A 144,179-nucleotide genomic window follows, 5' to 3' on the forward strand; every position below is an offset into this window, starting at 1 on the left:
CACCTCCACCTATTATTTGCCATTTATAATACCGGTGTCTTTTTATGTGCCAGGGAAATCTGTGGGCTTCTTCAGGCACCACCAGGTCCCAGGTGCAACAGCTACATTCCTGAAGATGGTACAGGGTTTGGAGAGCACCTAACTGCCTAGGCCTCAGGTGCACGCTGTATGAATGCACACAGGGTAATAATTAGGGTGGCAAGGCTGCTCTACAGGGCAGACAGCCATTTCTGCAGATACAACCCCTCCCCTCACCTGCTGGTTGTATTTTGGTATGCCCTTGGTTGGTAGCCCATTAGGGCTGCTGAGGGGAGGGTTCCCACCACGCTTACTGGCATATTTATAGCTCCCACTTGCCCAGCGCCTTCCTTTTTCGTGAAGGTCTTGAATTGGGCACCTAGCTTTGCGGTCTGCCAGTGCTCAGGGTGGTATTCTATGGCCTCTGCCGATGAGAACATTATCATGGCTGTCAGAGCCAGAGCACAGTTGGAAGGTACTGGTTGGCTCAGACGCTTCCTAGTGGATCTGACTGCTCCCTTCTTTACCGCAGCCCCTTAAGCGAGCACCAGCGTTTCGGCCACTCCAGTAGCTGAGGTCTCACCACGTGGCGTGTCTCAACCCCAACCCTCAGCCTGCAGGTCCTCACAGGACCGCAAAGCTGTACTAACGTTTCCGCCCTCGCTATCATCAACCAGTTTCAGACTCTGAGGACTGCTGATTTCCCTTGTGTTAGCCCACTGCCTGTTCACCCCACTCTCTCAGGGGGTGCTCTCCTGATGGGGTCCCAGGCTAGCAGTTCCTTCGCTGTGGAGTCCTCTACCCTTCCTCCTCCACCTGTTCCTCCAACACTTTCACAAAGTTGGCCCATGTACTACTGCAGGCCCAGCAGCTGTTGGTACATTAGTCATAAAGGAGGCCCACAAGCCGGTACTGCCTTTCTTTGACATGCAGCAAATTTTACCAGCTGCTGCTCAGCAAGCTCCGCTTAGAATAATAGAATAATAGAATTGTAGAGTTGGAAGGAACCTCCAGGGTCATCAGGTCCAACCCCCTGCTCAGTGCAGGATTCGCTTATATCTGTGGCCTATAGCTTGCCCCCTTTAAAATCCAGCGGCGTAAGCTCTGTCCCCTTCCTCTGGTTCCTCACATGAGTCTGGCCACATGCGGTATTACGGTTCGGCTGGTTGTCGCTGCCGTTGCTCCTGGCATCATTCTAGGGTGTCTGGTGCGAACAGATGACACTCCCTGTCTCCATTGGATGTCATTAAGGTAATTTTGGATAAATTACTTGCGGATATCGCTTCCCTAGGCCAGGCAAAGACGACAGCCCCATACGGGTCTTTCCTGTCCGCGTTTGGCAGTAGTCTATGAGGATTCCTTTTTCTGTCGTGTGAGCTCGTTAGGAGCACATTTAGAGGATGAAGTGAGGGGGAAAAAATGGGGTAATCTATATGTAAACATATGGTCGATAAACAACTAGCTGCAGGCATTCACGGTTTTGGGTTCTGTCATGAGGCAGCATCACGCTTAACAACAATGTATTCTGATATCGAGAGGTTTGCTTCTTTTTCTCCCAAGTTGGTCCTAGTGTGGTTAGAGATTGCCCTCTGTGTCATATGGCAGGATGCCAGGAATTTTGAACCAATAGAGAAGGTGAGAGGTATTGTGAACAATCACATATCTTGTTTTATTTTCTCTAGAGGAGGGGTCATGGTCCATCATCACCAGTTGGAAGGGGACAGCAGTACAGTAAAGTGACAGGACGGGGTTCATCTTAATAATATAGGGTGTGATATCTTTTTGTCAGGCCTTCGGGATCAACTTGAGCAGGCTCTGTTCTTGTTGGGTGGTGTTTGGAGCCCTGTGTAGGTGTACAAGGGATCTTTCCTGGTGGTTATTATCTCATAGAATCATAGAATGGTAGAGTTGGAAGGGACCTCCAAGGTCATCGGGTCCAAGCCCCAGCTCAGTGCAGGATACACTAAATCATCCCAGACACATATTAGTCCAGCCTTTGTTTGAAGACTTCCATTGAAGAAGAACTCACCACCTCCCGTGGTAACCTGTTCCACTCAATGATCACCCTTAGGGTGCGGGCAGACGAGCGCATAAACGGCGCGTTTTTGCGACCAAACGTATATACGTGACCATCTGAGGCAATGGTTTCGAATGTATTTGTTCACATGGGCGATTTTACGGCGCGTAAAAACGGCAATTCGAAAAAAAACGTAACATATGCGACCGAAATACGCGCCAACGCATATTCGATCGCCGAAAAGACCGTTTGCAAAGTAGGAACAAACGAAAATACGCTTTCTAGCTCTGGTCGTGATCGGTGAAAAACGATCGCTCGGGCGATTATACGTTGCGCTCGTGCGAACGTAAATACGCCTACGCTCGTCTGCCCGCACCCTTACTGTTAGAAAGTTTTTTCTAATATCTAATTTGTGTCTCCTCCTTTTGAGCAGCTGGGAAGGTGGACCAGCTCGCCGGAAATATGGCGGGGTGTATCGCTTCCACTTTAGTTAATAGCAGCTTGTTCTGATGTTATTTTTGTTTAACGAGGTTGTGAACTAAAGCTCTGGCTGACCACTTAAAATGTAATTCCTTCTGTGGTTATTTATCATATCACTGAGCATTTTGGGGGCTGTTGGCATCAGTGATGCCATGGGTAAGAGATTTGGAGGTGGGTTGTGCCTGCATGGGTTTAGTCTGCTAAAGATTTAGGATCACAGTCAAGTTTTCATTTTTGTCTGCAGGCATACTTTACATTAAATTGTTAAATACAACAGAAATCCATATTTCCCACAATTGCCCTGCAGATAGATAAGTAGTATATTCCGACAATGAGTTTTTTATCAGATCATTCCATGGCTAAAGAATGATTCTTATTATGATATTATTTAAAGGGGTTGTTGACCCTCTTTTATACCGATGAGCTATCCTCTGGTAATTGATAGACGGGGGTATGCCACTCGGGACTTACGTCCATCAACTGATCGCCCGGCCACTGTCAATGCAGCGGGCCAAACATTGTCATTAGTTATCAGCACAGGAAGTGCATGCCCCGACTTCACTCCCATTTAAATCAATAGCAGAGTTGTGCTGCTGCGCCACTTCCTGCTTGATCAGGATGTCACATCGAGTCCTGACCAGGAAAGAAGCAGGAAATGCTGTAGTAGAATGGCTTTCCCATTGATTTCAATGGGAGTGAAGTCGGCACATGTACGTTTTCCCCTTTTTGCTTATGACAACATCTGGCCTGCTGCAGCGGACAGCCGGACAGACGATCAGCTGATGGACAGTGGGGCCAGAAGGTAGATCATTAGTGAAAAAAAAAGGACAGAAAAGTCCTTCTATGGCTCACCCACAAAGGAGGATGTGGCCTGTGTATATTTCACTTGTGTAATACATGGTGCTAAAATCCCATTGACTTCTATTGGGCCACTCACACCTGTGTGTTTTTTCACATGCGTAATATACACATGAAAATATGCTGGCTATATACACCCTTGTGAGTCCTAAGGGTGTTATTACCTATGCAATGTCCTTTCCTTAAAGGGGTTGTCCCGCGCCGAAACGGGTTTTTTTTTTTTTTCAATAGCCCCCCCGTTCGGCGCGGGACAAACCCGATGCATGTGTTGAAAAAAAAAAACCGGATAGTACTTAACCGAATCCCCGCGCTCCGGTGACTTCTTACCTACCTTGCGAAGATGGCCGCCGGGATCTTCACCCTCGGTGGACCGCAGGTCTTCTGTGCGGTCCATTGCCGATTCCAGCCTCCTGATTGGCTGGAATCGGCACACGTGACGGGGCGGAGCTACGAGGAGCCGCTCTCCGGCACGAGCGGCCCCATTCAACACGGAGAAGACCGGACTGCGCAAGCGCGTCTAATCGGGCGATTAGACGCTGAAAATTAGACGGCACCATGGCGACGGGGACGCCAGCAACGGAACAGGTAAGTGAATAACTTCTGTATGGCTCATAATTAATGCACAATGTACATTACAAAGTGCATTAATATGGCCATACAGAAGTGTATACCCCAACTTTGTTTCGCGGGACAACCCCTTTAAAGGCTACCAAAAAGTAGATTGTTACTTTAATGGATCCTTGCCCTGAACATGTGAGCGAATATCAAGAGTCAGAAATTACCTTAAAAAGCATCGGTAGTAAATTGGATGTCACAGGTAAAGTTTATAAATAGATTTGTGATTAATGACACCATTTTAAAAGTGTACATTAAGCATTTATATGCTGAGCGTTGCCCTTTAGTATGCTTTTCCAGTTTTCGCCTAGTATACAGAAACAGTGCGGAGCATGCTTCACTCTACTGAGACGAAACTTTAATTGTTACACAATTTTAGAAGCACCGAAAAGTGAAAAGATACATAAAAAATATTCATGCCCTTACACAATGAAGGATTAATTATAAAAGATGACAACCAAAAGAATGCTAATTAGGTCCTCATGATGGACGTCACATTATAAAGTTATATGACCAAGTCTGGAAAGAATAAAAAGAATGGAGTAGATTTACTAATTCCAATAGTTGCTCCAAGATGTGCCAAACGTATTTTAGGAGGAATGATAATTTGACTCTTCTTTAGAAACTTTTATCTAACTTTACACCACCTATTTATTAGCCGTCTTTGCACCAGTATTTTGCTTCAACATTTGGCACATATTATACTATTTCAAACCACACCCCTTTCTGCTAAAACACGCCCCTTCCTGTTAAACCACACCCATTTCTGCTAGAACACGCCCTTCCTGCTAAACCATGGCCCTTTCCGTTAAACCATGTTCATTCTTGTGAAGTGAGGTACAAAAGCTGTCTAAAATGCATAATAAGGGTGAACACTGCGCTGCGAGAAAAAAAACGGCATCACACCAGGATATCGCCAGTCTTTTCAATGGCTGAGCGCTCAGCCAATGACACATAGCCCTTAGCTATTCATTCATGAATAGCTAAGATATTGCTATTCATGAATGAATAGCTAAGGGCTATGTGCCATTGGCTGAGCGCTCAGCCAATAGCTAAGCACTAGCTGCTATTGGCTGAGCCCTCAGCCAATCTGCACAGCCCTTTGAAGTGAAAGAGCTTAATAGCAGTGCAGGGGAGCCAGCAGGAGGACGCATCTGAGCGCTGGAGAGGTGAGTAATTAAAAAAAAAAAATTTAACACTTTTTGCTGATTAGCGGGGAAGGGCTTATATTTCAAGCCCTTCCCCGATAATCATACCACCGGGCTTGACAAAGCAGTGCTTTCAATGGGATCAGCAGCAGTGCCGATCCCATTAAAAGCAATGGGATAGAATGCCGCGGACTTCTGCCACAGCTGTCACAGCTGTGGCAGAGGATTCCTTCATGCCCGCGGTCCCCACGGGGATGAAGGAAACTCCTGCCACAGCTGTCACAGCTGTGGCAGAAGTCCCCAGCATTCTACATCTCTTTTTAATGCAGCTAGCGCTGCTGCCGCTGGCCCCATTGAAAAGACTGGCGATATGCCGGTTCTATACCGGCGTCTTTCTTGCGCTGCGAGCCAAGAGTTTTCTCGTGCTCTCGCAGCGCAAGAAAAAAAAAATCGCCAGTAAGCGTCCACCATAAATGAGGCACAAGACCTGTAGGCCATTTTTTAGAGCAAATTGAGCCAGAATGCTGCTGCACTTGGAGTTTTTTCACACGTAGCATTTTTTTAAAATGCTACCATGTTTTTGCATTGTTTTTTGCAGCAAAAAATACAGTGAATAATACAGTGAATGCGGTATGTCAATAGGAAGGTCTGATATACACTACAAGCATTAGGGGACATTTAAAGAGTAGCTGCACACTTTACTAACTTTTGACAAGTCATAGAGACATGTCAAAAGTTTTGATCTATGGGATCCCTTTGTTGAAAACCCTGCTGATCGATAAAACTAGGAGATTGCAGCGCCTACCTGAGCGCTACTCCCCTTCATCCATCTTTATTGCTTGCCAACTCCTCCCGCAGCTAAAGATAAGTACATAAAGTGCTATAGACATCTGCTATAGCTATGGCACCATGTTCAACACCATATGGTAGAATCACCCCTTTCGGGTAGTCCCATAAGGTCTGAGACCCCACCCGGGCCAGGGATTTTGCACATTACAGAACCTGGGGAAAAAAGTGCACAATTCTTCGGAACACTTTCAGCAATCCACTTTAGCCTCATCAGCCCTTCGCAGCATCCGGTGTGCAGATCTTTGCAACACCACCACCTCGGTGTCAAGAAACAATGGACTCCCATGCACCGCAGAGTCCTCAGCCCCAGTGATTCACTCCCTTGCCTGCTGTAGCCGCTACTACAGCAGGACTCTTCATCTACCAGGTGTCATGGGTATTGCTGTGCAACACAAGTTACAGATTACGAGGCAGGTAACGGAGTTACGAAATAAGAAACTTCTATGTTAACAACCAAACTGAATTGTTATGCGATTTAGAAAGCAGACAACCAACAAACTGTCACAGTACTGCACTCAAGTCTAACTATGTCCAACTAAGATTAATAACAGTTACTGTATGCGTAATAAGCAACAACAGCTCACACTTTGTACAGAGAATGAAACAGTTCACCATGTCCTGGAGAACAGTTAGATTGAACTTCACCACAGTTTCTTGATGTAGTAAATTAGAGCATGGCACTTACAGTCTGTAGATTAGTAAATACTCGCCACCACTGGCGGGATCCAGAGAAAGTTTTACTGAAAAAACTTAAATTCTAATGTCCCTAAGAGCAGACCTGCTAAATCTCTACAAGTGTACACACTGTCTGGTGTTTTCTGAGGCCAGCCTCACTTACAACCTCTTGTTTAAGAAATTCTCAATGTCAACTGGTACTTCTTGCACCATAGTGCTGTAGCATGATTCTTTTCATAGACCATTGCTCCTTTTATCCTTGATATATCTGGCAGCCGTACCTCTGCTGCCCTGGAATTCTAGGGTCTTGGTCCTTGGGCAGATACAGTCAGCTTTCAGCAATCTAATATGTGGCCTGAGAGATCCTCTAGCAGCTCCTGCTACTCAGCCTGCTGTACTTGCACCCTTCTTGCAGGCTATCGAGCCCAGACTAATTCCAATACTGTAGTGAAACCCTTCTGAGCTATCAACCAGGTCCATGCCTTCCCTCTCTCTCTCTATAGAACCGTCACTCAGTCCTTGCACTGCTTCACTAGCTGCTATCCATGCTTATCCTGCTATTTCAGGACCTTTTTGATGGGTGGGACCACCCTCTTCAGTGCCTAATAAGTCCCAGGACCTTCTTAATATATACTACTATATCCTTCTCAATGTTATACTCAGGATAGGTCATTAATAGTTGTGGGGGTCTGCTGCTTGAGATCTCCTTCAATCAACTGATCGTTCCTCCCACTGTCAGTGCAGCAGGTAGTTAAGGCCAGAAATGTAATGGAAGATTTCACTTCCATTGAAATCAATGGTAGAGATGCCTTCCTGCCCTATGTAGATCATTGGCCGGGAGGAGGTTAAAGCAAAAGGACAAGTGACGGATGGAAAAAATGCACCGAACACAGTTCATATTTGGCAACAGAGTACACCATAGTGTAGTCTCAGAAATATTTTTTTAAAAACTATACTGACAGTCACAATGCATCTGGAGGGGTCTCTCCACCACCTTAAACATCTATTAAAGGGGTAGTCCAGGATTAGAAAAACATTGCTGCCTTCCTCCAAAAACAACACCACACTTGTCCAAAGGTTGTGTCTGGTATTGCAGCTCAGTCCCTTTAACTTCAGTTCGGCTGAACAGGTATGGTGCCGTTACTAGAAGAAAGTAGCCATGTTTTTCTAATCTCAACCAACCCCTTTAAGTATTACTTCTGAAAGACTGGACAACCCTTATATGTTAATAGGGTATGTGGATGACTTTGTGGGGGACCCTAATATGTAGTCACAAAGAGCTGCTGTAGAAGTGGCTATATAGCATCTCATTATGCAAAAAAATGCTTTATTCGTTAAAACTGTACTACCCCTTTAAAAATGTGATGTTGCTGTTCTATAACTCATGAATGGGGGTTTCCACCGTAGACATTTGTGGTACTTCTTCAGAATATGCCATAGATACCTGAGATGGAAATTGTGTTGTAATCTTGTGTTTTCACCATGACTAGTGGGAGGCACTATGTCGCAGTCGAGCCCCAGTTAAGGCAACTACTGTATTGAGATTCCATAGACCTAATGCTCAGCTGTCGTATTACTGGAGTTGCTCTTTCGCGGTGCTCATTTCCTGTTCTGCCGTTGATGGCTCAAATGTCTTGTCATCGATGTATAACAAAATCACAACGTACAGGTATTGATGTTGAGGTTTTTAAAAGGAAATTAGTAAAAAGTGCTTTGTATATAGTGATATGGCAGCCTGCTCTGCTAATGCATGCAGCCTACCCCACAGCAGAGATGTCTAACAAGAAGGGAAATGTATAGCTCCATTAATCTGGAATCTAATAGTCCAGAATTCCGGACAACTTGACATTGAGCTAAAATAGTCCCAATGTTAAAATGGCAGCACAACTATTTCAGGCTTTAATCCTTAAACGGAGACTGTTGGACAACCCCGTACCTAACCCGCGCTGCTTCTGAGAAGACCAATTTGAAGACTTATATAGTGGATGTTGGGTATCAGATTCCAAGGGCACAGAGTATGCCATGGCAAAGAGCATGTGAAGTTTCTCCATATTTGCTTCCTTCGGTAATGCCAAGAGTCCATAGACTTCAGCGGATAGTGTCACGCTTATGCTTGGCAACCTCTCCACAAAGTCTCAGCCTGTATATGGCTGCCACCCTCCACCTTTGCTTGCAGAGCTGGGATCATGGTACTCCCACATTCCCAGTAGGTGATGGCTCCAGATTTGGGACTCTGAAAAGTTGGAGTATGATCTATTTCCTACACAGTGGTGAAAAGTTTAGTTAACGGGGGTGTCTCATTAGGACATATGCCTCATTACGTTATATAGACATCCTAGAAGGGGGTCAGCTCAGAGTAGTATTCATTATCTGGTTGCCCATTTATTTTAATGGGTTCCTTTGCAGCTGAAATGTGTGGCCACCAACATGCCCCATGTGTTCCACCAGTAATACCAACCCATCATCTGTGATACAGTTTGACAAGCCCTTTATAAGGTGAAGCTACATTAACAGGGCTAAAATATTAGATCATACTAATGGATTGGGCTATAATAAGACTCAAAAGGGGTTGACCAGCCACTTAATAAAAAAAAACACTTATAATGCTTGAAAAAAATAATACTCCCCTTACTGATTCCCCGCCATTCCTGTTCGGAAGCTTCCAGGGGTCTCCAGATAGTTTCTTTAATTCCTTGACCCTGTTGACACAAACATGCAGGGGCGTAACTATAGGGGATGCAGGGGATGCGGTTGCACCCGAGCCCAGGAGCCTTAGGGGGCCCATAAGGCCTCTCTTCTCCATATAGGGAGCCCAGTACTATGAATAAAGCATTATAGTTGGGGGCTCTGTTAAGGGTTCGCATTAGGGCCCAGAAGCTTCAAGTTATGTCTCTGTGCAGCATGGTTTAGGTATGGGTACGGGTACAAATACAGATAGAGGGGGGGCCCAGCTCACGTTTTGCATCAGGGCCCCTGAGCCTTTAGTTACGCCCTTGCAAACATGTCACTGCTACAGACAATCACTGACTACAGCAGTGACCTACAACAGCCATCGATTGGCTACAGCAGTCACATGTCTGTGTTAACATGCACTAGGAAATACAGAAACCAGTGGGAGACCCCGGGAAGCTTCAGAGGAGGAGCAGTGAGAGATCAGTAAGGTAGACATCAATTCTTTTATTATTTATATGGATTCTGAGCATTAAAAAAAAAAAGATGCCAGACAGCCCTATTAAAGGTTTTTTTTTTCATTTTTATGTAAATAAATCTAAATAATTTAATATAATTATATAGCTTTCAAATATAAATTGAGTTTCAATTCCTCACCATCCTCAAAATCCTTGTAACACTGAAGTCAAGGAAAACTGTCAAACATACAGCGGTAGGTGGAGCACGCTCAGATTTTTTTCATGGAGCCTCAACATTAAAAAAAAATCTCTGAGATCCATGGATCCCAAATTGGGCAGATTTTCAGCTAATGTTGATTTTAGCACAGTACTGTAACATAGTAACATAATACGTAAGGCTGAAAAAAGGCACATGTCCATCCAGTTCAGCCTATTACCCCCCCCCCCCCAAATCAATGACGTAGAAGCCAATTTTCCTCATTTGAGGGGGGGAAAAAGTCCTACCCATCCCCAAGTATGGCAATCAGAATAATCCCTGGATCACCTGTAGTACCCTCTCTGGCCAGCAGATGAGGGAAGAGAGCCCTTGCAAAATGATTGAGCTGTAAAAGTGACGATTTAAGCTACATACCCAAACTTTTTGGAACTAGCTACATTGGATATATGGTTGAACATCTTAATTAAAAAAAGCGAGCAGAATAAGATGTTTTTTTCATGGTTTCAATGTTAGAGACCAGAATGCTTTTCAGCCAAGCATCTCTCATTCTTCCGAACGAACCAGAAGAACTTATGGGATGGGAAGTGACAGTCACTGCTCTGATATAAAAATGGCATCTCGAGTGGTTAAGCATATATCCCACCATACTGAACATCAGTGGGATACATATTTAAGAAATTCACTTGACTTTGCATTTCTTGCCAACAATGGAATTGCATCCCTTAAAAAACTCCTTGAAAGTCTTCGCTATGGGTAACCTCAATACTACAGTGCGTGATCTACAGCAGATCTACTGGCATAAAATGTGAAATCCTGGCAATCAGTGGTTACTGCCAGGAGAGGCTCAGTGGCTGCATATTTCTCCTGCAGTGGCCACTGCTGGAAAGATGTGGTATTACATGATGCTTATTCATATGTTTGGGCGACGATGTAATAGAGTCCTCCAGGGCAGGAGCCTTCCTTTACAGCTTTGGAGGGAAGAAAGACCCTCCCTCTATAATATCCACATGCCCTCATAGGATACCGTATGTGGAATAAAGCAGTCCTAATGGGCACTGTTTAATTTAAAAGGGGTTTTCCCTGCTGGGGATTGGTCATCAATAGTAAAGGCTCGGAAAACCCCTTTAACATCAGTTAAGGTCTGAAATTTCAGGAACTGTACCGTCCAACTGGGATATGGATGGTACTCGCACGAGTAAATAGCCTATTATATTCAAAGGATTTATACACATAGGTGATTTTTCTCTCGGACCAAGAGTCCAAGATAGATACGTCACAGCATTTCCTATTTTTGGGCGATTCCCCAGCCCATTATTTCCTATGGGTGCATTAGAAAAAAAGCATTGCATACCATCCAATGTACCTGTGAGCGCGATGCATTTTTTTCCATTTTAAGTTTTGAAACAGCATGCGATTTTTGTCACACGTGAGCAACGCGCATGTGGATCGCACGAACAGCGGTGCGAGTTGAAGCACATCACTGAAAAATTGCAGGTTTAGGGCTTAAACAGACGAACGTGTTTGCAGAGGTTTTGCGCATGTGAAAATCACACCTGCAAAACGTGACCAAGCAAAGTCATTGATTTCAACGGTTATAAAACAAAGATTTATAACTTATGCATGCGCAAATGTGCTCCGTTGCGGTGAACGTATCTGCGCATTCGTTTGTCAGTTTAAGACCTTATGAATGCAAAAATGGATTTTTCACATGAGCGTGTTTGTACGCGCAATACGCATTGAATGGGTTCATTCTCCTTTTCACGGCATGCTCTATTTTAGTGCGCATTTGTGCAATGAACTGCGCAATTTTGCTAGGAAATAACATACCGGAAACTAATTAAGGCTGCACAGCCTTTAACAGAAAGCCACGGGTGTGTCCTGCACCAATATAAATTGTCCACGGCAGCGCAAAAAATTAAGTAAAAAGCATAGAAATGCGTGCAATAGCACGACCTTCACTGCACAAAAAGTCATTTTTGCGCTTACGCTCGTGTGAAGAAGCCCTTAGAAAAGGAGACATTTCAGAGCGATGATATAGGCTTCGTTCACACGGTCTACAAATTCTCGCCACAAAATCATCGCTATGTTTTGTAGCTTAGAAAGAACCCATTGGAAGCCATGGGCTTCACAAACATGCGTTTTCGTAGCGAGATTTTGTAGCCCGCATGAACGAGGCCTTAAGTATCATCGCTCCTTTATTTAGGGCGTCAATGGCTATCCTGTCTTAGGGTGCATGCACACGGGCATATTTGCATTGCTGAATCCGTAGCAGGCATCCGCCTCCGGATTCCGCGTTAAATACCACCCATATCATGCAATTGAAAAGTGATTCTTCATGCACACGAGTGGAAACCAGTGACAGATGAAAAATCGCAGCATGCTCCATTTTCCTGCGGATTCCACACGGACGGCATCCATTGAGTCGATGGAAGCCGTCCGACCTGTGGCCACGAATTCCGCGGGAAAAGCAGGAGTTTAAAAAAAACTATCTGTACTGCGTAAATCCGATGGCTCGCTGTGCGGACCATCCGCATAACGAGAAAGAAGAAGAAAATACAGGTAGGCGCGGATGTTGGCTGGACACAGGCTCGGATTCCGCTGCAGGCTCCTGCATACGGAATCCGACCCGCCCGTGTGCATGCGGCCTTACGGAAACCCAAAGCTATCTTCTTACACGCCTACAATGCGGAATGCTACCGTACAACATAGCCAAATAATACAGATACAATAAACGATTTTAGATTTGGTCCATTCCCTTTAAAAAATGCCTAGTATTGCTTTCCAGTTGCAAGCCCTCTGGCACGCAAGGGGTTAAGCGAGTACTGCAATCCTTCAGTGAGCCTGTGACTTGCAGCCACAACAAATGAGCTAATGTGCAGGTTGCGTTCTTGCGGCAAAGAAGAGGTTGTACCATTGCTGGCTTTGCAGTAAGGGGGGATGTGATATCCGGCTGCTATATACAGGAGATATACAATGTATACATTGGGGGGATTTGCCATATAAAATATATAAGGCCAGGAAAAGAAGCTAAATGTTCACATCTGTTACTATAGCAGCATACGATAAACATGGAAATGCTCGACATTCTCCATCTACATCCCCCCTTTATCGCGTACGATTTCTCATAGTCTGACCCTCCGTAAGGTCTTTTTAAAAATAGCTCATGGAGACCCAAGGGAGAAGACGGGGCTATAAATAGCAACAAGGTTGTAGGATCATTCGCTCTCAGAAATGACATCATTCGTTTTCTCTGAAGAGCTGTGGGGTTTCCTTGTCAGATGGATGTCCTTTGTGATCGCATCATTTTTCTGCAATGCTGCATTTAACCCTTGCCGCTCAACGCTGAGGACGGAACGCAGCATTGCAGAAAAAAAAGGCACCTCTCATAAACACTAAGGCGATACTCCTACACCTGCAGGAAAGTAAGACGTCAATGCCAGCAGTATATACTGTACATGCAACTAAGTGCATTATACTCCCCCCCCCCCCCCCCCCCCCATGGTGACTATAAGAATAGAAATTCAATTTATCACCTGGCTAGATTGTGGACATTAATCATGTAGAGAGTCCTATAATATGTTTTACCAACCCTCCCTAAAAGAGGTATGGAAGAAAGTGGCAACGGTCCGGGTGGCCGTGTTTGTCCGCTCTACACCTGCTGTGCTGGGACCGCAAGATGCATTCATCATGTATTACAAATAGCCAGTTTGTCTCAATTTACAAAAGTTACGGTAGTTATGCGGGAAATTCTGACTTTTTGAAAAAGTAATGTAACATAGTATGCAAGGCCGAAAAAAGACAACTGTCCATCCAGTTCAGCCTATTACAGCGTTGATGCAGAGAAAGGCAAAAAAAAATGTGGTAGAAGCCAATTTTTCCAATTTAAGGAGAAAAATTCCTTCCTGACTCCAATATGACAATTGGAATAATCCCCGGATCACTGACCCTCCTGAAGTTATCAATGACTGTAACATGTAATATTGTATCAAAGGTGTCCAGGCCTCTCTTGTACTCTTTTATGGAATTTGCTATAACCACATCCTCAGGCAGAGAGTTCCATAGTCTCACTGCTCTTACAGTAAAGAACCTCCTTCTATGTCAGTGTACAAGATTTCAGATATAGTACTCCTCCATTAAAGACAAGCGGAAGGAATAAGATGGTTTACATTGGAGTGTAAGGGGGACGAAACTATCAGTCTTTTAGTGTAGGAAATGTCATAATTACTTATGTTTCATGTGCAAAATGCGGTTTATGTTACAGACCAAGTCATGGCCCCGGGAATATGGTGTGAGTGGTCTTGCTCTCAGACTGGTGGTCACTTTAAGGTTTATATAACCGATCACCATATTGAGCGAACCATGTGATTTTGTCAGAGAAACACAAGAGGTCTATGAAAAGGCTAGGTGTAGCTGAACAAGTGCAAGCTGCAGAAATCACTGGAGCCTTAAGGCCCATGTAGACACGACTATCACTCAAAATTCGCTCAAAAGCCGTCTTTTGAGCGATAATCGTTGTCTAACTGCACCGACATTGTGCAGTTTTTGTTAAGCCATCGCTCATCTTTGTCTTTCAGCATGCTGAAAGACAACAATGAGCCTTATCAGGGATTCACAGCGGGATACAGCTGATACTATTGTTTCAGCTGTATCCTGCTCCTTGATGACAGGCTGGGTATGAAGAACACAGCGGTCCAGCTGTGTTCTCCATACCCCGCTCAGAGCATTCGGCTGTATAACAGCCGGGCTCCTTCCATGGGGAACAGCTCAATGCAGAAGACAAGCAGGGACACCCCGCTTATGTTCTGCATCCTTCGCTCGGAGTGCTCGGCTGTATAACAGCTGGGTGCTTGGAGCGGGGAACAACTGGATGCAGAAGACAAGTGGGGACCCCCAGCTTGTCTTCTGCATCCTCTGCTCAGAGTGCTCGGCTGTATAACAGATGGGCACTCGAAGCGAGGAACAGCTGGATGCAGAAGACAAGCGAGGACAGCCTACTTATCTTCTGCATCCTGAGCTGGGAGCGCTTGGCTATATGACAGTGGGCGCTCTCAGCAGGGAACAGCTGGATGCAGAGAACAAGCGGCTCCCTGCTTGTTCTCTGCATCCTCCGGAGCGCAAGGTGCTCGCTCAACGTTTGAGCGATCATCTTGTGATGTAAATGACACAATGATTATTGCTCAAAAGACATCTTTTGAGCGATAATCGTTGTGTCTAAATGGGCCTTAAGAGAGGTTGGGTGAGGCCAAAAGCACTGAGCTGTGGGAAAGTCCTGGATCATGGACTACTGAGGGCTGATGGCAGTAGCAGTGTCCCACTCCGCAGGTACCGGGTTCGAATAGCCAAACACAACACAACTCCAATTATTATGCTTGAACTTAACTCCTTTTATTTACAACATGAACTAAGTACACTTGTGTTCCGGCCTCTCGAGGGACAAGAGGCCACAGGCATAACAGCTACTTCAGTTGTCTCTACCTCTCAACAAGACGGAGTGGTGCAGCGTATGATTTTGGTAGTAGCTTATCTCCACAGCCCATAGGGCATTTCCCAACTTTCCTTAGCTGAGAAACCACAGGAGCAGATCTTCTCCTCACTTTATCTAGCGCCCCTCAGCCTCCTGTAGAGAGAATGCATGCTGCGTGGCCACGCCACCTGACCTCGCCAAACCAATCAGCCAGCAGCAAACTTGAACAAAATGTTTCAATACAACAAAACTCATAAAATATTTTGCCATTAGTTGGCGCCACTTCCCCAATAATACCTCTTACCGATGTCATATGATCGCAAGTGCATAAAGGGGCTACTCCTCTACGGCACGTCATTGACCTACTGTATAATGAGCGTCAGAAGCCACCATAGATTGTTGAGTTCCATAGACTGTGTTTCCAATTTGGCTGCCAAGTAAAAATTGTTACTTTTTATTGCAACGTGTATTCCATCTCTTAACCTACATGCCGGTGGGTTCCCATACATGAGAAATCTGATTGGTCACAGGAATACATGGGGCGTCTGATTTAGAAAACACATAGTCAAATAGGGTATTAGGAAATTCTGAGGATCCCCGTTCATTATGCTCATCGTAGTGGGTAAAGTTTACAGAGAGCACCTCTTACTCTGTAGAACATGTCCATGTCTTATGTAGACCACTGATTTCAATAGGAACTCTGCAATTCTTAATTTCTCCTGTGGTGGCACTGTTGGGAAATTGAACACTTCACCCCAAAGATTAAAGCAGAGCATTGGAGGTCTTGACAGCGGGACACCATGTGATCTGTTTAACAGAAGAGGGGTTGTCCAAAGCAGACTACCACTCTAAGGCCTAATGTCCGCGGTTGGATTTGATTTGCGGAATCCACATGGGTCACCCGCGCAAAAGATCCGCAATTTAAAGTGCCCATAGGGCAGCGTTGGCATCCACAACTGGATTTAAGCATGCAGATTTGATTTGCCAACTGTTTGGTGCAGAAAAAAAATCGCAGCATGCTCCATTTCAGTGCGGATTCCTTGCGAACAGGCTCAATACAAGTGGGTGCGGACGTTCCGGAGTGCATCCACAAATACAATTTTTGATGGTATTTTTGATGTGCTCCTCATTATTTCTCATTGTGACTGCCCCTACATGTACCTTACACATGTTTTGCCCCTTGTGTGAATGATGGCCAGTGGGACGCTGGACATGGTGGTGTTGCAAAACCCTGCCATTGTAACTGGTCATCAGTAAGCATAGTCCTAGTTACCCCTGGCAACCAATCACAGGGCAGCTTTCATTTTATATTCTACAAGACATCTCATTCAGGAGACGGAGGAGGAGCAGGGAGGATTCTAAGATTATCTGGCCTAAAGCAGGAAGAATTCTATCAGCCAATCTTGGAGAAGCAGCGCCCGGTCCTGGAGCAGTAGATAGGTACTTGATAAAGGAGTCACTGTAAGCTCTGAAACGTGTTGCACTCCATCTTCTTATGTATTTTTAACCATATGGCTTGTGTTTTAAGCAAAAAATTGGATTTTACCCATATGTTCACCATACTGGACTCCTCTACTATCCATTCACAACACTTTGTCACCTTGGACGGTGTGTGAGGGGGATGTCTTTGGGTAACCACCCAGAGCCCCTCTCCCAAAAGTAAGTGTCACCATCAGAACACAAACATTGGTGAGAGGTTACACACTGAGCTCAGGAGACCTTTTTTAACTACTTCCTTTCTGGTAAATTGAAAGCTATGCTGTGATTGGTTGCTGGGAGCAATTGAGAGAGTTTTTCTTTTAGCCAGTTTCATAAACCTACCCCTATCATAGCTACTTGCCTGTTTGTTTGAAGGAGTGGGAGGCTGGCGTAGTGCGGGCCCATTCAGGGCTCAACACTGACGTAAGCGGAGTGCTACGGCGCAGAGTGTTGTGCCGGGGTATTCCCGTGTAAGGGAGGAACCAATAGAAAGGTATATTAGGTGAAGGAAGTGAGTCTCAGTGGGATAGTGACCTCTCGTAGTACTAGAGGGATCTATTGTTGTAGGCCTGTGTACAGCCGACATGAGACAAGACGATGCGCTGAATGCAAAGAAACTGAAGGACACAGAGAGTTTGGTTGACTTGTGTGGCTACTGGATAGCCTGAAACAACTACTGTATATTTGCCAAACATTTGTGTTGCACAGAGGATAGTTTATCAATTGTAAAAACCCCTTTAAAATGGGTTGGCCCATCTGGATAATATCTGCAATTGAAGCCTGCATCAATTAGTTGATCATTCTGAGCCCAGCTGCTTTTCACGCATCAGTGGTCTTCAAGTTGGTGATTTCCATGGTCATGGATGTTCAAGGTTGATGATCTCCATGGTTATGGATCTTCAAGGTTGATGATCTCCATGGTCATGGATCTTCAAGTTTGATGATCTCCGTGGTTATAGATCTTCAAGGTTGGTGATGTCCATGGTTATGGATCTTCAAGGTTGATGATATCCATGGTTCTGGATCTTCAAGGTTGGTGATCTCCAAGGTTCGCAGATCAGAAAGGTAATTAACATTCAAATTTGGTGACCTCTTGGTTTGAAAATATCCAAGGTCAGTAACATCTAAAGCTGAAGATCTCCAAGGTCAGTGACCTCCTAGATCAATGATCTCTGAAGTCAATGACCTCAGTGATGCCAATGACCTAAATATATGCTAAGATGGCGGAATATGTATCCTCAGACAAGACGGAAAACAGAACAAATCCTCAGCACGTAAACACTGCTAAATAATTCTCTTAGTAATGTTACTGGTCCCCATCACTCAAACCTCTGCACCTCATGCTGTGATATCACAGTATCTATGGTAACAGGAGATATAACTAGTTTAACAGCGAGATGTGTTTGGGAAAATTTTTACATACTTGCTTCAGTGCCAAAACTCTAATTCATTTCATTAATTGACTGTTTAACTTGACGTATGTAGTAAGTTCATTTGTGGAATGTTTATTTCAGTTACAATCTGCTCATGACTAACTAGTTATTTTGGGGAAAAGATCGCTTTTTATAGTTTTGCTATGAGTCAGATGCAAAAGTAATTTGCCCCAAAATATGCAAAATGTACAATTCTCCTCAATTTAAAAAGCTGCACACATGCCACATATATTTATATAACACTCAAGTCGAAATTGACTTTTTAGGCCTCTTTCACACGGGCAACAGCGCTATCACCACTACAAAATTGCGGCAATATCGCAGCTTTGTTCACGCGATTTTGTAGCGTCAGTGATGCTTTTTCTTGAGAAAAATCTTGCATCGATATAATCGCACAATTTTTTATCGCAAAAGTCAATAGGGGTTTCTAATGTTAAAATCGCATTGCACGAAAATCGCAAGTTTGTGCGATGCAACAAACAAGGAGAATCCATAGGGAAACATGGGAGATGAAAAATCATTGTTACAAGGCTTGTATAAAGAGTCTAACATTGACGTGCAGTAATGCTGCCTTCCAGTAGGTGGCACTGCAGAGGTATTGTTCCATCTCCCTTATTTGCATATTACCCAGAGGAGCATGAATGGCCTTATAAGTCTCCTCACTCACCTTCCAGGTTTTCTCCCTAAAAAAAAAAAATACAAAAACGCATGATGAAAATAGCTAATTTTACATTACAAAAAATTAAATAGAAAGCGATCAAAATGTGATATACAACAGCAAATGGTACCATTAAAAAGTACAACTCGTTCTGAAAAAAAAAAGAAAATCCCCACACAGCACTGTTGACAAAAAAAAAATGTTAGGGATCTTTAAAGATGCAAATAAGGGAGATGGAATAAAACCTCTACAGTGCCACCTATTGAAAGGCAGCATTCCTTCAAGTCAGACTTTTTATACAAGTCTTGTTACAATAACCAGGAATTAAAAGCAAAGCCAGACTCCATGTACAGACAGCTGTTTCAGGGTTTTTGCCCTTCATCAGTGTACAGTAGGAGTCTGGCTTTGCTAGTGAGAGGCCTGGGATGAGGGTCAGAAACGCTATCTTTTCTCCTTAGGGAGAGCAACTATAAACTAAGGGTGGGTTCACACGAGCGTGTTTTTGTGCGTGCATACAAGCTTGTATTTACAACACTGCATTCCCTATGGTGTGTGCACATGTCTGTACTTTGCAGGTGCGTGCCTGCAAAGATAGGATATGCGTGCACCATAGGGAATGCACGCATTGTTTTAAATGGAGCCGCGGCTGCTGCCGGCGGGCGGCTCCATTGAAAGCAATGGTCTGCCGGCTCCCTGCATTCTTTCTCAGGGAATGGCTTTACATATAAGCCCTTCCCTAAAAAAGAAAAATTTTAGTGTAAAAAAAAATGCAGGCATTCTCTTCAATGGAGCCGCTGCTGCTGCCGGTGGCTCTATTGAAGACAATGGTCTGCTGGCACCACTGAATTGTTTTTCAGGGAAGAGCTTTACATATAGGCTCTTCCCTGAAAAAGAAAAATTTTAGTGTAAAAAAAAAAAAATGCAGCCATTCTTTTCAATGGAGCCGCTGCTGCTGTCGGAGGCTCCATTGAAGACAACGGTCTGCCGACACCCCTGCATTCTTTTTCAGGGAAGAGCTTTACATATAAGCCCTTCCCTGAAAAATAAAAATTTTGGTGTGAAAAAAAAAAAAATTACTTATTGACCGAATGAATGACAGGAGACAGCTGCCTGTGATTGGCTGAGCACCTCAGCCAATCACATTCAGCTCTTTCAGCAGGCGGGGATTTTAGATCAGCACCACAGTGCAGGGGACAGCAGGAGAAGACACGGCTTTGCCCCCGCAGCTGAAGGGAAGTGTGTATCTATTTTTTTGCTTTTTTTAACCACGCTTATATTCAAAGTCCTTCCCTGAAATCAATTGCGGGCAGCAGAATCCTCTACTGCAGCTGACATGTGTGACACCTGCGGTAGAGAGTTAAAGAATTCCTCTGCTGCATCTGCCACAGATGTGGCAGATGTAGCAGCAGGGAATTCTTTTTACTAGTGGGGATGAAGGAAACATCTGCTGCATGTGGCAGATGTAATCTTCATCCCTGTGGGGGACACAGCAGAGGCTGACAGGTAAGTAAAAAATTTTTTTACACTGCTTTTAAAAGACTTTTCAGGGAAGGGCTTATAAAGCCCTTCCCTGCAAAGCCACTGACAGCTGCCAGGGCTCAGCGGCGACTTCTGCCGCTGTCCCCGGCTCTGTAGCCTTGCTGAGCTATCAGCAGCCGGGGATTTAAAATCCCCACCTGCTGGTAGCTCTGATTGTGATTGGCTGAAGCACTTTAGCCAATCATAATTAGAGCTACCAGCAGGCAGGGATTTTAAATTCAAGGCTGCTGATAGCTCAGAACTACAGAGCCGGGGACAGCGCCAGAAGTCGCCGCTGAGCCCCGGCAGCTGAAGGGAGGGGAATATTGTTTTTTTTTTTGCACTATTTTAAATGGCTTTTCAGGGAAGGGCTTATGAAGCCTTCCCTGAAAAGCCATTGACTGGATGCCGGCAGCACGATTCTCTACCGCAGATGTCATGCGTGACAGCTGCAGTTGAGAATTAAAGGATTCCCTTTGCTGCATCTGCCACAGATGTGGCAGATGTAGCAGCAGGGAATTCTTTTAACTAACGGGGGTGAAGAAAACATCTGCCGCATGCGGCACACGTGTTGTTCATGCCCGCAGGGGACACAGCAGCGGCGGAGAGGTAAGTTTTTAAAAAAAATTTTTTGTTTTGCACTAAAATGTTTTTTTTTCAGGGAAGGGCTTATATGTAAAGCCCTTCCCGGAAAAAGGATGCAGGGGACCGGCAGTGCATTGTTTTCAACAAGCACGCAGCTGTGTTCATGCGTGCTTTTACTCGTACCTAGGTGCGGACGTATGTGCGCACCTAAGTATGCACAAAAACACGCTCGTGTGAACCCACCCTTAGTGAGGAGACTCAAATGGCCATGCACGCTCCCCTGGGTAATATGCAAAAATATTCCATCTCCCTTATTTGCATATTACCCAGAGGAGCGTGCATGGCCATTTAAGTCTCCTCACTTAGTTTATAGTATATAGTTGCTCTCCCTAAGGAGAAAAGATAGCGTTTCTGACCCCCAGATCTTTAAAGGTAGCAATAAAAAAATACATTTTTTTTAAATGGGAAAAAGTTGCAATAAAATAAATTCATTTTTTATTGACGTAATCGTACTGACATGCAGAATTAATTCACACATATTAATAACGCACTGTGAACGCCTTTAAAAATGACAAATTTGCAGATTTTGTTAATCTTGCCTCTGGAAAAAAAATGGAATCGGCAGCAATCAAAATGTTACATGTTCCAAAAATTGGATAAATGAAGACTAGAGTTCATGCAGCAAAAAACAAGCCCTCATAGAGCTCCGTCATGGAATAATAAAAATAACAAAACATAAAAAAACTTTATAAACTTGGTATCGCCGGAATTGTGCTGACCCAGAGAATAGCGTTATCATGTTCTTTATTTTACATGCCGTAAAAGTGAAATCCAAAAAACCACTGGCAGAATTTCTTTTTTTTCCCAATACCCCTTAAAATAAATTACCGTATATACTTGAGTATTAGACAAAAAGTTTCACCACAAAAAACTGGGAAAATTTATTGACTCGAGTATAAGCCAAGCTATACTCGAGTATATACTGGGTAAAAAAAAAAAACCTCCATTCTCACCTCCCAGCCGGCATCTGTGTCTGTGCGACAAGCTGCTTGAATTCTCCCCTCTGTCATTCCCCGCTGTCCTCTCTGCTTGGGTCTGTCAGTGCCGTGTAAGTAAGCGCTGTAATTGGATTGAGCGCTAGCCAATCACAGCTGGCGCTCGATCCAATCACAGCGCTTACTTACACAGCATTGACGGCAGGGGATTTGAAAGCCGAGCAGGGAGAAGACAGCAGGGAGAATTCTAAAGCAGCTTGATTGGCTGTGAGTGATAGAGCTCCGGCTGTGATTGGCTGACGCTCGATCCAATCACAGCTCTTACTTACACAGTGCTGACGGTGAGGGATGACAAAGCCAAGCAAAGAGGACGGCGGGGGATGACAGCAGAGAGAATTCAAGCAGCCTGCCGCACCGCCGCCGGAGACACAGACGCCGGCTGGGAGGTGAGTGTCGAGGCTTTTTTTAAGCCTTCCCTGACTCGAGTATAAGCCGAGGAGGGCTTTTTCAGCACAAAAAAATGTTCTGAAAAACTATACTTATACTCTTGTATATACAGTAACAAAAGTTATACAATACATTTTATGTACCCAAAAATGATGTCATTAAGAAAAAACTTTTCCTGCAAAAAACAGTCCTTCATATGGCTATGTGGAAGGAAAAATTAAAAAGTTATGGTTCCTGGAATGCGACGACGAAAAAAACCTGAAAAATTAGTTGGTCATTAACGCGCAAACAGGCTTTGTCACTACGGGGTTAAATACATAATGGCGAGATGGGCAAAAAATGATGAATTCCTGTAATTAATAATGCTTACTTAACTGAGCAAAGCCAAATACAAGACACGGCGGCACTCACCGCGCCGCGGTCATAAAGCATCAACGACCCCCTGACATAACTGCTTACAGAATGTCATACACCCAATGACATAATAAATAAAGCCGTGAAGGCATAAACATGTTATAGAAATGTAACATAGATCCGGCTCGCTGTTGTCGCGCTGACAGTTCCCAGATCGTGTTTAGTGTTTCCTTGGTGATAGACGCTATACAACACAACCTCTATGACAGACGTTCCCAAAATGGAAGATATCAAGAACAGTCTGGAAAAACCACAGTTTCCCAGAGATCCCTGACTGGAGGATAAATCCATCCATACTTAAAAATAGGTCAATATCATTATGGTGGAATTTGAGTAGTTACGTATTGCTTGTAGACATCTGGAATACAATGGTAGAAGTGTCAGTGGAAATATGTAAGAAGAAGTCATAAAAGACATATAAGCCATAAACAAATATCAGCGTCCTGCTTTAGAAAACCATTTTCAAATGCTGCGACTTAATAGATAGGATCCGTTCTTTGGGATCCTCAGCTACCGTGTGTCCCCCAAAATAAGACCTACCCTGATAATAAGCTCTACCCTGATTTTCGGGGAGTAGTGGGGGCTTGAAATAATAGTCCTCCCTCAAAAATAAACCCAAACTACACTACATGAAAAAAAAACTCAGCTAGCAGTTGCCATTCGGGCCTTCTGCTGGGCGGTGGTGCTCCAGCAGTCTTCCGTGTAGTCCTCAGCTCTGAGAAAGTAATCTCTTCCTGGCAAGGAGCTTGAATACCCCGTCTCTATTGCTGTGATTGGATTATGAGCGCCGTGGCTCAGCTAGTCAGAGCTAGCGCTCGATGAACCAATCACAGCCATTCAATGACATTATTGGTTCATCGAGCACCGGCTTTGATTGGCTGAGGCGGTGTTCCTGAACCAATCATAGCAATCTCTTGCTGGAGGCGGGGAATACAAGCACCATTACCAGGAAGAGAATGCTCTCTGAGCGCTAAGGACTACACGGAAGACTGCCAGAGACCAGCGAGAGGGACCTGAACAGCGCCTGCTAGGTAAGTATTAAGACACCCCCCAAAAATAAGACACGGTGCCTCTTTTGGGGCAAAAATTTATGTAAGACAGTGTCTTATTTTCAGGGAAACATGGTATTAGCCAGAGTAGAGTAAAGATGCAAAGTACATTTATCGCTCTGGAGGACTAAGCACACCCATGTAGTCACAGACAGCTGACTGATTTAGATGGACACTGAGCAATGCCTTATTTCACCTTTGTTAGTGCTGCAGGGAAACTTTTAGAAGAGGCGCTTCTCGTTTGAACAAGTGAGTGATGTCACCACTAACTGGTTCGCACTCACACAGACAAGCAAATGCATCGGTGGCGCGATCCAATGAGAATCATTCAGAATCGTTCAGAAATAAACAAATGTTTATTTCTAAAAACGAAACAGAGAGATGGAAAGCCTTAAAGGGGTTGTCCCGCGAAAGCAAGTGGGGTTATACACTTCTGTATGGCCATATTAATGCACTTTGTAATGTACATTGTGCATTAATTATGAGCCATACAGAAGTTATTCACTTACCTGTTCCGTTGCTGGCGTCCCCGTCTCCATGGTGCCGTCTAATTTCAGCGTCTAATCGCCCGATTAGACGCGCTTCCGCAGTCCGGTCTTCTCCCATCTGAATGGGGTCACTCGTGCCGGAGAGCTGCTCCTCGTAGCTCCGCCCCGTCACGTGTGCCGATTCCAGCCAATCAGGAGGCTGGAATCGGCAATGGAACGCACAGAGCCCACGGTGCACCATGGGAGAAGACCTGCGGTCCACTGTGGGTGAAGATCCCGGCGGCCATCTTCGCAAGGTAAGTAAGAAGTCACCGGAGCGCGGGGATTTGGGTAAGTACTATCCGGGTTTTTTTTTAAACCCCTGCATCGGGTTTGTCTCGCGCCGAACGGGGGGGCTATTGAAAAAAAAAAAAAACGTTTCGGCGCGGGACAACCCCTTTAACATTAAGGTGATTAGAGCCTAACAGTGGACCCTCTGTGCCCTTGTCCTTGTCGACAAGTAACATTGGTCCCTCTATGTCACTATCCCCCTCTCCAAGTAACTGTAGCCCCACTATGTTCCTGCCGCCATTCCCTAAGTAATAGTGGTTCTTTTGTGCCCTTGAACCACTCACTCCTCAAGTAATGGTGCTATTTCTCTGCCCCTGACCCCTCCCCAAGTAACAGTAGTCCCTCTGTGCCCATGACCCCCTCCCTAACAGAAGTCCCTCTCTGCCCCCTCCCCAAGTAACACTGGTCCCTCTATATCCCTATCCCCCTCTCAAAGTAACTGTAGATGTTCCTCTATGTTCCTGCCACCATTCCCTAAGTAATTGTGGTTCTTTTGTGCCCCTGAACCACTCCTCAAGTAATGGTGCTATTTCTCTGCCTCTGATCCCCTCCCCAAGTAACAGTAGTCCCTCTGTGCCCCTGACGCCCTCCCCAAGTAACAGCAGTCCCACTCTGCCCCTGACCCTGTCCCCAATTAACAGTAGTCCCTCTGTGCCCCTGACCCCCTCCCCAAGTAACAGTAGTCCCTCTATGCCCCTGACCCCCTCTCCAAGTAACAGTAGTCTTTCTCTGCCTCTGACCCTCTCCTCAAGTAACAGTAGTCCCTGTTTGCCCCTGACCATAGGCGTAGTGTCAGGGGGTGCTGGGGTCGCCATGGCGATCCGGCCCCTGAGCTCAGGGGGCCCCAAGGCTGCCCTCTGCAATACCAACATGCACATTTAGAGCATTAATCGCTGGCCGTTCTGACTGCAGCAGAATTCTCATCATGCGGCAGCCGGAACGGCCAGCGTGAGAGGAAGGCCAGGCAGAGCAGGGAGGAGAAGGGAGAAACTCACATGGGCCGGCAGGGGAGGAGGGAAGAAGTCACATGGGCGGCAGAGCACAGTGATCATGTGCTGACCCCTGCTTCCTGCTGGACGGGAAGCTTCTGAGTTGCTGGCTTGCTGCTGCTGTCACATGAAGGAGAAGTGGACCGGGCCCTGGGGTAAGTGCATATGTGTGTGTGTCTGTCTGTCTCCCTCCTCTATCTATCTGCTATCTATCTGCTATCTATCTATCTATCTATCTATCTATCTATCTATCTATCTATCTATCTATCCCATATCTATCTATATACTATTTATCTATGGATAGTATATAGGTAGATATGGGATACATAGATAGTATATAGATAGCAGATAGATAGATAGTATATAGATAGCAGATAGCTAGTATATAGATAGATATGGGATAGACAGATAGTATATAGGTAGATATGGGATAGATAGTTAGTATATAGATAGATATGGGATAGATAGATAGATAGATAGATAGTATATAGATAGATATGGGATATATAGATAGTATATAGATAGATATGGGATAGATAGTATATAGATAGATATTAGATAGATAGATAGATAGATAGATAGATAGATAGATAGATAGATAGATAGATAGTGTATAGATAGATATGAGATAGATAGATAGTGTATAGATAGATATGGGATAGATAGATAGTATACAGATAGATATGGGATAGATAGATAGATAGTATATAGATAGATATGGGATAGATAGATAGATAGATAGATAGATAGTGTATAGATAGATATGAGATAGATAGTGTATAGATAGATAGTATATAAATAGATATGGGATAGATAGATAGTATACAGATAGATATGGGATAGATAAATAGATAGATAGATATGGGATAGATAGATAGTATATAGATAGATATGAGATAGATAGTATATAGATAGATATGGGATAGATAGTATATAGATAGATATGGGATAGATAGTATATAGATAGATATGGGATAGATAGTATATAGATAGCTAGACACGTGTTCAGAAAATGCAGCTTGAAATCGTGGCATTTTTACCAGTATTTCGAGCAGCATTTTCAAACACAGGTTACAGCGACTGACGGCGCTTTTTAATGCACCCCATCGTTGTGATGAGATGTGTTAAAAACCAACGACAACGCAAAAATAGAACAGACAGCTCTCGAAAATCACAGCGTTGGAAACACCGTGTTTGAGCGCAGGCTTAAGTAAGCTCATTAAAATCTCTGGGAGTGTTGTACTGCGGTTAGTTTGTCGCTCGGGACACCGCGTTAATAGCGGTAAAAAGCGGGGTGTGTGAGTGGCCTGTGGGGCTACAAACAAATGTTCATGTGCAGGAAATGCGGCATGTTTGGAAAAATTATGCCAAGGGGGAGATCATGTATGCAGCACGATCTAGGTATGGGTACGGGGGAGTGTGGGGTGGAGGCCCAGGGGGGGGCCCCATAGCCCTTAGGTACGCCCCTGCCCCTGACCCTCTCCCCAACTAAAGAAGCTTTCACACAGAGTTATATAATACACTGTGTGATTCTGTTGGGGGATTCTATGACAGTTGCGGAAAACAGCATTGTAACGAATGCCCGAATGGAAATGAATGGAGCCATTCACTTGTATTGTGACTCCATTCACTTTTCTGTACTCTAAAAAATAAGGAAAGGAAAGTGATGCCCACTTGACAATACCAGTGAATGATTCAATTCCATTTGGGGGTTCCTTTACAATACGGTTTTCTGCAACTGTCATAGAACCCCAGAACGGAATTTTGCAGCATATTAAAGGGGTTGTCTCGCGAAAGCAAGTGGGGTTATGCACTTCTGTATGGCCATATTAATGCACTTTGTAATATACATCGTGCATTAAATATGAGCCATACAGAAGTTATTCACTTACCTGCTCCGTTGCTAGCGTCCCCGTTGCCATGGTTCCGTCTAACTTCGGTGTCTTCTTGCTTTTTTAGACGCGCTTGCGCAGATGCATCTTCTCCCTTCGGCTGGTCTTGGAAGCATCGGCGTTTTGGCTCCGCCCCCTTGTACGCATCATCGTGTAGCTCCGCCCCCGTCACATGCCGATTCCAGCCAATCAGGAGGCTGGAACCGGCACACGTCATGGGGCGGAGCTACACGATGATGCGTACAAGGGGGCGGAGCCAAAACGCCGATGCTTCCAAGACCAGCCGAAGGGAGAAGATGCATCTGCGCAAGCGCGTCTAAAAAAGCAAGAAGACACCGAAGTTAGACGGAACCATGGCAACGGGGACGCTAGCAACGGAGCAGGTAAGTGAATAACTTCTGTATGGCTCATATTTAATGCACGATGTACATTACAAAGTGCATTAATATGGCCATACAGAAGTGTATAGACCCACTTGCTTTCGCGAGACAACCCCTTTAAATAGTGCTGTGTGAACATTCCCCAACTATGGTCCTTTTTGCCCTGCCCCCTCCCCGATAATGGTGCCCCCTTTGTGGCATCCTTTACTGCACTTTTTTATTTTTTTAACCAGTTTTGGTTCAACCCCCTTCCCGCTGAACTTCTTAGCACAACTGGCGAAGTGAACACTTCGCTCTGTTGGCAGCTTTGCTAGGAATTCTGTCAGGAAGGGGGTTAAAATAAAAGGTAAGAAAAAAAAGAACTCGCTTGCAAAGAGCCCCCTCAGAACTACCCCAGGTCCTGAGTGGAACCTTCTAACAAAAATGTCCAATATGAGAAGTGTGTGAAAAGAATATTAAACTCACTCATACCCAAATAAGGTGTCCATTACAGTCAATCGATGTCTGTACCGAGTACCATCCATTTTTTGTTTTAAGTGATTTTTCAGAGCACTTCATTTAGCTAATAGGGGCCTACAATGGAACCCATACCCTAGAAGTTGCAATTATGGAGATAGCACTCATAAAGGGTTCCCTAAAAGTAGTCTTTTTGATCCAGGTAAATCATTCATGGAATCTGCATTGGACGATGCTACTCTTTGGGATCAAGCAGATTAACTAAGACAAGACACAACCCAGGAAGTAGCCCCCAAACATTTGCTTGAGCTCTGTGTTGTGGTAACAGCTCCAGCCCCTGTTAATGTGCTTTGTGTTTGTGATGAAATTACTTCTGTATCTAATGCAGTTGCAATCAATAAAAGACTCTGAAAATATGTGAAGAAATTACTCATGAAACTAATCATGCTCAGCCAGCACGGTCCTCCATTCTTCTAAAACATCTTGTGCAGGATGACGGAAAGACTAGGGAGATTGCATCACCTCTTCCTCCCTTGCTTGCTGGAGATGACAGTCTTCCTTCTAAAGAACGTCTCTTTAGGACCTTGGTAGTAAATACCTAGATCGATGGCCAGGCATGTATAAAGGGATATATTATCTGTTAAAGATAAATAAAATGGATCAGTAGACTTGTAATAAGTCCAGCCTGGGTACAACGCATAATAAGAAACAAAGTTTTTTGACACAAAAAGTCAAAAACATCTGCTCTTTTTTTGGAAATCTTCAAGATGTTCCACCTGTCATCTGGACGTCTTCCTCAGGTCAGTTGTAATAGCCACCAGCATGCTGTTGCAGCCGTTCTGAGGTTCCCACCTTGTCTTCAGGCCAGACCAGGGTTTAGCAGCATTCCTACCTCTCCTGGAGCTGAGAGGTGTGGAGGTTGCAAGATTAATGTCAGTCAGCACCTGGTGCTAAGTAGCTCTGCTCCTATTTAAGCACTGCTAACTGTTACCCCTGTGCTGGTCAATGATTCACTGCAGTTCTATGTTGGACAGCGACATTGCAACACACAGAGGTGGAAGCTCTGCATCTTAAAGCTAAGTGCTTTTCTGTTTTGGTTTTTGTTTTCCTTTTGGTTTTGTGCTAGGGCCCGCAGTGAGGGACTGGTCAGTGGCCCAGGTTCGAGTGCAGGCTCGCACTTATCAGCGCGGTCGGTCTGCCGAGTAGGCAGGGCCCCGTCCAGGGTTAGGGGACGTTAGGGAGAGCATTCCCCTTTAGTTTTTGTTTCCTTTGCATGGTTGTGCCTTTGTTTTATGTTATTGAGGTTGCACGTTCTTAAGACACAACAGATTGACCAGCCCTTACCTACTCAGGGAGATTCTGTGCTGTTACTATGAATCCCCTTGAGGTTTTGTCGCACCAGCTTGGCACGCTGGCTGCTGAGCTTGCTGAGATAAAACAGCGACAAACTGCGCTGCAGGTTCCCAGCAAGGAACCAAAAATTGAGCTACCCAACCGTTTTTCTGGTGATAGGCAGAAATTCGGATCCTTTCGGGAAGCCTGTAAGCTCTATTTCAGACTGCGTCCTGTGTCTTCAGGGGACGATGCCCAGAGGGTGGGCATTGTCATGTCCAGACTGCAGGGGGCGCCACAGGAATGGGTTTTTTCATTGCCCCCAATGTCTGAGGCCTTGGACTCGGTGGATGACTTTTTTGCTGCATTGGGTCTTATCTATGACGACCCAGACAAGATATCGGTGGCTGAAGGGAATATCAGACGTTTACAACAGGGAGACTCCTCTGTCGAAGATTATTGTGCTGGGTTTTGACGTTGGGCAGCAGAAACCCACTGGAATGACCCTGCTTTAAAGAGCCAGTTCCATTGGGGTATATCCAATAAAATCAAGAATATACTGGTAGGTTATCCAGTACCCCGCAGTCTTGATGAGGCCATGTCTCTGGCTATCAAAGCTGGGAGACAGATCAGGGAGAGACATCAGGAACTCTCCATAGATTCTGGCTTCGTATCTGCGGATGTGGAGGAGCCCATGCAGTTGGGGTTTCTGGCTGCCAGGGCTAGGAACGGGAACAAAGTACAGTGTAAAGGTCGTTGCTTTTCCTGTAACCGCATTGGTCGCATGGCTCAGTGTTGTCCCCGTCATAATTGCCTGCCAGGACTTGATGACCGGGAGATTACTGAGGGGGCCCCTCTAGGCCATCAAATTGCCTGGATAGCACTCTCCAGACTGGTGTTTCCTGCTGAGATCCTGTCTGATAGTGTGGGCAGCCCCATAAGAGTCCTTCTGGATTGTGGAGCTAGTATTAATTTAATACATCGGGAGACGGTCAGACATTTAGGCTTAGAGATGAAGGCTCTGGAGTTTCCCATTCCCGTATCCGCCATTGATGCTGCTTCACTATCGCAGAGAAGTCTGAGGTTTTGTGTGTCTAACCTCCGTTTAAAAATTGGGCTGTTCCACAGGGAGATTATAACATTATATGTCATGGAATCCCTCCCTTCGCAAGTAGTCTTGGGGCTGCCTTGGCTACGTCTACACAACCCGGTAGTAGACTGGGAGAAGGGGGACATTGTTGAATGGAGCCCTGGTTGTCTGTCCGGTTGCGTTTCTGTTGATATAGCTTCTACTCAGACAGAAGAGCTGCCGGAAGTCATCACCGACCTCTCTGAGGGGCTTCCCCCAGTGGGGGCAGACAAATTACCACCGCACAGACAGGGAGATTGTGCTATTAAACTTCTCCCTGACTACGAGTTCCCCAGGAGCCGCATACCCCCTCCTGAGAGACTGACGCTCAAAGCTTATACCCAAGAGGGTTTTAAGATGGATCCTGAGAGGGTTCAGAAATTGAAGAAGTGTGTTGCTCCGGCACTGGGGCAGCCAGATTCTTCTGGGCCTATTATTGCCGAAGTCCAGAGAGACTTACGGCGAGCAGTTCAGCGGAGAAAGCGAGTTGCTAACAGTCACCGCCCAGAGGGGGCGGAAGGCCGTGTTGGAGACTTGGTTTGGTTGTCTACCAGAAATATAAAACTCAAACAACCAGCCGCTAAGCTGGGCCCACGATTTATCGGTCCGTTTAAAATAATTGAGAAGATTAACGCGGTGGCCTTCCGGTTAGAAATTCCCAGGGCGATGAAAATTAACAATGTTTTCCACAAATCTCGGCTCAAAAGATTCATCGATCCTGGGAATGACCCTCCACCCCCGGCTCCTGTGCTAGCAGATGGGGAGGAGCAGTTGGTAATAAGTCACATTTTGGACTCCCGTCGAGTCAAAAAATTTCACATATCAAACCCTAGTCGTCCTGATCTTAAGGGTCCTTGGGCCCCTCCTAGAAGGGGAGGTACTGTTGCAGCCGTTCTGGGGTCCCACCTTGTCTTCAGGCCAGACCAGGGTTTAGCAGCATTCCTACCTCTCCTGGAGCTGAGAGGTGTGGAGGTTGCAAGATTAAAGTCAGGTTGCAAGATTAATGTCACTCCTATTTAAGCAGTGCTAACTGTTACTCCTGTGCTGGTCAATGATTCACTGCAGTTCTATGTTGGACAGCGACAGTGCAACACACAGAGGTGGAAGCTCTGCATCTTAAAGGGGTTGTCCCGCGACACAAAGTTGGGGTATACACTTCTGTATGGCCATATTAATGCACTTTGTAATGTACATTGTGCATTAATTATGAGCCATACAGAAGTTATTCACTTACCTGTTCCGTTGCTAGCGTCCCCGTCTCCATGGTGCCGTCTAATTTCAACGTCTAATCGCCCGATTAGACGCGCTTGCGCAGTCCGGTCTTCTCCCTTCTGAATGGGGCCGCTCGTGCCAGAGAGCTGCTCCTCGTAGCTCCGCCCCGTCACGTGTGCCGATTCCAGCCAATCAGGAGGCTGAAATCGGCAATGGACCGCACAGAAGACCTGCGGTCCACCGAGGGTGAAGATCCCGGCGGCCATCTTCGCAAGGTAAGTAAGAAGTCACCGGAGCGCGGGGATTCGGGTAAGTACTATCCGTTTTTTTTTTTAAACCCCTGCATCGGGTTTGTCTCGCGCCGAACGGGGGGGCTATTGAAAAAAATAAAACCCGTTTCGGCGTGGGACAACCCCTTTAAAGCTAAGTGCTCTGCTGTTTTGGTTTGGTTTTTGTTTTCCTTTTGGTTTTGTGCTAGGGCCCCCAGTAAGGGACTGGTCAGTGGCCCAGGTTCGAGTGCAGGCTCGCACTTATCAGCGCGGTCGGTCTGCCGAGTAGGCAGGGCCCCGTCCCGGGTTAGGGGACGATAGGGAGAGCATTCCCCTTTAGTTGTTGTTTCCTTTTGCACGGTTGTGCCTTTGTTTTATGTTATTGACGTTACACGTTCTTAAGACGCAACACATGCCATAACCTCCATGGACAATTTAAGGAAAGGTTATGAGATGAGCGAGTATACTCGTTAAGGCACATTACTCGAGCGAGTAGTGCCTTAGTCGAGTATCTCCCCACTTGTCTCTAAAAATTCGGGGGCTGGCGGGGTGGCGGGGAGCGGTGGGGGAGAGCGGGGAGGAACGGAGGGGAGATCTCTCTCTCTCTCTCTCTCTTCCCCCCGCTCCCTGCCGCAACTCACCTGTCACCCGCGCCGGCCCCCAAATCTTTAGAGACGAGCGGGGAGATACTTGGCTAAGGCACTACTCGCTCAAGTAATGTGCCTTAGCGAGTATACTCGCTCATCTCTAGTTAACAACAAAGCCCTTGCTGCATGATTGTGGACATCAAAGGCGTGTTTGTAGGGTCTTGTTCGACCAATCATCTCTTCTTTCCTGTTCCATTGCCAGGTGGAAATTCACTGCCATCTATAGATGGCTTGGTGGTTAGCTGTGCAGCTCTGGATTCACAGGAAGAACCTGAGTCAGAATCTACGAAGACCCTCTCGTATATGGGGGTCCTCCGGGGATCACAGTATTGTTTTACACTGATGTGGCAGAATAGTTAAATTCAAACCCTATAGATCTATGGCATATATACTGTACCTTTGGTACCCTCATCTATCAGAAAAATAGAGTCCCATGATGCTCATTTGCCAATTCAAGAGGACATTGAAGTCTATGGAAACTACAGAAAGAGTCAAGCTCACGGAGCAGCCACCTGTCCATTGATGTCTATGGAGATAGCAAATGCTTTAAGTTGGAAAACAGGATCATAGACACCCAGTTCCCCAATAGATGAGCACCCAAGAGGTGGGACCTCTACTTTTAGAGTATTTATGGCATTTCCTGTGAATCCCCCATAAATGCATAAGATGGAAATGCAAAATTAGTGTCATAGGGTACCTGACTAAGGAGGGAATGTGGATTCACTCTGAGCAATGAGCCCTCAGGGACTGTTCTATTAGCCAAATGGTCAGTTTGACTCTGTTAACAGGTAATTACCAATGGATGACTGAATGGCATATTTTAAGGGAAAATCTGTGCAGCGCCCCTACTGGTAGGCCTACTGCTGTGTGTTAAAATGCAATCAGAAGCTTAATGCATTTATTTCTTGACCTTATTATTGAATAACTATTATTACCTTTCGAGTTCTCCCTTTGGAGACTGATTGTAATAGGGTCCTAATGGTCACTGGCCTTTTGTCCTAAATGAGTGGTTGCAGAGAATGTCCTTAATAAGTGCTTTGCTCTGGTACATTTACTGTTTCCTTCATCATTCTCCCTCTGGACACTGACATTGATTCCACGATGAGACTAATAATTCAACTGAAACTCGCGCTTGTGCATAAATTAACTATTTAATAAGCATTCCCTTACCTCAAATTCCATTACTTGTGCATTAAAATGATGAGTGTTACATCATTTCGGCTTGGTTGTAGTTGACATGCACATTGTTACTATGATGTTACAGGTATCTTATTTCTAAAGATTTAAAGGGGAAGAACACAGGGACATGGATAATGGGGAGATTATTTAGGGACAACTTTAGGACCTCCAGCTATTAACCCTTTCCAATCCAATTTGTATCCTGGTTTTCCTAGGGGGCTTACTCTTTTTCTGCCGTTATACAATGGTGCTATCTGCTGGCTAAAGCCAGTACTGCATGAGGTGACAAGTTGGATAGGCTCCGACAGCAGAGAGGCTGGCAATACACAGTAAGAGAACCCCGACGGACGTCTTCCAACATCGGAGCTGTACAGCCTTAAATCATAATGTCTTCAGAGGTCAGACAGTGGATTGGAAAGGGTAAAGAGAAAGGCTGCACTGGGTCGTTGAATAGAGACGTGGCTGCTCAGTATTGAGCTTTCTACATTCAAGTCTATGGGAGCTGCCATTCTCTCTCTAATGGGACCATTTATGGTGAATGTTGTTTTAAATGTAATCCAGGCACTATAAACAACCCAGTGAGCTCTGTATGCAGAACTCATGGCCACCATGATGGCAGTATAGGTGGTACAAATAAGGGGTCCAAACTTACCTGTGACTTGCCATTGGACTATTAAATACTCATAAGCCACTGCATAGAGGCTGCAAGGTTTCGCTATAAAATGAAAACACCTTATGTGATAAGCAAATGTGGTTTCCAACGACGTGCCCTTCAGTGTAAGTGCATAATGGACATAACTCAAGGCCTGGGAATGGGCCATTGTGAAGAGATTAATAAGGCAGGTACCCAATGAACACCATCATAGTTGTCCATACAGCTACATTTGTGATGTGGAACCTCATAGCAATGACCTTAGCTGAGCAGCATGAAAAAGGCTAAGGGCTACAGCATATCAGAGTAATGGAATGTAATCATACTGGATAAGCATAGGGTTAAAATATTTAGCAGGGAAGCCAGGAACAGATTTTAAAATGCATGCATTATATAGCCGGAAACATACTGACTTACGCAGGCATCTTAATTATCCCATGTGAGTTCCTTAACGAACAGGACAGGTGCATTAGGTTTACTATGCTCAGCAGTAAAAGCTCTTTAGCATGCACTGAGGCATTTGGGTGTCAGACTTTTCAGCTGATTTTAGACCTTAGGAAATTTATGAGAGGCTGGCAAATATCTAACAAGTCTTCATTTTTTTAACCTTGAAGCCTCAAGAAAGAAAACAAGAAGACAATTTATGAAATTATGAAATATTCGTCTAAAATTCAAGTCAAGGGGGGGGGGGGGGGTCTAACCAAGGTCCTTTATAACCAAACCATCGGGAAGATAATGAAAGTCTCATAGGTGGGAGTTCGATGGTGCAGACTTCACCAATGTGGGCAAGAAAAGGTACATGGACTCTACTTCTAGCGGCTAGGTGGCCTTGCTTTTGTGGATATCATTCGATGGAAAGGGATAGAAGAAAGTGAACTCTGTGGAAAATGGGATCCATGAGCTTCTCGACCTGCATCCTAATTTGAAGGCTTTGTTTGAACTTTGATGTAGATTTGGGTGTGGATTCCACTGCATCATTTTAGAATTCTATTAAATGCTATGAAAATCCACACCATAGATCATATGACGTAGATTTTTCTACAGGCATGTCGCGAGTGATGGTTTCACAAGCCAGATTCGGGATACGATTCAGCAGAAGGAGTTACAAAACTGTACAATATTTATTTACGGAATGAAAGTAAGTAATGTTGAAATAACAAATAAGAAAGTTTGTCCTCAAAGGGTTAACTCTCTGCTATTAATCACATAGTCTCTTGGTAGCAGCAATCCGCACTCCAGATTGCTAGGTAGGTTCTCAACCTTATAATTTTGGCTCAGTTTTCAAGCAAGCAAGATCAATTTCCTACATAGTCCGAGACTTTTTAAGTGGTGCTACATTATATTACGTCCCTAGCAGTGTGTACACCTAACATGGAGGCCAGCCTCACTTACGATTTGTGGTGTGGGAATCACAGCTGCCATTTACCCAGGCTGATTTGAGGTCAGGAACGCAACTCTACCATGGTTTCCTTGTCCCAGTCCAGCAGGATCCAGCAGGTTGAAGCAGAAATATTGCTTCTCTTTCTCTTATGGATCCCTGCAGCAGCCATTGACTTCTCTCTCTAGCAGCTGCTTTTGCAGACTATCACGTCTCTCTCTTCCCAGCTCTCAGGACAGCACCTCAGCACTCTATTGCAGTCCCTGAACTCTCCTCTCTTGTGCAGTATAAAATTGGGCTTTTTATTTGGGAGCCTTAGCCAATCAATTCTATGCTAGAGAGCATGCTTAGTTTCATGGTAACAAAATTTTGTGCAATTTTTGATTCACACAATAATTGGGGTGAAATTTTTGGCATATTTTTAGTCCCCCTACATGGCAACATTTTAAACCTTTAGGGTAGCCTCTTAGGGCTCCTTCACACTACTGATCGTGATATTGCCATGAGAAAATCACGGCAAAATCGTGACTTTTTCCCCATGATTTTTGAGCATCAGTGCTGCTTTTTCTCACAAAAACTTTGTTTCTAGAACGCGATTTTGCCATAATTTTTAACGCTATAGTCAATAGGACTTTCTAATGTTTAAAATGTATCACATCAAACGAAAATCGCAAAAAGGCTCCATAGGGAAACATGGGAGATTAAAAAAAAAAGTGAAGCGCAGAAAGATAGGGCATACCGCAATTTTTTTTCCTCGCAACATCACATGGGTGAGAACATTGCAAATGTGAAGGAAACCATTGAACATCATTGGTTTCATAATTCTGTGTTCTCACGCACTCTCGCATCGTGCAAAAATCGTGAGATTTTAACACAGGTGTGAAGGCCCCCTTGCAAGCACATTTTGAAATCCATGTTGAGGAAACATAGAACTGACATGTCAATTTTTGGCAAAGATTTGCCCCGTGGACAGGGGCATTGATATTGTCCTTATATTCCTCTCCCAATGCCCGCATTTATTCCATCCAGCTTTATGTCCCAAACCTTTTCAATTAGTAATCATACAAGACAGGGTTGCCCCATGTTCCCATTATTAGCCTTGTGTGGCACAGAGTGCTAGGGCAGCAGAAATGCGGTCCTAAGCTCTCCCTCATGACCTGAAGGTTGCAAGTTCAATCCCTACTTGGTTCAAGTAGCAGACTCAAGGTCGACCCATCCTTCTGAGGTTGATAAAATGAGTACCCAGCTTGCTGGCGGGTAATAAATAAATTACTTGGAATAAGTTGGTGCTATACAAATGATTTTTAAATTTTTTTAATTATTATTTGCTGTGCTAATGGAGCCCTTCACGGAACATATTAGGTCATCTCCAGATGTTTCTGGAATCCGGGTGGGTGCTAGGGAGAATAAAATTGGTCTTTATGCTGATTACATTATGCTAGCCTTATCAAACCCAACTCTTATCTTTGCCTGCAGTAAACACCATAGCTAATAAGTTCTCTGAGGCCTCTTACTACAAAATTAACAAATCCAAATCTTTTGCTGGACTGGACTCTTCTCTACTTAGGTATATATCTAACCTCCCATTTGTGCAAACTCTTTGATCAGAATTTTAAGACCCTTCACTCATCCATCAGAGCAGAACTAAAAAAATTAAAAACATATGAGATCTCCTTCGACTAAAATGACTCTCCGTTTCTCCAAGTGCTGCTGGAGGTGTCAGCGGATGGTAATCTGCTGCATTTGTGATGGGATTGCCCATATGTCTCCAGTCTCCGGAGCCACGCCTTTCAGTTTATCACAAACTACAGCAATATTCAGATTCTGCCCAACCCTGCTCTAGCTGAATTGACCTTAGATGGAGATCAATTTCCAAATTCTCTACAAACTCCAATTATGCACAACTTGATTGCATGCAGATCAAATATTGCCCAATGCTGGAATAGTAACTCCATATCCTCCATCTTCGATATAATCAAGTCATTTAATAATAACTTCTAGTAAGAAAGCATGCATACTAGTGCCTTTAATAAAAAGGAACGCTTCAGGCGTGATTGGATGGCTTAACTCCGGCGCTGTTACTGTTGTTTCCCTAATTTAATATTCGAATGACAGTTTGTGTACATATGATCTCTTCACCCACTTACTTTACCTTAACCCCTTAATGACCGCCGATGCGGAGTAGATGAAACTTCGTTTCGGAGACCGCCATGTTTGAACCCCGATGCGATCATCCTCCACGGACCTTCCCCGGGCTGTGCGCCCGCTGGCAAAATGATGGACACATGCACAGAAGTGAGTGAGGGCCCGGAAAATTTTAAATCTCCTTGCTCCCGGCAACGATAGGTCACCGAAAGCCTGGAGCAGTAACCGGTGACCTTGCTGAGCGGTTCCCGGTCACATGATAAAAAGGTAGCAATCTACCATTAGGCCGGTCTCACACGACCGGATAGGAATTATTTTCACTTGCAGAAAACAGAATGCAGCTTGTTCTATTTTACCGCGGATATCTGCAACATAGGGCTCTTTGTGCTGCATGGTCATGTATATACCCGCTGCCCATACGCAACTACATTATGTAAGGGCCGGCGTGGGAAATATAAACAAAAAAAGGTGTACTGCGCATGACCGCCTGTGTGAGTACGCAGTTATGCACAGTACATTACATGGCCGTACATAGGATCTGCGGGCCTCCACAAGCAGATTCCACATGTGGCCATGTGAGCCCGGCGTTAGTCAGATTGCGACCTGTAATACGTAATTTACAAGACGTCCTCAGGAACGCTCACCTTGCTGCAGTTCCAGCAGCAGCTTGTTGAGCGCCTTCTATTTAAGGCCATCACACCTCAGCAAGATTACGAAGCCTCACAAAGCGACACTTTTTACACCCCATCCCTGCCACTGAGGTCACAAAATACTCCCCCAAAAAGTGCCGGGTTTGCAGCAAGCATGGGAGGAGGAGGGATACCCAGTTTTATTGCCCCAATGTGCCCATCCCAACTGGGCCTCTGTAATTACACCTGTCTTCGGACATACCACACAGTTTATATTATTACTTTTATCTAAGATGTGGGGAATGCCAAAAAGGGTGCAGTGGTAGGGCGTAGTGGGATTGTTTTTAGGGGGTTAATTTTTTTTCTGCACAGGTGAGCAATGAGGTCAGGAATTTATTCAGTTTTACACTGAGTTGCATGGGGTGTTTCCTCCATTATAGGCCTAGCCATGTGTCCTGTAAGCAGATTGGGGCCACAATGGGTATGTTTGTGAATACGGCACAAACAGGGGGATCCATTTTGGGGTGAAAGTCTTCATTCATATATGTGCTGTACAAAATATACTGTTTTTAAAGTGACACAATTGCCAAAAAATGGAAATCATAATTTTTTCCTTCTGCTTTGCTTAGATTAATTCAAAAACTGTGTGATCAAAATATGCAGTACACCCCCAGATGAATTCGTTAAGGGGTCTTGTTTTCATAATAGGGCCATTTGTGGGGGTTCTCCATCGCTTTTGCCTCTCAAAGGCTCTTCAAGTGTGCAGTGGGGCATGAAACATCTTCAAGCAAAATACCTGTTCGTAACGCCACAGCCCACACTGGGGTATTACCATCTTACCCTTCCCGACCCTACGGGCAGCACGCATTAAGAACTGCCAAATCTACCACTGTGCACCAAACCTGGCTGCGTTCCCCCATCAGAGAGGAGCAGCCATGCCACCGTGACAACCATCATTTTGCTGCCCCCCTCCTCGATCTGACCCACTGCAGAAGATGATTTTCCCCTGATCAGCTGTCTGCACTTGTTGCTATAGTATGTTTGCACATATTTGAGATATTGCAGTTGAAAATGTGAAAAAATAAAACAATTTTCAAAATGTTCCTAGATTTGCCACTTTTAATAAATATACGCAAATTCTATCGGTCTATTTTTTACCACCTGAATGAAGTACAACATGTGGCGAAAAAACAATGTCAGAATTACTTGGATATGCAAAACCTTTACGGAGTTATGCTATGTTAAAGTGGCACGTAATATTTCCAAAAATTTGGCCTGCTCATTAAGGCGCAAACAAGTTTCCTCACTTAGAGGTTAATATATCTACTATAGGAAACCATATTTTGACCAGTTTATCTACTCTTACCTCCATATCAATAATGATTGGTTTGTGATAGTTTACTCAATGATACCTACGACTGTATTAACTCGCATGTCCAGACTCATATCTTGCTTTGTTTTCTTTGTTAAGCACAACCAAAAAATCATTGTTTAAAAAAAAAATTAAAAAAGAATGAGCCTTTGAACTTGTAGGGTCCTCCAGACTGAGAGACTCTGTTTGTAGCTGCTCTGTAGGATGTAAACCCATATGGTTCCTTGAGAAATAGTGACCTGAGCAAATTAGGCTCTGTTTTATCGGAAACCCCTCTAATGTATCAAAGTCTGAGCCATCAATGGGTTCTCTGCTACCCTGCCTGCTGAAACAAGCCCATAGTAAGTACTGACTACTTACTTCTCAAAACTACACTTGAGAAGAAACAAGGTTAGCCAAGATACTAGAAGGATACATAAAATACTGGATTTAAATGCGCATAGCTTACACTATAACCAGCGACACACTGCAGAAGCCAAAAATATTTAAAGACAGACTAGCCAATCAGTGAACCCTTTCCAAACAAATGGATCAGCTATGGGACAACTTCGTTGAAACTGCCCCAACTGTAAGGGGTATGTGTGCTATGTGAAGAAATGAGCTCTAAGGGCATTGCACATTGTTATTAATTATTGTTAGAACTAATGATAGTCACTGTATTTTGTTGCTGTTTGTTGTAGAAGGGTGACCTCTAGTGGTTCTTCAGCGTTCTTGCCTATATATATCTTGACAGTGTTCTATATGCTGTTTTATTGGCTGTTTTGGGTCAAAAGGGGCATGAGAGCATTGTAGGTCCTTGAGGTTACTAGGATTTCTTGTATTCTACCATGCCAGGATGGGCTAAAAGGGAGACGTGGCTGTCAGTTGGGTGCTGAACCAGGTCCGCTGGCACGGCCTTTAGTCAGCTGGTATTCGACTTGATGGGAGAAGTAAGACAGCTGACGGGAAATGCTTCCAGGTCCTGGGGAATCACTTTGTCGCGGAGATCAACATATTTGATGCCTGTGGCTACCTCGTGCCCCACCGCTGCCATTGGCCTGAAAGAACATCCTTACATCGATATCTGAGGACTGATTTAATGATTTTGAAAACTTTTCATGAGATTGCAGTTGCCACCAGAGAGACTTTAATCGTGAGTGGACAAAAGGTGTGAGAATCATCTTGATTTGTCAAAGACTGTGATTACTGGTTGATCGTGGCCTCAGGCCCCAGAGAGACTATCCTTGATATTGAGGGTAAGAACAAGTCTGTAGAAACTTTTATTAATGGACAATGTGTTGAACAGTTTGCAATGTTTAAAAGCTTCCGATAATTAATCCCTGGCCTGTAATAAAAGCTCAGCAGCAATATGGCTGGCCCATTTGCTGTGTCATGTCACAAACCCTTCCCCACCTTGTGGTAATGTTTCCAGACGTATGGGCCAATAGCAGACTTGTGGGTACGGGCCCTGGAGTCAACGCCATGGCAGGAGAGGAGTTCCTCTCCAATGCTGGTGGCGCCCGAAATCAGGACATCGCCCAGAGAAGGTAGGCCCCTATTAAGAACCTCATGGAGGGCCCCAACACCACTTTTTACAATAACAAACTAATAGACAGGAAATAATGGAACAGAAGGAGCATTCCTGCCCCTTTAGGCCTCATGTCCACGGGGAAAATCAGGCCCGCTACGGATTTTAATTCTTCTTTTCCCCGTGGACATGAGGCCTTAGGGTGGGCTGAAAAGCCCTTTCTCCTGCATCTACCTGAATTGGCTGTATGAAAGGCTCCTATAAATGTATCAGCATGGATGTTTCTAGCTGGTTCTCAAGACCTCTCCTCTGTTCTGTAACCCTGCCAATCTACAGCATAATGGAGCTGTCTGCCATGTCACTTAGATTCAAAGATTTTCTTAACCATGTATTGAGGCTGACCATGGACAAGAACAGGGGAGGGTCTATGAACAGACCATTTAAAGGATATAAAGGAGGCTTAAAAAAGAGAACGAAAGGTCTTGAGGATTCTCATGGTTTGGGGCAAGTCCAACATAAAACAAAATAGATACATTTTTCTTAGACACTTAAAGGGACCCAACTTGCCACATGGTTGCCATAGGGTGAAGGCACACGGGCGGATTTGAATTGCAGAATCTAGAGCGAGTAACCGTCTCCGGATTCCGCAGCAAATACCACCCATAGTATGCAATGCAAAAGTGATTCTTCATGAACACGAGCGGAAACCAATTGTGTTTTCTGCTCGCGGATGAAAAATCGCGGCATGCTCTATTTTCCTGTGGATTCTGCACGGACAACTTCCATTGAAGTCAATGGAAGCTGTCCGACCTGCGGCCCGTTCTCAATTGACATTGCAGACAGGCCGCGTATTCCGCAGGAAAAGCAAGAGTTTAACCCCTTAAGGACAACATGGCCTATTTTGGGCTTAAAGGGGTGGTCTCGCGAAACCAAGTGGGGGTATACACTTCCGTATGGCCATATTAATGCACTTTGTAATATACATCGTGCATTAAATATGAGCCATACAGAAGTTATTCACTTACCTGCTCCGTTGCTAGCGTCCTCGTCTCCATGGTTCCGTCTAAATTCGCTGGCAGCTTGCTTTTTTAGACGCGCTTGCGCAGTCCGGTCTTCTCCTTCCAGCACGAGCCGCTTCAGTGTGCTCCCCGCTACAGCTCTTCTGCGCATGCGCAGATGAGCTGTCACTGCTCGGGAGCGCGCTGGAGCGGCCATTCTGTACCTTCCTCTGTTAGAGGAAGGTGCAGAAACTGGAGCTGCCGCCCGGAGAAGCCGCCCAGCTGTCCTGCCGTCCAGGTAAGTGATGGGCCGGGGGGGGGCTGCCGCTGCGCCGGGGGGGGGGGGCTGTCGTCGCTGTGATGCGCCGGGGGGGGGGGCTGCCGCTGCGATGGGGGGGTCTGTCGCTAGGCCGGGGGGGTCTGTCGCTCGGCCGGGGGGGGGCTGTCGCTGCGATGGGGGGTCTGTCGCTAGGCCGGGGGGGCTGTCGCTAGGCCGGGGGGGGCTGTCGCTAGGCCGGGGGGGGCTGTCGCTGCGATGGGGGGGCTGTCGCTGCGATGGGGGGGCTGTCGCTAGGCCGGGGGGGGCTGTCGCTGCGATGGGGGGGCTGTCGCTAGGCCGGGGGGGGCTGTCGCTGCGATGGGGGGGCTGTCGCTAGGCCGGGGGGAACTAGCGCTGGGCCAGGGGGGTAAGTGATGGGTCGGGGGTGATGTTCACTGACAGGTGAAGGCCCCGGAGCCCAGCGCTGGGCTCCGGGGCCTTCACCTGGGCTGAGGGTCTAGCGCTGGGGAGCCGGGAGCGTAGCGCTGGGGAGCCGGGAGCGTAGCGCTGGGGAGCCGGGAGCGTAGCGCTGGGGAGCCGGGGGCTAGCGCCGGTTACCTGCTGCCTGGCGGTGGGCGTCTGGTCGGCGGCTGCGGGGCGTCTGGTCGGCGGCTGCGCGGCGTCTGGTCGGCGGCTGCAGGGCGTCCGGTTGCCATGGAGACACAGCTGGTAGCGTCTCGGGAGCGCGCACGTCGGGCTGCAGCGAGCGACGGGGAAAGAGCCGGCGGCCATCTTGGGGAAACTTTTATAAGTTGCTGAAACGCTGGAACGGTAAGTACAAACCAGCTAGGAAAGTCATTTACAGGGGTAATTAGTAATGTATGTTTAATTAGGGGGATTGGGCAAAAAAAAAAAATCACTGCTTCCTCGAGACATCTCCTTTAAGGACACTGATTTTCGGCGGATTTTCATCTCCATTTTTCAAAAGCCATAACTTTTTATTTTTCTGTCGACGCGGCCGTATGAGGGCTTGTTTTTTGTGTGGCGAACTGCACTTTTTATAGGTGCCATTTTTGGGTACATAGACTATTTTGTAAAACTTTTATTCATTTTTTTATGATAGCAGGGAGAGAAAACGCATCAATTCTGCCATAGATTTTTGAGTTGTTTTTTTTTAACAGCGTTAATCATGCAGCATAAATGACACAATGCATCTTTTCCTGCGGGTCGGTACGATTATGATACCAAAATTCTTATATTTTTTTAGATTTTTCCATTTTTCCACAATATAAACCCTTTTTTTGGAAATCACTTTTTTTTTCTAAATCAATTTTTTTTCTAAATTCAAAACCCTATAACTTTTTTATTTTTGCATGAACGGAGCTCTGTGAGGGCTTATTTTTTATGAGGCGAGCTGTAGTTTTTATTGGTACCATTTTGGGGTACATATGGCTTTTTTGATCACTTTTATTGCGCTTTGTGGGAGGCAAAATGCTAAAAATTAGCATTTTGCCTCATTTTTTAAGCGTTTTTTTTTTTACACTTTTGCTATGCAGGATATAAAGTGTGTTCAACTTATTGTATGCATCATTACAAATACGACGCTACCAAATTTGTGGGATTTTAATTTTTTATGCTAATATGAGACAAAGCATTAAAAAAAAGTTGTTTTTTTTTCATTTTTCTTTTTTGTACATTATTGTTTACACTTCTTATGTCCCTGTAGGGAACCTGTACCATAGCACCATAGCTATGATAAGGCATTGTAGGACTTCTCTCCTCCAATGCCTTATCGCTTGTTATAGCGATCATAGGCAATGGCAATACATATCTGGTATCTGGCATCCGGTTGCCATGGCAACCTGTCGGGCTCTCCGCGATTATATCGAGAAAGTCCGATGACATCACAGAGGGAGTGTGCTGCCTCTGTGGACCCCTCACATGCCACGATCTACATAGAACGCGGCAGGAAAGGGGTTAACAGTGGGAGTCGCTGTCCCGATGTACCCCTGCTGTTGCAGAGGTCAACCAGCTACCAGTGACAGCCGGCTCCCGCTGCCAAATAGCGCGGGATCTCTTCTGATCTCGCCCTATCCTCAGGGCGTCACTGTACGCCCTGTTGTGCTAAGTAGCTTCCTGCCAGGATGTACAGTTACACCCTGTAGCGGGAAGGGGTTAAAAAAAAATCTGTACTGCGCATGCACACCGGCGAGCCATGCGGACCATCCACAGTACACAAAAGAAGAAGAAAATACAGGTATGTGCGGACGCCGGTTGGGCACAGGGTCGGATTCCGCTGCGGCCTCACATATGACCCGCCCGTGTGCAGGCGGACTTAGACTGATGTTCTTGATAGACAATCACATTCCATTTCCCACCTTAAGCTTATTTTTCCCAGCATGCTGGTTCGGCATCTGTAAGCATTTACTGCTGCATTGCATTGTGGGAGATGTAGTTCACTGCATTAATCTGATGTAGACATGAATAGTCATCTGCTCAATGAACCGAAACACCGTTCTCAATACTATCTTAGGTTATGTCTGTCTGTACAATCCTAAATAACTTGAAATCAGCAGGGTCTTGGATGTTACTTTGGATGTGAGTAGGGAAGACTAAGCGGTGCCAAAATTAGGGGAAGCATTTCAAACATGAGCGTTAAAATTCTAGAGGAACTTGTGGATTCCAAACCGCTGTGTATTTGCATCATGTTGGTAAACCAGTTAATTCCTGCTGTAATTATGTTACAAACCAAGTTTGCATTTGTGGGTCATATTTGCAGTTATTTTCAGAAATACACAAAACATTGAGGCATCAGCAGATAATCTGGAAATTAGACACCCGCTGTTCCCCTGTGTGATGAGCAGCAACATAACCACAGATGTAATGAAGACAAAGCCGCAGAGGAGCATCCATCCCTGGGGAGCAGATAATTCAGTCTGTTATCATATGTCCATGCTTTCTTTAGCCGTGCTGTAAAATGTACATTTTATGGGTTTCTACTGTTTAGAAAACTTCCATAATTGAATTTTCTATTTATCACCAAACATATGGTGCTAATTAATTTCCTAATGTATCTTTCCAGCAGTCAGGACTCCATTTTTTCACTTGCAGAATCCGAATTCCCATCACACTGCCATAAAGAGAAATATTCTGGATACTTTTAGTTACCACTAGGAGGAGCTCAAGAGCTTGCTGAAGACATACACAACTGTGCTCAATGGGTGATGTATAGTGCAGCCAGCTCCACCTAGTGGTAGATGCAAAATGTTATTATGTGAAAGAAAGCAAGGAATCTGGAGATGGATCTCCCTCTATTGAGATATACTATGAAACTAAATTTGCAGTTTGGGACTAAAGGAGCATGATCACTTTAAGATAAGGGGAGGTTTCCTAGAAACAAGCATATTTTGTTTTCATTTCTGTTTTCCAATGAGCTCAATTTAAAAAATAAGCAGAAATAAGCCATACTTACCAGTCAGATGTCCTCCCCCGTACCCCCCACCCCTCCACACACACACACACAGGATTCCTGTCTTGGCTGCTGTAGTCCCAGAAGCAGCTGCAATGGACCTATGCTGAAGGGATGTCTCAGCCAATCATTAGCGTCGGTGATCATGCACAATGGTAATATCACCATAGAAGCAATTGATCAGCTGAATGGTCACCCAGCGAACAGACATTTATTCCCTATCCTAAAGAAGTATTCCACAAACAGGGGTCTTCCGGTTATGCAAAGTTACTGTCAAATGAATGCTAATTAAAAGTTATTAAAGTTTGCAGTGTGGTTCTGCTTTGGATTTTGTGTCTGTAGACCATTCCCTTCTCCTGGCACTCCAAAAGTGTTTATTCCCAGGTTGTCCTGATACGACCTGTAGGCATTCCAGTGCTACCGGTCAAACTTGCTCAGTTGGAACGACCATAGATGGCTTTTTTTCATATCCAGCTCTCAGGATTGGTGGATAGCTGACCAATAGCAGTGCAGCATTTATAGAAACATGCAGAGGAAAGAAGTGCAGAGCAGGGAATTCTGGTAAATGCAGATTCAAGCTGCATATCAACAGAGATGTGTTGGCCTCCTTGAAAAATAGTAATGTGGGGAAACATCAAAAACAGGGGAGAGAATAAGAAGGTAATGGGTGTGCAACTTATACATTATATGGCACAAACACCTTTCATATATGGAATTTTGGAAAATTTGCTCCACAACCGGAATACCCCTTTATCTCATTTGGAGCCCAAACAATGGGACCCCAAGTGATTACTAGAATCAAGCACCCCTGTCCCTATCCTATGAGTTGTATGGATTGGTGACCGAACATTTGTACTTCTGTACCATAGACTCCAATGGAAGAAATGGAGACAGTGATTGAGAGCACCGGACTCCCTCATATAACACCTACCTTGTGAATGTCAACAGCTGGAATACCCCTTTAAGATAAGCCATCAGTATACACCTTGCAGGAGCCCTCTGATCACAGGGTGGTGCTGCAGTTAGCATAGTTCTTTAATGTGCATACTTGGACCACCCCTTAAAGGAGCCGCTGAATACATTTTTTTTAGGGCTTTTGAATTTTAGTCTGAATTTCTTGTAAACAATTTAACCCTTTGCAATCCACAACGCAATGAACACACAGTCGTTTATTAACATATAACAGTACAATATACAATTTCCACCATCATGGCCCCTTCTTCAGTGTCTATTCCAGACGTCCCATCTTATCCGAATTTGAAGCAGCACAGCAGAAATCCCATCGGGCGGAGAAGGTCCCATCAGTCTTCACTCTATGGATGAAACACATGTCATGAATGGCATCTTCTCGGCTTTTTTTCCCTATAGGACTCAAATGCTGCATTTAACTGCATAGTGTAAAACTCCACCCACTAAATATTCATCGCCTGCAACAAAATCCCATCCAAGATCCTGACACAGCACACTGCATCGCTCCAACATATGAAGCTGAGGTGCTTGTCCGGTAGGTGCAATCATCCTAATGACGCGGTATCAGCTAGCATGCATGTATACGGCCGCAGCCGGCAGCGTGACGGCACAGGAGCACATTGTATGTATAGATTGACAACTGACAACTTGGGATAAAAGCCTTATCCATAGTCATAGTGAGAAGTATTGATGTTGCTTTGCTGCAGATTAATGCATGCAGCAGCAGCAAACCGCAGGCGGTATATACTATGACTATGTGGACAGCAGAATATTTAGTAGCTCCTAATAGCTCCACTTAATTGGATTCCCCCCCGACACTAATTGTTGATGACATAGGAAAGTCTTGCAGCGCCCATACCGCCCACCGATGCTGTATCTGATGTGATGCCTTATTATGTATATTAGATGGATCTGATTTTATGCTGTTTTGCTTCAGAAGATAAAGTTGCAGTTCCTTATAATTATTATTAGTGGTAGAGACTATAATGTTCATGCCCCCCCCCCACTGGACATTATAAGAATGTTAGAAGTCATATAAAAGTACGGGGCTGCAGGATTGTTGCCGCAGGTCACACCGAGGCGACCTCTAATATCATTAGAATTTATTGGAGGGTATACATATTCTCTATTCTGCACACCTCAGCTGCTGCGGAACTTCTGTCTGAAGAGTAGAGGGGATTCCTGTCCAGTACCGAAAGATAAGAAAAATTAATCCTTACAAAAAAGGTCTGCAGCAACCGAGGTGTGTATGTTAAATGCACCTTATGATGTTCTGCAGCGGCTGGTGTATTTACTTTGATGTTCTGCAGCAGCTGAGGCCTGTATTGTGATGTTCTGCAATAGATAAGATCTGTATTATGATGTTCTGCAGCAGCTGAGGTGTGCTATAATGTTCTACAGCAGGTGTGTATTGTGATGTTTTGTAGATAAGGTGTGTATTAAGAGTTCTGCAGCAGCTGAGGTGTGTATTACGTTCGTCAGCAGTGTGGTGTGTATTATGATGTTCTGCAGCAGCTGAGGCCTGTATTGTGATGTTCTGCAGCAGCTGAAGTGTGTGTTGTGATGTTCTGCAGCAACTGGGCATGTATCATGATGCTCTGCAGCAGCTGAGGTATGTATTATGTTCGGCAGCAGCTGAGGTGTGTATTATGATGTTCTGCAGCAGCTGAGGTATGTATTATGTTCGGCAGCAGCTGAGGTGTGTATTATGATGTTCTGCAGCAGCTGAGGTATGTATTATGTTCGGCAGCAGCTGAGGTGTGTATTATGATGTTCTGCAGCAGCTGAGGTGTGCTGTGATGTTCACCAGGAGTTCAGGTATGTATCATGACGTTCTGCAGCAGCTGAGGTGTGTATTATGTTGTTCTGCAGCAGCTGAGGTATTATGATGTTCACCAGCAGCTGAGGTGTGTCTTATGATGTTCTGCAGCAGCTGAGGTGTGTATTATTATAATGTTCTGCAACAGCTGAGGTGTCTATTACCGCATAATGTTCTTCAGCAGAAAAGGCGTGTATTATGATGTTCTGTAGGAGCTGAGGTATTTATTATGATGTTCTGCAGCAGCTGAGGTGTCTATATTATGTTCAACAGCAGCTGAGGTATTTATTATAACGTTCTGCAGCAGCTGAGGCCTGTATTGTGATGTTCTGCAGCAGCTGAAGTGTGTGTTGTGATGTTCTGCAGCAGCTGGGCATGTATCATGATGTTCTGCAGCAGCTGAGGTATGTATTAGGTTCGGCAGCAGCTGAGGTGTGTATTATAATGTTCTGCAGCAGCTGAGGTATGTATTATATTCGGCAGCAGCTGAGGTGTGTATTATGATGTTCTGCAGCAGCTGAGGTGTCTATATTATGATGTTCTGCAGCAGCTAAGATGTCATTATTATGATTTTGTGCAGCAGCTGAGGAATGTATTATGATGTTCTGCAGCAGCTAAGGTGTCTATATTATGATGTTCTGCAGCAGCTAAGGTGTGTCTTATGATGTTCTGCAGGCAGCATCTGTGGTGTGTATATCATAATGTTGTGCAGCACCTGAGGTGTCTATATTATGATGTTCACCAACAGCTGAGGTGTCTGTATTATGATGTTCACCAGCAGCTGAGGTGTCTATATTATGATGTTCTGTAGGAGCTAAGGTGTCTATATTATGATGTTCTGCAGCAGCTGAGGTGTGTATTCAGCAGGTGAGACACAGCAATGTACAATACACCCTGCAGATGTTGAATAACCTCCCTTTAAGAGAGGGGGAGTACTACAGGTCAGCCAGTCAGTGGTTTGCACCAGAAAGAGAATGTCCAGCAAAGGTGATCTGCGAAACACTGCCTTTAAAAGAAGAGATAAGCGGTGCCTGTAGGCCCATTTACATGTAACTATTATTGCTCAAAAGTCATCCAAATGAACAAATTTGAGTGATAATCGTTCTGTGTGAATGCGAAAAAATTGCTCACTTGTCGTTCGCGGATGTTTGAGCTATTCGGTCAGCTTAAAAAGCCTCGCTGGCTTGTCGTTCTGTGTAATTGCTTCTCGCTCAAGGCTTCCCAGAGGGGGTGAAGTGCTGAGCGAGAAGCGGACAAGAGGCCAGTGAGAAGCGGCAAGTCTCTCAGTTTGAATGCTCTGCACGGGCGCCGAAGACCTTAGCAGTGATGTCAGCGCTCGTGCAGTCTTCCAAAAGACTGTCGGCCGTGTAAAAGGGCCTTTAGTCTCTCTGCTAATCTCTATGTAATCTAACATCAGCAGGTGAAGTTTTTACAACCCCTTAACAACAGGGGGCGTACATGTAGGGTATCAGCTGTGTCAAGGTTGATGGAGGAAGGAGTGGGCCCTTAGTTGCCCCACCAGCCCACCTTTCAATGCCTTGCCAATGAGTTGCCATGACAGTCTAGGGCCTTAAGGAAAGCCTTCAGGGCTGCCAAGTATGCCTTGCCCTCCTTACAAGGGTTCTCCTGAATAGACTGGTCCCCACTAGAGATGAGCGAATATACTCATTTCGAGCAATTACTCGATCGAGCACCACGACTTTCGAGTACTTCCGTACTCGGGTGAAAAGATTTGGGGTGTGCCGTGGGGCGGGGGGAGGCGTGGCGGAGCGGGGGGTAGCAGCGGGGAACAGGGAGAGCCCTCTCTCTCTCCCTCTCCCCCTCCACTCCCCGTTGCAGCTACCCACTCACCCACGGCGCCCCCCGAATCTTTTCGACCGAGTACGGAAGTACTTGAAAATCGCGGTGCTCGGGCGAAAAAGGGGCGTGGCCGAGTAGGTTCGCTCATCTCTAGTCCCCACTATTCCAGAAAGCCAGTATGGCTTCATAGCTAACAGGAGCACCACTGATATGGTATTTGTTCTCTGACAGCTTCAAGAGAAATGTAGGGAACAAAACAAGGGACTGTCCATAGGAAAAGCCTGTGACAAATTTTGACACAACTGGGATGCCCTTCAATCCAACACCATCAAGGATTTCATTCACCCTCTCTCTAGCTCCCATCCGCCTCCCCTGCTGCAATTAAAGCCGTGACCCCGACCTCTCCCCCTGGCATCTGTGGCGCGTGCAAGATTCAGCCACCAGAGGAAGTGGTGGTGGTCAAGGGTCATGGCTCTAATTACAGCAATGGAGGTGGACGAGAGCTAGAGAGAGGGATGTTGAATCCTTGATACTGTGGGGTTATTACCTGCTGGAGGTTAAGGATGGGGAGGTCCCTATTACTACTAGGGACACTACTAGGGTCAATATTACTACTGGGGATACTCTTACTACTGGTGCCACTGGGGAAGGGGCACTTACTATTGGGGCCACTATGAGGGTAACTATTACTACTTGAGCCACTACTACTATTGGGGTCACTAGAATAACGGAGGTAATAACATATGGTGATATGTTGTGATAAGCCATGCCCCATTTTACCTTGACCTGTATTTTTTTGTGTGGCAAGGGTGACAACAAAATATGGAGATTAGTTTGAAGACAACAGAAGTTCTCTATCAGCTCATACCTCAGGAAGACTACCGTCCTCCCCATATCACCATTGGCGAGTCAAAACTGAAGACTGCCCATCAATTTAGCTATCTGAGATACTGTATATGATCTCCTCAGGTGCCAAGATTGACAACAGACTAGCAAAGGCCAGCAGCACATTTGGCCAACTATACAAAAGAGTATGGTGCAAACACCCGAGGAAAAGCACAAGGTGACCAGACGTTCCAATTTAGGCAGGGCAGTCCCGCTTTGGGATCCTGCGTCCCGTCTTTCGCCGAGATCCCAGTGGAACAGGCATTTCTCCTGCCTTCGGGATTTTTGTCCCGCTTTCTGGTGACGTCTGGTCACCATTAAAGTGATTATTGCATGAGGTGCTGCAGCTCCCTGCCCGGTAATAACTCTGCAGCGCCACGGACCAGATGCACACACTGATAGCAGTGTGTGCATCTGGGATCTTCCTCCCCTCAGTTCTCCTCATTGGTTCTGCTAGAGAGGAGACGAGAGCAGAGGGGACGGGGTGCTGCGACACACACACTTCTGCCCACTGGCAGCAGCACTGGGAGGATCGTCAGCGCTGTGAAGACCAGGAGGAGGGTAAGTATATGGGTCACTGGGCTAGTATAGGGGAGCGTTAATACTATGGGTCACTGTGGTGGTCACTACTATTGCTGGGGCTTCTGTGGGTGTCACTATTATTGCTGGGGCTTCTGTGGGGGTCACTATTTTTGCTGGGGCTTCTGTGGAGGGTCACTATTATTGCTGGGGCTGGTATACGGGGTGCGCTAATACTACTGAGGCCACTCTGCACATGGCAGCATACCTCAAGCTGACTTAGGGTGTCATGTTGCAGAATGTCCGCAGTGTAAGTTTCCCGCGCAAATTCCACATCTAAAAGAACAGTCAAAATCTGTACGATTGGTGCAGATTTTGATTAGAAAGCAGCTGTAGATACGCAGCAGCGCACCCCCTCACCTCCTCTGTAGGCTTCCCACTGTCAGCGCTCCCCAGCTTCTGGTCCTCAGAGGCCTGGTCAGGTGCGGCGCGGCTGGTCAGGTGAAGCCACTACAAGCCACTGTGAACCAGAAGCCGGGGAGCACTGACAGCAGGAAGCCTACAGAGGAGGTGAGGGGGGAGAGCCCTGTAGTATGAAATCAGCTGCGGATACGCAGCTGTTTTCCAGTCAAAATCCAGATTTTGACTATTTTTGGGATGCAGAAATGCTACAGAATTTGCTCCCTGCCTTTTTTTGAACCGCCCTATACTTTTATAACGCTGGAGGTAAAATCATACGTTGTGATAAGCCCCGCCCCTAACCACACCCCTCTGTCCCGATTTGACCCAGGGAAAATCTGGTCACCTTAGTATAGAGTTGTCTTATTGACAACCCTTTTATAAAGTTCTGAGTCGTGGGTCATCTATCATCATCATCATCGATCTGTCTCTGCATCATTCTTAACATTCATTGGTATGACTTCACTATCAACATTGAAGTCCTCAAACAGGGGGAAATCGCCAGCATTGAAGACGCAATGATGTTGGGTAGGACATATTTCCAGAATGTAGAATCATCGCATGCCCAATATTGTGTTGTATGGTGAACTGGTTGCCGAAACACAAAGGCACCGAAGAAGAGGTACAAGCACTCTGTAAAGAAGTCTCTTGAAGATCACACTGATGTAACCAAAGACTCTGACCCTTCCCCTGGTATCTGCAAGACCACAGGTTCCAGGAGGAGGAGTCAGAGTCTTTGATTACATCAACAGTGGCGGACTGGAGCTACAGAGTTAGTTAAAGGGGCTTTCTAAGGTGCATAATTTACACAAAATCCATTCTTCTGCCATAAGATAACAAATAGGCATCTGTTCACCTCTCTCCGCTACCGCTGTGTCCCCTGCGCCGTTCGGTTCTGCTCCCGCTTTTTATGTACAGGCTGCAGTCCCACCCACAGGCACTGCAGCCAATAATAAAGCTCGAGTTCAGAGCTCTGCTATTGGCTGCAGCGCTTGTGACATCCCGTAAACAGGTCGGGGAAGCTTATAAATGTGACATCAGAGGAGAGACCAGGAGTGGCAGACATAGCGGTAGCGGGGAGAGGTGAGCATAAGCCTATTTGTTATTTTATGGCAGGGGAGCTGGATTTCATGTGAGTTATACATCTGGGAGAATTACTTCATGGTAAGATTGCTGTCCGGCCATGCTCACAGCGCGCAATATTTTAATGGCTATTAATATAGCCGATAAAAAAATTAAATACCAGCATTGGCCTTTGGATTTAATTTCTGGATGGTTCGGTGACTTACTGGCCGCATGGCAACCCCATCTACCCCAGCCATGACAACTGCTACTGACCACTACTGTAACACAGCCACAACTTGCCATACATGAAGCGGCTAAGCTCATGAGCATTTGCCATAAATCCCTGTGCACATCTACTGTACATGTATGGCAGACATCACCAAGGAGAGAAAGGAGTAGCCTCATGAAAATCAATGTAGCATAGCAGAATTATTTCAGGGGAGGATTTTTTTCAGTAGATGGTGGGGGATATTTGTGGTACAACACATTGAAGTCTACAGACTTCACTATATATAAAAACTATGGAAATGTATGTACAACATCACCACATAGCTATCATAAGGGGTACTGCATTATTTTTCTTTTGCATATGGAACCATTAGCTATGATTCTTCACTCCTTAGTGACCACCAATACACTTTTTTACAGTTGTCACTAATGGGCTGCACCTACATCTTTTTAGGCGGTGGCTTAGCTGACTACTGACAGCCAGGCTTCTGCTCTAACAGCCAGGAATGGAGAAAACTCAGATCATGGCAGTTTAACCCCTTACATGCTACAACTACAGCATATAAGCAGATGACAGGTGGAAGGGGGCACCTTTTGTCACCTATTGGAACTCTGCAGTGCAATCGCAAGCGCCCAATAGGCCCCATAGCTGCCGGAGGCCTGACAAAGGCTTCCATGTAACTCAGCCTATTCGACCCTTATGTCATAGGCTTAATAGAATGTACTACATAAGTGATGAAGTTTACTATCCTAACGATTTAAAAAAAATCACATCTTCAGGGACTAAAAAATAGCGTCAAAAAGTTCAATAAAGCGTAATTTAAAGAAAAATAAATCCAGTTTTTAAAAAAATACACATTTTTTCCCCAGAAATAAAAAAAAATAAAAAACAAATAAATGACCCCAATTTTTTTTTTAAAGCCACGAATAATAGCTATTACGGCATTTGTAACAAACCAAACGATGAAAAGATTTTATTTATTCCGTATGGCGACCGCCTTAAAAATAATTTAAAAAGCTAATGCCGGAATTGCCATTTTTATTTTGTTTGCCTCCCAAAAAAACATAATAAAAAGCAATCCAAAAGTCATATGAGCCCCAAAATGGTACTATTAAAAAGAAAAAGGATATGGGTCTTAAAAACGCGGCAATGCAAATTCAATTGTTTTTCTTTAAAAATGTGTTTTTATTGTGCAAAAGTAGTAAAAACTTTTTAAAAAAGTTGATATAAACTTCATATCGCAGTAATCATGCTGATCCACACAAGAAAATGATCGTGTTATTTTTACCGAATAGCAAACGCAGTAAAAACAAAACAATGGCAGAATTTCTGGACATTTTTTCCATCCCCCCCCCCCCAAATGTAATAAGAGTCATGCAGCACACTATATCTACCCCAGATTGCTACCATTAAACATACAACTTGTCCCCCGAAGTATACTAGCCTTCATACGGCTATGTCAAAGAGTCATGGCTCTTGCAATGCAATGATAAAAATCGCTTGGTCCTTAAAGGGGTTGTCCCGCGAAAGCAAGTGGGTCTATACACTTCTGTATGGCCATATTAATGCACTTTGTAATATACATCGTGCATTAAATATGAGCCATACAGAAGTTATTCACTTACCTGTTCCGTTGCTAGCGTCCCCGTCGCCATGGTGCCGTCTAATTTTCAGCGTCTAATCGCCCGATTAGACGCGCTTGCGCAGTCCGGTCTTCTCCGTGTTGAATGGGGCTGCTCGTGCTGGAGAGCGCTCCTCGTAGCTCCGCCCCGTCACGTGTGCCGATTCCAGCCAATCAGGAGGCTGGAATCGGCAATGGACCGCACAGAAGACCTGCGGTCCACCGAGGGTGAAGATCCCGGCGGCCATCTTCGCAAGGTAAGTAAGAAGTCACCGGAGCGCGGGGATTCAGGTAAGTACTATCCGTTTTTTTTCTTTAAATCCCCGGAATCGGGTTTGTCTCGCACCGAACGGGGGGGCTATTGAAAAAAAAAAAAAAACGTTTCGGCGCGGGACAACCCCTTTAAGGCACAAAATAGGCCGATCACTAAGGGGTTAATGCTATGTTAAAGGGATAGTACACTTTATAACCATGTTGCTACTGTGTCATAATTCAGAAAATGGTTTTATAATTTTGTTAAAGTCGTAGTAATATATATCTAATCATCTAATACCTAGACACCGAAGGAGAACGATGACACCGCCGGGTTAAGCCATAAGAAAACAATCCATTTACCTAGTTAAGACACTGAGCCTGTCAGATGCGCGCTATTAATTATTGATGGCGACTACTCATTCTTTATTATAAGGATTTTTTTCTGCTGTGTCGTCAAGAAGGTTCAAGTGCTTCCTAAATTAATAATGTAGATATTGATTCTACTCAGGGAAATGTTACTGTATTTCACTCTGCTTCTTACTTTTATCTTCACTGCATAAGTAGCAACCCTGCCTGCACCGATGAGGAGGAGGATGGTGGTGGTAATAAGAAGCTAATCGAGAACCTTCCCCAGATATGCAGAGAGTCTTAACCCTTTGCAATCCAATTTTGGATTCAGGGTTTCCTAGGGGGCTTTCTCTCTCTGTCATTATAGAATGGCACCATCTGCTGGCCAGAGCCAGTACTGTGGTAGAAGACATCCTGGAGAGGCCCCTGACAACTGAGTGGTCAGTAATCTACAGTAGGAACACCCTGCCGGACATCTCCCAACATCGGAGCTATACAGCCTTCAATCATAATGTCTTTAGACGTCAGACAGTGGATTGGAAAGGGTTAAATTAAAGCAGCAAGGCATTTTTTACCGATGGCTATGGGACAGGCACATATGGGTCAAAGCAGACAGAAGTCCAAACACTTTAAAGTAAATCAAGGATGAATGTTTGGATGCTAGTCTTCTGCCACCCACTGGGTATAAGAAGGACTGCAAGCTTCTTTTTGATTTGAAGTGAACATTGTTAGGAGTCAAGAGGGGTGCTGTGTCTCCTTAAGGAGAGCAACCAAAAAGTGGGTGGAGACACCTAGGGGTTGAGTGGGTTGGGGCATGGCATCATCTCTCCCCAAGGAGAGCACCCAGAAGGGGTGTGAGAAGACATCTGAGAGGTGAGTAAGGAGACTTATAAGGCCATTCACGCTCCTCTGGGTAATTTATGCAAATAAGGAAGATGGAACAATACCTTTTCAGCGCCACCTACTGGATGGCAGCGTTCCTTCAAATCAATGTACAACTCAAGTCTGTAAAACAATGATTGGGAATAGGAAACCAAGCCAGAAAACCATATACAGACAGCTGTTTCGGGGTGTTTGACCCTCATCAGTGTGCAGTAGGTTTCTGGCTTGGCTCGTGAGAACCTGTAACGTCGGTCAAGAGGGGTGTCGTCTCTCCTTAAGGAGAGCACACATAAAGTATGTAGAGACACCTAGTAGGTGAGTGGGCTGGACATTGTTAGGAGCACACACCGAATGGCCACTTTATCAGACCGCCTGCCCTTTTATGATTGGCGCTTCCCATATGGAAATTAGACCTGTGAGTCTAATCACCTGACAAGCTTTCCGTGGATCAGTGTGACTCGACATTGGATGGAAAAATGCAGCGATCAGAGTGACTTCCAACGAGACCTGTTTATCGAAAAAAGAGCTAGCCGGGGGGGACTTCATATACTGACAACCATGCGGAGTTTTCTTGCAAAATGGTGTGTTTAACCAAAAAACATCCAATAAAAAGAGATTCTGTGGATGTAAAGAATTCTTTGAGGAAAGAGGTCAGAAAAAGAATGCCAAGAGCCATTCTGAAGAACAGGCGGTAGACGGTCAAGTAAATTACAGCCAATTATAACGTAATGCTGGCGCTCCAACTAACGCATATGAACGCACAACTCATCCTTCCTTAGCACGGATGGACTATAGCAGCAGACGACCAGTTCCAGCACCATTGCTGTCTAAGAGCAATAGAAAGACAAGACTCCAGGGGGCAAAAGAGAGCTAAAATTGGATCACCAAGCAGTGAAAGAACATCTCCTGGTCAGATGAATCCAGATTTCTGTTGCACTGTGCTGATGGGAGGTCAGAAATTGGTACAAGCAGCATGAACTGATGAACCCTTCCTGCCAGCTGGTCAGAGCATCTCAGGGCCTCCATCTAATTTGTGGCAACTAGGAGAAGCTTCCTGTCCGCAGGGGCCGATATTCCTGCACAACGATTTCAATACCTAGTGGAGTCTATGGCATGATTAATTGCTTCGGTTCTGAACACCAAAGGAGGTCCACCGTGCTACTAGATGGGGGTCTCTAATAATTCTAATAATGTAGTCATTCAGTGCATGTCCCAAACTAACCATAAATAGTTTGTCCTCCTTTAAAATTCAATGAACTGACCACTCATCTTGGAGGGTTTATACATACCACCCTATGTATATTTAATGGAGGAAGAAATGGTGCCCAGTCTCCTTTACATGGCGGTTTCCCTTTAACCCCTAAGATCGGGCACACGCAACTGTAAATCGCATTGCACAGTTGCCGTGGGCCGCCCATCGCCATGTACTATCTTGGCATGTATGCCCATGTAATACACACCAAGATAGGACATGCTGTGATTTTCCTTGCGTGCAATTTGTGTGAGCGTCAATATGGCCAACCTATGGCAGATTGGCACAGCGTATTCCACGGGCAAGAACTGTGCGCAATACGGCCGTGTGAGCCTGGCCCTAGTCTGCAGTGATTTCCTGCACGTTCTATATACAAGAGGTGAGTGTTAGTAGTTAGCGCTAACTATTACCTTCCAGCCACATAGTGATGGACGCGCTCTCTATGTGAGAGAGGCGGCTTAAAGTCTAGCGTTAGGGATAAGTGACTTCAAAGATAAAAGCTCCTCGGCTTCTGATTGGACTGCAGCCATAAATAATGGACCCGTATGGATGTGACCTGAGGCTGAACGTATAAACACTAAGCTCAGTCTTGTCATGTCGGCTTTTATCATGTGTTTAACTGACATTAAACATCCACATAGATGATTCATTCACCTCGGATTTTACCCTTTGCAATATTTAGGGTGAAATCTGGGGCAAATCCACAGCAATATCAGCAAGAAAATCTGCAACGGATTTTTTCCGATATGTGTAGACATTTCCCTATAGTTATTGATGACAGATCACAACATCTGGGCTCTCACTCAAGACCTGAAGGTTGCAAGTTCTATCCCCGCTGGTTCAGGTAGCCGGCTCAAGGTTGACTCATCTTTTCATCCTACTGAGGTTGGGAGGTACCCAGCTTGTTGGAGGGGGGGGGGGGGGGTAATAAATAAATTACATGAAACCACTGCGGAATACATTGGCGCTATACAAATAACTAGTCCTCTCTCCTGTTGGGAATGGTTACAATTGCTGTCTCTATTTTTTTGTCACTGCTGTTGTCGACAGATGTCCCCATAGAGCAGGAATACTGTAGGCAGCGCTATACGCACTAATATGGCTTTATTAGTATCAGTCATGCTTCATATATATGATAGTATACAGTGTTACAATATACTTGTTTGTGAGCGCCCTCTAGTGGCTTCTATGGAAATTGATGTTATATTTACAGGATTGATCTGTGATACATTTCTTTAAGGGTATGTTTGGACGTGTAGCAGAAATGCTGCGGATTTTCCGTATAGGAAAATTCCACTGCAAAAATCCGCAGCATTTCTGCAAAAGACATAAAGTCAAAATCGGTGCAGATTTTGACTCGAAATCAGGTACGCTTCTGCAGCTGATTTCAGAAGATATTGCGCTCCCTCTCATCTAACACTCCTGGCGCTTCCTATTGAGCGCAGCACCGCTGTTCACTTCCACATCTCCTGACCAGCGGCGCCGTGCTAACTGGGTGGCCGGTGAAGGAAGCGCCGAGAGCGCAAAGACTTTGGAGGTAAGGGTGAGCGTAGTATCTTCTAAAATCAGCTACGGATTTTGACTCTGTTTTTGATGCAGCAATGCTGCAGACTTTGCTGTAGAAATCTCTACATTATTTCCGGTATGTGTAAATATACCCTAAATGGGTATTCCAGGACTTTGTAATACAAAAAAGAGGTTCTGCAGCAGTTAGAAAGTAGATATAGACTTTACTTTATATAGTGTGCAAACAGCAACAGATCCATCCTCCAGCTCCTGCGGAACCTCTTTGAGGGGGAAAAAAAGGATTGCTTTTATCAATTACTTCATGGTTAACATAAAGCTACCCTTTCATCTTCAAAAAGAGGTTCTGCATCAGCCGTATTTATCATACAGTACCCTAGCTGTTGCAAAGCATCTCGATCAATACACTAATTTTCAGAACCACTTTGAGAATCAATCAGTGATCATTATAAGGTCCGGTGTATCCTTTTTATAAAAGAGGTTCTGCAGCAGCTGGAGTGTTTCTGCAGTCTATACTAATGAGTTATGGTCTGTGATGTGGGGCCTCCCTCACTATTCTGTCTGGGTGCCCATATCTGAGCTCTGCCATGGTGTCCGGTTACTTGCAGCTATGTAGATAAATCTAATTATTCCAAGGAGAAAAAAATGTTACTTTGCAAGTTTCTGAACGGCTATAAATCAAAAAGTGAAGTCTGTTCTATTACGACGGCGAATGATTTCCAAAAATAAGCGGCATATGGTTCTGATTTACTGGATGGAGACGTCAATGAATGGCGCTCGGTAAAATTAGATGCAGCAGAGCTGGAGTTTTTATGTAGCCCAGATCACATGTGACTAGAGAGGTCATCACTGCGCTGACAGGCGGCTCCTGGGGTGATACTACTGCTACTTTGTGCATTTATACTTCAGCCTCTTCTTTGGAAACTCAATCAACCTTCGGCTCAGGGCTCAGTCACACGGGCGTTTTGTCGCACGAATTTTCGTGTGCATAACTGATGCGTTTAAAAAATTGCGTGACCGAAGCGGGCGTCACGGCAAAAAATCTGCAAGTTTCGAGCCATTTATTTCTTCTAGTACTACCCTCCGTGGTCTATATTAAAATCAGTATGGATCTAGGCGGCCACAGACACAAAGATTAACTCCCTATGTTGTCTGATCGGGGCATGATGCCAGATAATCTGATCTGCATTAGTGTACCATGTCTCCACTGGAAGTATGGGTAGAGAAATGGGTTGGTGTTCGTAAGTTAGAAAGGATGAGCAGGTCACGCCCACAGCATCCACCAGTGTGGTCTCTCCGCAGCCGCCCTCCTTCTCAGCGAGCCACGCTCGCATCTTCGCTTCCATGCCCCGGCGGGTCATAGACAGCCGGGGCTCACCCATTGCCACAACAGACACTGCTGCCGCTCTTGTGATTTGCTGGGTCGACCAGGCAGGAGGAGAAGGAGGAGGAGGATAGAGGCTGCACAATGCTGCCTCAGGACCATCACTGCCGCCACTTTTGAACTTTCACCGCTCGAACAGCAGAAGGAGCATGGAGGCTGTACACCGCAGGGAAGGTGTGTCTGCCCATGACATTGGCGTTCCCTGGAACTGAGGCCGGCCAACCCATGACTCCACCCATACTTCTGGTGGAGACATGGTAGACTACTACCAATCTGAGCTACTGTAAGGGACTCACCCCTAAGGGGTTAATGCTGCCGCTGAAAGGATTGCAGGTGTGACAAAGCCTAGGTTGCATCAGACTTCACAATAGAGCACCAAAATGGCCACTCCAAACTGAACTGAGCATGCTTACTGGGAACTTTCTGGTGCTCTGCTTATATAAAGGACAATTTTTGCGGTGTCGCAGGGGAGAGCAGTAGAGACTGTATGAGAGTTAAAGTGCTGCTGGGAGCTGCAAAAGAAGGTGCAACAGTCTGCAAGGGAGCTGCTGCTAGAGAGATCCCACAGTCTGAGGAATCACTGCTAGATAAAAACTGGAAAGAACAGTGGCAGGCTGGACTCCTGAAAGTGAGAGGGGCTGTTGTGGAGGCCAGAGAGCGTGCTGACCAAAGGACTCAGAGATTGCTTACTGCCAAAAGGGAGAAAGTAGCTGGAGACATCAAGACTGCGACCTGAAGCAATGGGAAGGATGCAGGCAGTGGAGTGGTACTACTGACCTGATGCAGCCTGGCTCAGTGGAAGTGGTGACTCCAGTGCACCACAACCGTAAGTGGGGCCAACCTCCAACAAATAAGTGTGCACACTGCCAGGGACAAAATAGTTATCCACCAGGGTTGCTGTGGATAGGAATAGGGACATACTGGAACGCTGTGTTTAAAGTGTACTATGTTGCTAGTAGAAGAGCATTAACCCCTTAAAGGACGAACTGTGTGGTTTATATTTCTGTCTAACATGACTGATCTGTTTACAGTTTTTTTGGTACTTTTTCCTAATAATAATCCTGGGTGGCAGACCTCTGCCAATCAGCTGTCTGCTGAGTCAGTGTGTTGATTTCTGTAGGAAGCAGGCAATTCCCTTCTTGCTGTAGTGGCCAGGCTTGGTATTGCGGGATAAGTTACAATTCACTTCAATGTGAGCTGGGCCAGCAATACCAAGCCTGACCACTGCAGTGAGAATGGAGCTGTTTACTTCCTGCTGAAATCAGCTCAGTGCACAAGCACACAGGCCCAGTAGCAAACAGCTGATTGGCAAGCATCCCTGGCAACAGACTTCTGTCAATCTACTATTAATGAACTATCCTACTGATAAGTCATCAATAGTTTACAACTGGACAACCCCTTTAAGCACCTGTCCATGTTTCATTGGTGAAGATCTCACCACTAAGAGCCCTACCGATCCCAAGAACAGGGAGTCTCACTATACCCCTAGCAGAGAGGGACAAATTGAATGGAGAGGTAGTGGGACATGTGCGGTACCACTCAATTAATATTTAATGGGGCTGCAGGAGATAGACAAGTGCTTGTATTTGGCTATTTCCGTCAGCTCCATTGAAACTGCTGCTCCATTCAATCCCCACATCGCTGTGGGTGGGTGCGCCAAGCCTGCAGAGATGGGGACAAGAGACCCTTGTTAGCAGGATTGGGGGGTCTCAGCGGTGAGGCCCCATTGCTCCGACCTTTAGCACCTATGCTAAGGACAGGGGATGAAAGTTGATTGTGGTACAACTCCTTTAACTTTGAGCGTTAGTTCTAGTGGGGGGAGATTGAGTCAGATGGGGAAAGTTGATGAATTTAGTTTTCTCCATGTTGAGTTTTAAAGAGCGGGAAGAGAAGGGATAGACACCGGGATTCTGGATATCAGTTTCTAAAATCTACAGCAGTTTATGGAGATGATGAAATTTTCCTTAACAGTGGCATAAACTAAGTGACCTCTCCCCTCACTCCCTCCAACATGTACAAATTAAATCCAGTGTTTGGCAGTTTTTATCAGCTGCAGGGACATATCAAACCCTCTGCCAAATTCCTAAAGTTATTGGAGCCCTGAAGAAAACGCATGAATAATATTGTGCATTTTAACTCTGTTGGAGAAGTGAAGCAATCCTCCGATCGCTTATATGACTTCATGATAAAAGCTGCTTCTACCTTGGGTCTGAAATTATAAAGTGGTCTTCATTTCTGGTCCAGATTGGACAATAGCTACAAAAGAGTGTGTCTCACTTCGCAGGACCTGCCCTGTCTTGTATTGCCCAGAAAACCTATTGATATGAATTGTGCAATGCGTCATTTCCCCTGTGGAGGCGCTGCAGGGAAATTAAAAACAGGGCTGGTGTCTCTAATAAAGTGACCGTTCAGTGTATGTCATGATGTGACAACTGTAAAAAAGCTGAAGGCATCTCAGGGGTGAAGAAAACAATACTTCTTATAGGTTGATAATCTTGGACAAAAACTAATGAAATTTGCTCGATTTTGAAGGATCTTTTTGATTATTACTTACCCTGCAATGCTTAAAGGTTATGCACACCTCTACATACTTTTTTTTTATGTTTTAGGCCTCCTGCACACGGACGGGTCAGATCCCGCATGCGGGATTCCCGCAGTAGAGGTCGACCTGGTGCCTGGCCGGTGACCCATGCGTACCTGGCCGGCGGCCTCTTTCTGCAGTGCGGGTGTGCTGGCTGGCACTCTGCCGCGCATGTGCAGTAGCCGCCAACGCCAGGCGATGGTGCGGATCCCGCGATACTTCTGCAGTGCTCACTGCAGAAGAGCCGTGGGACGGATGGTTTCTATTGGCTTCAATGGAAGCCGTCTGAACGTAGCCCACACAGAATCGCAGCATGCTGCGATTTCTTCTCAGCGCGTGGAAAATCGCAATCGATTTCTGCTCGTGTAGATGAAATCGCGATTTGCAATAGCGTGCTATAGGGTGGTATTTGTTGTGGAGTCCAGAGGCAGACACCCACCATGGACTCCACAATGCAAATCCACCTGTGTGCAAGAGGCCTAAATCAATGTGTTTTTGGAAATGAAGCCTTTTTGTAATTGGATAGGAGCCACAGGCGTAATAACCATGCAGGTCACCAGAGAGTAGTCAGGATAGCCAGGAGTCATTACCAGGGAGTCTCAGGTCACAGTACAAATGGGGGAGGCGGGTAGCATTGTTGGGAGGAAAGCCAGGAGTCGTTATCAGGAAGTCTCAGGTAGCAGTACAGATGGAGGGGGTGGGTAGCCTAGTCAGGAGGAAAACCAGGAGTCATTATTGGGAAGTCTCAGGTCGCTTGTAGTGGAGAAGGAGGAGAAGAGCTAGATCACGGTTGTAGGGCACAATAATCACGCGCTGGTGCAGTGGCAGGGTCAGGCTTTTATAATGAGCCTGATTAGAAGCAAGGCGGGACCAGGACAGGGAAGCAGGAACAAGTTTCACAGAAGCATGGAACAAGGCTACGTACAGCAGGGGAGCTTGTCCAGCAAGCTGGATAGCGCAATAGGAAGAGACACTATCCACAGCATGGGAGGTCCCAGGTTTGAGTCCTGACACCAAGTATAAGGCTTTCTAAATGCATGAAAAGGAAAACGCAATGCAAAAAAAAGGAAGTGCGTGATTTTTTTTCTGCATGGACTTCGTAAGATATGTGTATTGATTTTTCATGCACATGGGTTTCAATGGCTTTTAAGATCTTTTTTTTACTTGGCCATTTCTGAAGCGAAGTGAAACAACTTGATCACTGCAATGGAGTTTTTTGTTTTAGAATATCTATATATAACCTGTGCTAATACCAGCTATGGCTGCTATGTAGCATTGACATATTATGTTCTTCCTGTTCGTAATCCTGTTCGTAATCCTTAAATAACAAATCCAGTCACTGGCTCTTAGAGATCTCTAATCTGTGGGCCTCTAGCGGAACTACAATTTCCAGTAAGCAGGCTGGGAGGAGTAGTTCTGCAAAAGCTAGAGACCAATAGGTTCAGCCATTGTCCAAGTAAAGAGGCACGATTACAATACAGCCTCAACGGAAAAAAATATGGATCTGAAGAATTTTCCCATCTGACCATAATTCCTGATTACAGAACCAATTTTATTTTTTTTCTTCCTTTTCTTCGCTATGTGACAAGTTGAAGTATCAGCGGGAGAATAGAACCTCTTAAAAAGTCTACATTACAAAAGTGTGAAGTGGAAAAATATAATAAATGGCCTGAACATCTGGAACAATAGACACCATCAGGTCTGCCTCGTACCATCTGTTCATGAGGGTTCTGATGAAGTACAAACCTGACTTCTTTTTAATAGGGTGAAGTCATTACGAGCTGATGTTAAACAGCCTGGAGACAAAAAAATTAAATGAATGGTTTATATCCAACTTTCAGGAAATTATTTTCAGGGAATGCTAAAAACAGATGTCTTCACACACAGAGCAGTGATAGGAATGAGTAATCTCACTCCCTTTCACCTTCGTTCTCATTACTCCTCTCCCCCCCACCACCACCACTTCTGACCCTGCTACTGCTTTTCAGTTCTCCAACAGAGTCATTGCCATTTTCCATACAATAAAGCTAGAGAAAAGTCAGACGTGGAGTGGAATCACTAATACAATACGACATAAAAAGGCAAAACATAAAACAAAAAAGCATGTGCTCCAACTAGAGATGAGCGAGTATACTCGCTAAGGCACATTACTCGAGCGAGTAGTGCCTTAGCCGAGTATCTCCCGCTCGTCTCTAAAGATTCGGGGGGCGGGGAGCGGCGGGGGAGAGCGAGGAGGAACGGAGGGGAGATCTCTCTCTCGCTCTCTCCCCCCCGCTCCCCGCCGCAACTCACCTGTCACCCGCGCCGGCCCCCGAATCTTTAGAAACGAGCGGGGAGATACTCGGTAAGGCACTACTCGCTCGAGTAATGTACCTTAGTGAGTACACTCGCTCATCTCCAGCTCCAACATATAATATAACATAGTATAAAATAATATTCTCAAAAATGTGCATCATAAAATGATCATTTGAAATAACTAAAGATAAAAACTAAACTTTAATCATTACAATTACTGATCGGTGGGAGTCCAACTGCTGAGAACAGGAAGCAAATTAGAAAAATAGAAAATGGCTCATTATCTGGTTTAAATTAGTAAAAAAAAGAATGTATGATACATTTCCTTTGAAGAGGCTCTCCAGGACTATCAATTTAATGATCTACCCCTAGGATGGGCCATCACTATCAGATTGGTTTCGATCCCCCTTATGGTACCCTTGCTGATCAGCTACTTGAAGTGCCCGTGGTGCTCCACCTGCTCCACAGCCAGTTGATCAACAAGAGTGCCGAGCATCAAACCACCCCCGATCTGACATTGATAAGTCTACAAACATATTGCTGCTCTTTCTATACCCAAGGTCCACAACCTTTTGAATCTGTGACACAGAGAACCTTAGGATAGGCCATCAATAGTTGATTGGCAGGGGTCTGCCACTTGGGATCCCTGATGATCAGCTTCATCACCAGGCCTGCTGTCAGTGCAGACAGTGCTGGAAGCTGATAACATCAACATTGCAGTGCCTGATTTGGTACTACAGGTACAACTCCCATTGATTTCAATGGGAACTGTGCCTACCATACCAAACTGGGCTGCAGCAATATGGACAGCACTACAGTATCTACTTCCAGTGCTGTCTGTACTGACAGTGGGCACAGCAACTAGCTGATTGCCAGAAATCCTGAGCAGAGAACCCCCGCTGATCAACAAGAGGTATGACATTTCCTGTTTTTTGCAGCTCATTTTTCAGCTTTGCTCTGCAGGCTGGGACAGTGTTAGCAGAGCCTTCTCAGCATCATTTAAAGGACGGGTGAGTCGAAGGCGTTGTCCTGGACTTTTACTATCATCAGAATAGGTCATCAATAGTAAAAGTCCAGGACAACGCCTTCGACTCACCCATCCTTTAATGATGCCGAGAAGGCTCTGTTACCACTGTACCAGTCTGCAGAGCAAAGCTGAAAAATGAGCTGCAGAAAACAGGAAATGTCAATCTCTTATGTGCACTCATTTTCCTGAGCTTTTTATTCCTGAAGTTGTGTGTGGTTTGTGCCCCTCATTATACACCCCTCTTTCTCCAAAGTGTTTGAATCTTCAGTAGACCACTGAGATCCCCTTGATCTGCATTGTGTAAGTCCAGTTGCAAAATGTATTGTTTCAGAATGGCATGGGGTCCCAGCTTCCCCTCTAATTACACATGATCCCTCTCTGGATGGATGTGTTTAATTCACTGGGCACATCCGCCAAGGACAGTTCATCCTGTCCGCCTGCCAGTGTTTGTCACAGTCCTGGCTGACAAGCCCGTGGTGTATTCTTTAGTGCTGCTGGCTTAAAGTCCTCTGTTCTCTGGGCCACAGACATAATCCATTTGTAGAGTGGTATCCACAACAAAACTCCAATCTGTTGTCTTCCCCACTGATTATTAAATCTTCGCTGTTCATTTGCATTGGAGCAGCTGTGTTACTAACAATATTTTCACTACCAGTTACATGACTGAGATAGTCTTTTCTCAATGTGGGTGTTTGCCATGTGGAAGTTAAAGAGCAACACCATCCAAAAAGTACACCGAGTAGCCACTTTATTAGAAACGTTGGTTCTTACATGCTTGGAGCTTCCTGTACGGAAATTAGATCTGTAACCCCTTCAGTGCTGCATAAAATCACATGGGCAAATTTTCTGTGGATCAGTTTCAGTGTGAATCCACAATAGATGGGAAAATCCAACATTTGGAGTGACTTCCAACAAGGTCTGGTCATAGAATAGCCAAAAGGATGTGAAAAGAACTGGTATGGAGGCGCAACACTCTAAGCTACTAGAAGATGTAGATCAAAGTCCAATGTGTGATGGTGAAAGCACTTCTTTTTTATTATTTTTTCAGAAATTAAAAACCAGCAATGGAATACGCGTTTCGGGGAAGAACCTTAAAGCACTTTTTTCTCCCCTGTCCTCCTGCACACAGGACCTCCGACACATCCTATATATCTTTGGAATCGTGTCACCCCTAGGCATCCTGTTGTCCTATCCAGCCGAACTGACGAAGGGGTTCTTCCCCGATACGCGTATTCCATTGCTGGTTTTTAATTTCTGAAAAAATAATAAAAAAGAAGTGCTTTCACCATCACACATTGGACTTTGATCTACATCTTCTAGTAGCTTAGAGTGTTGCGCCTCCATACCAGTTCTTTTCACATCCTTTTTGCTACACTTACGCCCACACTGGTGGAGCGTCATCTGGTTGGCAGCACCTCCACCATTCAAAATACTCAATCATTGAAAACTCTGTGTACTCCATAAATATTCCACTACCCTCACTGGGTCTTGCTCCACCCTCCTTTTTCATTCCTTTTTCATTTCTTTTACTTATAGAATAGCCAAGGCCAGGATTTCATACACCTTGTGGGGTTTTCTCATGAAATGGTGTGGAGAGTATACTGAAAAGGAAAAACAACGGAAGGGGATTTGTTGCGTCCTCTGGACATGCAACCTCAATGACATAAATCAAAGGCACAACTGTGCAATAGGAAACAAAAACTAAAGGGAAATGCTCTCCCTATCATCCCCTAACCCGGGAGGGGGCCCTGCCTACTCGGCAGACCGACTGCGCTGATAAGTGCGAGCCTGCACAAACTGGGCCACTGACCAGTCCCTCACTGGGGGCCCTAGCACAAAACAAAAGGAGAAACCAAACCAAACAGTAAAGAGCTTAGCTTCAAATGAAGAGCTTCCACCACTCTGTGTTGCTCCGACGCTGTCCAACATAGGACTGAATTGAATTGACCAGCACAGGAGTAACAGTTAGCACTGCTTAAATAGGAGCAGAGCTACTTAGCACCAGGTGCTGACTGACATTAATCTTGCAACCACCACACCTCTCAGCTCCAGGAGAGGCAGGAATGCTGCTAAACCCTCAGAACGGCTGCAACAGGATTCTGTGGATATAAACATCTTGTTCAGGGAAAGGAGTCAGAAGAGGATGTCAAGAATCCTTCAGATGAACAATTAAGCAAATTGCAGCTGAATACGATGCTGGTGCCACAACTTGTGTATCTGAACTTACAACTTCTTGTCGCTTAGCATGGATGGGCTATAACAGTAGGCGATCAGTTCCAGCGCCGTTGCTGATTAAGGAAAACTGAAAGCCAAGACTTAAGTGGGCAAAAGAGTGCAAAAATTGTATCACTGAGCAGTGGAAATACATCTCCTGGTCAGATGGATCCAGATATCTGTTGCACTATGCTGATGGAGAGTTTAGAATTTGGCACAAGCAGCATGAACCGATGAACCCTTTCTGTCAGCTGTTCAGAGCATGTCAGCACCTCCATCTAATTTGTGCCAACTACAAGAAGCTTCCTGTCCGCAGAGCCAAAATTCCTGCATGATTTCAATACCTAGTGGAATTTATGATGAATTACTGCGGTTCTGAATGCCAGAGGAGATCCAGTACACTGCCAGATGGGTGTCTCTATGGCACCTTCCGCAAGGGATGGAATAATGTTTATAGTGATATAATCATTATACACAAAATAGTGTAACAGAAGTGGGTTATGCACAATGTGATGTCATGGCAAGAGAATAATGTACACAGTGACATCATTGTAGAGTAATAATGCACATAGTGACATCATAGTAGAGGAAAAATGTACACAGTGACGTCATAGTTCAGGAATAATACACACAGTGGCTTTAGTAGTAGAGGAAAAATGTACACAGTGATGTCATAGTAGTGAAATAATGCACACAGTGATGTTGTAGAACAAAGATAATGCACACAGTGATGTCATAGTAGAGGAATAATGCATACAGTAATGTCATAGTACCAAGAAAACGCACACAGTGATGTCATATACATGAATAATGCATACAGTGATGTCATAGTAGAGGAATAGTGCACACAGTGATGTCATAGTACAAAGATAATGCACACAGTGATGTCATCTACAGGAATAATGCATACAGTGATGTCATAGTAGAGGAATAGTGCACACAGTGATGTCCCTTTTTTTTTATAATGCACATGATGATGTCACAGCATAGAAATTATTTCCATAGTGGTATGACAGTACGGGGATAATGTACTGTACAAGTTGATATTACAATACAGGAGGAATAATACTCTTACCTTGATCTACCAGATATCCGCATTCCACATTTCTCCCCTTCCATCATCTAAGTGCACTTGGCCTCTGTAAGGACATATAGACATTTTAGACATCGTTCCATGGTGCAGTACCCTTCTCTAGGAAGCACTAAACAAGAGCAATCTCATTCGTCCATCGTGCGCCCAATCACAGGCGGATCGCCCAATCTCAATTAAAAACATAACTTTCGGAATGAGTGAACCTCTTCAATCATAACAAATACAAGTCTTCCATGTTATAGCTTGGCTCTGTTGGATTCTTGAAATTTATTACACCAAGAATAGGAATAATGAATGTAATTAGTTCATTACCTCGACGCCTTCTCTGCTTCACTAATAACCCTTTAGGAAAAAATCTGGATAATGCATTTTTAATGAAATTTTCCCTGTTTTCTCTGTGATTTGTTATCATTGTGTTCGCTGCTATTACTACACTAATTATATTTATTTTCCTATTATTATATTTTACATTATTTCTTTGATGTTTGGCACATACTTTAAGCCTGCTGCTTCCTCTGGGAGTTAAGAGGCCATTCTATGCGCCGAGAACTGGGCTAGACGGCTGCAGGAAAAAATCCTAAGACTCATCTCGGTGCTCGTTCTGCTGGGAATATGCTGTATCCATCATCCTTACATTCCAGGCACATTATACAACCCAGAGTCACGCAGCTGTCTTATTTAGTATAGTTTATATTGATTCAAATGACCTTTACGTTGCTAGAATAAATTTCGCAATTATTTTTGGTGGTTTATTATTTTTAAGGCAGCTACGCCGAATATTCATGGTGCCTAAAGGGGGTGTTCACTCCATTCACTCAGCGATGCTCGCTCTTTTGTAAAAGCATAGGAATGATCGTCAATGGAACGACCATCTGCACCCGACAGGTCATCCCGTGTAAAAGGACCCTTGCTTTATCCCCTTACCCAGGGGCGTAACTATAGAGGATGCAGAGGGTGCGGTTGCACCCGGGCCCAGGAGCCTTGGGGGGCCCATAAGGCCTCTCTTCTCTATATAGGAAGCCCAGTACTATGAATAAAGCATTATAGTTGGGGGCCCTGTTACAGGTTTTGCATTGGGGCCCAGGATCTTCAAGTTACGCCTCTGCCCTTACCCGTTTTGAGTGGGGACATCTGGAAGACTAGTTGTCAATGAATGACCATTTGACCAACAGCTAAGCTCTATGGGCATCCTTAATTTGCAAATCTGACCCACTGCCCATGGAGGGTAACAAAGACATACAATACCTGTGACTTTCTCAGCTTTTCCTTTGAATGTTCCAGAACATTTCGACCTTTCCAGATGGGAACACAGTCTTGATGCTTCCTCGATAAGCAATCTCTGCCACCTCTTTCAAGTCCTTAAGTGGAAACTATAAAAGGCATCTCATTTCCTTCCAATCCCAAAGCATCAGCTGTTGGACTTTTTCTTTGAATGGATGTTTCAATGCGACTGTAATGAGGCATGATAATCCACAGCTGTAACATTCTTGGTAGAATGAATCGAGCAATCTCCAAGCAGAGTGTGTTCTTTTGTTTCGTAGGTCACGCTGAGTGTTGGACCTCATTCAGCTGAAATTGTGTGGAAACATTCTTAAGCAATCCGCTATTGCGCTAAAAACTGCATCTTTTCCATTCGAGTATTGGTTGACCTGTGAACTGTTCTTGACGGAACAGGGCTGTTAAGACAACAAGGTTACTCAATGCAGTCCTTAGAGGAAATTCTCTCGCTCTCTCGACTTTTTCCTAATAGAAGGTCCAATTACAAAACAAGTGGAGATGGACAGTTATTGGACCTCCTGTTCTTCCTTGAGATTAACATTGATGATATTTCTCTATATCCTACAATTCTATAGAAACCGTAGACAACATTCCAGGAGAAGAAAACTCAATATTTCCCTTGCATCTAGTATATATCTATGACAAAAAATATCCTGAAAACTTTTACTCGCTTTTTTGGAACTTATCAGAACTTTTTTTGGTGGCAAATAGATTCTTCTTTCTCAAGTGAGATTAACAAGTTCTACCACTAAGCCTTAGGAAAAGAAAATGTAGAACACGGATTTCCTTTAGATTCCTTTAAGATGGAATGAAACATTAAAACTGTGGAGACATATTTTTTGTGTTTTTGTCACTAAATTTTTTTTAAACTAGTGATGGGAAATTGGGGGCTCAAACCAGGAAGCCATAAGGAAAGCCTGGAGTCTTTAGCACAGTAGCTAGGGGAGATGACGTAGCATATGGTCATTGGCACCAGGAAGTTTGGGGACAAAAAGGTGACCTGCTGTCTCATCTGGTACAGGCAAGGAATTGGAGGATGAAGTACAGGGTTGAGTTGTGAAGGGGTAAAGGAAGACCCCGTGTCTTTCTCATATGAGGTATGACTGTAATTCTACATAAGGTCTTCATGTGGGCCTGGAGGACTCTAAAGCTGGCCATACACATGCAACTTTAGCTGCAATGTGATTGATCAATCATCTGTTGGATCGTTCGAATGTAGGATCACAATTGCAGCATACCAGTTTAAACTGGCCAATGAGGGATATGGTTTGAAAAAAGTGGGAAAAAAAGGCACTGGGCTTGTGCAAAGTGGCAAGTGATACGTTTCTATTTTTTGCCGACCATGAGTAACATATTCCAGCACGGCTAATGACATTTTTCACAGACTATAGTCAGCCATTATTAGTCGCGAAAGATTGTCTGCCAGATTTCTTTGAATGATCTTCGCTCAAAATGGTAAAAATTGGCCATTTAAGGTGATTTAAATTTAATATGCATAAGCACCGTTAAAAGAAAAACTGGGTGACAACCCTGTGAAGCGCATGACTATTTGCAGCACCTGGACAGAATAGGACAACAGAAACAAGGTCGAGAACTTGGGTCAATTGGTGATCTTCAAATTTGAGTAATGGTTAGAATAGCAAAAATAGACCAAAGTCATATGCAAATTAATGGGAAATGGTGAGAAAAAGGTCCTGTCAGCAGCAACCAACATAAAACGGGTACATTTTGTGATTTCCTACATACCACTTATTAGGAAGGAATTGATTGCTTGTGATCCCCTAGAAGGAGTAGTCAGAATCGAAGCAAACTTTCTATGTGTGATTGTAACGTGCGTCCTGAGCCCAATCACCTTGTGTGCCCTCACGCATCTACTGGTCCCAACACCTCCTAACCATCTGGTCAGAACGGTCTGGTGGGGGACAATTCTTTGATCCGATCATCCAGCTTCTCACATCCCAATAATGCGCCCCTCTCAGACTCTGGTAATGGGGGGAAATCTCTTCTCTGCGTCGTAGAGGAGTCTAGTGGTCAACAAGCTCTACACAAGCAGAAGAAGAGGTCACTACACACAAGGAGCCTCTGAGAGCCTTTTATAGGCCAAGGGTGGAACCACTTTTAGAGCCTCCGGTGACAAGACCGTTCATCTAATCACACCACAACTCTCATCATTTACATATCTGTCTGAGATGGAACAGCATGCCGGGTTTTGCAGCAAAACGACAACTTCTTCTAGGTGCTGGATATTTTTTTACAAAAAGAGTGTATATTCTGGATTGTCAGATGGTCGAATATATAAAATGGGTTTCTGAGGTTAGAGAATCTTCAGGAATCAAATACGTTACTGTCATTTTAAATTTTTTTGTGGCGTTATGTCTAAATTCATTATTATTTGCTCAGTCATCTGCTTTGAGTATTTTGAAATTCCATATTATTTTACAGGCCAGGAGACAAGTACAAGGCCAGGAACATTTCTGGATTCTCAGATGCCGTATGGAAGGAATTTTTCTGCACATATCTCTAAAACACAACATACTTAGTGTTAATTTTCCAACAATACAACCAAACCCATATCCTTGACTACAGAACAGTTTAAACCAAAAGACCATCGAAGACGAAATAAGCGGCAAAGTATAAAAAGTATTGTATCTTGGCTTATCTAAAGTGAACAGTGTTATGAGTGTTGGACATTTCCTTTTATTCACCAAGTTCACCTCAATGATAAGCTGATCAGAGTGTAGCCAACTAATGGGACCTCCAGCCATTAGGTTGTAAATTAAGGGCAAATCAGCAAGTGTTCAACTTCCCCACAGTGCCACCACAGGGGAAATGAGGAATTACATGGTGGCCTTTAAAATGAATGGGCTGCGTGTGAAATAGCTGGACACATCAGGTCCTCCAGGATGGAAGACACTCTTCATATCACGCTCTACTTTGGCTAATGCATTAGCTTACAGGGCACCTCCATCCTCCATGACTAAATTAATGAAACAAAACCTTTGCACTATTGCACCACCATACTGCTTTCGTAAAGGAGCATTCCCATCTGAGAAAATTATGGCATAATCATATTATTACCAATATTTGAAAACCAAATCTTGGCACATTTTAAGTCCTTCACCTTTCTGACTTCAGGAATGTCCCCAGAAATGCCTAATTTTAGGACAAATTGGCAAAGATCTGCCCCCTTTACAGTCCAATTTTAGGACTTCCTTATGAAAATCAGGACTGTCAGTGATGATGTATTGACAGGATATGCCATAAACACCTGATCGCTGCTGCAGGTAGACTTCAGTATACGTCTCCAATCTGTGGATGGTGGATACAGCTGCCAGCAACCAACGGGTGCCAAAGGATTCTCATTTTTCTGGGAGGTGGGGGGGGGGGGGGGGGGGGTTTGTGCAAAACTGTATCAGGTGGCAATAAGATTTTAAAGTGACCCTCTGGTTTCAGGACTGTCCTGGGACTGGAGGTAGCAGGTGGTATATTATCTGCATTTTCTCTGCCATCCATCCAATTTGCTGGTTCTGGGTTCCATTTTTGGCCGTCCAAGATGACCAACAAAGCCTTCAGATTACCTAATCCCCATAGTGCATTGGTAGTGCTAGACTACAATGCACTATTCCTGCTCTCTGATTGGCTAATGCCGCTCATGTGATCAGCACTTCGTCATCACAGAGCAGTGCGCAGAGTGCATTAACTAGATACAATATTGCATTGGCCATTTTAGGAAGATGGAAACGGGGACCAGAACCGGTGGATCGGACGGACAGCAGAGAGAAAAAAAGAATACCCCAACTCCTCATCCCAGAATTTTGTCCTGAAAAGGGAAGATTGCTTTAAGGCACTGGGTGATCTATGGTCCCCCAATGTGTCGGGATCTGGATATGATAGCTTCCTGCTGCTGGCGCCGCTCCCTATCAGAAGCTGGGGGCGTTAGAACATGTCAAACTGCTGTATTATGTCGCCACCCCTAACTTCCAGTGGCGACATAATACAAGAATACCGGGGAGCCATGGCCCCTGCCGGTATTCACAAGTGGTGAGTGGGCGATGGCGGCCCATGCCAGCAGGGAGGGCTCTGAGTGCTGCCTCTGGCATGCGCGCCATAGGTTCGCCACCACTGCCCTATATCTTCTCTACCGGGAGGGCGGTATTTTTGATATTTTTGACTAGTTTTTGGCATTGATATATTGGGTGGTCCCTATAGTAATCTTCTAGCGTGCCGGTATATGATCCTCCGTGTGATCAGGTTTGGGGATCTGGAGGGATTCATGTATATTCATCCGCATCTCAGTAAACGGGAACTTTAGTGACACTCGGGTTAAAAGCTGTTGCGATGAGGAGGCCGCAGCCAAGGATATTTTGCATTCGATTTTTTTTTCTTTTAATTGTAGCCAATGTCAGGAGGCAAAGATAGCTGTCTGGGTTGGTTGCTATGGAAACAGTGGTCTCCGGAGAGGCCTTCAACGGATGCCTTCGAAAGACACAGCATAGACTTGAAATGGAAAATCCACTTCACTGAAACCCTTCTCCAAATCAATTATTTGGTGTAACGTTCAGCATTTTCATTGCGAGACGTCTGTTGTTTGAGTCATTCGCACGTGCGCAATTACAAATAATATGACTGGCGGCGCCTCCGTAGGCCAGATTCATGTAGGGGTAAGGATTTAAGGGACCTGATTGAGCCTAACAGAAGAGTCAAAGCTACAATCACAGACAGGGGAGGAATGTAATGTAATCAATACAGTATATGGATAAACGGCACATTTGGATTATAGAGAGATAAGCAGCAATTCATGGGCGCCGCTTATCTCTTCCTGTCGGTCACATATTGCTTTCACAGGAAGTGCCTTCTCCAGTGTCAACAACTGACTGATTCATAGTGCATGAACATCACAATACACACCTCAGCTGCTGCAGAACCTCATAATGCTTATCTTAGATGCTGCAGAACGTCATAATACAACCCAAAAATGGTGCAGAACATCAAATTACACTCCTAAGATGTAGCAGAACCTCATAATACTGACCCCCAGCTGCTGCAGAACATCACATTACACACGTAAGATGCAGCAGAACCTCATAAGGCTGACCCCAGCTGCTGCAGAACTTCACATTACACACATAAGATGCAGCAGAACCTCATAATACTGACCCCAGCTGCTGCAGAACATCACATTACACACGTAAGATGCAGCAGAACCTCATAATGCTGACCCCAGCTGCTGCAGAACATCACATTACACACGTAAGATGCAGCAGAACCTCATAATACTGACCTCAGCTGCTGCAGAACTTCACATTACACACGTAAGATGCAGCAGAACCTCATAATACTGACCCCAGCTGCTGCAGAACATCACATTACACACGTAAGATGCAGCAGAACCTCATAATACTGACCCCAGCTGCTGCAGAACATCACATTACACACGTAAGATGCAGCAGAACCTCATAATGCTGACCCCAGCTGCTGCAGAACATCACATTACACACGTAAGATGCAGCAGAACCTCATAATACTGACACCAGCTGCTGCAGAACATCATAATACAAACCTCAAATGGTGCAGAACATAATAGACACCTCAGCTGTTGCAGAACCTCAAAATATACACCTCAGTTGCTGCAAAATGGCATAATACACTCCTCAGATGGGGCAGCACATCATAATGTATATCTTAGATGCTGCACAACATCAAAATACACCGCAAAAATGGTGCAGAACATCAAAATACAAACCTCAACTGCGGCAGAAGATCACATGACACACCTAAGATGCTGCTGCACATAATAGACACCTCAGCTGCTGCAGAACCTCAAAACATACACCTCAGTCGTTGCAGAATGGCATAATACACACCACAGTTATTTCAGAACACCAACATCCTTATGCCTTAAAAAGAGGTTCTGCAGCAGCTGAGGTGTTTTGTAAGGTATAATGTACCCTTTACTAGAAATGATAACACACATTGGAAGCATCTTTCGAGTTCTGCGCCTTGTGCTTTTCTATCGTCACTACTTGGAGACTTTTCATATCTTATAAGTTACAGTGATGTAACTTTATGACTTTTTGGGAAAACGGACTTGCAGATTTTGATGCAGTTTTGTGAGCCAGAAGTGGATTAAAAACAGAGTGAGAAGTATAAAGCAAGGACTTCTCCTTCCTGCTGGATCCACTCCAGGCTTTGTCCCCAAAGACTGCAACAGACTCTGCAAGTGTGTTTTCCCAAAAACTCAGTGTGTGAAGCCGCTCTCAGGCCGGATTCCCGTATTGGCGCGCGCAATGCATAGAAAATAGAACCCATTGATTTCAGTTGGTTTGTTCACATGCGCATATATTCCATCGCAAAAAAAAAACTCAGCATGCTCTTGAACTTATTAAACTAGTTGGCCATTTCATGGCTGAGAGTATCGGTGCATGTTAGCATCTGGAAACTGTCAGCAAGCAGGGTAACTTCTGTTGATGGATCTTAGATTATGTTTTTATGTTTATTATAGGTACTAGCTGATATACCCGGCTTCGCTCGAGTTAATTAGGTACTGGTGTTTATCTGGTGTTCACACGGAAAATCTTATGAAGTCGTGGTTACTTTAGAGATAGAGGAAAAACATATATTCACCATTTTGCATAGTTCTCTGCGTTACCCAGGAAACACCACGTGGAGGTAACCATGCGACAATTCCTTTATATAAAATGACATCAGGAAGCGAGAGAATTAGATTACGTACGTAAAATGTGGACGCTAATTCTTTTGCGCTTAGAATTGAATAATCGAGTTGGGATCTATTAGCGTTTCCTATTTATGACCTAATCAATGCTTGTGCCAAATTTCATGTTTCTATGACATCGGGAAGTTGGAGAATTAGTGGCGAGTCAGTCAGTCAGTGAGTCAGTCAGTGAGGGCTTTCTTCTTTATATATATATAGATAGCTTGTGTTCAATAGATTGTGTATTGGTGTATTAATGTTTGGATTGCAGTGGTCTGGTTCTGATAACCCCTTGTAAAGTTCCCTACTTGAGAGTTTGAGATAATAGAGGGGGGGGGGGGGGGGGCTGACGTGTTCTTTGTCTTATCCTGAGTGCAGAGCTCTGAAGGATCTGGCATGTTCAATATGATCAATACATGGCTAACTGATTTCAATAGAATGTATAAAACAAGCACTGAGCACAATCGGCGGGGCACCGTTACCTGGGATAGCCAATTCTGGCAACAGGTCAACAAATCTACATAATCACCTAGCTGTTCAGGTTACAAGAAAATACAGACCACAGACAGCAGTATATATACAAAGTACGAAATATCGACACATAGTAAGAACATAAGATCCAACAACAGTAGATTGCTGACAGTTTCCTAATAAGAGAATGAGTGAAAACAAACTAAAAAAGGTAATGCAAATAATAAAGGTAATGTGAACAGTCAGTTCTTGAAATGGGTATGTGGGATAAAAGAAAAATGGGCAAGTGTAAAGATCCAAGCGACTGTGATCGAAGTCAAATTGTGATAGCAAGTCAACTGGGTCAGAGCATCTCCTAAATGGCAGGTCCTATGGGGTATTCCCAGTGTGCAGTGGGTAGTACCTACTAAAAGTGACCCAAGGAAGGATAACCACCGACAGAGTCATAGGCATCCAAATCTCATTAATGCATTGTGGATTGAAGGATATAGCCAGAGGCGTAACTGTAGAGGATGCATGGGGATGCGGTTGCACCCGGGCCCAGGAGCCTTAGTGGGCCCATAAGGCCTCTCCTCTCTATATAGGGAGCCCAGTACTAGGAATAAGGCATTATAGTCGGGTTCCCTGTTATATATTCTGCATTGGGGCCCAGGAGTGTCAAGTTATGCCTGGATATAGCTCATCTGGTCAAATCACATAGAAGAGCTTCTGTAGCACAAATTGCTGAAATGGTTCTTGCTGGCAATCACAGAAAGGTGTCCAATCACACAGGACATTGTAGCTTGCTGTGTAAGGGACTGTGTAGTCACAGACCAGTCAGAGTGCCTATTCTGACCCATGTCCACTGCTGAAAGTGCCTACAATGTGCATGTGACCTGAGTACTGGACCATGAAACAATGGATGTCATATAGTTTTCTTGTACATCATGTGATTGGCTAGAGGTGTGTGCAACGTGGACCTGGGGAAGAGATGGCACCAGCATACACTATGGGAAGAAGACAAGCCAGTGAAGGCAGTTTGATGCTCTGGGCAATGTGCTGCAGAAAAACCATGTGTCCTGGCAGTAATGTTGATATCTACCACCTACCTAAAAATTAAGTGGACCAAGTACCCCAATTTATGACAACAATATCTCCTAATAGCAATGAGCGACATCGTAAGCAAATTTCTGCTCCTCACATGCTACTCTTCAACTTCCCACATCTCTCTAAGTGCCGTATGATGGCTGCTATGAGTGAAGTAAGGAAACATGTTTTCACAGAGGAAAATGAAATGTCAGATGAGATGCAGAGTGATAAAGTAAACTCTCCACTAAATGTCCCCAGTCTAATCCAGGTAAAAAGATTAAAATAGACAAATCATGGGTCCTGATGGCATACACCCCAGGGTTTTTAGGGAATTAAGCAATGTAATACACAGACCCCTATTTCTTATATTTAAGGACTCTATTGTGATGGGGTCTGTTCCACTAGATTGGCGCGTATCCAATGTGGTGCCAATATTTAAAAAAGGGTCAAAAAGTGCACCTGGAAACTACAGGCCGGTAAGTCTTACTTCTATTTTGGGTAAAATGTTTGAAGGGTTTCTAAGGGATGCTATCCTGGAGGACCTCAAGGAAAATGGCTGTATAACTCCGTATCACCACGGGTTCATGAGAGATCGCTCCTGTCACACCAATCCGATCAGGTAAGTTCTAGACTGGAGCGGGGAGTCACTGGATCTTGTGCATCTGGACCTCTCCAAAGTGTTTGATTCTGTGCCACATAAAAGTTTGGTATATAACATGAGAATACTTGGTGTGGGTGAGAATGTATGTAAGGGGGTAAGTAACTGGTCAGTGATAGGAAGCAGAGGGGGGTTATAAATAGTACATACTCTGATTGGGTCACAGTTACTAGTGGGGTACCACAGGGGGCAGTATTGGAGGGGTCACTGTTACTAGTGGGGTACCACAGGGGGCAGTATTGGAGGAATTACTGTTACAAGTGGGGTACCACAGGGGGCAGTATTGGAGGGATCACTGTTACTAGTGGCGTACCACAGGGGGCAGTATTGGAGGGGTCACTGTTACTAGTGGGGTACCACAGGGGGCAGTATTGGGCAATATTATTTTTAATATATTTATTAATAACTCGGATTGTACAGTAAAATATCAATATTTGCAGATGATACAAAACTATGTAAAGTAATGAACACAAGAGAGGACACAAGGCGGTTGCAAGAGGATCTGAATAAGTTGGGGGCAGCAAAGTAGTAAATGAGGTTTAACACTGATAAATGTAATGTTATTTGACATGGGCAGAGGAAATACATGTCACCATTACATACTAAATGGGAAACCACTGGGAAACACTGACAGGGAAAAGGACTTGGGGATTTTAGGTAACTGTAAGCTTAACTGGAGCAACCAGTGTCAGGCAGCTGCTGATAAGGCAAATAGGATCATCGGGTGCATCAAAAGAGGTCTAGGGGGACATGATGAGAACATTGTTCTATCTGACAAGTCACTGGTCAGACCAGACATGGGATATTGTGGACAGTTTTAAAGTAATAAATGGAATGGGTGGACTACAATACCCAGAGAGGTTATCAAAATTGTGATTATATAGTTTAGAAAAATAGGTCTGAGGGGCGACCTAATAACTATGTATAAATATATCAGGGGACAATACAGAGATCTCTGCCATCATCTGTTTATACCCAGGACTGTGACTGTAACAAGGAGGCGCCCTCTACATCTACCTCACCAACACAGAAGGGGGTTCTTTACTGTAAGAGCAGTGAGACTGTGGAACTCTCTGCCTGAGGACGTGGTAATGGAGAACTTAATAAAAGAGTACAAGAGGGACCTGGACGCCTTTCTGGAGTGATAAGATATATGTTCTTAGTATATTAGTAACTTCAGAAGGGTTGTTGATCCGGGGATTTTCCTACTTGCCAGATTGGAGTCAGGAAGGAATTTATTTCCCTTAAATGGGAAAAAAATGGTCTTCTACCTCAGTGTTTTTTTTTGCCTTTCTCTGCATCAACACTTGGGGGTAATAGGCTGAACTGCATGGACATATGTGATTTTTCGGCCTTACATACTATGTAAGTTCTGGTAGCACAGCCTATATGAAAGCATACGTGAAGTGGCCTCCTTCTGCTACGATAGGGGCAGATAATCCGTGAATTCATCCACTGTTATCTAAAGGAAATTCAGGTATTGATCCGCGTTGGGCCTCCTACAAGTAGGTTAAGGTATAGGCCGTACAATAAGAACTTACATTTCCTTACATCAGTCATAGCAGCGGTCCTATGACACTTAGAGAGACATGGAAAGTGGATTTCTGCTTCTCACAGGCTACTCTTCAACTCTGCAATTGCATTTTATTCTCTATCTCTTATAGGGGCCACAACATAAAATTAAAATCCATGTTCTGGGGCCCCCAGGGGCCCATGCAGCATGCCTTCATGGAGCGCATCCATGCCTTCCTATTCAAGTACGTTACAATATAGGAAACAAAGTATTGAGATATAGCGCTGGATCCCTCCATATATTGCACCACTACAGAGGAGTAAGGCTAAAAGGTTTTTAGGTTTTGGGTTGAGAAGGGAGAATTAGGACCAAAATTTGTCCCGCAGCCCAAGGACTCTAATCATTGGCTGTGGGTACAATCAATGAGTACATAATGCATATGGAGCGAGTGTATATCGCTGCTATAACATGTAGCATCCAGTGACGGACACAACCTTGTACCGTCAACATTTCACAAGTCATCACATAAGAATTTAACCTTCACACACATTTAAGCACGGCCATTGCTTTACAACATGGAAGTTGCCATGGTAACCATTAATTGAAAAAGAAATATCATGTATGACGCCCCAAGCATGTTCTGTCATATGATCAGCATGATGTCACTGCTCGGTACACCGTAATAAATCAATTACGCCAATCCATAAATTCTGCATAACAATTATTTTTCAAGGTGACATTCAGGGTTTGGGTCTTTTTTTGTCACCTAATAGAACCCTTGGTGGCATATACATGGTTAAATGAATGAAACATGAAGAATTTAGTAGTGGAAAATGATATTACAGGGGTATTACAAATGATATTTCTGATTTTAAGACCCCATTTAATGACACTCAGATACATAACTTTGATATCAATGGAAACAGCGAAAATCACCCAACCGTCCACCAGTAAGTGTGGAAACAGCAGAGCGCGACCGTGGAAGTCTCACACGAAGTCCTCAGATATCCACCGTCAGGGCGAGCAGAGAATCAGACATCCTGCTGCTGACCGTGTGGAAGATTCTGCGCCAATGTTTGTGAGGTTATCCCTACTGATTGTAATTGTTATTGGCCCTGAACCGGACAACAAAGCGTGGCGGCGTTTTTCTGCAGGCTGTAATGGAAAGCGATGGTGTCATGAAGTGTTTAATGATGAAGCCACCTTCCACCTTTCGGGCAACAAACATAATGTCAGAATCTGTGGAGGGGAACCCACCTGTCTATGAGGAGCGTGTGAGCGACTCCAACAAGGGGAATGTGTTCTGCACTATAACCTGTAGGAAAGTGTGTAGCCCCTTCTTTCTCCATGAGGAAAGAATTCCTGGGATTTGGTACCTGGACGCTACAGATATGGCGCCTGCCGCAGCCGAAACAGGAAATCCCAGGCTTCATCTCCCAACTGGATGGGCCCCCCATTGCACTTTCCCAGTGAAGTCAGAAATGAGTGGCGAATACCAAACACGACATGTAGGTCGTGCCAATAGTGATTTTCTTCCTTGGCCTCCATGTTCCCCGGACCTTATGCTTTGTGATATTTTCCTCTGGGGTAGTATTAGAGTCTACATGCCCCCGTTACCAGCCATCATGCATGATCTGCGTCATCATAGAAGACATTGCATCAGTCAGTCGTGATACTCTACAACGTGGATGGCGGGAACTTCACTACAATCTCCATGTGTGTCCAGTGACGAAGGAGACCACATTCATCACCTCCGATGTGGAAAACATTTTTGATGTGCTGCAACAAAACTTTTTGAGTTTCTGCTTCCATTGATATCAAATTTACGTATCGGAGTGTCATTAAATGGGACTTAGGAGTATTGCCAATCGGGAAGATCATTTGTCATACCCCTGTAGTTTAATTTTGTTTTGAGGGATTCCACTTCAGACATTTCACCGAGGGGTCCATGAATTGAGATCCTCATCAATGCCCGGAATTCAGAGACCTCAGTTCTAAGCACCCAAACCCTTTGAACACTCAGCGAGTTCTGCAGCCTCTGACAGGATGTTGGATCACGAATGGTATTCATTACAATAGACTTCTGTGGAGACGAGATAAGGCGCCGGTAAAATCAATGGCTTTTTCCGAGCTCCCGAACCCTCTATTCCTGGCGTAAGTGAGAATCTCAGCTCACAGACCCCCAACAATAACTTCTTGATGTCAGAAGGGTATTGCATGCCAAGTCAAGAGCCGGACTGTCCAGCCGGCACCCCATTTCATCCTTTTGTCCAAGGTGAGTGCTATTATGTCACATGAAAGGCACATTTACATGCAATAGGCACATGACTTTCATGTTAATGTACTACATGACTCGTTGTATTCGTATGGATGGCAGCTGCCACGCAAAAGAGTCTATGTGCAGCCCCAGCCGTGGGCAGAGGAATAATTCACAACTCCTGGTCCCTGATGCCAACTCTGCAACAGCGATTCCATTTATACTACTGGTACCCTCCTATGTGGTGAAGAGGCCATTGGGCCCTACCAGACACCAAGAACCCAGGTGTGACTGCTTCCTCTGCACCCCTTATTGAAACTCTATGGAGTACAGTGTGGTATTCACTACTCAGCTAATAGTATTTGCCAGACCTGTTACATGTATACTGCAAACTCATATGTAGAAAATCCCATCTCTGAGCCCTTTGGGCCATCCAGAACACCAAGAGAACATACATGTTAAAGGGTATGTATACTTTTGCAACATTTTTTTTTAATTGCTCTAAGCAACTTTGGAAATACGCTTAATTATAAATATTCAAATTTCCTACCTGTGTATTACAAAGCCTCTGGCTGAGCTTCATAGGCTTTGTAATACACTGCAGTACTGAAGTATAGTAGTGTATTAGAAGAATGATAAAAAAAATGTGCTAAAAAAAATAGTAAAAAAATTATAAAAAAGATTTTTAAAAATCCCGTAGGTGGTATCGCTGCATTCAAAATGACCCAGAGAACAGAGTCCGTACATTATTTAACCTGCACGGTGCATGTTGAAAACAAAAACATTTCACAGGAACATTGACAAAAAAAAAAGAAAAATGTTCGGGGTCTTTGAATGCAGCGATAAATATAACATTTGGTATTAACATAATCGTACCGGCCTGCAGAATTAATAAAACATAATATTTATACTGCACAGTGAATGCCGTTAACAATAAAAAGCGCGCCGGAATTACAGATTTTATTAATCTTGCCTCTAGAAAAAAATGAAATAAAAAAGCAATCAAAATGTTAAATGTTTCCCAAAATTGCAAAAATGTAGACTAGAGTTCATCCCGCAAACAACAAGTTCTTAGGCTGGCTCCACACGGGCAATTACTTTATTCACTGCGATTTGTGGGCATCAGCTGGTTTTTCTTTTTTTTTTTGCAGAATAATCTTACATCGCACCGCTGCCACCCGTGATAAAATTGTGCCGGCTCACCTCCTCTCTCCTCCCCTTCAGCTTTTTGCAATGGGAGGAGGCAGGACAGGGGGCAAAAGCTAAGCTCCCTTTCCGCCCCTTGCTCGGAGCCAGCAATGGAAGGGGTGGGGCTTAGCTCCAACCCCACCTCTCCCCATCCCATTGCAAACAGCGGCAAGGGGCAGAGAGAAGAAGAGAAGGGTGGGGGGGTGGGGTGGGGGGTTAGGAGTCACGCTGCTAAACTCCCCTACACCTCCCTTCTCTGGCCGGTGTCATAGGCTCCAATAGGAGTCTATGGCAGCGGCCGTAGCCAGGCCATGAAGATAGTTCTAGGACTATCCCTCCCGCCTGGCTGGGCGCTTTTACGTTACGGGAATATGCCTGTGTGATCTTATGCATTGGGAACCAATGTATAAGATGGTAGCGTTTATCAGCCGGCCGTGAAAACGTCGGCCAAAATACGCTCGTGTGAATAAGCCCTAAAAATGAAATCCAAAGAACAAATTGCTGAATTTTTTTTCCCCAATCCTCTTAAAATAATTAATAAAAGTTATACAATACATTATATGCACCCAAAAATGATGCCCTCGCATGGCTATATCGATAGAAAAATGAAAAAGTTATGGCTCTAGAAATGCATCGCTGAAAAGCACTGAAAAAGTTTTTGGTCATTAAGGCACAAACAGGCTTCGTCACTAAGGGGTTAAAAGGTTGTCCACTTGTAAACTATGACAACCTAACTTCAGGATTTCAGGATAGGCAGCCAGTAGTACATCAGCAGGAATTTGTGGCCCTGCGGGGAAACCCTGGCATCGTGCTGCTGGGGAAAAAATCTCTCCATCTCCCCTGCAGGGGCTTCCCTTCACTGGAGAGAGAGAGATGAAGGGGGTTCCCCCGGGGACTCCCTCCAGCTCTTTCTCTCCAGCAGCACATCTTTTCGGTCAATCCCGACTTTGTGAAAGGTCCTGACCCTCACAACTAGCGCTGCAGAAAATCGTGTGAATTCCACTCTCATGTGAATGAGCCCTAATAGTAAGATATTTCTAAACTGTGCTATTTGCAAATTTATTTAAGATTTTATCTTTAGATGTACTGGAACAATAAAAAAAATTGCAAAAGTCCACAAAACCCTTAACATCCCCTATTTCCAAACACAATTGAAATCAAAAGGATATTTCTACCGTGTTTCCCCCAAAATAAGACAGGGTCTTATATTCATTTTTACTCCAAAATATTTCTTTTGTACATGTATTACTGCCTGGACACTATTTAAAAATCATGATAGGGCTTATTTTGGGGGTAGGTCTTATTTTCAGGGAAACAGGGTAGTAGTCAAAACAAGAATGTATCATGAAGATTCACTAGACTTCTGACTCGGCATAGCTATAGGCTAGTCACAATCCAACAGTAACGAAAGGAGACTCAATTATACAACTTTTGCACAACATTTTGAACTACAAATGTAGCAAAGTTAAATTTTTTTGCAACAAGTCCCCCTGTCTTAAGCCACTGGAAAGCTATTGTAAGCTAAACACTACAAAACCATTGTAAAGCTATTATTACATTATCTTAACATTAGAAAACCACTGAAAGAGCAAATAAAATGTGATACACTAAGTTATCTTAAGGCATTAAGAGTCAAGTTAAAAGTTTTCTACATCTGTCCCTTCTATAGAAATGAAACTCACAACGAGGCAATATCTGACTCCCTGCGGCGGTCCTCCCTAAAATGAGCAGAGACCCCATTTAAAGAGCAAAAGAAGTTACAGTAGGACACAACAATGATTGTACCTGTGTATAAACGCCATAGAACCTCTATAACATTGTCTTCATTTAGTCAATGTATTGCCTGCAGGTGGCGCTGTTTCCACTTCTGGAAAAGATTCTGGTCTCACTTTGTTCTACAGGGCTTCCTTTACTTTGATGGGTTGACTACTGTACTCTGTTGCGCTGCAAAACCCAGCGGACCCATTTTGAGTAAATAGAATCCATTAGGATGTTTTAGGAAACAGATCCATTTATGGATGCTTTAAAAATGATTCCCCTACTGACTCGGCAGCCATGAAGTACCATGAGGACCATGCTCACATCTGCGTTGGAGGCTGTAGTGCAGATCCAGCAGAAAATCCCGGAAAGTAGCACAGCAGGCTGTGCTATTCTGCGACGCTGACCGACATGGCGGAAACCCGACGGACCGCATTATAGGAACAGGATCCATTGTGCGCAGTTTATGTCAATGACTGTCAGACGCAGCACTTGCAGCATTTTTGTTCTTCAGCTCCTGTGGTGGATCCAAACAATGGAAAAGATTAGCGCAGATGTGAACAGGGCCGAAAATAATCAGATTATGATGATCATCCTGATCCAATCATTTAGACTTTTTCAGCCTCTGTTCATCTTTTCCATTGTTTGGATCAACCATAGGAGCTGAAGAATGAAAATAATGGAAACGAATGAAACAAATTGAAACGAATGATCCCCGATGTGAACAGTGAAATTCCAATAGCATCCAATAATCCAGAAAGTCTGATAATCTGGCAATTGAACTATAATACAATGGGAATAAGCAGAAGACTGAGCAGACAGACCTAATTATACATTATTTTTTTGCTTTCTTCTCTCTCTTTGCAAGTATTATACACTTTTTATGGCTGTCCAATAATCCAGAATATTTGATAATCTGAAACCCACCAAAGGAACTTTACCAGACCTCCACTTTGGGGTTACTGACTGAGCACTTTAAATAATCTTGGCAAGGCAGAATGGCACTCAGCCCAGGGCCACATGCCCCACTAGCCTCAATATACCATTAGGGGGCCTTCACATGGGACGGAATATTCCGAAGGACGCTGTGGATTCTTCCACTATCAAAATCTGCAAGCGTGAAAGTAGACTTTGATATGAGATTGACCGCAGAATTCTGCCAGTTTCTATCCCGTATCACGCAAATTTTTCTGCAAGATGGAATATTCTGCAGCGCCCCCGTAGGACGCTCCGACCGGTGTGAAAGTGCGCTTATGTTTCTCCTCTCTTAGGGCTTCTTCACACGAATGTAAGCGCAAAACTGTTCACTTCTGCGCAACATATTTGCACTGTGAAGGAGGCTTTTTTGCACGAGTGCCTGCGCAAATACTGTGCCCACTTGCGCAGGAACCACTAATTGACATGGGCAGGGGATTCACCCCCACCCTGATTTAAATGGATATTAAGACAAATTAGATTCCGGTGTTCGCGCCGGGAATGCGTAGAGTACATATGAGTGCATTTCGGCACCCCCATAGACTCCTATGGGGACCTTTGGTGCGCAAATGTGTTTTTTGCAAAAAAAGAACAGTGAGAAGGAACCCATTGAAAACAATTGGTTCTATTCTCCGCCTATTGCGCGCAAATACACCAATGCGAAGGAGCCCTTAATCTTCTGGCTTGTGCCTGCCGCACTTGAATAATAAACATGTCACTATTAAGTAATCCTCCATTATAACTAATTAATAGACAAGGATCCTTCAAGGGCAATCACACCTAAGTATAAGCAGTGAAAATCAGCAATCAGTCATCCTCTTCAGGTGATTGTTAGTTATCTCTGTACTTGGGAAAGCTGGGTGCCAACTAATCTAGCCGCCATTATACCCATAGAAGTTGGCACAGAACTTTCCTAGAGTCCTGAATAGCGAGTCAGCCTAGTTATGTGGAGATATCCGTCTGATTCCTCTGCAGCAGCATAACTAGGCAGATCACTGTACTAGTCAATAGGAAAGAAGGCGGCCATATTGCTTGGCATTTAAGTCCCCAAAATTTGTATCAGGACCCAAAACATCATGGTATGATGTTACAGAGGGACCATTGGATCTCCTTAGATACAAGAGTCCAGATGATAATGCTGCGTTTAGACGTAATGAGTACCGTTAAAAAAAAACGTATAAATGAGCAATAATCATTTAGTTTAAATGCGAACCATCGGCCGAACAAGAATTGCGCACTTTTTTCATCTGTCGTTCAGTTTAAGCAGGACTAAAAACTCTCTCCGCTCATTGTTTCCCATAGGAATGTGAAGCACTCAACGAGAAGTGAGCGATTCTCAACGATGATCTGCCTGTCTATACAGAACGAACGAGTGCGAACGAATTAGCGGCGACGCCACTCGCTCGTTCAATGAGAATCGGCTCGTCTAAATGGGGCATAACTCTGCACTTTCTGGTTGTCACCCAGTGAAGGAGATAACTGGACAAAAGAGAAGGACTCAAGAATCGGTGAGCTTTTAAGGAGGTGTTTCCCTTTAAATGCTAAACAATGTAATGTGATATTTAAAGAGGAGCTGTCACCATTCCTAATATGTCTATTTAAATAAATACTTGTATTCCCCATCAAATCGCAATCTAAGAGCATCTTTTCTAGGAATTCTGCATTGTGCCATTCCTCTGTTATTCCTCCTGGAAATTTAAGACTAAATTTAGAACTAGGTGTTACCAGTCAGGGGTGTGTCCCTTCACACACTAACATTGTCCAATCAGTGCTGGCAGTGCCAGGCTGTACAGGGACAAAGGGGAAAGGTAATATGCTCAGTTGGCAATGTCTTCATACATTTCCAGGAGGAATAACAGAGGAACGGCAATACAGCATTCTAAGAAAAAGATGATACAGAATTGTTATTTCTTGGGGAATAGAAGTATTTACTAAAACAGACAAGTCAGGAGAGCAGACAGGTCTGCTTTAAATCGGCTTATTGTCATAGTCCACTTTATATGAAATGGCATGATAACTTCCCAATTAACACAAAGCAATTTTCTTTTCCCTTTCATGTATAATAGCAAGTAATTTCCTGATGGCTTTAGATGCGTCATCACAGTGACAGGTCAAAGCAACTGATGGAGAATGGGTCGCGAAAATGGAGACAATGAAGACGTCTTAGTAAAAAATATTATATTTTAGTGCATATTTGGCTACTTTAACATTCATGCAATATATTCCCTTTGTAGCACAATATGCATTAATTCTGCCGCCTTTGTTTGACCTCTGGCTCCTTAAATTAAAGTTTTGTCCCAACCAATAATCCTCTGATCTATAAGGTATGTCAAAATAAAATATGTACAGAACCCAATTTTTTTTTACCTTACACATGAAGGCACTTACAGATAAGGAGATATTTGGTTAACCAAAAAAAAAAAAACAGCAATGCAAAAAAAAATGTAACCCTTTCCAAATAGGAGAATTGTGCAGGATTCCCTAGCAGCCAAAGGGTTAAAACAAAAAAATGCATAATCAACGGCAATGATGTAAACAAATTAAGATCCGTGCAAAAAACTGCAGATGTTTATACACCCCGGTGAGAAGACAAGAGTCCAACCAAGTCCCCCTATATTGGCTTATGGATGATCTTTTGTAATTATTTTCCATTTTTGTGCAAAATTGTAAATAATAATGAATTTGTGCCAGGGTTAGACCAAAAATATTTAAAAAAAAAAAAATAGATTTTTTTTGTCACTTCTCCAGAACAGCTGGTCCTCAACCCTAGTGGCTCCTGACAGTCCTCCCCATGGAACATGTTGAGTTGTTCAGAGTTCATCTCATACATGGCACTGATACAAAAATCTATCCATAGCAGCTTGTGCCATACTGTATAATGATGTGTGCGTTTCCTGTAGGATGGCATCTGCAGCCCACTGCATGAAGAAATCTTAACAATCCTTGGGAAAATACTGAAAAAAATGTGTCCTCAGACGTATCCACCACGCATGACCCTAGCACAACTGAGTAACAGTTTAATTGATACAATAGAACAATTCCTTCTTGTGGTGGAATACGTATATTTCTTATGCACCCACAAGAGCCATATTTCTAAAGACACCATAATAAATGTAGTACAACCTCACAGCTATGGACTCTCTTTCTCAAACATCTACAGTAAAGTCTTGGACTATCCACAGTTGAGTGGTGGCCCACTTCTATACATCACAGGCTAGTGATGAGGTCTGAGACCAGCATTGATTGACAGTTTTCAAGAACTTACCAAGAGGTCATACCTCTGTTAACCTTTTGGGTTCTCCATAATGTTGATTAGTGGTGAAGTGAGAGTATTTGGCATCATCCAGGTCTTCTGATTCCATATAATCCGATTTGTTGAATGATTGTTTGCTCTCACTCTTTTTCAGGTCTCCATAAGAAGAAGGCTGCTGACCACAGGTGACATGAGTGTACTGGGATTGCTCTTCATGGTCAGTCTCTCTGTGGTAGAAGTAGTTAAAATTGGAGACAATAACAGGAACTGGGAGGGCAATGGTTAATACACCAGCTATGGCACAGAGAGATCCTACTATCTTCCCACCAATAGTCAATGGATACATATCACCATACCCAACAGTTGTCATGGACACTACTGCCCACCAGAAAGCATCTGGAATGCTGGTAAATAAAGATTCAGGGTCATCAGTCTCTGCAAAATACACTGCACTCGAAAAAAGGATGACGCCAATAAAGAGGAAGAAGATGAGAAGACCTAATTCCCTCATACTGGCTTGCAATGTCTTCCCTAAGATCTGAAGACCTTTAGAATGTCTGGAGAGCTTGAAGATCCTGAAGACTCTCACCAAGCGGATGACCCTCAAAATAGCCAAGGACATGGCCTGCTGCCCATTGCTACCTTGTTGCTCAGCCAATTCGGTCCCTAAAGTGATGAAATAAGGGATGATGGCCACAATGTCAATGACATTCATCATGTTCTTAAAGAAAGCTGGCTTGCTAGGGCAGGCAAAGAACCTAACCAAGAGTTCAAAGGAGAACCAGATGATACATAGGGTCTCAATGAGGAAGAAAGGGTCAGTGAAGGGACTGTCCTTTGAGACATGGGTCCCATTGACCAGAAGATGCTCACCTGCCAGCCTTACTTCTTCCCTGAACTCTGGAAGTGTCTCTAAACAGAAGATGACTATGGAGATAAGAATAATGAGGACTGAGACAATTGCAATGCCTCTAGCAGGTCCTGAGCTCTCAGGGTACTCAAAAAGTAGCCAAACCTGTCTTTGGAAGTCATTATCAGGCAAAGGTCGCTCTTCCTCCTTAATGAACCCTTCATCATCCCGAAACATCTCAATGACCTCCTCTCCCAGTTCATAAAACTTAATCTCCTCCAAGAAGATGTCAACTGGAACATTGACAGGTCTACGAAGCCTTCCCCCAGACTGATAATAATACAAGATGGCATCGAAGCATGGTCTGTTGCGATCAAAGAAGTACTCATTCCTCAGAGGGTCAAAGAAGCGCATTCTCTTCCTAGGGTCTCCTAGTAAGGTTTGGGGGAACTGGGCAAGAGTTCTCAGCTGGGTCTCAAAGCGGAGCCCTGAGATATTGATGACCACCCTCTCACAGCAATCCTGGGTGGCCCTTTCAGGGTCATAGCCCTCTTGTCCCAGGGCACTGAGGGACACAAGGGTCTCATCCACATTCTCCCCAGAAACAACAGTCATATCTCCAGTTTTGGGGGTCTCTCCTCAGCACCCTGGACCTTGCAGAGCTGCACCCCAGTAATCAGCTCTCTCCTCAAGTCTATCCACCTATAATTCCAAGATGATTGGCAGCTCCTTGGCTGTGGTGCATTCTCTCCTGTGTGACAATATCACCATGAAGCTGGCAGCACATCTGGCTGGGATAGACATGGTTGAAATGAGTGCCACCCTGTTGAAGTCATCTCCTCAGTGGCATTATGTCTGCTAATTGGGCAGTAGCATGTCTCCTTGCAAGCTGTTGATTGTGAGTCCCCGCGTTCCCTCCTTGGCGGTGACACCAGACTGGCTGTCAGTGAGGTAGACGAGCAGCTCCAGTCTCTCGCCCTCCCCAGGAGCACACTGACGTCCAGGAGGAGTGTCACACAAGAAGCAGCCACCTCTAATTGAGCTCACTGCCAGCCCTCAGCTCTGCCTCCTCCCTGTATACAGCCCTTCATGTGCCACAGGAGTTACTAACTGCATGGTCAGTGCTGGGCACAGAGCATTAGAGCACTGGCAGTAAGAACAAAGTTTAGCAATAAACAGAAGCTGCAGAGCATCTTGGAAAATAACATTTGACAAGTAATGTCTGCATGAAAACATATCCTGGGGCTGCTGTATGCACAATGTAGAAAGAGAAATGAAATTGAGGTAGATTAGATAGACAGACACATAAGCAAGATACATTTCATAGACAGGTACACAGAGATCCATAGAAAGAGAGACCTGAGATGACAGATAGATAGACAGAAATGTGGTAGGGCGATAGATGAGCATTAGATAGATAGATAGATAGATAGATAGATAGATAGATAGATAGATAGATAGATAGATAGATAGATAGATAGATATGAGATAGATAGAAGTAGATAGAGTGAAAGATAGATATAAGATAGATAGAAGTAGATAGAGAGATAGATAGAAGTAGATAGATAGATATGAGATAGATGGATAGATAGATAGATAGATATGAGATAGATATAAGTAGATAGAGAGATATATATGAGATATATAGAAGTAGATAGATAGATAGATATGAGATAGATAGAAGTAGATAGAGAGATAGATATGAGATAGATAGATAGATAGATATGAGATAGATAGAAGTAGATAGATATGAATTAGATGGATAGATAAATAGATAGATATGAGATAGATAGAAGTAGATAGAGAGATAGATATGAATTAGATGGATAGATAAGTAGATATGCATTAGATAGATAGATATTAGAAAGATGGATAGATATTGGATGGATAAATATAGATAGACAGGTAGGTATAGATAGATAGATAGATAGATAGATAGATAGATAGATATGAAGCAGAAAGAAAGATAGGTATATATAGACAGATAGGTATATAGACAAACAGATATAAAGTAGATGGGTAGGGAGATAGATTTCAATTAGCTTGATAGATATAGATAGACAGGTAGACATAGATAGAGGTAGATAGATATGAAGTAAATAGAGAGATAAATATGAATTAGATGGATAGATAAATAGATATGCATTAGATAGATAAGTATTAGATAGATGGATATGTATTAGATAGATAGATATTAGAGATGAGCGAGCATACTCTTTAAAGGCAGATACTCGAGCGAGTATCGTCCTTTTCGGGTACCTGCCTGCTCATCAGAAAAGATTCAGGTGCCGGCGGGGGCGCAAGCGGGGGGGGGGGGGAGATCTCTCTCGCACTCTCCCCTCCTGCTACCCCCTGCTCACCCCCGCAACCCATCGCTCACCCCCACTGGCACCCAAATCTTTTCTGACGAGCAGGCAGGTACTCGGAAAGGACGATACTCGCTCGACTATCTGCCCTTAACAAGTATGCTCTCTCCTCTCTAATAGATATGAATTAGATAAATAGATAAAGATAGACAGGTAGGGATAGATAGATAGATATGAATTAGATGGATAGATAGATAGATACCGGTAGATAGATATAAAGTAGATATATAGATAGGTATATATAGCTAGACAGATAGATAGGTATAGAGGCAAATAGATATGAAGTAGATAGGTAGGTAAATATATTTGAATTAGCTGGATAGATATAGATAGACAGGTAAACATAGATAGATAGAAGTAGATAGATTTGAATTGGCTGTATAAATAGATATGAATTAGATGGATAGAAAAATAGATATGCATTGGATAGATAAGTATTAGATAGATGGATATGTATTAGATAGATAGATATGAATTAGATTGATAGATATTGATAGACAGATAAGGATAGATAGACAGATAGGTAGATAGATAGATAATGAATTAGATCGATAGACAGATAAATAGATATGCATTAGATGGATAGATAGATATGAGATAGATACCGGTAGATAGATATAAAGTAGATATATAGATAGGTATACATAGATAGACAGATAGATGGGTAGATATAGATACATAAATAGATATGAAGTAGATGGGTAGGTAGATAGATTTCAATTAGATGGATAGATATAGATAGACAGGTAGACATAGTAGATAGATAGATAGATAGATAGATAGATATGAAGTAGATAGAGAGATAGATATGCATTAGATAGATAAGTATTAGATAGATGGATATATATTAGATACATAGATATGAATTAGATGGATAGCTATAGATAGACGATAGATAGATAGATAGATAGATATGAAGTAGATAGAGAGACAGATATGAATAAGATGGATAGATATAGATAGACATGTAGGTAGAGCTAGATAGATAGTTGGATAGAAAAATAGATAGATATAAATCAGATAGATATAAAATAGATACTAGTAGATAGATATGAAGTAGATAGATAGGTAGACATAGATAGACTTATAGATAGACAAATAGATATGAAGTAGATGGGTAGGTAGATAGATTTGAAGTAGATGGATATAGATATATAGGTAGCCATAGATAGATAGATAGATAGATAGATATGAAGTACATAGAGAGATAGATATGAATTAGATGGATAGATAAATAGATATGCATTAGATAAATAGATATGTATTAGATAGATGGATATGTGATAAATAGATAGATAGATAGATAGATAGATAGTAGACAAACACAAGAGCAGAATCCACCAGGACTCTTTGTGCTTGAGAAAGGAGCCGTGCGAGCTCTGAAACTACCCTGCTCTGTTAAATAAAACACTATTTCATGCCACCATTGATCGTTTGTTCACCTTATTCTAGGAGACATTAAACCACACTAGATCTTCTGTATGGTCTCATGAAAGGTGTTTCTGTCTGTTACCCTGAGTGCAGGATTTTTGCCTTTTCCTATCTAGATATGAAGTAGATAGAGAGATAGATATGAATAAGATGGATAGATAAATAGATTTGCATTAGATAGATAGATATGAGACAGTTAAATAGATATGAGATAGATAGATACATAGATATGCATTAGACATATAGATATGTATTAAATAGATGGATATGTGATAAATAGATAGATATGAATTAGATGGATAGCTATAGATAGACAGATAGATATAGATATATATGACATAGGCCCCCTGCATACGGGCGGAAATTCTGCGGCAGACGATTGGTCTGCGTGAAATCACATGCGGAAAACAAATCGCGGCATGTTCTACAGCCGGCACACAACGCAGAGAGGAGACGCGAGGAGCAGGTAAGTAGCAGGCCTCTGCAGGGGCACAGGACCACATCCCGCTGCAGGCGGCCTTAGATAGATATGAGGTAGATAGATAGATAGATAGAAAAGAATTAGATGGATAGATATAGATAGACAGATAGATATAGATAGATGTGAGATAGATAGATAGATAGATAAATATGAGATAGATATGAGATAGATAGATAGGGGATAGATAGATAGATAGATAGATAGATAGATAGATAGATAGATAGGGGATAGATAGATAGATAGATAGATAGATAGATAGATAGATAGATAGATAGATAGATAGATAGATATGAGATAGATATGAGATAGATAGATAGAAAAGAATTAGATGGATAGATATAGATAGACAGATAGATATAGATAGATGTGAGATAGATAGATAGGAGCTAGATAGATAGATAGATAGATAGATAGATAGATAGATAGATAGATAGATAGATAGATAGATATGAGATAGATAGATAGGAGATAGATAGATAGATAGATAGATAGATATGAGATAGATAGATAGGAGATAGATAGATAGATAGATATGAAGTAGATAGATAATTAGATATACAGATAGTAGATACAGTTACACTTATATATTTGATAGACAGATACAGATATAGAAAGATCAATACCAGAGAGATCTGAGATGACTGAAAAATGGACAAGTACAATAGAATGCTAGATAAATATGAGATAGATATAGTCTTCAATGTAGCTATTATTCTTCGCATGAATCAGGATTTTTGGATGAACAGAATTATAGATTTTTCTTAAATTAACTGCTTGAAATTGTCCTGCAGGGCATTAGAGGGCAGAACAATACGTCACTTTTATTGACTAGGTTCTATGGGACTTTTAAGGTGGGCATCAGCCGCTGTGACTGCCTCCATCTATAGTGAACGTGTATTTGTTTCTTAAATCTACAGATGAAATGTGATTTGTATTTGGCCATTTTTAAGACATTTCTATAGACGCTCTGGGAATAGCAATTTTCTAGAAATATCTAGGAGTCTTGAGAGGTTGGAACAACGGATGGATAATGCATCTTTTAAGACAAATGATGAATTGCTCTTGGCGTCTTAGGTGAACTCCTTGTAACATGACATTGAAGCCAGGAGTAACAATGCCTAGGGGAAATCACACCAAGGTTACAAATGTGAACTGCCGTCTTGTTTGCAGGCAATTTTCGCTTGTCTGGGTGTTGTAATGTAGCAGTCACATGAGATCAAGAGAGAAAGACAAAATTTTACTGGAGATGTTTGGAAACCCCTTCTTATACTGCAGATTCTTAGTAGATTTGTTCTTGAAGTCTCCATGTGAGAAGTACAATGTAAATTTTTGATTTTGAAAATGGGACATCTCAGAAGTCCTGCTTGACTCTCCAGTGCCTACAGGCATGCTGGAGGTGGATCTCAGCTTTGGATTAGAAGGTGGTTCTAAGAAGCCAACACTGCACTATTTTTGGTCCATTTACAGTCCATGATGCCCTGTATATAAAAGAAATAAAATACACTCTTTGTAAAAAAAAAAACACATCAAGGCCCTGGAAGGAGTTGTCGTTTTGCTGCAAAACTCGGCATGCAGTTCCATCTCAGGCAGATATGCAAATGATCAGAGTTGTGGTGTGATTAGATGAACAGTCTTGCCACCTGAGGTCCTAAGAGTGGTTCCACCCTTGGCCTATAAAAAAGCTCTCAGAGGCTACTTGTATATAGCAGACCTCTTTTGCTGTTTGTGTAGAGTTTGTTGACCAGTAGACGCGTCTACGACACAACCAAAGAGATTTTAGATCTTGCATCTAAGCTAGAGGCGGTACAACAGGGCACTAGAGCCCCCATGCTCACTCATATCACATCTTGTATCCAAGCTAGAGGTGCCCAACAGGGTACTAGAGCCTCCATGCCTGCCTGTATCACATCTTGTATCCAAGCTACAGGCGGTACAACAGGGTACTAGAGCCTCCATGCCTGCCCGTATCACATCTTGTATCCAAGCTAGAGGCGGTACAACAGGGTACTAGAGCCCCCATGCTCACTCATATCACATCTTGTATCCAAGCTAGAGGTGCCCAACAGGGTACTAGAGCCTCCATGCCTGCCTGTATCACATCTTGTATCCAAGCTACAGGCGGTACAACAGGGTACTAGAGCCTCCATGCCTGCCCGTATCACATCTTGTATCCAAGCTAGAGGCGGTACAACAGGGTACTAGAGCCTCCTTTCAAGAGGTCAATTTTCTGCAATAAATTCTTCTTTTGCTCTGATATTGTGATTACTTATATTAACCTTACAATCACACAGAGAAAGTTTCATTTCATTCCGACAACTTCTTCTAGGGAATGGATTGTTTTTTTCATAGTGAGTGTATAACACAAAAGGCCAATGTAATGGGTGGCTTCAGTAAGAAAAAAATGAGGTTCCCCATTGCAATCATCCTTCAGAAGTGCAAAAGTCTAAAGGGCAATCACTAGCAATACATGTGGAAGTGTAAGAAGCTCAGCTCTGTGTCACAAGGGCTAAAGGGAGCCGGAAGGTAACAAGATGTGATGTCAGCCATTAGCCGTTCTTTATTGCTTCAATTCAAGAAAGTGATGGGAACGACACAGCAACGGATAGGGCAGGTGAGGGGCTACATGTTGGGCTGCATCTCAAGTTCCCAGGTCCCACTATTAAGCCACAATAGCGGCAAGAGTGCCCCCCCCTCCCAACAACTTTTACTTCTGAAAAGCCCTCATTAGCAATGCATACCTTAGCTAAGCACCACACTACCTCCAACAAAGCACAATCACTGCCTGCATGACACTCCGCTGCCCCTTCTCCTGGGTTACATGCTGCCCAACCCCTCGCACGACCCAGTGTCCACAGCGCACACCAAACTGTCCCTGCGCAGCCTTCAGCTGCACTCATGCCACACACTGGCCTCATAGCCACACCACCCTCATGTCTATTTATAAGAGCGTCTGCCATGAGGAGGAACCGCAGGCACACACTGCAGAGGGTTGGCACGGCTAGGCAGCGACCCTCTTTAAAAGGGGCGGGGCAATAGCCCACAATGCTGTACAGAAGCAATGAGAAATATAATCCTGTGCCACCGCTATCAGGAGCTGCACACGTGGGCATAGCAATGGGGAACCTATGTGCCACACACTATTCATTCTGTCAAGGTGTCTGCATGCCCCAGTCAGACCGCGTTTTTTTATAAATAGTCACAGGCAGGTACAACTCCGCAATGGGAATTCCGTGTGCACCCACAGCATGTGTGGCTCCCTGGAACCCACCGGCTGTACATAAATGTATCCCATTGCAGTGCCCATCACAGCTGAGGTAACGTCCGATTAAATGCAGGTGGGCTTCGGCCCACACTGCATGCCCCAGTCAGACTGGGGTTCTTTAGAAGTGGACACATGCAGTTACAACTCCGTGTGGACCGACAGCATGGGTGGGTGCCAGGAAGCCACCGGCGGTACATAAATATATCCCATTGCATTGCCCAACACAGCGGATGTAACGTCAGCTTTAATGCAGGTGGGCAAAAAATTAATTGGATTACACTGTAGGCGAGGGCCCCCAAAAATTGGTGTACCAACAGTACTAATGTACCTCAGAAAAATTGCTCATGCCCAACCAAGAGGGCAGGTGAAACCCATTAATCGCTTTGGTTAATGTGGCTTAATTGGTAACTAGGCCTGGAGGCAGCCCAGTTAAAATAAAAATTGGTTCAGGTGAAAGTTTCAACGCTTTAATGAGCATTGAAACGTATAAAAATTGTTTACAAAAATTATATGACTGAGCCTTGTGGGCCTAAGAAAAATTGCCCGTTCGGCGTGATTACGTCAGGTTTCAGGAGGAGGAGCAGGAGGAGGAGGATGAATATTATACACAGATTGATGAAGCAAAAAGGTCCCCGTTTTGGATGGTGATAGAGAACGATGCTTCCATCCGCGGGTGCAGCCTACGTATTGTTTAGGTATCGCTGCTGTCTGCTGGTGGAGAAGAGAAGTCTGGGGAAATCCAGGCTTTGTTCATCTTGATGAGTGTAAGCCTGTCGGCACTGTCGGTTGACAGGCGGGTACGCTTATCTGTGATGATTCCCCCAGCCGCACTAAACACCCTCTCTGACAAGACGCTAGCCGCAGGACAAGCAAGCACCTCCAGGGCATACAGCGCGAGTTCAGGCCACGTGTCCAGCTTCGACACCCAGTAGTTGTAGGGGGCAGAGGCGTCATGGAGGACGGTCGTGCGATCGGCCACGTACTCCCTCACCATCCTTTTACAGTGCTCCCGCCGACTCAGCCTTGACTGGGGAGCGGTGACACAGTCTTGCTGGGGAGCCAGAAAGCTGTCAAAGGCCTAAGAGAGTGTTCCCCTGCCTGTGCTGTACATGCTGCCTGATCTCTGCGCCTCCCCTGCTACCTGGCCCTCGGAACTGCGCCTTCGGCCACTAGCGCTGTCGGATGGGAATTTTACCATCAGTTTGTCCGCCAGGGTCCTGTGGTATAGCATCACTCTCGAACCCCTTTCCTCTTCGGGTATGAGAGTGGAAAGGTTCTCCTTATACCGTGGGTCGAGCAGTGTGTACACCCAGTAATCCGTAGTGGCCAGAATGCGTGTAACGCGAGGCATCCTAACATGAAGTCAGCCATGTGTGCCAGGGTACCTGTACGCAACACATGGCTGTCCTCACTAGGAAGATCACTTTCAGGATCCTCCTCCTCCTCCTCAGGCCATACACGCTGAAAGGATGACAGGCAAGCAGCATGGGTACCCTCAGCAGTGGGCCAAGCTGTCTTTTCCCCCTCCTCCTCATCCTCCTCATGCTCCTCCTCCTCAACGCGCTGAGATATAGACAGGAGGGTGCTCTGACTATCCAGCCACATACTGTCTTCCCCCGCCTCTGTTTCCGAGCGCAAAGCGTCTGCCTTTATGCTTTGCAGGGAACTTCTCAAGAGGCATAGCAGAGGAATGGTGACGCTAATGATTGCAGCATCCCTGCTCACCATCTGGGTAGACTCCTCAAAGTTTCCAAGGACCTGGCAGATGTCTGGCAAGCAGGCCCACTCTTCTGTAAAGAATTGAGGAGGCTGACTCCCACTGCGCCGCCCATGTTGGAGTTGGTATTCCACTATAGCTCTACGCTGCTCATAGAGCCTGGCCAACATGTGGAGCGTAGAGTTCCACCATGTGGGCACGTCACACAGCAGTCGGTGCACTGGCAGATGAAACCGATGTTGCAGGGTGCGCAGGGTGGCAGCGTCCGTGTGGGACTTGCGGAAATGTGCGCAGAGCCGGTGCACCTTTCCGAGCAGGTCTGACAAGCGTGGGTAGCTTTTCAGAAAGCGCTGAACCACCAAATTAAAGACGTGGGCCAGGCATGGCACGTGCGTGAGGCTGCAGAGCCGCCACCAGGTTACGGCCGTTGTCACACACGACCATGCCCGGTTGGAGGCTCAGCGGCGCAAGCCAGCGGTCGGTCTGCTCTGTCAGATCCTTCAGCAGTTCATGGGCCGTGTGCCTCTTCTCTCCTAAGCTGAGTAGTTTCAGCACGGCCTGCTGACGCTTGCCCACCGCTGTGCTGCCACACCGCGCGACACCGACTGCTGGCAACGTGCTGCTGCTGACACATCTTGATTGCGAGACAGAGGTTGTGTAGGAGGAAGAGGAGGAGGGTGGTTTAGTGGAGGAAGCATACACCGCCGCAGATACCACCACCGAGCTGGGGCCCGCAATTCTGGGGGTGGGTAGGACGTGAGCGGTCCCAGGCTCTGACTCTGTCCCAGCCTCCACTAAATTCACCCAATGTGCCGTCAGGGAGATATAGTGGCCCTGCCCGCCTGTGCTTGTCCACGTGTCCGTTGTTAAGTGGACCTTGGCAGTAACCGCGTTGGTGAGGGCGCGTACAATGTTGCGGGAGACGTGGTCATGCAGGGCTGGGACGGCACATCGGGAAAAGTAGTGGCGACTGGGAACTGAGTAGCGCGGGGCCGCGGCCGCCATGATACCTTTGAAAGCCTCCGTTTCCACAACCCTTATACGGCAGCATCTCCAGGCTGATAAATTTGGCTATGTGCACGTTTAACGCTTGAGCGTGCGGGTGTGTGGCGGCATACTTGCGCTTGCGCTCCAACACTTGCGCTAGCAACGGCTGGACGGTGCGCTGAGAGACATTGGTGGATGGGGCCGAGGACAGCGGAGGTGAGGGTGTGGGTGCAGGCCAGATGACGGTAGTGCCTGTGTCCTGAGAGGGGGGTTGGATCTCAGTGGCAGGTTGGGGCACAGGGGGAGAGGCAGCGGTGCAAACCGGAGGCGGTGAACGGCCTTCGTCCCACCTTGTGGGGTGCTTGGCCATCATATGTCTGCGCATGCTGGTGGTTGTGAGGCTGGTGGTGGTGGCTCCCCGGCTGATCTTGGCGCGACAAAGGTTGCACACCACTGTTCGTCGGTTGTCTGCACTCTCAGTGAAAAACTGCCAGACCTTTGAGCACCTCGGCCTCTGCAGGGTGGCATGGCGCGAGGGGGCGCTTTGGGAAACAGTTGGTGGATTATTCGGTCTGGCCCTGCCTCTACCCCTGGCCACTGCACTGCCTCTTCCAACCTGCCCTGCTGCTGCACTTGCCTCCCCCTCTGAAGACCTGTGCTCAGTAGGCGTAGCAAACCAGGTGGGGTCAGTCACCTCATTGTCCTGCTGCTCTTCCTCCGAATCCTCTGTGCGCTCCTCCCTCGGACTTACTCCAATTACTACTACCTGAGTGATAGACAACTGTGTCTCATCGTCAGCGTCCTCCTCACCCACTGAAAGCTCTTGAGACAGTTGCCAGAAGTCCCCAGCCTCATCCCCCGCACCCCGGGAACTTTCCAAAGGTTGGGCATCGGTCACGACAAACTCCTCCAGTGGGAGAGGAACCATTGCTGGCCATTCTGGGCAGGGGCCCGAGAACAGTTCCTGGGAGTCTGCCTGCTCCTCAGAATGTGTCATTGTAATGGAGTGAGGAGGCTGGGAGGAAGGAGGAGCAGCAGCCAGAGGATTCAGAGTTGCAGAAGTGGACGGCGCAGAATTCTGGGTGGTCGATAGATTGCTGGATGCACTTTCTGCCATCCACGACAGGACCTGCTCCCACTGCTCATTTTCTAATAAAGGTCTACCGCGTGGACCCATTAATTGTGAGATGAATGTGGGGACCCCTGAAACGTGCCTCTCTCCTAATCCCGCAGCAGTCGGCTGCGATACACCTGGATCAGGAGCTCGGCCTGTGCCCACACCCTGACTTGGGCCTCCGCGTCCTCGCCCGCGTCCACGTCCTCTAGGCCTACCCCTCAGCATGCTGTATTACCAGTAGTGCAGAAACAGAACGCTGTAATTAAATGTGCCACTTATTGGCCTGTGGTTGGAGGCTGACTTCCCTTACGGAACGCACAGCAGAGCCAGGAAACAATTTTGCGCAAGCCTGTAGTGAGACGTAGGTGCGTATGACTGAGCTAGTGGAATTCACAGCGCAGAAGCAGTCAAGTGGCCAAAGGCCAGTAGTAGGCCTTAAGTATTTTGCTTCTATTTTTTTTAAATGCTGAGCTGATACAGCAGACAGATACTGTAGGCAGCGTATAATATTATGTATACTGTTTCCCTCTGGCGGGATGACGGCGCTGATGTAACAGAGACAGCAGATCCAGGAAACAATTTTGCGCAAGCCTGCTGTAACGCTTAGCTGCGTATTAATGAGGACTACTACCCCCAGCAGATAGATACTGTAGGCAGCGTATAATATTATGTATACTGTTTCCCTCTGGCGGGATGACGGCGCTGATGTAACAGAGACAGCAGATCCAGGAAACAATTTTGCGCAAGCCTGCTGTAACGCTTAGCTGCGTATTAATGAGGACTACTACCCCCAGCAGATAGATACTGTAGGCAGCGTATAATATTATGTATACTGTTTCCCTCTGGCGGGATGACAGCGCTGATGTAACAGAGACAGCAGATCCAGGAAACAATTTTGCGCAAGCCTGCTGTAACGCTTAGCTGCGTATTAATGAGGACTACTACCCCCAGCAGATAGATACTGTAGGCAGCGTATAATATTATGTATACTGTTTCCCTCTGGCGGGATGACGGCGCTGATGTAACAGAGACAGCAGATCCAGGAAACAATTTTGCGCAAGCCTGCTGTAACGCTTAGCTGCATATTAATTAGGACTACTACCCCCAGCAGATAGATACTGTAGGCAGCGTATAATATTATGTATACTGTTTCCCTCTGGCGGGATGACGGCGCTGATGTAACAGAGACAGCAGATCCAGGAAACAATTTTGCGCAAGCCTGCTGTAACGCTTAGCTGCGTATTAATTAGGACTACTACCCCCAGCAGACACGCAGTAAACTGAAGACGGTCACAGGCAGCCCAAATACAGTATTTTTCCCCAATTTTTGGGAAAAAGCCCACTGCCGATATAGCCTGAATATCTCTTTCCCTGCCTCACCAGTACTGGCCCTATACTCTGTACAATGACTGCAGACTGCGGACGCAATGCTCTGCACGCCCGATATACAAAAAAAAAAATTGTGCAACACTGCAAAAAGCAGCCTCCACAGTACTGCACACGGTCAGATGTGGCCCTAAGGAGGACCGTTGGGGTTCTTGAAGCCTAAAATAACTCCTAATGCTCTCCCTATAGCAGCTCCAGCACCAGCAGCACTTTCCCTGATCTCTATCAGAATGCATTTGTGGCGAGCCGTGGGAGGGGCCGATTTATATACTCGGGTGACACCTGATCTCGCCAGCCACTCACTGCAGGGGGGTGGTATAGGGGTTGAACGTCGCAGGGGGAAGTTGTAATGCCTTCCCTGTCTTTCTATTGGCCAGAAAAGCGCGCTAACGTCTCAGAGATGAAAGTGAAAGTAACTCGAACATCGCGTGGTGCTCGCCTCTAGTAACGAGCATCTCGAACACGCTAATATTCGAACGAGTATCAAGCTCGGACGAGTATGTTCGCTCATCTCTAGTGGGCAACGACTAACAGAATAGTATTTAACAAGGAGAAATGCAAAGCCCTATATCTGGGCAAGAAAAATGAAAAAAGCACAAAATGGGAGGAATTGGGTTAAGCAGCAGCACATGTGAAAAAGACTTGGGTGTACTAATAGATCACAGACTGAACATGAGTCAACAATGTGATGCAGCAGCCAAAAAGGCAAACACAGTTCTGGGATGTATTAAGAGAAGCATAGAGTCTAGATCACGTGAGGTAATTATCCCCCTCTACTCTTCCTTAGTCAGACCTCATGTGGAATACTGTGTCCAGTTCTGGGCACCCCACTTTAAAAAAGACAGAGACAAACTGGAGCAAGTTCAGAGAAGAGCTACCAAGATGGTGAGCGGTCCACAAATCATGTCCTGTGAGGAACGGTTAAAGGATCTGGGAATGTTTAGCTTGCAAAAAAGAAGGCTGAGAGGAGACTTAATAGCTGTCTACAAATATCTAAAGGGCTGTCACAGTGCAGAGGGATCAGCCCTGTTCTCATTTTCACAAGGAAAGACTAGAAGCAATGGGGTGAAACTGAAAGGCAGGAGACACAAATTAGATATTGGACAGTGAGGGGGATCAATGGGTGAAATAGGTTGCCATGGGAGGTGGTGAGTTCTCCTTCAATGGAAGTGTTCAAACAAAGGCTGGAGACATCTGTCTGGGATAATTTAGTGAATCCTGCACTGAGCAGGGGGTTGGACCCGATGACCCTGGAGGTCCCTTCCAACGCTACCATTCTATGATTCTACATGCCCATACACACACATAACCTCTACAGCCAATCATTAGCCTCAGCGGTCTTGCACTGTATATGCTAGCATCCCCACTAAGGCCAGTAACTGGCTGCAGATGTCACATATGTATACTGCATTACTACAGCAGTCACGTTAACAAAGCGGGCGGGGAGGAGCAGAGTGGCAGGAGATCAAACTGGATAGTATAGCATTATTATTTTAGCACATGTCCTGCATTTGTGTTCAACAATTATATCACAGTGTAAAAGTCCTAAACGTAGAAAATCTGTAGTTTTTTCTTTACCCAGTTGCCCGGATATGGCTCCTCTGCCGAAAGATTCATCGTTGGTGAGGAGGAATGAGCGAGGGAATCTTTGGCTCTGAGATTACTATTCAGTGTTCTGTTTCTGTCCTTAGGACAATCTCTGTGTCTCTGCAGTATGAACCATGAGATAGTCCCTTCCACCACCATCCTCACTGTAGCTGCGTTCTCCACCCACACACTTTTGGCTTCCTTCCACTCAGAATCCCGTTCCTCTCTTCCCATTCCCTCATAAAGCAACAGTGCCATTACAACAAAATATAATAAATGATAATAATCGGTAACTTGCTTACACAAGGAAAACGGGAGAAGAAGAAATAAAAAGAAGGAATAGGGCTCCATTAATATCGTACTATTGGCTCTGTCCAGAAATCCCATCAGGGTGTCCATTTATAATCCAGAAAACGGCAATGTTGAACAGTACCTGTACGTAATCAATCTTGGCCATATAGAAAACTGTTGAGTTGGAGACCAATAGGTCTTCGTTTCAGCTGGTTTCCATTCTTTTTCAGAATCTTGTTTCGGAAAGAAGAGCATGGGGGACTCCACTTTTTTTTTCCAGCACAAAATGCCGAAACTTGCCAAAGTAGAGACCTCCTTTTCAGCAGTTTCTATAATGGCCAAGATAGGTTCCGTCCAGGTCCTGTTCAGTGGTGCTGTTTTCTGGATTTTAAAGAGATACCCTAAGGGGATTCCTGGACAGAACCAACAATGAGGTCTGAATGAAGCCTTAAAAAAGGGGTGCACACACATGTATATGAGGCCATCTCTATCTACATGTTAAGTGAGATGATTTTGATATCAAGAGGAACAGGTGAACTTAATCTGGTAGTATCACGATTTGTTAAATTGTGTGTCATGGTCTCTATTCTCATGATTTTATTAGTCTTCCAAACCAATGTATTACAAATGGTAGCTCAGAGGATCTCCCCAACACGGTAGAATGCAGACTTTGGCTGCGTTCATAGATATCTATGGAGGGATTTTCTATATCTGCCCAGCTTATCTGCGAATGATGTAGTAAAAATAGATCTCGTTGGTTGGGTAAGTGCCAACTGGTTACTATTTTCCTCATTTCAGTCCAGAAGGGCTTGATCTTGGAGCTTCTCCAGAAGACATGGAGGATAATGTCTTTCTTCAGTGCCAAAAGAGGGAGGATATCTCTGGGAATATTTTCTGGTACCACCGCCTGAGGATCTTGTAATTCATTTGTTGATCATTATTACGGGTATGCAGTCGTGTTTTGTCTGTCTAGGGGTGGAAAGGGATGAACTGAGGTCTCTCTTCCACTTGAAGAGAAAAGCCATTACCTCATCTTTAGTCCAGGATATCAGAAGCTTGTAAATCATGGAATGGGTATGTCTGTTATATCCGGTGCCAACACAGAGTGATTCAAAGACCATGCGTGGGCAGATGAGAGCTTGGAAAAGAGGTAAAGAATGCATGAAGTGTGATAATTGATGTGGTTGCCAATGTGACAGAGGTGGTAAGTCAATAGGATTTTGAGGGCTGTCCCCATTTTTTGTCAATCTAATTAGGTTCCATCAGCTTTGATTTTTATTGAGATAGCAGCGTAGTTTCTTTTTTCTTAAAGAGCTCCAAATCCCTTGCATAGACATCAAATTAAATATTAAAATTCTGGCTGCCTGACGTCCCCACTATAATGAGTTTACTAAGGACGGATTTATTGTTGAGTTCAATGGGAGTTCAATAAATTTGTCTTCAATAAGTTACTTCTAATGATGGATGTAGGCACTGCATTTGCTAGGAAGCACCAGAATAGGTGCTGTTAGTTTGTGCATATGGGACCTGTTGTTCTACAGGCTTCCTGGTGTACACCTTCACAGGTGAGGGGTTAATTGAGCTGGTTGGGTGTAGTTGCTCAGGTCAGCCAATCTCCTGGGTCTGGGTGTAGATATATACTCCAGACCCTCTGCAAGAGGGAGCTGTATCTCCTCAGTCATATCTGCCTGTGTATGTGGCATGTCTTCCTGCAGCTTGCTATGTGTGTAGTGTCTGGACATCTTGCTTTCCAGCTTGCTGTGTGTTTTATGTCTTGTGCTGCCTGATTATGTGTCTTGCTAGAGTAGGGACCGCGAGACACGAGGACCCTTGATCGTTGGGCTCACGGCTTAAGTGACTTGGCCAATTCACAAACTAATCCTTCGTATTTATATTTCAGCTATTGCATCTGGTTTAGCATGTGGGGATGTTTGGTGAGTGTGTTGGCCGTTTATCCTAGGTTATGGTGGTTCGTGAGTCCAATCAGCACTATGCAGTACTCTGTCCAGTCTCTGTTCGTTTTCGGTCCCTGTGTTTATTCCTAACCCATGTCTTTTGGGTCACGTTCGTGTGGGCCCGGTGCCTACTTGACCACACAAACGTAGCATATGCATTATGTTGGCATGCATTATGTTGCAATATGTGGATTATGTTGTATGCTGTGCTATGTTAGTATGCATATGTTGCTATGTTGTGGTATGTTTGCAGGCTACTGTTCAGTGGCACCGGGCCCACATGAATGTAACAGGTGCTTGATACATGTTTTCCCATTCTTCTGGCTTGTTTCCTAAGGAAGAAGATATGTAAGGCGGTGCTTTTGCACTACTGGCTACCACATTGGGCAGTGTGCCCCTTACGAACACTACAACATAAGTGGATTTGTGTTATATGTGTTATTACTGTTGTACAGTAGCAAAAGCAAAGCCATCTGGTCAACTTTGTTATGTTTATTGCCATGGACCTGTACAAAATGTTCTTTTGCAAGTACTGTGCCTTCAACTATTATTCCAATGCTCTCGCAGTTTGTAGGCAGTCACTTGGGCTGATGAGGTCTCTGATCATGTGTGTAGACACTATAGTGTTGCACCACGTGGGCTCCATGGAGCCGGATTATAAAAGGAGGTTTTTGGTTGCACCTTGTGGTCTTTGATGATGTGTGTAGTGTGGTGATGTGTGTAGCAAGGAGCAAGTGTGCAATATTCTGTCTAGTGTTACTAGAGGAGGCCTGGTAGGGAGGACTGGGATCTGCTAGTGTTCACCATCAATACAATTAGTGACCATGTGCATCCTGCTGAGCAATTTCAGACTGCTCCCATGCCCTGAACCTGCTCTGGCTTGCTGTCCCGTTTTTGTAAAAGAGAGAGTGCTCTGTGACCGGAGAAGGTCTTGACGTGGGTTTGGGGTCCCACAGAATAGGTAGATAAAAGAAGGAGCACACGTTGCAGTAAGAGCTAACAGTTTTTACTTGGCAGCAGAATTAGCGGTAAAGTCTTACGAACCTGACACGCAGGTATGGAACATTACAACAGAGTTTCAGCACTTGTCAATTCTGACTTTGGAACTTGTTAACACGTTCTCGGCTTCTCAGCTCTTGCGGGATCAAGTCACAGTATCTCTATATTTATTTAGCAGGCCTGACATGGTTCCAGGACACACTTGACAGATCACAATGGTATGCACTCACAGTTTCTTAATGGTGGACTTCTTCTCTCTGTCTTCCTGCAATACGGCATGTCAATGACTGTACCTCTGCAAGCTCAGTCCAGACTGGGGAATTCTCTGGGGAATCCTCCAGCGCTTTCTCATGGTACCCAATTTCGGGTCGCACCCAACTTCTGCTCAGACCTTCCATACTCATACTACGTTGCGCACTCCACCACTGTGGCTTATGCACCTTACTTGCATGCCATACCCCGTCATTTGTGACAAACACAGGCACCACCCTGCAGCCAAAACATGCCCTATAATTCGTCTATTAGACTACATGCCGTACCCAGCATGGTGACCAGTTATCAAAACCTTAGACTGGTCATGGGACCGGGATCGAGACCACACATACAATGTCTATGGAGACCGTGACAGTGTCTGTTATATTAATAAAATTGAACTGTTACATAATAACCAGTATCAGTTGTGCAACAAACATCAGCAAAGACAGTGTTTCTACACAAAGCAACATCTTTATCCCTCTTACAAGTTCTAGACCACTGCTAGTCTGTTCCTGCAGTGTTGGCAAGGGAAGTCTGTTACCTCTGCTGTGTGAGTCACCAGAGACTGAGACCATGTCAGGCCCACTGTGACCCTACTTCCATAAAGTGGTATGAGTTGTCTTGTGCATTTAACAGAGACTATAACCATTAAGCTGAATGTGCCCATTAGAGATTGCAACCGCCAAGCTGAGTGCCTTTACCTATAGCTGCCAATACTGCTGACAATGTTTATGTGGGACCCCGCTGGCAGCATTGCTTATTGTGGACATTTGCTGGCACTGTTTAGAAGAGTGCTCTGGCGTTGTTATTGTTGCAATGAATATAAAGGGGGTATTATGCCTTTTGGCCTAGGCTGACAAAACCTTTTCTCACCTTCCTCCTCCCCGATTAGCAGCATCCTCCAGGCTTCTCGGTAGCAGATACCACACTATTTCCCCAGCTTCCTCTTCTGTCTGTATGGTATCCATGTGTGTGCATTTTCACCTCTTGGACGGCCAACACGCATCCAGCTTTCCCGTCCTTGGCCTATCCAGACACTTACTTCAGGCACCTTCGCCTATTGGATGGTACCTGAATGCTTTCGTAGCTCTTGCTCGTTTTTTAAGGTCCCATGAAAAGGGATCTATCACAACATCAGACAGAAGAGTGGGTGCTTGGTTCCCGTAGTGCCCACCTGTTAAGTCTGTGCGCCGGCAAAAAATCCGACTTAGACTTGTATAGGAGAGTGCGTGCATGGGACTTTGAAAAGAGTCAGATTTTTGTCCAGAGCGTGGACTTTACAGGTGGGCACTTCAGAAACAAGGAAACGGTGAGTATAAGAAATACAGCACCTGGCTCCCTGTCACCTGCCCTAACAGCACCATAAGTTAGTTTATGGTGCTTTTGCAAAGTGACAGGTACCCTTTAAGAGCTTTGGATTCCAGGTGGACGGAAATGCAAGCTCCAGTTTTCTCTCGCGATTGAGCAGGGCAGTGCAATGCTATAAAAGCCTAAGTGGAGTTTGTGCTGGTGTGATGCTGATGAAATTATGCCTGAGGAAGAATCCTGAGAGGTTCGAAAGCTTGCTATAACATCATGTATTTTTGTTAGCCATAAAAAGGTATCATATCTACAAGATTACTTGGTTTCTCTTGCTGGGAACAGTCACATTGTGCTCTACTGGCTAACTCAGAACCAAACTTTTTTAATTATAGCCGATGAAATTGAGATAGTGAGGCAGAAGAGAGTCCCGGTTCTCATGGGCGAGAGCTAAAGTCAAAGTATACAGGCCCGCCAGAAAGTCAGATTGCTGGACAGACCTGCGCCAATCTGACAGATGAGGGATCCAGAACCAAGACAGACAACTGTGAAGAGGACTGTGTTCAGGTTTAAGACACCCTGCAGCGTCTGAGGAGTGGGCACACAGCCGAGGAGATAGCAGGGTAGAGTTAGGTCTTGTCACGGGGCTTTACCATCTCCTCCCCTGGGGGTACAACAGGACCCATCCATATTACCGCTGGGGGAACTTTCACGGGGGTAACGTAAAAAGTAGATTACTTTAAAAGTCCTGTCACTCGTGACGCCATGGTTCCTTGCTCCGCTGTGAATCCAGATGGTGAAATAAGTAGTTTACACACAGGGATACATTTAAGGAGCAAAACTGGGAACGGTCGTCAGTGCTCACTTACTTAAGAAATTATTTACAGTCCAAAACAGTAGATACACACGCCAGCAGGTAATGGTGCATGACACAAAGGGGTGCAACAGGGAGGAAATCACAGGATAGCAGAAGAATCCACAGTCCAAAGTTATCTGCGGGGTTCTGTTCCTGATCACACTTCTCTACCCTCTTCAGCTCTCTACCGGTCAACACTCAAACTTGGAAGCAGAAAGCACTCAGCGCTGCTTGGCGGTTCCTCTCTCTCTCTCACAGTGTTTAGGGGTACCATTGGCAGCTCCTGGGTACAGCAGGCCCAGGGAAGGCTGAGGTTATCTCTCAGCCTCTTCCATTCCGGCCTACAAAGAACAGATGGTGTCTGTGTGGCTCACTTGCAGAACTCCAACCACTCCTCTTGCAAGACCAGAACAGACTCAACTGACTTGCAGACACCTTGCAAACACATATCCATAGCACAATCATATGACAAACAACAAAATACATTTTCTAGACATCTCACATACCAGACAGGTAACCCACTCAGTGCTACAGCTATGCAATACACATCATATGCATGCAACATAGAAGACACTAACAACACATAGGCACAATACAAATGCATGCATACAATTACGGTGGGACCTGTTAACTCTGGGCCACTACAACCCTACAGAGAGCCTGCCCTCCTGAGCACGGAACCCTTGTGCTAGACCACGAGTGCATAGTGATATTAGCATCGGAGACTGTACCAACCACACTGTACCAGTACACATGCTCCTATTCACTTCAATGAGAGCTACAGAAATAGCACTACCCTAAGCACTCGGCTCTTTTCGTTGGCTCCGGCTGGGTGGCCAGTAGCCATGGCTGTGGTTGCCGATCTCAGCCATGAAAAACTGAGATGGGAATACCCCTTCAAGCAATCCTGCTGCCTTGCTTGAATAGATAGATAGATAAATAGATAGATAGATAGATAAATAGATAGAAATGAGATAAATAGATAGATATGAGATAGATAGATAGATAGATAGATAGATAGATAGATAGATAGATAGATAGATAGATATTAGATAGATAGAGAGAGGGAGATACATAGATAGACAGAAATGAGATAGCTAGATAGATATGAGATAGCTAGATAGATAGATATTAGATAGATAGAGAGAGATAAATAGATATGAGATAGATATTAGATAGATAGAGAGAGAGAGAGATATGAGATAGATAGATATGAGATAGATAGATATTAGATAAAGAGATAAGAGATAGATAGATAGACAGATATGAGATAGATAGATAGATAGATAGAGAGATATGAGATAGATAGATAGTAAATAGATAGATATTAGATAGAGAGAGAGATATAAATAGATATGAGATAGATATTAGATAGATAGATATGAGATAGATAGCTAGATAGATAGAGAGATATTAGATAGATAGAGAGAGGGAGATACATAGACAGAAATGAGATAGCTAGATAGATATGAGATAGCTAGATAGATAGATATTAGATAGATAGAGAGAGATAAATAGATATGAGATAGATATTAGATAGATAGATAGATATTAGATAGATAGAGAGAGAGAGATATGAGATAGATAGATAGATAGATAGATATGAGATAGATAGATAGATAGATAGATAGATAGAGACATGAGATAGATAGATAGATAGATATTAGATAGAGAGATAAGATATAGATAGATAGACAGATATGAAATAGAGAGATATGAGATAGATAGATAGATAGATAGATAGAGAGAGAGATATGAGATAGATAGATAGAGATAAGAAATAGATAGATAGATATGAGATAGATAGATGAGATAGATAGATATGATATAGATAGATACATAGATGGATAGACATATATGAAATAGATAGACAGATAGATATTAGATAGAGAGATAAGAGATAGATAGACAGATATGAAATAGAGAGATATGAGATAGATAGATAGATAGAGAGATATGAGATAGATAGATAGATAGATAGATAGATAGAGAGATATGAGATAGATAGATAGATAGATAGATAGATAACAAATAGATAGATAGATAGATAGATAGATAGATAGATAGATAGATAGATATGAGATAGATATGAGATAGATAGATATGAGATAGATATGAGATAGATAGATGAGATAGATAGATATGATATAGATAGATACATAGATAGATAGACATATATGAAATAGATAGACAGATAGATATTAGGTAGATAGAGAGAGATATTAGATAGATAGAGAGGGAGATAAATAGATAGACAGAAATGAGATAAATAGATAGATATGAGATAGCTAGATAGATAGATATGAGATAGATAGAGAGATAAGATATAGATAGATAGACAGATATGAAATAGAGAGATATGAGATAGATAGATAGATAGATAGATAGATAGATAGATAGAGAGATAGAGAGAGAGTAATAGAATGTGTTTCAGTCATCATGGTACATCTGTTACCCGTAGTGATGTCTCTTACAGACGTGGTCACATAATAAATGATGGATGGATGACCCTCGCTGTTTGGTTATTTTTGTTAAATAAATCCCAGTTGAACATCACTTGATGGCGAGGGGCAGGATGCCTTCAGCCACAAATGTCCTTGGAATGACTGTGCCACAGACTCTGGGGTTGTGCGGCTCGCCGTGTGATCATTCCCCGCAGAATTGATTAGGTCATTTATTAAGTAAATCTAGCAGCTTGTAAGACCTTAATCATCGCAGGTTAAAGATGATTTATGTGAATGAAGGGAGGAACGTCTCACACGATATAATGCAGGGCAATGTCACTTGCACTGTGTAAGGAGGTGGGAAGTATAGATGGAAGTAATGAAGGAGAATTCATTACATTCTGGATACACTTTACATCTCCTTTATACTCAATGGGAATTAAGCTTTTTGCTTCCCCAGAAATCAGCTTAGTGCATGAATGCACTGGCCGTGTGAATAGCTGATTGGCGGGGATAGACCCTGCGGATCTATTATTGATGACCATATTGTATTGACCCAGAGTTGTCACTATTAAAGGGGTTGTCCCGAGGCAGCAAGTGGGTCTATACACTTCTGTATGGCCATATTAATGCACTTTGTAATGTACATTGTGCATTAATTATGAGCCATACAGAAGTTATAAAAAGTTTTTTACTTACCTGCTCTGTTGCTAGCGTCCTCGTCTCCATGGTGCCGACTAATTTTTGGCCTCCGATGGCCAAATTAGCCGCGCTTGCGCAGTCCGGGTCTTCAGCAGTCTTCTATGGAGCCGCTCGTGCCAGAGAGCGGCTCCGTGTAGCTCCGCCCCGTCACGTGCCGATTCCAGCCAATCAGGAGGCTGGAATCGGCAGTGGACCGCACAGAAGAGCTGCGGTCCACGGAGGCAGAGGATCCCGGCGGCCATCTTCACAGGTAAGTATAGAAGTCACCGGAGCGCGGGGATTAAGGTAAGCGCTCCGGTGAGCTTTCTGTACGTCCCTGCATCGGGGTTGTCTCGCGCCGAACGGGGGGGGGGGGTTGAAAAAAAAAAAAACCCGTTTCGGCGCGGGACAACCCCTTTAAGTATTAAATTGATGTCTATATTGGAATTAGTGACTAGAGGATCAGAAAGATCAGATCAGAGGGATAGAGCAATCCTTGTAATTCAGGATTACTATGTAGCTGTCCAGTGTATGTATTTAGCCCCTCAGCTGTAGGATGCTGGAGGATCCCAGAAGTTTATAAAAACTCATGTTAAGTTCAAGAAGCTTCAAAAGGGGAGCAGATGAGGTGTAGCAACAAGTGCAGACAGCTGGTCAGTGGAAAGTCATCTACAGCCTTATTTCTGAGTTTGAGAAAGGAGAACATGTGAGGTGTAGCAACAAGTGCAGATAGTTGGCCAGGGGAAAGTCATCTACAGCCTTATTTCTGAGTTTGAGAAAGGAGAACATGTGAGGTGTAGCAACAAGTGCAGACAGCTGGTCAGTGGAAAGTCATCTACAGCCTTATTTCTGTGTTTGAGAAAGGAGAACACGTAAGGTGTAGCAACAAGTGCAGACAGCAGGTCAGTGGAAAGTCATCTCAGCCTCATTCCTGAGCCTGAGGAAGAAGCAAGGTACGGTACCAAATACAACGTTGTAGGATTCTTCCCAGGGCCCCAGTAAAAAACCCGGATAAGCAGTACAGTAATTTTGTGATAAACAACGGTATCTCCAGTCACCATCTTCTAAGCTGAATGAATGGAAACAGACTGTATTGAATGTCATCCTATTTGCCACCTAGAATTACAATAAATGTAAGTTTTGCTGTTAATCCCTTCCTGACACCTGGAGCTCCTTCCCACCGGGGGACTTGCACTACGCTACACCACAACACCGTGCCCAGGAGCAGAGACCAGAACATAGCATCAATTCCCCCTTCATTTACTGTAGTGCAGCCAGATGGCGTGTTATAGACTGTAGCCACAGTGACACTAGCTGCTCCCATTCTGGCGTGCTACAATATCCTTAGGATAGCCTATCACTAGTTTACATTACAACTGAACAGCCTCTTTAACCTCTTATGAATGAAGGAGATTGGGAGCTCTATTTAAGAAAAGTGGAACTACTATCACTGAAAAGCTATTTTAAATAGTTCATCAGAAGAGAATGTGTGACCTAACAAGAACATGGAGTTAAAAGATGTGCAGTCACTCTAAGGTGCCATTTTTAAGACCTATATACAATACTCCTTAAAGGGGTTTTCTTCCCATTTTTTCACTGATGACCTACACTCTGAATAGGTCATCAGTAGTGATAGCCTAGGGATCCACCGCTTGGGACCTTCATCGATCAGCTGATTTTCCAGCCTGCAGCCCAGTGCAGCTCCTATTGAAATCAATGGGAAAGCCACTCTGCTAAGGAACTTCCTGCTTCTCTGTTGGTCAGGACGTCACATCTAGGCCTAAACAGGAAGTGCCGTAGCAGCACATATCTCCCATTGATTTCAATAGGAGTGAAGCTAGCACATGCACTTTCTCCTTTATCCGCTTATGATGTCTTGCCCACTGCACTGGATAGCAGGCTGGATAATCAGCTGATAGATAGGAGTCCCGAATGGCGGAACCCTGTCCATCAACTACCGATGGCCTATCCAGAGTAAAGGTTATGAGTGTAAAATGGGCAGACTACCCCTTTAAAGTGATCATCCAGCCCCCAAAAAACTTGAAAGACACTCACCAGTCTGCAAAAAACATTAACAAAGCAATACTGACCTCACGTGACTCCCTGTCCCTCCCATTACGATGGTGCCTCATCCCTCCCTACTTCCAAAGTGAGCTGGTGATTGGCTGCAGCAGTCACATGTCCCTTAGCAATTCTTGCTAAGATTTTTTTGCCTCACCCTCCTGTATACCAATAAGAGAGCCAGATGTCTTCCATATTTTAGCTTAATGAATTATTGCCAGAGAATTAAACGGTCACCATATCTTGAGATAGCTTAAAGTGTTAATATGATAGCCAATGGAATAACTTGCAAAAGTGCATATCCCTTTATCTAAAATGACTTTTTTTTGTACTGAAAAATCCCTCTAAAGTGCTGACCACTAGGAGTCTCCCTTCCTTCAGATTTGCTGGCTACTGCCTTTTGACAAGTGAAATCCATCGCCATCGACAGAGATAACAAGATGCAGAACAGAAAATGAAGGAGTATGATGGATCATGCTGCCCACAGAAGTCTAAGGGGAGGTGAGGGATCCAGAAATAAAGAGACTCACATAGACATGACTGCTGTAGTTAAAGGGGTTGTCCCGCGAAAGCAAGTGGGGTTATACACTTCTGTATGGCCATATTAATGCACTTTGTAATGTACATCGTGCATTAATTATGAGCCATACAGAAGTTATCAGAAATTATTCACTTACCTGTTCCGTTGCTGGCGTCCTCGTCTCCATGGTGCCGTCTAATTTTCAGCGTCTAATCGCCGGATTAGACGCGCTTGCGCAGTCCGGTCTTCTTCTTTTCTGAATGGGGCCGCTCGTGCCGGAGAGTGGCTCCTCGTAGCTCCGCCCCGTCACGTGCTGATTCCAGCCAATCAGGAGGCTGGAATCGGCAATGGACCGCACAGAAGCCCTGCGGTCCACCAAGGGTGAAGATCCCGGCGGCCATCTTCACCAGGTAAGTAAGAAGTCACCGGAGCGCGGGGATTCAGATAAGCACTATCCGGTTTTCTTTTTTAACCCCTGCATCGGGTTTGTCTCTCGCCGAACGGGGGGGCTATTGAAAAAAAAAAACGTTTCGGCGCGGGACAACCCCTTTAAATAGTGAGTGACTAGTAATTATTAGGAAATTATAGTAGCAGTGTTTCTGGTGGTGCAATGCGCCACTTAATAATAAAATATAGTCAAAGAGATTGGAGTTCTAAGCAAACAGATGCTGTTTTAGGACCTGTGATGATGTCACCGTCATTGCGCCTCTAGGGTGTTTGATAGATAATAGAAAGTTCTTCTACATGCACGCCACACACACACAGAACTCTGCTACATGCACATCACACACACACAGCTCTGCTACATGCATATCACACAAGCATACAGCTATGCTACATGCACGTCACACACACAGCTTCGCTACATACATTCTTCATGCCATACAACAGGGATTACAACCAACACAGCAGAGTCCTACACACACTGATCACCCCCTGGTCATGTGATCCCGGATTGCTCCCACACAGGGGAGTGATCACATGATCGTGACATGAACACAGGGCTTGTAAGCACACGGCTGCTGGCCGCCTCTGCTGTTTTTTAATAAAGTAAAGGACCCGTGATGACGTCACTGTCATCTGATCAGGGGCGGAGGTCAGAGCCCAGGTGACTGATCACATGACGGTGAGATCATCACAGGTCCTGTAAGCACACGGCTGCTGTCAGGCTCTGCATGCTTTAGGCCCTGTCATAATGTCACTATCATGTGATCAAGGGCGGAACATGAAATCACATTTACACTGCTCAATACTTCTATAGTGTCCTCTATGTTGTTATGTATGTGTTTGCTACAGAGAGCGAACAGAATCTGTAGTTTTCTCTATGTGCAGTGTATAGGAGACATCAAGGCAATAGTCTCCACCCACCAGCTCAGAGACAACTGAGAATTAGAGATACAACGCATAGAGGGGAAAACTTGTGATAAATGCAGTATACAAGTTATATAATGGCTAGAAATAATGTTATTCCTCATGTACACACAATGCAACTTATTATGAAATGGAATCTGAAACTGTGGGTAGTCTTTAACCCGTTTAGGACCAGCCACCGTAAATTTACGGCGGCTGGTCCTGGGCTTAGAGCACTGCCGATAGTAAAATTACGGCGGTGCTTTAAGTCTCCAGTCAGAGGCAGGAACGGATTGTCAGATGTTAGTGACAGCTGATAACCCAGAGCAGAAGGCAGGAGGGGTTTTTAACCCTTCCTGCCTTCTGCTTCCCCGATATACAGTGCTTAATGAGCACTGTATGGGCAAAGTGAAAGTAAGAAGTACTTTCACTACGGGAGCCTCGGGGGGTCATGTGACCTCCCGGGATTCCATGCTACTGCAGAGCTGGAGGGTCAGACTAGACCCTGGCAGCTCTGCAAATGACTAATGTCACCACAGGGGTTGCTTTCCCCTGTAACTAGGGCTCCTATGGACGCCCTAGCTACAGTGGGAAATTGGCAAATAAAGAAAAAAAAATGTGAATGTCCCCCAGAGGTCTTATATGACGTCATGGGGGACACAGATAGTAAAAAAACACAATTACATAAATAAGTAAAACAAAACAACAGAATAAAACAACAATACATACAAAAGAAAGAGAATAACACAAAGCAGACGCCAACAAAAAACGTTGCCGTATTCGCCCTGTAAACCAAAACCATACATACTATATATCAAAACGTCCGAAACAAATAGAGGAACCCATTCCCATACTTTATTTTAGTGTAAATATAAAAATAATTTTAAAAAAAAATTATAAATGTTAATAAAAACGATTTTTTTTGCTTTTTACCCCCAATAAAACTAAAAAATGGAAAAAAAATTCAGTGAAAAAGATATAAAAAAATAGTCCTATATGTCACGGGGAAAAAAACACAGCTAAAATTATTTTGGTAGCTAAAGGAAAAAAATAGAGCAGTAAAACCGCCACATGGGTAAAATCCCTAAAAAGTGTCTGGTCCTTAAGGTTCAAAACAACTTGGTCCTTAAGGGGTTAACATTAATTTTTACATTTACCATGCATATTGCTATTGTGAATACATTAGCTCTGGCCAGGCTATATAGAAGCAGCGAGTTTTCCTAGTCAGTACAGGCAAGAAACTAATATGAGATAGTGGAAATCCTGTTTTAAAGCCCTGCGGGCTAGGGTATAACTGTATGGAATAGAGAAGTTGCTGTGACTCTTGGACCCTGATGCCTGAGAGGGCTGATTACTGATGTCATAGTCTACTTAGCTACATTTTACTGTCTAGCCATCCAGCAACACCCCAAATACATTACAGTAGCTTTTAATATCATTAGCGCTATGATATTATGTAGTGTACTGTATCAGGCATGGCCAGTTCTGGCTCACTTTATGGACAGATGCTCTAGCCAATTACTCATATCAGCCTGCATTATTCATTTTTTATCATAGGGATGAGGCTTTTCCTGTAAAATGCATTTTATCACCACAAATAATGGATCATACAAGCCGTGCTCTAAAATGAGACATCCCACCACCCCCTGTGGTAACATGCAATCTTCTCCCATCGGTGAGGAGGGCACGCATGTATGTGACGGGAATAAATAGAAGCTCTTGGAACATTAATGAAGAGAGAATCAGCCATTACTGAGATGTGAGGAGATGATACACTTGGGATATCATCCCTGGCAGATTATCATCTGTGAGAGTAAACACTTAACGTAGATCTCGGAATATCCAGAACAGATGATGGAAGTTGGAATAACAAAGGAAATAAGACTAATATAGTGGGTTAGTGGTATATACCGCTTCCCTGTGCACTGAGGTCCTGCCATTGAATTTGACTAGGAAAATATTTATTTTAGTAAATACTTGTATTCCCCATAATATAACAACTCTGTGCTGTGTGGTTCCTCTGTTCTGCTAGAAGCTTATAAATAAATTGACATCTGGGTGTTACCAGCTGTGGGGGGATGGGGGGGTGTCTCATGCTGTTGTCCAATCAGTGCTGATTGTTTTAGATGGTGTAGATCAGGGGTGTCTGATCTTTTGGAGTCTCTGGGCCACATTGGAAGAAGAAGAATTTGTCTTGGGCCACACATTAACCCTTTGCAATCCAATTTTGGATTCAGGGTTTCCTAGGGGGCTTTCTCTTTCTGCCATTACACAATGGCACCATCTGCTGGCTAGAGCTAGTACTGCAGTATGGGACATGCTAGAGAGGCCCCTGACAACAGAGCGGCCAGCAATATACAGTAAGAATACCCTGCCGGACGTCTTCCGACATCGCAGCTGTACAGCCTTTCATCAGAATGTCTTCAGACGTCAGACAGTGGATTGGAAATGGTTAAATGCACAAACACTCACGATGCAGAATATCGTCATGCACACAACCTCCATTGTTCTCTATATCCTCATCATCCTCCACAGTCCTCCAAACAATCCCCCACTATCCTTCACAGTTCTCCAAACCAGGCTCGGACTAACCTACGGGGCTACAGTAGAATCCCCTGGTGGGCCTCCATACAAGCTATGCACAGGATCTGCACATATTGGGTAAATGGGAGTCTATGAATTCCTGTCCACTGCATTTTCCATACACTTCAGTGGAAACACACAAATGCAACCACCTTTCTATTGAAGTATATTGAGAATACAGAGGCAAGAAATTTGTTAACAGGAATCAGGTAATATTTGCATGTATAGTTGGCCTCCAGAATAAATCTTATGGTGGGCCTTGGGCACCCAGTCTGACACTGCTCCAAACAATTCCCCATTATCCTCAACAATCCTCCAAAGAAACCTCATCATCCTCCAAATAACCTTCTCCGCCAGCCATATGGACTGCAGACTGGAGTCAGTGCCTGCTTCTGCATGCAAGCCTGTCCAGAACCACATGCAGTGCATGGCAATGGGCCCATTTCTGAAAACAGGGAAGGGACAAGATGAAACCACCCTCACCTGAATACTGGATAGGAGCAGTCAGAACTTGGGGGGGCAAGAAAGAGAATTGCTGCCACTCACTGCTCACTGGACCCGAAGGGACTGAGTCAGTCAGACAGTCACAGAGCTGCCGATGCCCATTAACGCCTCTTCATTTGTGTAAATGGAAGCCTGGCGTTGCCAGATACCGTCTGCTGTCTCGCCTCCTCCAGATTCAGACTGAACACGCCTGTCACTACTTCGGGCTGCATTCATAGCCATCCTGGGCCATGGGTTGGACACGCCTGGTGTAGAGACTATATGAGCTGCAGGTTCATGAAGATGGAAGAGTTTTAGGATTTGTGTAGGAATGATCAACTTGTGACATGTCATAGCATACCTGACATAATGGATTATAAACCATCCGCTAAGAAAATGGTGACAGATTTTTATTGTTTCAGATTAAGAAACCAGAAGAACCAGTTAAACGAGCCGGCTGCACTACTGTACTAAAAATCCTGACCTTAGTGATGGTGCAAGCAAGAAAAAAAGAATGGGCGTGTATCGAGGATTTCATTATCTTTCCCATCTTTAAAAATTGTAAATGGGAGCTAGAAAGAACCATTTGATGTGTGGTGACATGACCCAGCAATGAATCAACACTACACATATGAAGTGCCAAGACAAAGTGCAACCCATTTATTTTGAAAAAATTCAAAAATATGGAATTCTCACTTTCTGATGGCTAGGGTCGCATCATCTCTAGTCAGTAGAATGACATTTGTTTAGGAAAAGGATATTAGCATAAGTGGGTGGAGCCGAACACTTACTGATTGGAGTGGGAAAAATTGTGTCATGAAGAACAGAGTTACAAGCTTGTAGAAAGTATACTGTAATTCATTTTTTTTTTTAAATTTCTTAATTCTTTTAATGTAGTGACACAAAGTTGCCTGAGGGCGTATTTTCTACTTTTTGTATATTTAGCATTAGTAAATGATTTCAAAAAATATTTCCTGTTTTTCATTTCATTCGAAAATCTCAAGTCGTCCTTTTCAAGTTATAACTAATGATAGTGAATGCTGAAAATGAAAATATGTATAAACTTTATTTTCTATAGTCTTCGGGTGCCATTACCTCCTCCTGCCATTCTCTAAATATTTAGCTTTTCCTTAGCAGTGACTCAACTGTGTATCTGCCAACGAATTCTATTGTAGTAAAAGGAAAATAAAAAATGGGTGTGGCCTGACACATATGGATGGGAGTGGAAAACAATTATTTTCGTGAAAATAAAAGCCAATGGCTCCTATAATGTAGAGACTATATTGTAATTATAGTTTAGTTTGGTTTTTCTTAATTAACTTTACACACTAGTGCAGTGTGGTGGGACAAAGTTGCTTGAGGGTGCATTGTGTAATTTTTGTATATTTAGTCCTAGTAAACTACTATGAAGATAATTTATTTCATTATAAAATGTTCCGTCATCTTTGATCGATATCGATGATTATAGGCAATGAAGAATGTACAATGAAAATGTATAAATAAGCCTTATTTTAAAATTTTATTGCAATAATTAAACATGGTACTTAAAGCGTAATAGACAGAAACCATCAATAACATGTAGCATAAACTGGAATAAGCCCCAGCAACAAGTAGAAATATACAAATATTAGAGATGAGCGAGCACCAAAATGCTCGGGTGCTCGTTACTCGGGACAAACTTTTCGCGATGCTCGAGGGTTCGTTCCGAGTAAAGAACCCCATTGAAGCCAATGGGCGACCCGAGCATTTTTGTATATCGCCGATGCTCGCTAAGGTTTTCATTTGTGAAAATCTGGGAAATTCACGAAAGTGATGGGAACGACACAGAAACGGATAGGGCAGGCGAGGGGCTACATGTTGGGCTGCATCTCAAGTTCCCAGGTCCCACTATTAAGCCACAATACCGGCAAGAGTGCCCCCCCCCCCTCACTGTCAGCATAAAGATCGTTCTCCTCTACCACAGCTGTAACAGCTGTGGCAGAGAAGAACGATGTTAGCCCATTGAATTCAATGGAGCCGGCAATACAGCAGGTTCCACTGAAAGCAATGGGCTGCCGGACAGCGCTGGATGAATTGTCGAGAAGGGCTTAAATATATAAGCCCTTCCCTGCAATTCATCCAGAAATGTGTTACAATAAAAATATATACCGTATATACCGGCGTATAAGACGACCCCCCAACTGTCACCTTATACGCCGGGAATACAGCGGAGCAAAGAATGAAAATCATTACTCACTTCCCCCGGCGTTCTGCGGTGCTGCTGCAGGCTGTCGCTCCCTCCTGGTCCCCGGCAGAGCATTGCTTTCTGGACGCAGAGCTTGAAATCACCGCCTCCAGAAAACACACATGCCTTCAGCCAATCACAGCCAATGACAATGATGTCATTGAATGGCCGGGGGAAGTGAGTAATGATTTTTATTCTTTGCTCCGCTGTATTCCCGGCGTATAAGGTGACAGTTGAGGGGTCGTCTTATACGCCCCGTCGCCTTATACGCCGGTATATACGGTATATATTTTTATTGTAACACATTTCTGGATGAATTGCAGGGAAGGGCTTATATATTTAAGCCCTTCCCGACAATTCATCCCGCGATCGCCGGCAGCCCATTGCTTTCAGTGGAACCGGCTGTATTGCCGGCTCCATTGAATTCAATAGGCAAACATCGTTCTTCTCTGCCACAGCTGTTACAGCTGTGGCAGAGAAGAATGATTTGCCTTCTATATGTTCTCAATGGGGTCGGCGCTGCTGCCGCCGGCCCCATTGAGCGCATATAGAGAAGAGAACAGGAATCGCAGATCGCACATAGGTGCGATCTGCGATTTCTATGGCCTAAGAAGGACCGTTGGGGTTCTTGAAGCCTAAAATCACTCCTAACGCTCTCCCTATAGCAGCTCCGGCATCAGCAGCACTTTCCCTGAACTATGTCAGAATGCATCTGTGGTGAGCCGCGGGAGGGGCAGATTTTAATACTCGGGTGACACCTAATCTCGCCAGCCACTCACTGCAGGGGGGTGGTATAGGGCTTGAACGTCGCAGGGGGAAGTTGTAATGCCTTCCCTGTCTTTCTATTGGCCAGAAAAGCGCGCAAATTTCTCAGGGAAGAAAATGAAAGTGACTCGAACACCGCGTGGTAGTCGTCTCGAGTAACGAGCATCTCGAACACCCTAATACTCGAACGAGTATCAAGCTCAGACGAGTATGCTCGCTCATCTCTAACAAATATCCATTATTGATTATTAGATGAGTCTGTCGCCTCTTGGTTTTGGCAAGGTGGAGCCCCTGCAGAGATGTTGGAAGTGTTTAGCCTTGGAATGGCTAGTGAGTCTCTGAGTCGGGAGCTAGGTTACTAGAGGCAATTTGGGTCACCCGAGTCACTTAGCTTAAGGTTGGGAGGCATTGGTTGGGAAATTGGGTTTCCCAAGTCAGTTGGTGTGCGGTGGGAGGCATTACAAATATTTCCCTAGTTGGTGAGGTGACAGAATTGTTTGGGGTTTCAAGGACCTCCTTCCTTTTGGGGGGTTTAAAATGCTGAGTTTTTATGTAAATGTTAATTTTTGTAATAAAATGGCTGATGTGACCAATTTATCCAGAAGAAGTGTTGTGTGGTCAATTACATCGGGTGGAAGTTGGGGGAGGTAGGCTACAACGAGAACAAATCCGTTATACCCTGGTCATGAGTCTACCCCATGTTTTTAGTAGATGCTTGCGAGAAATGAAAGATCACAATAGTGTTGCGTCCTCCGGACATGCAACCTCAAAAACACAAACAAAAGGCACAACTGTGCAAAAGGAAACATAAAACTAAGGGGAATTCTCTCCCTACCGTCCCCTAACCCGGGAGGGGGCCCTGCCTACTTGGCGGACCGACCGCTCTGACAAGTGCGAGCCCACACACATGCCTGCGCCACTGACAAGTCCCTATAAGGGAGCCCTAGCACAAAAGAAAGGAAAAAGTAGAAAAACCAAACAAAGCATAAAAGAACTTAGCTAGGAGCTTCAGCCAAGGTGTGTTCCTCCGTCGCTGTCCAAGGTAACTGAAGGATTGACCAGCGCAGGAGATCATGCTGGCACTGTTTAAGTAGGAGCCAAGCTACTCAGCACCAGGTGCTGACTGACGTTACTCCTGCAACTATCACACCCCTCAGCTCCAGGAGAAGCAAGGGCACACCCAAAACCTGGTCTGGCCTGCAAGCCAGGTGCAGGCCTCAGAACAGCTGCAACAAATAGCAATAGTGAGACTTATCCATCCAGGGTAGAGATTTGAGAGCTAGTGGGGATAATCCGCCCTCAATCCGAGCCCACTGCTTCATAGTAGAGAATCGAAAACAGTCTGCCACATGCATACGGACTGCCGCTTTGTAATATCATTCGTACTCAGAAAGGTCCACGCCGCTCTTGCTTTCGGGAGACAAAGAGTGTTTCTGCGCACACGTGGCTTACTCGTGTCCCAAACAAATTTGCTGACAGCCTGACATAACTTTCTAAAACATGAGTTAGGTACAAAGCTAGGCAAGATCTGAAAGATATATAAAAATCTTGGCAGAACATCCATTTTAACGGCATTAATCCTGCCAAACCAAGACAATCTCCTGGAGTTGTAATCTAACAAGTTTTCTTTGTTCATTGAAGAATGGGAATATAGTTTAGTTTATATACATCTGCGGTTGCGATGGCGAGCTGTATACCCAGATATTTAAGTGAGGTTCCCTGCCACTTAAAAGGAAAAGTGCTAGCAAGATGATCCACTAGATCCTTTCGTAATCTGATATTCAGGATCTCTGACTTCAAATAATTGACTTTGAAGTTACTGACATGGCCAAAACGCTTAAACTCTCTCATGACAGAGAGTAAAGATACTATAGGGTCAGTAATGTATAGTAAGAGGTCGTCAGTGTGGAGTGCTAGTTTACAGTGTTGAGTTCGTAGAGGAAATCCTCTAATGTTAGCATTGCTCCACAGCGCCACCACTAGATGCTCTATCACAATGACATATAGGAGCGATGAGAGAGGGCAGTCCTGTCTAGTCCCATTTGCAATGTGAATGGGGTTGGAAAGTAGGCCAGTCTGGTTTTCACAGTCCACGCTACTTGCATCATGAGGCGCCATGTTGGAATCCTGAAAATATTTATAAAGGCTGCCTGCGGAAGACCTCTCTCATGGCTTCAATTGAGTCCCATCTGGCTTCTAGAGGGTGGATAAATTCATATTTTCTATATTTATTGTGGCCATGATGCATCATTTCCAGCCGCTATTCCCTGAAAAATTTACTTCTCCTTTGTTCTACTCTGTGCTTGTTCCAACTGATTCCCTTGAGGGAAAAGGTGGAGTAACAATATAGGCTGGAGAAGAAAAGATCATTTTTGTGAAAATAAAAGCTACTATAATGTAGAAGCCATTGTCATGGATCGACTAATGCGAGTGCACTCACCGCTACCAACTTGTCATGGCAAAGCCTTGATCAATCACTCTAGCGAGTGTGGAGTCGCCAGACTACAGGTGGATTTGTAACCAGCTTTCACGGGGTCCTGCCACATGCAGACTGAAAGCACAAATCACCCCCTGATCCGGTCCGCACTCCAGCACTCCACAATGCCGCTCGTACACACGCTACCACCACCAACCTTTAAAGGTAAGCTAGAACCCAGACTATGAATTATGAACAAAGTCATGGTTCGTTTTAAAACGGACAAGGCTCGACTAATAAATTGCAGATTTATTCTAAAAATGATTAGCAGTGCATATATATATATATATATATATATAAAGGATATACCAAAAAAAGTGTTACATGGGAGTATAAGGGAATACAGGCATACACAACAAGACAGTATTTTAAAATTAAACAAGGATAAAAATGAACAAAAGATTCCAGATTTGGGATGTCGGGCCCAAGGGTCTGATTCGTGCAGTTACTGAAGTCTGACAAAATTCTTTCTGATGCCCTGGATTTTTAAAAGTTTCCCTCAGGACACACCTTCCCTGCCTCATCTGATGTCATTCAGGAGGGCTGGGGCAGGGCATGCATCCCTTGTTGAAAAATCATGATTCCTCATTTTTCCCATATCTCCACAAGTGATCCTCCATTTAGAAATTTGTGCCTGGCATATTTCCAGTCCTGATTTTATCTATTCAGCGATACCAAGCATGACATGTAAAGTATGCCCAAGTACATGGATATGCCATTTAGGGGGGTTCTGGTCCATCCACCCCCATGTGTTTAGGTGCGTTTTGTTAAGCTGGCTGCCTGATTTAGAATATATAATTCATATCGAGCTAAGACCTTCAAACGAAGATTTTACCCTAATCTGAATTTTGGCTTTGGTGTGTCTTCAAGAAGCCATCTTCTAGGTGAATGGTTTTTCTAAGACTTCATTAACAAATACATAGACAGGGGTTATTTACACAAATCACAGCTCTTGTCCAGGGGAATGTCAGACAATGGCCTTCTAAATGCAAATATCAAGAGGCAGGAGTGAGCAATGGGTGGAGAACTGGACACTTATACTGCATTCTCACTTGTCAAGACCTGAATGGGATAACAGTGGCACAACATGGGTCACAATATGGCTGGGCCTAACACACACACAGAATGGCTGATGGCCTACCAGTCTCTATATCACAACCATACTATAATTTATTTATTTACTTGGATTTTAATACTTTACACTAGTGCAATGCAGTAGGACAAAGTTGCCTGAGGGTGCATCGTCTGATTTTTGAAAATGTACTCATAGTAAATTACTATTGAGAGCACTTCTTCATTTCAATTACAAACATCTCTTCTCATCCTCTGTAGGACACCGATGATGACCAGGAATGAAAACTGTATAACATATAAATAAATCTTCTTTTCTATAGACCATGACGCATCATTTTGAGCCACTATTCCTTAAATCATTTGCTTCTCCTCAGCTCTACTATGTATGTTTTCCAACTGATCCCCCTGAGAGAAAAGGGGGAACAACAAGTGGGTGGAGTTTGACATATATAGATGGAGTGGGAAAAGATATTATTATGAAAATAAAAGTCAAAATTTGCTTTAATATAGAAAACATGGTGCAATTATATGTTACTTGGATTTTCATTAATTAATACTTCTCATTAGTGAAATGTAATGGGACAAAGTTGCCTGAGGGTGCATTTGCTAATTGTTGTATACTTACTGACAGTAAATCATTATGGGGAACATTTCTTTATTTCATTAGAACATCTTCAAAGGCTTTATCTTTCAATAGGCCTTATAAGCAATTAGCATCCCCCACACGGCCTTGATTCTACATATTGTAACCATTGTGATGACTTTTATGATTTCTAGGCTGTGATTCACCACCTTCTATTTCTCTGAGTCATATCTTTGGGTGACCCTAGCAACTTGTTCCCATATCTGAGGTCATAGAGACTTAACAATATGCTACCTGGTCATTGCACCTGTGGCAACGAGCCATATATATATATATATATATATATATATATATATATATATATATATATTCACCCTCGTTCTAGAGCGGGACGCAGTGTCTTCCATCTGCTCCAGAGACAACTCCGCAGTACATACAAGCAGATGGTGCGAAAGGCACTATAATTGGGAACTTACATAGGCAGATGCTGTATAAATGGTTGACAATAATAGGGTCCGATATCCCTCTCGGAGTGCTCAGGTCACACACTATTTATAAACCACGAGGCACACAGCTCTGGAACGGATAACGGATCCTTGTGGAAGGAAAAACATGTTATTATCAGCAGGTGTTCACATTTCCACTTAGCGATTAGGCATAAATTACAAAGACTGGCATTTATCCTTCAAGAAAGGCGCAATTTTAGGCAATGTGGCCAAATTCAAAACGCCGGGGTATTTTGCGTGAATTTGGCATTTTCTACTGGCCTTCAGAAAATGACGCAAACACTTTAAAATTGTGTTGTTAATAAACTGAGAAAAACACAAAAAAATGGTGGTCACATGCTCTACAAATGTGACACAGTCCCCATTATCCCCAGCATATCTACACTAAAAAAATTCTGTGACGGCTTTTTGACCCGAAACAATGTGGGGGGGTGATCGTATCCATAGTGAGGAACAACATCTCATCCCAGTTCATTTCACTTCCCTAAATAAACTTTGCCCCTTCACGTAGCCTATTCCCTCTGCTCACATTCACTGAATTCCATACTGGCTGTTAATAGTTTTTTTGTTTCCTTTGACGTCATCGCACGACAGTCACAGCTTCTTTAAGCGTCTTAAAACAACTTTAACTTCTAGGATACAAGCAGACATACAAACTTCCCTATAGTAATGATGTTTTTAGTGTCTTGCAAAAGTATTACCCCCCCTCCCCCTAATCCATCCACAACTTTCTCATATTTAGAAATGTCCCCTAATCCTTTAGCCAATATTGTTATTACAAACTACTGCGTTTCCCCGAAAGTAAGACACTGTCTTGTATTAATTATTGCCCTAAAACAGGCACAGGGTCTTATTTCCAGGAGATGTCTTATCCTGCTTACCTAGCAGGTGCCGTCCAGGTCCCTTCCGCTTGTCTCCACAGCTCCGGAACTCTTGCTTCAGTCCTCAGCCGCCAACAGCACTGCATTAATTGGCTCAGCCTTGGCACTCGAGAATCAATCAGAGCCATCGCTTGCTGGAGGCGGTGTTTATGAATCTCGTTATCAACAAGCGGTCTTCTGTCGGCAACTAAGGACTGAAGCAAAAGTCACTGAGCTCCGGAGACCCGCGGGAGGGACCCGAACGGCGCCTGCTAGGTAAGATATTCCTTTTTTTATTTTATGTAGTGTAGCTAGGTCTTATTATCAGGGTAGGGCTTATATTTCAACCCCCCTCCTGAAAATTAGGGTAGGGCTTATTTTAGGGGTAGGTCTGATTTTTGGTTAAACACGGTAGTTGCTGTAAGTCAATTTTCAATCCTACTGTTTATTGCAGATCTTTTGAAAGCAACCTTCAAGTTTTGAGACAAAATTCTGTCCTGAGACAAAAGGAGAAAGCGGTATATTACCTGCCAGTTGTTTTTTCCTGCTATTGCTATGATCCACCAGTTCTAGACCCCGCTTTCAGCCATCCAAGTTGGCAGTAGCAATTTTCTAATTATCTAATGATGACCAGTGCTGGTCACATGAGCAGTTCTGGCCAATCAAAGAATAGGTGTAGTGCATTGGTAGTCCAACACTACCAGTGCATAGTGTGCAATAGGTAGTCAGAAGATTGTATCGGCCATTTTGAATTGCCAAAAACGGGACCTATAACAGATCGGAGGAATGGCAGAGAACAGCTACAGGTAATATATCGCTTTCCCCTGGTCTTGGGACATCTTTTGTCCTGAAACCGGAGGGTTGCTTTAAATACACTATGCTGCTTGTATATGTATTCAACCCCTGTGTTAGGGAAGCTCCAGATTTATATATAGATGAACGATATAGCGCTAAGAATTTGCTTTCAATTTGACTCTACGGTGACTCATTAAACAAGCAATTAAAGAACCTGTAATGTCATTGGTCAGACTATGAATGCTTTTGCAAGGCACTGTACACAAAATATGGCAACTTTCCCATTCCTGAAATTACATTTTTTCCAAGTATATTTCCAGTCTTCATGCATGGATTGCTCATGGGAAAATCATCCAGCACGGATGGATCCAGTAAAAGGAACATTAAAGGGGTTGGCAAAGAAAAACATTTATCACCTATCCACAGAAAAGAGGTAATCCTGTGATCACTGGGGTGCGAGCACTGCCCAGAACCTGAGCTGCAGGAGCAGCCTGACACAATACATCCTTGGATCCCCGGAGACTTTGGGGTCGAGGTGGGTGCCTCCACTTTGGGCATTAGATATATTTTCAGCGCCTGGCATATCGCTTTAACGTAACGAAGTAAAATCCTGTTAGAGTAATACCCAGAGCGGTACATCTGGAAAAAGAGAGAACATCATTATACCGACTTCCTTGTCTTGTTCTAAAACCTACTCACTCGGTACTAATCCTCCTTTGCTTTTAACTTTCGCATGACACATCATTAATCTGCTTTCCGCTTTCTCTAAAACGCCTCTGTGTAAATCATATGGAAAGACTCAGATTTAAAGGGGCTGTCCGGGGTTAGAATAGCATAACTGCCAGAAAAAGCACCATACCTGTCCTCAGGTTGTAGGTGGTATTTGCAGATCACCTCCATTCACTTTAATGGAGCTGAACACAATACCGCTCACAACCTCTGAACAAGTGTGGCACTGTTTCAGTTTCTTTGATCTGGGCTATCCGTTTAAGGAAATAAAATGACTCCGCTAGTCATGTCAAGTGTCTAACAGTGAGGCCTAATAAGGTCCAAGTGGTTGGTAAAGGGCTTCCCGAAGAGAAGCTGCCCAGTTGCCATTGAAACAGGGAATGGCCGGTAATATGAAGCTATATTCAGCTCTTTTTGATATAAAAGCCATCAGCCCTGGCAAAAAGAAGGTCAAGGCAACACGATTGATGAACCCCCTCGATCATTGGCTTCCCATTATCTAATACAAGATTTTAAATGGGTTATCTGTATGCAAGTTAGCTCTCATCCAGAAGGAAAAAACTCATTCTCCTGCTACCTATAGGTAAGGTAGTTACCCAGTAAGGGCTCATGTCCATGGGCAGGTCGAATTCTGCATGTGGTAGCCCGCGGCAAAATTCGACCCTGCCCACTACCGAGCCCCCTGCTTACCCGTCTGGATCTTCTTTTGTCTCTGCTGCTGTTATGTGCGAAAGCACAGTTCGCCGCACATGCGCAGCAGAGGTTTTTTTTTTAAAACCCCTGCTTTCCCACGGAATCCATTGATTTCAATAGAAACCGTCTGTGCGGATCCGCACTGAAATATAGCATGCTGCGATTTTTTTTACCCGGAACACAAGGTCCGCAAATGAAATCTGCATGCTTTATTTCATTTGCGGATGCCCATGTATCCCTATGGACAGCTTGATTTGTGGGTCACCCGCAAATCAGATCTGCCCATTGACATTGGGCCTTAGTCAATGTTTGATCCATTACCCCCTTAACACCACGGGATACATAGTTCAACCTAGGGTTTGTATGCAGTGGATCCTACACCATACAGTGCGAGTACTGGCTGTCTTTGACATCCGCCCGCAACAGCCACGATCAGCATTCATGCTGATCGCGGCTGTTACCCCTTTAAATATGCCGATTGGTATTCCAAGGACCTCAATTGCTCTCCCACAATGAGATCACAAGGTGCCATTCGGTTTCCATAGCAGCCTGCTACAGTATAACGCAATACTATGGTACTGCATTATACTTTATACTCTATGAGCAATCAAACGATCGCAGGTTCAAGTCCCCTATGGGGGCTAAAAAAAGTGTAAAAATGAGTTTAAAAAAGTTGAATTAAGTATTAGAAAAAACTTTTCCCATATTCATGATAAAAACATCAAAACAAAAACATATTTGGTATTGCTGCATCCGTAAAGTCCAATCTATCCTAGTAACACATTACGAAGGTGAATGTTGCCAGAAAAAAAAGTACACATCAGAATTGAGCTTTTTTGGTACAACAAGAAATGTAATAAAAACTGAGCAAAAAGTTATCTGTACTCCAAAATGGTACCAATAGAACCTATAGAACATAAAACTAGAATATTATGGCTAAAAGTCAAATGGTATGGCTGTCAGAAGGTAGTGGCAGAAAATAATTTAATTTTTTTCCAGCTATTCTATTTTTTAATAGCAGTACAGCAAAAACAAAAAAACAAAACAAAAAACACATAAATTTGGTACTATCACAATCGTACTAACACATAGAATGAAGTTATCAGGCCATTTTTGCAACAGTGTATATGCCATAAATAGCCCCCCCCCCCCCCCCTCCCAACAAAAAGTAAATGGAAGAATTTAGAAAATTTTAAAAGCTTTTTCAGCACACTATATAGTAAATTAAATAGTACCATTAAAATATATATATCATCCCGCAAAAAACATGCTTTTAAACGCCTACATTGATGGATAAATTAAAGAGTTTTGGTCTTTTTGAAAGTGGGTAGGAAAAAACGAAGATGGAAAAAAAGGGCTCCGTCATTAAGGGGTTAAAGAGTCTTTAATCATCAGTAGAGATGAGCGAGCATACTCGCTAAGGGCAATTGCTCGATCGAGCATTGCCCTTAGCGAGTACCTGCCCGCTCGGGAGCAAAGATTCGGCTGCCGGCGGCGGGCGGGGAGGAACGGAGGGGAGATCTTCACAAGGAAAAACTGTACCTTCCAAAATGTTAGGGTTCACTTGTTTAGGGAATCATAAGAGGCGGAGTGGGGGAAAAATTGGGCATTTGTTCATCAACATATTTTGCCATAAAATAGACAAATGTAGAAAGCATGGTGTAAAATTAGCTTAAAAAGTAATATGCCATTGCGATAGGATAAAGCGGTAGTTTGAAACTGTCTATAGTCTGCTGGCACTTTATATAATACATTAAACTAATATATTAAATAGTGTGAACAGTAGACTCTGGCAAGGTCTTTTTTTTGCTAATTATTAGAGATGAGCGAGTATACACGGTAAAGGCAATTGCCCGCTCGAGATGAAACGTTCGGGTGCCGGCGGCGGGCAGGGAGCTGCGGGGGAGAGTGGAGCGAAACGGAGGGGAGATCTCTCCCTCCCTCTCTCGCTCCGGCTCCCTCCTGCTGACAGCCGCTTCTCACCACTCCCCCGCGCCAGCACCCGAACGTTTCATCTCGAGCGGGCAGGTACTCGATAAAGCCAATGCTCGCTCAAGCAATTGCCTTTACCGAGTATACTCGCTCATCTCTACTAATTATGTGTTCTGTACCAGTGCTCCAATGCCCATTAGGCCTAATGGTACATATAGTTACTGTCAATATCAATAGACTCTATTGTCCAACAGGGCTACTGGTTCATATCAATATGTATTAGTGCCTACATATAAGTTGCATACAATATAAGCGATGATTGCTCACCTCCGGCCACCCGCCTCCGTTCGCAGTGAACAACAATCGATGAACAACTGCCTCTTTACAAAGTCCAACAGTCACTTGGTTTTAGGTCAACTAAAAGCCAAGCAGCTCTGACAAATGAGCGATTTTCGCTCACTTGCCTTCATAGAATCATAGAATGGTAGAGTTGGAAGGGACCTCCAGGGTCTTCGGGTCCAACCCCGTGCTCAGTGCAGGATCACTAAATCATCTCAGACTGTCCAGCCCCTGTTTGAACACTTCCATTGAAGGAGAACTCACCACCTCCCATGGCAACCTGTTCCACTCATTGTCCTTGTTGGGGACCATGTTTTTTATGTGCCAACAGTCATCCATAATCACGTTTTTGAGTGATTATTCAGGCAACTGTTGACAGATGTAAAAGTACCCTAAACAATGATGTCCCACACTGCTAATAGTACTTTTCATTAGGCAATAGTGTCAAGTATGGCTAGTTGTACATATCAAGGGGTACTACTGTCTAGTAGGACTAGAGGCCCATATTAAAACGGCACTAGTGTCCAGGAGTGCCAATGTACATATCAACAGGCAACAGTATCCAGGAGTGCTAGTGGTGACTAGCAATACCAATCATTGCCCACAAGGGCTAGTGGTTGATATCATTAGGCATTAGTGTTCAGCAAGGCTAGTGGTTCATATCAATTTGTATTAGTGCCCATGAGTCCCAGTGGTACATATAAGCACTAGTGTCTATCAGTGCTAGTACCGGTAGTACTTATCATTAGGCACTAGCGTTCAGTAAGTCTAGTGGCACATATCAATCAGTACAGTACTAGTGTCCAGAAATGCTTGTGGTGAATATCATTAGGCAGGGCTACAGGTTCATGTAAAGAGGTATTAGTATCCAGCAGAGCTAGTGGTACATGTCAATGCACAGAAAACAATCTTTTACTACTAATACAGGTAGCACAGCCAAAATGGGCATGGGCGTCTCTTCTAATTCTTGTCATAATACTTCATGATGCAAAAAACATCAGATTTTTACATCAAGTTTGCCATAGACGTACCAGAAGAAAGAGAAAGTACTCAGAAAGTAAAGTGGAATAGATTAGGAGAGAGAAGGGGATGTGCCTGTCTATGAAGTCTGGGTGACTTTGAGAAAAAATGATGAATACACCAAAGTCCAGAAAAACTTTTCACTTGCTCAGTCCCAAGCCAGGGGAATCTTCTTGAACTTGATATCTCCACTCAACTTGCTGCTTCTGGTTTGGAAAATTCCAGGGTATCAGAAAGCCAAATGGCAGAGTTTTATCTCCTATGAATACTCTCACATGCAATGAATACTCTCATATGGATAACAAGCTCTTCTCCATCTTCCTGTTCTCATATGAACAACCCACTGCTTCTTCAAAACATCTATTTTTTTTTTCGGAAGAAAGTCTACTTCTAATGAGTCAGTCCTGTACTGTGAGTCATTCACGCAGACAGCATTGCCTTTCATTATGATGCCACCTCTGAGTCTATGAGAGCCCTTTGGTCTAGTACCTCTCTATCTGAGTTCATCGTCATTAAAGCCTTACATAATCTGCAGTATAGCATCAAGAAGCTTATTATTATCAGGCATAGAGCAAACACCAATTTAAGGCTCCCTGCTGGTTGTTGTCCATGCTGGAACTAGAAAGCTTAATGTTGTTCCCCACCCAGTGTGGAATGAATCTATGATTCCACCTAACTTTTTGTTAGTTTTGTTGTAATTGTGCAGAGGGGGGACCCCTATGAGGGTTTATATTGCCCCTTTAAAAATATATGCATGGGCTAGCATTTGCTGGACGCCTGTCTTATGGTTTCCATAGCAGCTATATGAGGAACAGTTATGGAACATACAGTATATCCTAGGACAGGAAGAGAGAACCAGCCCCAAGGCCATATGACTTTTTGACTTCTTGGGTGTGTTGACGTTGACCAGCACCATAAAGCTCCATTTTGATTTTCTATAGTCCCCCTGTTCCATGTAAAGTTGATGACATCCGTCAGGAAATAACTTCCCAACCCCAGGCTAGCCCTGAACCTAGTCTTGTCAGCACTGCATCTAGCTCCTGCTCACTGTCTGTACTCAGACCAGCGACAGAGGAAGAAGTCTCCAAATTGCTCTTCTCTGCTCGCCCCACCACCTGCGCTAGCGACCCCCTCCCCTCACTCCTCCTCCGTTCCTTCTCCCCAGTGGTCATCTCCCATCTCACCACTATATTCAACCTCTCTCTGACCTCTGGCATCTTTCCCTCTTCTTTCAAACACGCCATCATATCCCCACTGCTAAAGAAGCCGACTCTGGACCCGACTGATGCTGCCAACTACCGACCCATCTCAAACCTCCCCTTCATCTCCAAACTACTAGAACGGCTGGTTTACTCCCGCCTTGTAAGCTACCTATCAGAGCACTCTCTCCTAGACCCCCTACAGTCTGGCTTTCGACCTCAACACTCGACAGAAACTGCCCTTACAAGGGTATCCAATGACCTACTGACAGCCAAATCGAGGGGCGATTACTCCCTACTGATCCTCCTCGACCTCTCCGCAGCATTTGACACTGTTGACCACAAACTCCTCCTCAGTATGCTACGCTCCATTGGCCTAAAGGATACTGCCCTCTCCTGGTTCTCTTCCTACCTATCTGACCGCTCTTTCAGTGTCTCCTTTGCTGGCTCTACCTCCTCTCCTCTTCCCCTTGCTGTTGGGGTCCCCCAGGGCTCTGTCCTCGGCCCCCTTCTTTTCTCTATCTACACAGCCCCTATTGGACAAACCATCAGGAGATTTGGCCTCCAATACCACCTGTATGCTGATGACACCCAGCTATACACCTCTTCCCGTGACATCTCTGCACCTTTACTCCAAAGCATCACTAACTGTCTGTCCGCTGTCTCTAACACCATGTCCTCTCTCTACCTAAAACTAAACCTCTCTAAAACTGACCTGCTGGTATTTCCACCCTCCACTAACCGACCTCATCCTGACATCTCCATCTCAGTGTGTGGCACCACCATAACTCCTAGACAACATGCCCGCTGCCTTGGAGTCATATTTGATTCTGATCTCTCTTTTACCCCCTTCATCCAATCTCTGGCCCGAACATATCAGCTGCACCTCAAGAACATCGCAAGAATCCGCTCTTTTCTCACTGTGGACACGCTAAAAATGCTCACTGTTGCCCTCATCCACTCCCGGCTCGATTATTGCAACTCGTTGCTGATCGGCCTCCCCTGCACCAGACTCTACCCTCTCCAATCCATCCTGAATGCGGCAGCCAGGCTCATCTTCCTGTCCAGCCACTACTCAGATGCCTCTGCCCTGTGCCGGTCACTGCACTGGCTGCCCGTTAAATACAGAATTCAATTTAAACTCGCCACCTTCATCCACAAAGCCCTCCACAGCGCAGCGCCCCCCTATATCGCCTCCCTCATCTCAATCCATCAACCAGCCCGGGCTCTCCGCTCTGCTAACGAAACCAGACTGAGCGCCCCTTTAATTCGAACTTCTCATTCCCACCTCCAAGACTTCTCCAGAGCAGCACCGATCCTCTGGAACGCACTACCAAAGGCTACCCGAGCAATCCAGGACTCGCAGAACTTCAGGCGTGCTCTAAAAACTCACCTCTTCAGGGAGGCATACCGCATTCCCTAAACAAACCCCTCTGTACTCCGCCTGATAACATGCTCCCTGACCTACTGACTGCAATCCCTGCTAGCCATCATAAACCGCTCCTGCAGTCATACTGTTTCTGCGGTCACACGGCTAAATGTCTGACCATTGTCTATGTGTATATCACCCCTCACTCTCCACCCCGCCATACCGTGCACATCTCCAGCCCCTTTACCTTCTGTATCACCCCATTACTTGTAGTATGTAAGCTCGTTAGAGCAGGACCCGCACCCCTATTGTTTCCATCAATTGATTACTATGTAACCGTGGTTCTGTATTTTTTCTACTTTTGTCTTTCTGTATCCCCCGTCTATGTAAGCGCTGCGGAATATGTTGGCGCTATACAAATAAAGTTTATTATTATTATTATTATTAAAGTTCTAGAAAAATGCATTAACAACCAAGTAGTGTCTTCAGTGTCAACTGAACGAGTTGGTTCAATAAAGGGTCCAACTGCAGATTAAGTCAACTCCAAGGTCAATCTGTTTGCGCAAAGCCAATGCGTTATTGTGCTGTTGCTAACTACTGCCTTCATATTTTTTAATCTATTCTCTAAAAGCCGCAAATAATAATCATCTTGAGAGAATCTGTCTCCAAAACAAAATTCTACATTTCTTCGTTTTTAGTCACTGTGACATTGGGCTGTATGACTCAAAAACAGAATAACAATGATTGCTTCATCTGCCGACTCTCTCCGCTCGAGAGTTTCTTTTTGCTTTTCAAGGACACGCAGTGAATGGCACATGATCATCCCCTGTGATATGAACGATGTATTCACCTTCAGCAAGTGAAAGTGTTCTTCGGAAGCTCAGCAAGGACATCGAGATTATTGAATTACTTATTGAGTGCTGTTTGTATCTTTGAAATGACAATAGATAGATAACACATTGTCCTCCGTTCACAAAGCTCAGCCAGGAAAAATACAACATTGGCACAAGGTTATTCGGGATGGGCTTCCGGTAAGAGTGGAACTGGTGGATCTTTTATATAATGGTATATTGGGTATAAAAGTGGATTTGGTAAGACTACACAGCACTCAAGATCCCCCTCACACAGCCATAGAGATAGAGAAGTTTTGCATAAAGATTTATGTAGCTCCCTTCAAAGTCTATAATAAATCCATATGACGTGACTCTAAAATTAGTCTAAAATTGAAGTATTAGCAATGAGAATATCTCTGTATGTAACAAAACCAGCTTGACACAAGATAACAGAAGTGGACATCACCTATAGCCGTCATCTTACCTGGGTACTAATGATGTCTCACAGAACTCAGATACCCCCAGGATATACAGTAGGGTCGGATTATGTAACAACTGGACTGTCAAATGAGCAATAAGATGAAGCATGTATCAACACTAGTAGGTACCAAAAATGCAAGAACAGGAACACACCAATAGATGTCAGGAACAGAATGGTGATGGAAGTCAGATAATGGAGTAGACAAATAATGGTGATCAGACAATAACAAACTGACAATAACTGTCCCTAACTCTTGCTTTCCCTAAATCTCTCCCCTAATCTATTCCTAATGCTGACCCTAACACCAGACACCACTGGCCCTGAGTATCCCTAAAGAACTCCCAACAAAAGCCCTGTCTGAAATACTGACCCTGAAAAACACTGAGTGAGCATTGGATTCAAAGACAAAGCAACTTAACTGAATAAAGCTAAACTAAAAAAGACAGATTCAAACAGGGAAGAAGCAAAAATAAACTACAAGGCTATAGGTCCTTTTACATGGAGTGATTAATCATTGGAATGAGTGAACAAATGAATGGTGACCAAGTTGTTTTCTTTCACATTCCATCTATTTACATGTGCAAATAACCATTTACATTTTTACATCATTTTGCTTGTTAAGTGGATTGTTGGTGTGCCAAGGGAGTGTTTACACAGAAAGATTAATAGTTCAGATAGGTGTGGAACTGCCTGTTGGAGGTGTCTTTCTACAAAATATTGCCCAGCCCAACTTCAAATGACTAAACTATCACTTTTTATATGAAAAGTTCAATTGTTCATTCGTAGTTCAATTGTTAGCAATGTTTACAATTAACAATTACTGTTCATTTTTGCACAATTCAATGATTAATTAAATGATAATCAACCTAAGAAGCAAGGACGGAACTAGACAAAACCACACTGACAAGAAAAAAGATATACTAGTAACAAGATACTAGAAGCACGCAAGGAATACTGGATTTTAATGCACATAGCTTACATTATAACCAACAACACATTGCAGAAGCCAAGAATATTAAAAGAGAGGCTAACCAATCAGGAACTCCCCTACAAACAAGCCTGAGCTGCAGCAGTGTGGTCAGCTAACCCATTCAAATTGTATCAACTGTGAAACACTTGTATAGCAACTGTCCCAACAATAAGCAAGTAGACAGGAGATGACAAAACAACAGGAGCATTCCTGCTAACTATAACACTGTCTAGTGTTGCTATCTAATCTGCAGCTAGCACGAAACACCATGAAAACCAATGCCAGCCAATAGCCAGAACATAGGGGCAATGGGGCTTAGCAATAAACCAGAATCTTTATGGTTTACATGAGATTTACGTAGGGAAATCAAAGACGGTCCAGAGAAGAAACACTTTAAAAGTACTGTAAAGTTCATATCAAGCGCTGCGGAATATGTTGGCGCTATACAAATAAAGTTTATTATTATTATATCTCTTAAGCTGCTTTCACATGGCCGTCAAACTAGCACGACATTTGTCCGTTGTGATTCGCACAAATCTCACGCGAATATGAACCTTATGGAGTCATATACACATAGCATGTCCTATCTCTACATGTTCCCCATTGATTTCAATGGAACCTTTAATGCATCACATGACTCTTGCATGGCGTGCAATGTGCATGTGAGTGCGATGTGAGGTTTCCCATTGAAATCAATGAAAACACTTCAGATCCTCTATTGCGCAAGAGGATCAGAATTTCACAGACACAAGGCGTTTTTGCCTTAAAAACGCCTTTCATCCGTGGGTAAATCACATGTTCATGAGCGCGATATCAGGCTGAGTTTCACAGCGCAATATTACTCTCACCCGTTTATAGTAACCTTAGATGCATTGACATAACTGCTGCTGCTCGTCCCATCTAACAGAGTCCATGGAAAATGTAGTAAATAAATAGAATCCTGGGAACTTTTCTTCAGCACTGCTAGTGTAAACCAGATGTCAGCCCATTGATATATAGCAGAACGGCAAATTTATTATGCTTCTGTACAATGTGTTTCTATGCCACACTGGCGGGACCTCTTTAAGGATCGTAGGACGGTCACAGAAGCTGAAGAGTGAAGTGGTGCAGCATACAAGGAGTGGGCCCAAAGCTCAGGACCCGTCCAAGTCACTGCTGGGGGAGGTCACTGAAGAATAGTAACCAGGAGTTACCTCAATGTCCTTTGTCACTCGTGACGCCACTGTTCCATCCTCTGCGGTGAAGCTTGACGTTAGAAAATAACTTAGTCCACAGACAGGGTTGACTTTTCTGAACAAAACCGGGAACGGTCGGTAATGTCCGCTTACTGAAAATTCCATAACAGTTCAACAACAGGTAGGCAGAGATACAGCAAGAGAAGGCAGTGTGACAGGGAAGATACACGGGGCAATTTAGACAATCCACAGTCCTAGTTATCTGTTTGATCCCGCTCTCGGCGCCGCTTTCTCTCCCACCGACTCTATACCGGTACACACTTACGCTTCCTGTGCCTAAACACTCCAAGCCACAATCCCTCTTCTCATTCGGTACTCACTGGGAACACTGGCACATCCAAAGCAGAGTAATCCTGGGCGCACATCAGGGAATCGCTCAGCCTCTTCCATGCTTTCACACACAAGCCAATAAGGTAATGTCTGTGTGTGGGCAAACTCTCACACAAGGCTCAGACTAGCCTGTCTCCTCACTGTACACTTTGCAAGACCCCTGCTAGACTTGCTTGCAGACTTCAAACTAAAGTGTGTCCTCTCTCTCTTGCATCCTCACCAACATATAGCTAAAGCACAGTTACATGACATACAACATGATACATTTCTCAGACATAACCAAGACGTTAATCCATTCAGTGGTGCAGAGGTGCAATACACATCAAATGTATACACATAGAAGACGCTGACAATACCATTGCACAGGACAAGCACATTCAAACTTATGGAGGGGCCCCGCTAACTCTGGGCCACTACAGGGGCAGCAATAAAATCATACAGCCAGTCAGATCATGCAGCAGATGGCAATTGTTGAGCGAGTCAGTGACCATTCATTGGAGAGCATATACCCTGACTGGCCACTCTAATTGAGACACCAGAACTTTCAAGTTTGGCGCATCCTTGTTTAGAAATTAGACCCATGACCCCAGAGTATGACATAAAATCACATGAGCAAGTCTTCCGTGGATCAGTTTCAGTGTGAACCCATATTAGATGGGAAAATTGAGGAAAAACATCCAGCGAAAGGGGTCCT

The 144,179-nt window shown here is 44.3% G+C and overlaps 1 protein-coding gene across 1 annotated transcript; it reads right to left on the reverse strand.

Moving 5' to 3' along the window:
* Positions 1 to 47,920: 47,920 nt before the first annotated feature.
* On the reverse strand, positions 47,921 to 93,885 carry LOC136611206 (potassium voltage-gated channel subfamily A member 2-like). Its single transcript, XM_066590535.1, has 4 exons — positions 92,124 to 93,885; positions 72,226 to 72,656; positions 70,963 to 71,026; positions 47,921 to 48,072 (listed from the first exon to the last, which is right to left on the reverse strand). Exon 1 carries the CDS (start codon positions 93,574 to 93,576, stop codon positions 92,131 to 92,133), a length of 1,446 nt encoding a protein of 481 aa, XP_066446632.1. The 5' UTR covers positions 93,577 to 93,885; the 3' UTR covers positions 47,921 to 48,072; positions 70,963 to 71,026; positions 72,226 to 72,656; positions 92,124 to 92,130.
* Between the last annotated feature and the right edge of the window lie 50,294 nt (positions 93,886 to 144,179).

This window comes from Eleutherodactylus coqui, chromosome 2, assembly GCF_035609145.1.
Source record: "Eleutherodactylus coqui strain aEleCoq1 chromosome 2, aEleCoq1.hap1, whole genome shotgun sequence".
In the NCBI taxonomy this organism is placed as follows: Eukaryota; Metazoa; Chordata; class Amphibia; order Anura; family Eleutherodactylidae; genus Eleutherodactylus; species Eleutherodactylus coqui.

Excerpts from the sequence above, each read along its gene's own strand:
- LOC136611206 (XM_066590535.1), bottom strand. The coding sequence starts at position 93,576 with ATGACTGTTGTTTCTGGGGAGAATGTGGATGAGACCCTTGTGTCCCTC.